The 144,179-nt window shown below is 38.7% G+C and overlaps 1 protein-coding gene across 1 annotated transcript; it reads left to right on the top strand.

The window, feature by feature from the left end:
- Window positions 1-37,736: 37,736 nt before the first annotated feature.
- LOC121905503 (glutamate receptor ionotropic, kainate 3) lies at window positions 37,737-140,882 on the top strand. The gene is made up of 16 exons (XM_042423763.1): window positions 37,737-38,535; window positions 98,883-99,056; window positions 99,294-99,551; window positions 99,720-99,901; window positions 102,664-102,717; window positions 106,085-106,255; window positions 108,427-108,570; window positions 113,041-113,148; window positions 115,423-115,536; window positions 118,899-119,102; window positions 124,936-125,159; window positions 129,513-129,631; window positions 135,942-136,159; window positions 139,150-139,375; window positions 139,612-139,862; window positions 140,596-140,882. Exons 1-16 carry the CDS (start codon window positions 38,421-38,423, stop codon window positions 140,788-140,790), a joined length of 2,757 nt encoding a protein of 918 aa, XP_042279697.1. The 5' UTR covers window positions 37,737-38,420; the 3' UTR covers window positions 140,791-140,882.
- The last annotated feature ends 3,297 nt before the right edge of the window (window positions 140,883-144,179 follow it).

Here is a 144,179-nt window from a genome sequence, read left to right as displayed (position 1 = left end):
GGAAAAAAAGCTGTTTGCATAAGTGAGTGTGGCAGTGGATCTCAGGGTGTCTGAGTATTCATTTGTTATCGTCTGTAAATCTAGTTTAATGACAGTAGTAGTAATCCAGTAGTTATGCCAGGAGCTAATGCATCCCGATTGGCCTTCTTCTCTCCAGGCAAGCCCGGAGGTGTCAGACTTCATCCACTCCCGTCCTGCCGGAGGGGATATCACCCGGCTTGATAAATGATGAATTCCTGAAGGATCGCCTCCAGTCAGTCAGCAGACAGAAAATAGCTCACGGCTCAAATGACGAATGTTACCCTACCCACACACTCCGTTTGACCCAAGGAAAGATGGACAGCCTGCCTTGTTGTTATTTTTCCTCTATCTTTTTTAAACAACATGCTCAACAGTCAGTAATGCTAACAATTACCATGTCCACCCACCAAATGAGTACATTTTCAGGGGACAGATTTAATTCCTTTAACATGCGCGTGAATTGATTGTTAGCTTCAGAATCATTAATTAAAGCACAGGACATTTCCTGGCAAGCTGCGCATTGATGGAGAGCAGATCATTAGTGGCCCTTTGGGTCCTTTTAATATACTCTTACGACAGTGGGCAATTCAGCAGTGACTTGAATAGGAGGACCCAACCTGCAAATCAACCTTGTTGACCCTTAATTTGCAGTGGGCTGGACAGCTGCACTAAAAATAAGACAGCCCCTGGTGTTTTGAAACTCTTGCTTTTATATTAACGGGTTGGATTTGTTGTGGAATTGTAGGATGGGAAGCTGTAGCAGATATGCATAAATATATAATGCACATTTATGATTATTATTATTAAGTCTGGATAAATCTTTGACCTTTGTTGATCAAGTCCTCTGTAACTGCTAATATTGATTTGATGCTTTGGTATATTTCTAATTCCACCTACCAGAATGAACTATAATGGGCACAGTGCAATCCTAATGTGATTGAATTAAAGATCCTCACTGCTATTTATTTACTTTCATCTATATCCCATTAACTGCCTGCCTGTCTTCCATAAGTTGTGTTGATCTGTTATGATTGGCGAGTCACACTGTGGGCCATGTTAGTTCAATAGCAATGATCACCAATCCTGGAATCTATTATGTCCTTATTTCCCCACTTTTAAGTATTGACAGTTTGATAGATCTCATAACTTCAGGGTATTGCATGTAATTAAAAGGAGTGAAAAAGGACTCTTATGGTGGCAGGGCTTTGCATTTCAAATGATCTCATTTTTGAGCTCACATTCTGGAGCAAACAAGGAAAGAAAAATGCGTGCGGCAGCATCGACCTCACCTTGAGCACATAAAATGACGGGCTAGTAAGATGTCACATTAAAGTAAGTGTCCCCACACATAACACATTGTAAAAGGCTAGTGACCTTTACGAGAAAGAAGTACTCACACCCCATTGACTATGGACTCAGAGTGATGGAGGAAATGGCACGCTTTCTGAGAGTGCTATCTTTGGACAAAAATAAGAAAAAGAAGCAATTGCGATGAATCAATAGCTTTCTTATTCTTAAAGGAACGTCTCTGTGGAGCAAACATTTGGTGGTGGCAGCTCCCTTGTGGCCCCCGAACCTGAGGAACAGTGAGACTTCAGGTCACAAATCAAATGAAGCTCAGATTGCATCTTCAACCAACATTGATTTCCCAGGTCTATGGATGACCACAATTCAATGTTTGGCCCCTGATTAAACATCAGTGGCATGTTCGACAAAGTAGAGGAGGTTATCTTCTGACTGCCACTGGTACCACTGGGAATCCAATACTGATTTTTAAGTGGTCAGATTCTTATTAACCAACCAACCTCTGACATAGAGGGGGACTTCCACTGATCTTTATACAATTACAATCAGAAGCAAAAATTACATTACATATTACTCATTACAAAGATAAATCACATTACTAATTACATTTATCAACTACAAACGTAATAAGTTACATTACTCGTTACTTAGCCCAGCTCCATTAAAGGTGCATTTTAAACAACTTAAAAGTGTTCACATCCATGTGTTACATCTTCTGTTTTTAACTTGTGTAGAAAAAGAAAACACTGTGGTTTAAAGGGGCCATATTATGCTTTTTTGGTTTTCTGTTATTTATATGGGCCTACTGTTATGATTTTGAGTATCTATGTTAAACATGGTCAAAGTTCCAAAAATTGAGGTTAACGTATGTAGAAATGCTCTCTGAAAGTCCTGAAAACTTTATTTGCAACGTTTTTTTCTACCTTGCCTACTGATGTCAGCTCGTCACGCATGCCATTAAGCGCCTCTCTGTTCCATAGCCTTGGTTGCTACGGCTGTTGCTAAGGTTTTTCAATGTGTTGTTTGCATTGTCCACTCTCATATTTCGGATCGGATTCCAGCTCAAACATGTATGGATGTGTTTGATAAGTTTATGTTTCAAGTAAAGAGCGAGAAAAAGTAGTGAAATACTACTATAGTTTGTTACATGGTTTGTTAACAAATCCTCCTGAGAGGCCAGAAGTTGGCTGTGACGCAGCTTCTGGAAGCTAACAGACTGGAGTCATTGGGAGTGGGGCCTTAAAGGTACAGGAGCTAAAACGGCCAGTTTCAAAGAGAGGTTGCACTTGTCTACATAAAGGGCCAGTATAAGATAAATAAGGAGTTTTTTTTACTGTAAATCATGCAAAGATATTATAGTAAAGCCCCAGATTAAAAATATAGACCTGGAAAAGTGTATGATATGCCCCCGCTTACAGTTTGGAGGTATTTACAGCTAGCTTAATGTTAGCCCCAGTGACTGAATGAAGTCCCGTCCTCTCAGTGAAGCTTTGTTGTTCTCACACCCTCCAACTCTGAACTAAACCAGGTGATTACTAAATGTAGACTTACCAGTGGGTACTTCCTATATGGAGTTGCATTCCTCCTCTTTTTGCGGCAGCTAACAACACCATGCTAGCAGATACCAGACCAGTCTGTCCACTGAACGCACAAAGACTGAACTGATATCAGCCCTCCATCAACCTACCTGTAAGATGGCAAACAAGTTGACCCCTAAACTGTCAAAGTAACAGAATGTTTCTGGGAATTTTAACTGCAATATAATTACTGAATTTAAAACTGCAATCCCTTACACTACCGAAAAAAAATTAAGGACATTACCACAAAGTCATGCTTTACTGACCAACGATGAGCAAACCATAAAAAGCCTTTGGGCCAATATTACACGATGAAAGCTATGATTTGCCCACAGTGATTTTTCTCCATCATCTCTTTTTGTCCATGCTGTAGCTTTGAAACATTCATTGGTAAAGTCAAAACAGCGTGTCACCCAAGCTTCCGGTCCAACTTGTCCCCAACAAAACAGCCATTTTAAAAAACCACTTAAAAGTACTGTGAAATATTTGAGATCAGCTTCAATGGATAACATTACTTGAATGTAGCAACATCAACTGCCCATGACAGCCAGTTTTGATCTCAGAATTTCCTTCAAAATCTAAGTGTGTGGCAAAGTTTACCACTGAATCATTGAAATGTTGAGACACAAATTTTATTCATACGATTCCAATTTTAAAGCTATTGTGTTTAGAAGAAGGATGAAACATGGCACAACCCTTTGAAGAGCAGAGGAAGCGTGTACCATTTAGCATTTTACAGCAAGGCCAGTGTCCAGTATTATCTGGTAACTTGCTGAACACCCACACAAAATGTGCAGTAAGGAGTTTTTCCCTTCAAGGAGGATGTAAATGGATGGGGTGCTCTGCTAGAGTGGATTTGGGGGAGCCAGCCGAGGCTGACTAATCAGAGGGTGCTTCGGAGAGCATTAAGACAGACGTGTGGAGGGGAAATGTGACACCTGGAAATTACACAATGTAATGGAATCAGCCAAGTGGTAAATGTAGCTTTTAAATAGGTTTTGTGTTCTCCATTAACTTGCCAGACACTGATTGGTCCTGACAGCAAGGGAAAGTGACGGTCAGCATGTTGCCCCCTCCCTCCAGTACAGCCTCTACTCACACACACCAATATACCAGCACACACACACACGCACGCACAATCCACACTGTGAGACACAAAGTTCTTTGTAGTTAGTAGGGTTTCTAGAGCCAAATGAAAGTCTGGCTGGAGCTGGGTACAGGTGATGACAGCACAGTGGCTGCAGTTATGCTCAATTGCATCCTTGTGTAGTTATAGCTGTACATGCAGGGTTATGGCCAAATCACTTCCATGTCTTCTTTTTCCAATGCTATTTGAATTTGTCTCTTTGCATTAAATAATGTCAGTTTGAACTGGTTTTGTGTGTAAAGCAGCACTGATTTGAAAAATCAGTCTACTGTAATACTACTGTAAAATATAATTATTCATTTTTGGGGGTTTTGGGGGTGTTTTGGAGTTTGTACATGTTTTGTTACCATTCTGCTCACATATTACATTCCTCAGGCAAACGAATAATGCTTTTGTGAGAGCAGTTATCTATCAGTTGCAGAGCTCTAATTTGCTACTGAGTATTCTGTTTAATTTCCTGCTGAGAGTGGATTGGATTTTTACTGTATTAGTGAGACTAATCATATTTCAAAGTTAGAACATAGAGAAATGACGACCAACATTCTGGTGTGAGGTATCAGAAGAATTACAATCTTTTTATTGACTTACTATTGTAGTAATATTTCACAGTTTGTAAAGTATTTTTGATTTCATCTTTCATCAAACAATTTTTAAAAGACAATTCTTGGGGCAGCACTCACCTCAACATTTAAAGTTAAACTTAAATTAGAAAAACATTTTTTTGACATATTTATTTATTTTAATCTAAACTTTAAGAGTCTGGGTGGGACCTATGGCAGCAGTTGACTGATTGAGTTGCTGAGAGGCACGCTGTCAACTTCTGTGGTGGGCCACTGACTGGATCATGTCATAACCCAGTGTTGCCTACAAAAGTTGATACAAGAAGTTTTATTTCCCATAAGTCCACATAGTGTTGGTTATGTACAATTAGTGATTTAAGACGTGTGTCCCTTTACAACATTTGAGAGGACCCATCATGCAGTTACATTTGTATTCCATACGGAAAGTGACCTTAATAGATGCCGACTTCACTTAGAAATTGAAAATGCTATTTTATTTTGATTCACAGGTATTAAATATTACTATGTTCTAAATAAAACTCAGTTGATCAGTCTACATAGGCAGTAAAACACTTGGCATGTAAAAGACATTGTAACACATAAACACACTCAATACCTGGGCATTTACCCGAGTTTACATGTCCATTTTATGCATACAGTAGCTGTAAAAAAATGTAAGTGGGGGCACTGAGTGCTGTTTGCCTTGCCTTTGCTCAGAGCTCTGACATGTTCACCAACATGTGGGAGTATGAACTGGCTCAAGGGGGCCTCTACAGTGCCATGAAGCTCATGAGCTTCAGCCTTCACACGAACCCTGCAGTCCTTTCAATGCAAATGAGAGAGGAAAAGAGAGGAGGGCTTAGTTGGGTATGTTCAGTATCTGCCTCCCTGCTTTTGCATTTCAAATGAATAAATGATAAAAGCCCACTTTTTAGTCAGTTGGTGACTGTCCTCTCTCACTCTCGCTCCCTTTTCATTTACTGAGCTCCCTCACTCTCCCCACCACTCACCCAATCCTTTCTCTCATTCTCAGTTTACTGTGACTTCCCCTTGACTGCATGGTTATTCTCTGTCTTGTGAATCTGAAGTTGCTTTTGCATAATAAAGCTCATATTAAACGGCTAATTTGACCAATAGTTGGAATCATTATTCTGACAATTAACTGCATTTATTTGAGGGCCCCTGGTGTGTGCAACTAGCCATCAAAGAAAAAAGAAGACATTTTAAAACATTGAAAGTAGATTCTCACTGAAGCCAACAAGGGGTCTGTTCAGCAGAGCCATTCTTGGAAATTTCGGTTTTTGCTGTGGATCCCAGGCGACAAGCAATAGCCACCCTCTCTACCATAGCCCCGTAATGCTAGAATAGTAGGAGGGTATGATTGAAACCGTGCCCTACCTCATGGGATGTGGGGGTGGAAAAGAGTATGTTGAAGTCAAACACCAATTACTGTAGGCACTGAACTCTGGATAATCCACAGTGAGAGATATATTTTTTAAAAAACAGTAAAAAATTTGTAGCTCCTAATTCATCAGTATTTTATATTAGAATATTTGTAATAGCACATAAACAGATAAACGTCTAGATTAAATGGTTCTGATCTCAGATTTAGATGATTTGTAGATGCAGCTGGAAGTCAACATCCCCACCTTGAATGTTGTGAAGACTAAACAATAAGGAGTCTAAGATATCATCAATTAACTATTTAGCAAATTCAGTTGGACAAGTTTAATTCCAGTACAAAATGTGAAATAATGTTCTAGAGCACAAAGCAAATTTTAGACAAGATTTGCATAAATAATATGTCAATGGAAAGACATTAGATAACGCACTACTTAGTAATGCATTACAGTAATGCGACTCATTTTTCCAGTTAGTAGCATAAGTAGCATAAAGAATTACAATTTGAAATTCAAAAATTACATTACAGTTACTAATCCCAGTTATGCCCTGTTACTTTGAAATTTTGAGGGTCACCTTGTTCGCTGTCTTACCAGAAGTTACAGTAGATGCAGGGTTGAAATCAGTTAAGTCTCTAGGGTTCAGCGGAGAGAGTAGTCCAGGATGTGAAAGCTTGGCGCAGGGACTGGAGGTTTGAGGATGAAGTTAGGCTCTACCAAAAGAGAAGAAATGTGACTCCCAGTTACTCTAAAGTTGTCTTATTGACATTTTGTTTGTTCTTAGCTGGCTTGCAAGTTTAGAGTTGGAGGGTGTGTGAACTGCAGCATCACTGTGAGGAAAGGACTTCTGGAGTGCTGCATGCAGTCACAGAGGCTGATGAAACTGTTAAGGGTCAGTAAATACCTCCAAGACGGCTACTTGTTAAACCATAATGTCTTTTATTTCAAAATGTGTTCAATACAGAAAATGTCACATGTGGGTGTGGAGGATTTGAGCTGTGCTGAGTAACAAAATGTAACAAGTAATGTAACTAATTACTTTTGCTTTTGAGTAGTAGTAAAGTAATGCAAGTACTTTACCAATGAGTGAAATGTAATTGATTATTTTTTTCAAGTAACATGCCCAACATTGGTGCTGCAAATCTGCCTGTAGCAACATGAACTGAGGCAAAGCATGTTTCAACTTGAGCAAGATCTGTGCTTATAGCAGTTCTTTAAAGGTATAGTATGCAGGATTTGTCAGTTGGTGTTTGTAAACACACAGCATTCAAAGTTGGCCCCTCCTCCCCCGCTAAACAAGTGGGCAGTGAGAGAGAGAGAGAGAGCAGTGGTGATTGAGCAAGAAGGCAAGCGGCACTGGCAAGAATAAAACCGTGACTCAGATAATTAAAATGTTATTTTCTGATTGTTTCACGACGGTTACATTCTAAAGCACAAATAAACACTCCCACACCTCTACGCAACCCTGCGGGAAGGTGCAGCACTGCTGGATTTTGTGTGAATGCAGAGTTTCATTCTGTCCACTGTACACAGACCTGCAGCTCTTTATACATCCATGAAAGAGAGACAGAGAGCAGAGGAAAAAGATGGAGATAGTAATGTAACCTAGTTGCTACACTACAAGTCCCGACCTCACACCCTACGTGTTATTGGCTGGGGGCTACACACCCACTGCCCAAAGGTTGACACATCCCAAACACAGCAAAATAATAAGAAAATACAGGCAGAGGGTAGAGTCTCAGCTAAATGCAGCTAAATACACCACTACACACGTAGTGGGTCATAAGTGATGATTGAGAGGGATTACTTTTGTATGAGTCTATACAGATGAGAAGGAAAAATAGACTGAAAGAACCAGAGTTCCTAGTGACTGCAACCACAAGGTTGCCATGTATGTTGCTACCTAGCTTACTGCAAACATCTGTACAGTCAGTACATTGGCTGTTAGAGTAAACAGGCAAACAGTCCATTCATCTCAATAATATGAGACAAAAACTCACCTCACGTTCTGTCTGAATACACCTTCGGGGTACTTGTGGGCAGCTTCAATAAGACCTCTGGAGTATTTCAGTGTCAATACTGAATGCAAAAATAGTAGCAGTAAGAGCGACAGGAACATGCACCACAAAATACAAGATTTCATTTGCAGCTGAAAACTTGGGCCTTGGTTTCATAAAGGTGACACTGAAAAGAAGCTGTGTCACTTTGAAGATGATACTTTATTTACAGACTATTCATCCTCAGGGACTCAATGTAGAGTTACAGAATGGTATTCATCTGTGTAAGATTCTCTGTATGCTTAGCCCAAGATGTTGCTCAGTATAAAACATTAACATTTGATGATTTCATACATTTCTAGTGAAATAGAAATGTATGATAGAGTGCAGATATACCACTGCTGAGTAGACCAGCATCAGTTGAGATAATTTGGGGGGAAAAAAGTACACCTAAAAATAAATAACACAAAATCTCAGTAATATTTTTGATATTTTTTGTAACAGAGGGCAGACAACTTGTGAACTTGGATATTGCATTTTAAATTGGATCGAATAGAACCTTTTCATTATTGATGTCAACATGAGAAGGAACACAGTAAGAATTCTAAACTACTTGAAACACACATGATGATGAAATTAAAACTTAAATTTTTTCCAACACATGATTTTTAATTTCGGCAGCAGACGGGTTTGCAAGCAGAAAAATCTGGGACAAATTCATTCATTATTAATCCAGCTTTTATTTCCACACTTTCTCATTTGATTATCTGCTTTCTGAAATGGCAGCACTCATTTGCCTTCATATATTAATAATTCAGAATTTATACTGGTGTTCAGACACAGATACTTTCTCACTCGCAGTGTTGTCTAAAAGCAATGTTTTGTTTCCTTGTTGCATTCAGTCATTCCACAAACTTTTCTGCTCTCTGAATCTACGTGTGTTGTCATTAGACAATTTTTGGCAACAACTGATTGCACTAAAATGTTGTACATTTTCTCACAGAAATGATGCTGCCTTCATGATTGAAACATATTAAGCCATTATGATCATATATGGAGGGAAAGTGTCTGACTCATTCTGTGTAGAGACTATTCTGAGGAAGGAACACAAGTACTGATGCATTTGTCGAAGGTATTTTGCTTTGCAGTAAGTATCTAAAGTTTTTAAGGTCTCAGACAGCAGCAATTTTGTACAAAAACAAAACATTCATAACCCAAACTCAGTACAGAGCACACAGTTTCAATTGCGGCTGCTCATGTTTTCTGCCTTCACAATGCTATGTGAGTAGAAATTCTATTAGGCTTAACATTTACCACATTTAATCTTTAATGAGACTGGTTCTAATTTTATCACATTTCCCTTTTCCAAGCATCAGTCAGAATCGTCCACGCCTTGTGAAAATTCTGAAGCCATGATGCGAGACGAGTCTTATCAGGGAAGACAGATGGGATTGTCGATAGTTGACAGACATGCTGATAACGGATTTTGGTTTTTATCTCCAATCACTTCATAGGGTGGAAAGCCTGACAGCCTGCATCTTCAAAGCGACAAAAGGCCAGAAACACACCGTGCTCTGACAGATGGAGAGGCTGTGTTTTTAATAACCTCAGTGCCACCGTGGCCCAGCGATGATGCCAGACACAAGGGTGCCAGCGAGGGACATCACACTGTTATGCCTTCTTGACTCTCACATCTGTAACGCGGCAAAGGTGATAACATCTTTTCTAGCGTTATGAAAATGGAAATATAGTAGGGGGGCAATTGTGTTTTGGAATTTGCTCTTTGTGTTTGCTTTGAAATGTAAATGTCTCCTTTTTGTGTGGTCAGATTTATTGTAGCTTGATGTTGATGCTTGATGTTTACATTCTTTGAGGTTAATTTGAACACACAATTAAATATATCCTTCCTGAAGGCTATGCGTTGAGGCTCACATGGCAGACTTTTTTGTTTATTATTCAACCATATGCAGCAGCCTTGACGTAAACACAGATGTCAGGTCAAAGCCATTTATCTTAAGTAGTAAAGCTCAAACCATGTGACGTCCCTGCAGCTGGACTGACATCTCACATGCTTCAGCAAAGCTGCTTTAACTGTCTCTGTGACAGTTACAGTAAGAGCCACAACTGACCGCCAAGCGTTAATGTGAACTGATCTTGTCTCTGAATAGTGCACTGAATTCTAATGTCAACAGTCATGCTCGTTTTTCATTAGCATTATGAATCACTGCCTCGGCTCATCATACAGTTGCTCTAATGACTCACTGCTGTGTAGGTTAGCCGTAGCAATACTGATCATTCCCTCAACAACTCCCAGCAGCTTCTGGTGCTGCGATGTACTCCAGCAAAATCATGATTTAAAACCACCAGAGATTATATTTAAAACAATATCTCACACAAACTGAGACACTCATGCTCCATCAAACATCATATTGCAGTTTAAGGAGGGAAATGGAGAGCACTGTAGAGAATAGAACTGACTATCGATTGGCCATTGATAAATAATGGATAACTCTACAGCGCAATTTGGTGTGAATTGCAGAATGGCTGTGCTATGAGGTTCTCAATGTTTAATGGGAACACTGTTAAAAAGTGTTGATTGAGTAGAGCTACACAAATGGTTTGGTAATTATTTTCAGCCATTGGCAGTGCCATTAATTTGAGACACAAACAGAGTGTAAGAGAGATGGTAAAAGCATATAGCTACAGTTTAGTGTTGAATTCAGCTTCAGGCATTTACAACACGTGTAGATCCTCTTTATGTTCTAACATTTTTTGTCATTCAAGAATAAATAAAGCAGCATTTTTACAGTTGTACTTTACTGCTAAATTAGTTTTTTTCACTGATTGATGCATCATAAACATACACACAGTACATTATGCAACTGCACAAATATTTGTATGTTCGGTAGTAGCTTTTATTATACAAAATATAAAATATACTATACCTGAGTTTTAATCCCATTCTAACATGTTGCCAACTTACAAGTACAGATGAATATATGACAATGTAGGTCTGATATATATATACAATATATCATACAGTATGTTGTATGCTGTATTATACATTAAAGAAATTATATTGCTCTCAAATGGTGTTCAATCAGACTGGTGCAGATAGACAGCCTGACCAGTCATCAGAGTCTTGATAAATGCAGATTGCTGGTGTTACATATATTGTACATGACCCGCATTAGCATCTCTTTCAAATGGCCCATGAGCGAGACTGAAACCCAAACTGTCCTCAAAATGATGAAAAGTGGATGAACCTGCAGTCTGACTTGCTAGAAAAATAAGTGTAGAAGTGATTTTCAGAGAAACTCCGAATAAAGTTCTTAATATTTTCTTGATTTTCTAGTAAATCTCTTTCACAGAGTTCTGTGTGCCCACTGCTGTCTGAATCCCCAGCGCAGTGGGGGAAGTGACAGATTTGTTTTGACTGAGTCACCTCTACCTAAAAACACAGTGTACAAATGTAGTACAACCTGCCCCTAAAAATATCAGCAGACTGCTGACGAGTAGCGGGGAACCTCAGGCTCAATCTATGCACATCTGTCAGACAGCTTTGAGCAAAAGCATGCTGCATTATTAATGACGTGCCGCTTAGGGAGAAGCTGGAGGCCAAGCCTAGGGATGACATCTGTCAGAGAGCGGCACATCTCTCTCTAGGCTGGGCTACTTCAGTCCAGACTGGCATGAGGGGTGGAGACGTGTGTGCGCGAGAGTTGACCTTCAATTTCCTTAACCTTCATTCACCACTCATTGTTCCTGCTAGTTTTTTGCATTACTGTCCTTTCTCTCAGTGCAGCTACGTAACTTTGTCAGACAACACACTTGGGGCTATTTTAGAACTCATTAGTTTAATTGGCAATAAACTGCAATTATTTTTACAGCTGGAAACTGCATTTCTTAGCTACTACAAACAGTAGCAAATGAAAAGAATGCCAGCGCCAGCTTCCCTGGATTTCTTCCTCTCCATCCTGCGTAGCTGTATGGAGAGATAATAATTACTGCAGAGGGGATAGGCAAGTTCATCTTAAAAGTTCTCCTGCACCAAAGGAGTAAATTTCTTTTCCCCTGCTTTAATAATAATACATTTGTGGATTTGTCTGTGGCTTTCCATGACTCAATAAAAAATAGATGAATAAATAATAAGCTCAATTGAAGGTACTTGGTCGACATTCATGCTCTAACTTCTTCTCCCTTACACAGAAACCTTCCTATTCCCTGTTCACATGCATTATTCATACATTTACAGAATGCAAGTGTGTGTGGTTGGAAACCTGACCAATGATGTGTGTGGTGAATTGTACACACAAATAGATTAGGCATACAGAAAACATGCTACTTTATTCCGGTGTTGATTGCCTTAATTTTTATCATGAGAACCATCAGGATAAAGTTTTAAATAATGCATGCAGTAAGGTGCATAATAGCATCTGTATTAGTACCTGAACTTACAATATAAATATTCAAATATTTTAAATAACTACACAAAACTGCGGCACTCTGCTAGAAAGCCAGAAAATAGAAGAATATTCTCTTAATGAAAAATGAAGGTGGAAAGAGACAACCATGTTATTGAAGAGCGAGGACTAACTAAAAGATCAAAACTCGTTTGAGGCCAGTTAATGACCACCTAATCCAACTGTATAATGTACCACAAAGGGATACAAAGTCTGGTTCAAGACTGGTGTGTCAGAGGTTGTGCAATTAACCTCGGAGAATGAGTGTTTACTACAGCAGCATGAATATAGTTGAGTGTTTGTGTGTGTGTGTGTGTGTATGTGCATTTTTCTGTGAATTTGTTTCTCATATGTGCATGTGTATGTGTATGTGTATGTGTATGTGTATGTGTGCCCCCCCCCCCCCCCCCCCCCCCAATGCATGTGTGAGTATATCTCTCCGGCAATGAGACCTTGGACAGGAGAGTAATTGATTCAGAGAATCTTCAAATCAATTCTTGGACAGCTGGGGCTGAGGAGATTAGAAGTGAAGCACAGGCGGCCGGGAGTGCGGTCAGACAGGCCCCAGAGCAAACAGTAATCTCAGGATTATAGACCTGGGGGAGATGTACCTGTTTTCTCTCATTTCGTTCCCTCTTGCTCTCCCAGCAGTGACAGTCTATCCACCACTAACCACTTTCCCCCCCAAATGCTGCACTCCCTTCTCCCATCTGTAGAGCTTCACAATAAAAAAGGTGACTAAAAGCTCTTGCTGACATCAAGGTAAGATTTCAATGAGAGAGTATGAACGTAAGGCAATTGGGGGACGATGCAGACTGACTGGTTGTCAGATGACTTCTGACCTTTTTATTCCCTGTCTTTTCTTTAAATAAACCTCCAAGTCAAACGCAAGTGGAGATTATTTGGCTGTGCAGCTCAAAGAAACCACTTAACCTAATGAATTAAATAAGGTAATGTGTTCAAAGGTCATTTGTATAATTGTTTTGGTCGGACTGAGTGCAGACAAATGATGTAGACCTTTGTCCCATAGCTGGAATATATCTCATTGCCCTTTCCAATTGATTGAATTAAATCACAAGAGTAAATCTGTCAGCTTAATGGTGGAAAAATTGGCTTTAGAAGGAGGTAAGGGGGAGTAATTTAAAAAAGAGATTGGGAACAGACAGTACCAGAGGCTATAGTTGACACAAAATAAACCCTTATAACTTGCTCTGTGTGCCATATTTGCAGTTTGACTTCTGACTGCTTTTTAACTCTGCCTCTGAGCACCCATGAAAAATACAGTATATAAACCCCTAATTAACTAAAGCTCACGAGGTCCACTGAATGCATCTTCACAAAATATGTCTTCATATAAGAGGGGGGAAGGAGGTCCAAATCCATTATGCCATCTGCAGTTTTTTCCAAAATTTTAATTGTTTCTCAGGGGATTTTAATGAACAATTCCACAGCTGAACATAGGTTAGTGAGGCATTGCACACTCACCAATCACTCACGCAAGGTACTCTTAAACTGAAATGGAACAGGGATGCTTTTCTTTCATTACCAAGTTTAATATTCAGGGAACCCGCATTGTCTGAATAAAAGTATTTAAAACTTTAGATATTAAAATGTAGCTTCATATCTGCCACAAATTAGGAGTAAATACACCTTGACAATGAGTGCATTTTGCTCATGACCATTTTAATGGGCTGTAGGACGACTGTTTACTTCCGCGACACAGCAGCAGGTCTGCAATAAAGAGATAACATGCTTGCAAAAAATAACAACAGAATGCGCAGCAGTACAATTGCGCTTACACTACCAAATGAGCAGTTACCATATTGTTGTACAGTCTTGTGAGACAAATGAGCCTGAGAGATATCAGTCTGTTCATCAAACTGCCTCATGTTACCCATTTGGCACCACAACACTGAAAACAGCTCCTATTTTGACTTGTTGACATGAAATCTTTTAAAGGTTTTTGAGAACTCTCCCTAAATTAAAACTAAACAGATGTTGGATGAATTGTAAGGGCATATACTGTATGTTAGTGCTGAAATGATGAGTTGATCAATCAAACAGTTGATCATCAAAAGTACTCAAGTGTGAGGATTTCCTGCTTTTGTCTGTTTTATAACTATATAATCATCTTCAGGTTTTTTACTGTTGGGAACGTCACCTTGGGCTCTGGGACAATTAGTTGAAATAATAATCCATCAAATAATCTATAGTGAAAAACAATCATTAGTTGCAGCCCTAATCTACACACACCCGAAACTGCCTTTGAGAAATATGATACGAGACATCAAGGTCCTGTTCTAACTGTTCACAGTGGCTTCTCTGAAAAGCTCAAATTGAGAATGTTCTGTCTGACAAGATTAGAAGAAGTACAATAGCTGGAGGATGGATATCTCAGTCAGCATATTCCTGCAGGAGGGAGTTCAAATGAGGCCCTATAACAGGATGAGACTTCTGTCAGGTGGGTGGTCACATTGATGAGAACGGTGGCTTCTGCAACGGTTTGTCAAGGGCTTGACAGCCTCTTAAGGTGATCACTGGCTGATTAGCATTACAGTAATCGTAAGATGATCCCTAATATGGAAGTGATTGTTGCTCCGCAGTTTGCGACCTCGGCAGAAGCCTCCTTCCCGGTCAGTGAATGAGATGAGGCTGGGCAGATGAGAAAAGACCATGTTCAGAGCATGCAGGAACATGATGAATTAAACTTACATTGAAGCACTGTCATAATGCATTTAACAGCCTGTCCCTCAGTCTAACATTAGAGCTGACTGAATTACTGATCCCAGTCAATTTACTGTCGCTATCTTTATGAGCGGGGAGCAAATCTATCTATCATTGATATTTCACCAAAGACTTTTAACAAAGGAATTTGTCTCAACTTTAACTTGACTTCACACTGAGCATCACAATATATAATGTAAATCTCTTTTGCATCTTGCCATTTCTACTGTAGAAATGATGAAATTCTGGTGAGCTGAAGACAGCCAGAAGTCCATAGATTGGCATTTTATATTGGTGTGGAGGCAAAGGGAGGAATAAAGGGATGGTGCTGCAATAGTAGAATCTTAGAGGTGAATTTGCTTGGATTTTTCCAGAAATCACATGTAAAAAAAGAGGAAAAGAAGACAGCCGGGGCTTGTGAGTGGGCACTGGTTGTAATGCACCACTGTATGTGTGCAGTGATCCAAATAAGGGAGGGATCGGATCAGGAAGAGAAATTAGAAGAGCTTCTCGCGAAGCTTCCCACTGGAAGCCTGAGGTTTGACAGAGCCGTGCAATTTTTATACTTGTCAGAATGTGTACCAGATGCATGACATGTAAATTGGACTGGCAACAAAACACAGCCAGTGGGCAGTGAAGGCAACTGAGGTCTGAAGTTACCCCAGAATATCTAGAAGCATTACAAGGGAATAGATTTTGAATGTGTGTGCCATTGTGGCTCTATTACTATCTCTCTAGCTCTATTACTCTTCACAAAAAAACAGTTGGGGGGGTTGAAATTCCTGCCTCACTTGTCTAACATTACCAGTGGCAGTCAGAAAAATCAATAACTCCAAAATAAGACTGCTGTTCCTCCAAATCCTCTATGATTACTCCCACGTCACCAATAACTACTGCAAACATTGTCCTTAGCCACACTGCCTTGGATAATCTGTCTGAAATGACCCACAACTGAACATGCACTTTTTGTAGAGACATTAGTCTATGTTGTTTGTGTGAGGAGAAGTGCAATCTGACAACACATTGTTATTCACAGCACATCAGATACTGTATCAGTTTCTCCTTGATGCCATGCTGTAACACAAATAAAATAAATACGTTGTAAATCTAGCCGCTGATAGCTGCAGAGTGTTCTCTGGCTGACATTTGGCTTTTTTAACTAGGGTCCTGGAGCAGAACAAGTGCTTGGCCTGAACCTGAGCTGTTTCGGTCACACCACATTGTGGAAGATTGTGGCGGGTAGGGTTTTCATCATGCATATGCTAGCTGGCAAAACCTCCAAAGTGGAATTCGGGGAGGATTTCTGTTGGCAGGGAGAGGTGGCAGCAGTTCAAACAATGTGGAAAAAAATTCTCAGCGCCTTTCACGATCAACACAACACCAGCTCCAAAACCTTAATAAAATATAGCAGAATTCTGTGGTTTTCACAGCATCATTTTGTGACAGGTCTTGAAATTTACTTTTTTGCTGTACCTGCTTTTTCTCAACCTGCCCTCTGCATCTTTTTCATATATATCATAGAATGTTTTCCTACATACCCAGTGTGTGGTTGAAGAGAGTGATAGCAAAATAGTAAAAGTAATAAAGTGAGAATTTTTCAGGTCACAAAGAGTTGGACCCATTACTCAAAAAACTGCCCTTTGTCTGTAATGGATTTCTTGTTTGCTTGTGATTGCTGGACATGAAGGCAACAAGGTATGTCTAGAAAGAGGCCTTTCCTTTCTGAATCTCAGGTTCTAACACAAAAATCCGGTGTTTAGAGTATAACTGGGTTTCTTTTTTCTATCAGACTCCAATGTAGCTTCACTGAAATTACATCACATGGTCCATATTTGACCGGTTATCCAAAACCAGACAAGAACATTTGCTCCAAAATGCAAGGAGTGCTTACAGTAAATTGATTTTTAGGTGCCCTTTTCTGTAAAAAGATCAAATATAGCAAATAGGAAAAGACAGATTTCAATAATGGAAAATGACTGCTCCCTTTGTTGGTGAAACATTCCTTGTTTTTTTTGATAAATCCTCTCAGAAATCAGCTTTTCACATGTGAAATTGAATGCTCTCTACTACATTTGATTTCAGGAGTTCCTTATGCATTCATGCAGCCCCCATTTTCCAATTTTCATTAGGGATCACATTAGCGTGATTAGCAGGTGGCCCCAAATGTTGATTAATGTGATTTGATACAGAGAGATAATTCTGCCTGATGCCTAATATTTAGCTGATCCAAAAGACAATGGACATTAATTATCATCATTACTAATGCTTCTGGCATGAAATGTTCTCATTACCTATTCCCATCTAATTTAACACCAGGAAAGGCAGAGGGAGAAGGAGAGCGAGAGAGAGAGAGAAAGAGAGGGAAATAGATAGATTTAGTGAGCAAGAGAGAAAAATAATGAGAAAAATCAGAAAGACAAACAGTAAGAAAGCACAAGATGGATAGATAGAACAGAAGATAGATAGATATTTCTATATTGTCTGAAACATTGATGGTTATCAGATATGCCCAGTTATAGCCCAAAGCAGGTAGAATTACCTCATTAGCCTTTCACTAAGCCTTGCCCCCCTTTGTTGTGGTTGCTAAGTTTCTCAAACCGCTCAATCAAAGACTAAAAAACGAAATTACTTTACATTGATAAAGAAGATAATATACCAAACCAAATTAATTCTGAACAATTTATTTCACTGGATGAAATTTCAACTGTCAGTGGCAGATTTTAGCAACTGTAGCTAGCTGGCTAACTGACTAACATTAACTCCATTGGCTGAAAACTCCATCTCCAGCTGACTTTTAATGTTTCCAGCTAACAGGCATGAAAATTAGAACACAGAAAAAAGGTCTTAAACATTCATAATGTGGTGAGAAGTATAGGGGATTAAAGGGCACTAACCAGTGTTATCAAAAGAACTACGCCACCCTGGGGGTTTTACCCAGGGACCAGTGTTACCTCAGACCAGTACCATTAACTCAAAAGGCAATCAGGTTCGTACACCAAGAAGCAAGAGACGTGGTTCCAACCATCAATTCTTTATGTTTAACAATAGCAAAATTTAGTAAAAAAACAATTATTAAATGTACCGATCACAGGTATTAAAAAGAACGGCAGGGGAATTATTCAGGGCCGAGGCTTACCAGTGGAGGGGAGGTAGGAGAGGTGTCCAGAAGAGAGTCACCCCGAATCACACGTGTACACACATCCACACACACACACACTGGTGAAGGGTTAAACCCAGGGATGCTCAGTTAAACACAGCACACAGGAAAAAGGAGGAACCATCACCAACAGTCACCAACCCCACCACCGAGGGCGCTCAGCTCCTGAAAAATAAAAAGGGATACAAAATCAATTAAGTGCTCAACCAACAAACAAAACCAGAAAAAAGAGAAAAGAATAAACTAACAAACAAAACTAAACTAAATAAACACATAAACAATACCAAACAATATTCATTACAGGGCATAAAAATGAAAGCCCTGTACTTGTACAACGAACTAGAAAAAGATAAACAAACAAAATAAATTAAAAAAACAAGATTAATAATATGAAACCATTACATAAACCATAAAGTTGGGACAAATGAATGAACCAAACTAAGCAAAACTGAGGATAAGCAAACAACAAAATAAACTATGAAAACAATATTAGTAATAGGAAATCATTTTGTAAGCTATAAAGTAAAAAAAAACAAAAACAAATGAATGAACTAAACTAAGCAAAACTGAGGATAAGCAAACAACAAAATAAACTATGAAAACAATATAAGTGATATGAAATCATTATGTAAGCTATAAAGTGGAGACAAATAAATGAACTAAATTAAGCAAAATTGAGAATAAACAACCGATGACAACGAAAAAGAAAACCCCCCGCTCACTACACACACACACACTCACACCCACACCATTAAAACGACTCTGCTAAAAAGAGTACTAGTCGCGGTACTGCTGGCCTTCAATGCAGCAGCAGCAGCAGACCCGACCAAACATATCGAAACAAAGACAATGATTATCAACGCTATTATAGGCAAAGCAGCAGCGTTCTTGCAGTGTGGGCAAGAATGGCTGCAGCAGCTCCTGGGTAAGCTGCTATGCGGCTGGCCAGGGCCCACAGTCCTGCAATATATAAAGAAAAATCAAATTAAAATGAGAATGACAGCTGCCAAAAAGATGATGAACCTGATGCCATAATAGGCTACATACCAATCAGGCAGCGTCTGTAAGTTCAGGAAGAGAGAGAGAGAGAGCGTCTATGGAGCCTATGCTGCTACCACACACGGGGACCTAGCGTTTAGCGTCAGGGGAGCGCCCAGAACACCACTACCTGCCTTTATAGGGTAACCACAGACAATGATTGGCTTGAGATTGCCAAGTAATCAAGGAGACTACAGGCCTGCTCAAACCAGAAAGGAATACCTTTCCATTCTGCTACAATAAGATGGCTACATACATGATGCTAACTCAGAGCTGTGTAATGATACAAAAAACAAGCCCCCAGGAATAGCGCTGAGCTTTGAAGCCAATTTGATATAATGGCCAAGCCATGGAATTACAACTTCTGGGTCGGGGAGGGGCCCAAAAAGCATTTTTCTCCACACACAATCATAGGAAAAGGAGCAGCTGTAAAACAATGGGTAAAATTTTTTGAGCGTCACAACCCTCATGGAATGATTTGTTTCACTATCAGAATTTGGTCCATTTGGTCAGATAATATTTCGAATGTGTAGAAGAGCCACATGATTGAATTGTTTTATCAACATTCAAGTTAGCTGGAGGGCTAAACCAGAAGTTAGTTGCCTGAGCTGGAGGAAGTCTCTAGTGAGCATGCTCTATGGGCGCATGGGGCCCATAGAGTGTGCGGGTAATTTCTTTACAGTGGGAAGTGGCTTTTTTGGCTTCATGTGCCACTGAGCAACTTTCATAGGAATGAACGGGGCCTCACTTCTGACGCTTTATCCAGTTCTCTTTATTCATCCATGCAAAAAAAACAAAAAAGGCTAAAGCTAGATGTTCCACAAGTCCTCACTAGTTCATGAAACATTGAAGAAGACATAAATAAACGTTGGAAGGTGGAAATAAAGCAACAGCATTGTTTTTAGAGATAGTTAGTCCTAGAATTATAGTATGCAGTATTATAAGAAAAAACATTTCAAGTTTTATTTCTGTCTAAAATTACACCAATATGAGGTTTACTTTAGAAATATATGGCCTAATTAGTTACTTGGACAAGCAACAAAAAGAAATGAAGAAATGTTACACTTTTACATGAGAAAAGTCATCTCAACAGGGTATTTCCTAATACCCCACATAATGATGTAGTTAGTTAACGATATACTAATGTTTGGCCTTGAAAGAAACACTAGTACCCAGGCATACTAATGTTGGCAGTTTACAACAGACAAACACACTGGCTACTCCTTTGTGCTTTTTGCTCTTATTTTTGGTTTGGAAAGGCAATGAAAAACACAAACTCTTTGGATATTGATCATTGGTCTTAGCGCGCCATGCACAATGCATGCAAGCTTATTAAGATTCAAAGCTTGACAGACCTACCATGTTTAGTTACAGTTGAGCTATTACTAGACAATTGCTACTTGGAGGATTGGTTTAAGGAATGGTCAATTAACACAACCTGGAAATTTTGTTGCTGCTGAGAAGAGAAACTGTACTACATGTTCCCATTATGATGTTTGTACAATACTGAAAATGAAAGGCTTCGGGTAACATTCCTCACTTTCTTTTCACAGGCTCATTACACAGATCTGGTGGTCATATGCACCCTCTGATTCTCAACATCACTGAGAGAAATTTCAAACACTGACACCATTTATTTTTTCTCAGTGAAGGCCTCAATTCAGTAACTGATCGAGGACATATTTTCAGCCTGTAATACAAGACCTTTTGTTCTGTTGAAGTGAGATAACTGATCCTCAGGCAGAGCTTAGAAACAGCCTCTCCTTGAGATGATAGAAGACCTGCGCAATGACTCCCTATCCAGCATTCAATGGGAAAACAATAAACAAGCCTGGGGGGGAGACGGAGAGATTGATAGGCATGCAGTTCTGATCACTCAACCAACAGAAGCTCACTTTACTGGTTCTGTGCTTTATGCACATTTGTGTTTATGAAATTACAATCGATTGTTTCAATTACATGCGCGGTTGGACCATGGTGTTGTCACAATTGATGTGCTACTCTGAGTCAACCTTTGTAAAAATCATTCAAGTTGTAAGTGATGTAAAAAAAACAAAAAAACAAAAAACTTTTTCAGACTCATATCCCACTGCAGACTGAAACATTGCAGTAGTGCAACCTCTGCATGAGACTATGGTGGTAAATACCAAGCCATACCAGACAACAAAGCTCTATAGTGACCCTTACCTTTGAACACAAGCTTGAGGTAGTGACCATAAGAAAGAGTTCATGGATAGAAGATGCTGAAATTAGGCTTCTCTGTCGGGGGGAGGATCTTTCCCCATGACAGAGTAAGGAGGTCAGTGATCGGAAAGGAATTTGGGGTCACCCTGTAGGGGGTGGTCCTTGAGCGGACTCATGACTTGCTGGGGAGATCACATTTTATTGAAGCACCTTGGCGGTAGAGGTGTTCAGTGCATGAACAAACAAATGTGTGGAAACTCCTTATAGCAATCATGGTTACAGTGATCAACCACCTATATGGATCAAAAAGCTTAGGACAGAATCATTCCTATACAAATGCTGTTCAAATAATTCACGTAGAGTAATCAAGTAGTCCGCTTACAGTGTTCATTCAGGGCTTTTTCATGAATGACAACATATGTTGTCAACATATGTTGTCATGTATGACCATGATCCAGGTATCAATGGACAAGTTTGTGAAATTATTTTTCCAGGTGGCAAAGAACTGACTTGATTGAAACAGCATTTGAAACAGCTGTAAAACAGTCAATAAAATTCAGTAAATAGCAAAGTTGTCTGTTTCATTACTTTATACTCATGTAATAAACGCACAAATATCAATTAGATGGTCATCTGCATGAGAAATTAAGAAAGAAAAAAATGGTTAAAATAATCCTCCGCTTATAATGATCAGTTTGACCTGGACAGGCATCATCACTAACGGTTTCCACTGTGTTTCACACTGAATCCTCAAGTTATCTGAGTGTGCTGAATCACATCAGCACAACTGATTCAGTTGTTATTTGAATTAAAAGCCCCACTGTTTGCTAACCCTAGACATACAGTATGTCCTTCTTTAAAACTTACCTGCTTGAAAGACAATTAAAACTACAGAACATGATTCAATGACTCTGTTGATGCGGTGTAGGTAGGCCCAGTTTTGTACTGAACTGAATAAAACGGTTAGAACCAGGAATGGACTGTACTTACTGTACAATAGAATCTGAAACTGAAGTGAAGACTGATGTGCATATAAACCAGCTCAGTATCCCAGTGAATTATGTTTATATTGGACAAATCTGCAATGTCCAACGCCAATGTTCAGTGTGGAAGAAGTTTCCCCTTTATGTAGCAAGGAAGAAAGTAAGGGTATGGGGATGGGTAAGCAACATATCCGACTTTTGTGCAGGAGACTGTGCTGAACTGTTTGGGTTTGTTTTTCTTTTCAAAACTAAAGCCACCATCTTTCCCTAACCCTACTTTTTTAGTTCCCTAACCTTAACCATAACTTAACAATAGTTTATTTGCCATAGCCACAGTGTTTCCCTAACCATGACCATTTTCCATGCACTGATATTGTAGACATAGCATTGGATGTTACATAAGGTAACATGGTGTTTTGCGTCATTACCTAGTATCAACGTTCATTTCTGGTGATAGGGATGGTGAATGGGCTGCATTTATACAGTGGCTCTCTAGTCTTTCGATCACTCAAAGCACTTTTACACTATATGTCAACATTCACCCATTCACACACACATTCATACACTGATGGCAGAGGCTGCCATGCAAGGTGCCAACTTGCTCATCAGGAGTTCTAATGCTCATTCACACTCACACGCCAACGGCACAGCCTTTGGGAGCAATTTGGGGTTCAGTATCTTGTCCAAGGACACTTCAACATGCAGACTAGAGAAGCCAGGGATCAAACCACTGATCTTCTGATTAGTGGATGACCCACTCTACCTTCTGAGCCACAGCCGGGTTGTAGTGTTGAAAAGTGATATGATTGCTTGGATTCAAGTAAAATTAAAATAAAAAAAAAGAATTAACTGCAGGGTCAGTGACTACAGATCTGTAAAGTTGAAACTACTCAAATCAGCAAAGTGACTTTTCAGGCTCTACTTGGTACCCACTACCCTATAACCCTCACCTCCAAGAAAACAGAGGACAGTTGGGGAAACGCCTTCTTGCCTGTACTGCTCTGATTACTAGAGACCTGGCTGGGATAAGCACCAAAAATAGATGGATGGCTTTATTCTGCTGTGGACGACATAGATCTAGTGTACTATGCATTATAAGTTTAAAGTCCCATGATGAGTGCTTTCCTAAATGTTGTTTATTGCCCTCCACATAGTGGTTGGTGCTCTTTGGGTAAAGCAGTGCCATCCCTCCTGAAATTAAGGGTGGATAACATAGCTTGAAGAGACAAATGTTTAGTGTTGTCTCTCCCCGCAATGCTAAACTAAGAGCAGCTGCTATTTGTGTCATTACACTCTTAAATAAAATCATTGCACCCTGCAAAATGCCCACACAACTTCATACATTACCCATGACAGGAAAGCAAAGAAAAACCTTTTTTACAGATAATAAGTGAACACATTTTATGGTGTAACTCTGTCAGGTAATCCGCTATTAATTACAACCCCTGCACCTATGTTTGATTACTGTCTACTGTAGATAATTTCTAGGTTCATAGACATGTCAGCACAGCCTGTCAAAAATGGCTCCTGATAATAGGGTGGCAATTAAATGCTCTTCTCAGGGTTTTTAACTACAATGGAATATGAATTTGTGCCTAAATTAACTGACAGAGTTCTCTGGATTTCAGTCCTGCTAGTGACAGGGCTAAGAAGGCAATGGCGGTCTGTTGGTCTGTCCGTACAGCGGCCTCCCTTACATAGTCCAGAACAAAAGATCTTTAACTTCTGGCCAAAATGTCATGAATTTTGATTGCCCCAGGCTAGGGTTACAGGGATGTGAAAGGAACTGCTCATTCCTACCTCCAAGCCATGGTCAAACCCTACATCCCGGCCCAACTATTGCACTCCTCTACCTCCGCCTCGTCACTTCGAGGACCTTTGCAGTTGCTCATCTTGGATGTGACTTCTTTTCTGCTCTGGCCCCATATTGATGGAATAAAGTCCTCACTGAAGTCAGGATAGCAGAGTCACTATCCATCTTTTGCCTCAAATGGAAAATCCATCTTGCAAACTGCACATCAACATCCCGCACTAGCACTTCCATTGTTATCTTTTTTAAAGGAACTTGCAATTTTGCAAGATTTTAGCTGTTGCTTTGGGTTTGGCATTTATTGTAAGTCACTTTGAACAAAAGCATCTGCCAAATGAATGCTATGTCATGTAATTGCTTGAAAATTATACCACATTTCTGTGGATAATCATAGACTACAGAGGATGGATGATCTCCTGATCTTTTATGCACCACCATCAAGTCAATAATTCTGCCTTTACTCAAGAAATATCAAAATCTAATGGGCAAATTTTCACAAAATTTACAGGACACTCAAAAATAATCTTGTCCTTTTTGAACACATTCAAATTAACTTCAATGAAGAGAACTGATTCAGGGTAACAATGGTTACTAGCATGCCTTTGAGAGACATTTCAGGAACTAGTGTTTTATGTCATTCTAACGTCTTTGTTCATAAATGTTTACTATAAAGAGATAAATTGGAGGAGATGCAGTGTAATATAGGGCTGTAGTCTCTGGTTGATTGATCGATTGGTTGGAAGATATGGTCTTGTCTGACCAAAGTCTCATTGGTCGGACAATCTCTTGGGTTACACTCGGACTCACTCTGGGCGCCACTTCCAGGGCCTCCAACCCCCGAAAGTTTAGCGAGAAGATAGTTCTATGTTTGTTTTTTTCAGGGGGTAAATAACACTCACTCACACTCCACCATGGTAGGTGGCGGTAATGCACCTTAACGCTGGTTGCCACCCACCATAGAATGGAAAAAAGAAGATGATAGCGCTGCACAGCAAGAGGCAGGCCAAGGAGACAGCCGCTGACCAGGGTGAATCAGCCACGGAGGCAGGAGCAGGAGAGCTGCCTGGAGGAAGAGGCCTTGCCCAGGCTTGTCAGGCTCCGAGATAACGTTATATTCTGCCTTTTGCTTAGAAGTGGTGAATTTACAGCTCACAGCACCTTAATAAGATATAGTCTCTGGCTTTTGTTTGATATATAGTGTCATCAAAAAATGTTGCTGACACTAGATATCACCCACTAGCACTCATTAGCTCGGAGGGCTTACTTAGCTTGTTTACTATATTACGTAAATGCCGCTTTTTTTCCCCCATCGACCAATCAGTTGGTTGAAGAATAGGTACAATTTCAGTCGACCAAGATTTTCTTTGGTTGACTACAGCCCTAGTGTAATAACTGGTCAATATATATATATATATATATATATATATATATATATATATATATATATATATATATATATGTGTGTGTGTGTGTGTGTGTGTGTGTGTGTGTGTGTATATATGTGTGTGTGTGTGTGTATATATATATATTCTTTGTGTAAAATAAGGTGTGTTACTAAATTGTGTATGGTCAGTAAGCCTATGGTAATTTTCTCTGATATACATATTATACAATATTATACAATTAAATAATCTGATCTGTAGTCCTACCTAAGGTTCTCTTGCAGTTTCTGCTTGCCCAAATACTATTAACTCCATTGCACCGAATTTGCTATGTCTCATTTTGGGTAAAATATAATAAAATCATAATAATCCTTTACCCAAGCATTTAAATAGCTTTCCACTTGCCCTCTGCTGCACTTTTTCATATTCAGTCAGCTTTGCACTTATGCTCTACTGCACTTCTTTTAAAATGTTATATTTTACTTTATTTTATACATTCTATGTGTTCTATGCTTTAAATTGTTTTTTTCATGTTTCATTCTTTGATTATTATTCAGTATGCATTCTATGTATTTCAGTTTTACTTTATCAAGTGGGTTTTATTTTAATTTTATTTTCCAGCTTTTGTTACATCAGTGTTTTTTTATATGCTGTTATGTTCTTTTATGTCCTTTTCATGTAAAGCACTTGGTGCATGTAATTTCTTTTGTTGTAAAGCACTTTGAGCTGCATTTCTTGTATGAAAGGCTCTATACAAATAAAGTTGTTGTAATAAAATTTGTTATTGTTGTTTTGGTCATATTGCCTTGAGGATGAGAATGGTGAAGGTAACAGGTAACAGAGTTCTTGTTTCATTATTTAGGCTCTGCAGAGACCTTTGGAACTGTACCTGTAATTAAGGACAATAAATTAAATGTGACTCGACCAGAAAGCCCTCCTGGGCCAAGTTAATGTTCGGCATACTGTGAGGTCTCCCCTGTGTCCTGTTTCTTATAGTACATAGACAGTAATTCACACCAAAGACAACTTTAACATCACATGTTTAGCCCCACACATCCCCCTGCACCCCCAGCCCTCCACACCCAAAGTCAATTTACTGAGGTAGCACTGAGGTGCTGATTGAAATTTCATTGACTGTACACAAATCCCTGGCCTCTAATCCCCATAATTCCAGCATATTGTATTGTCATTAACCACTCACTGGCTGGTAAATACAAATCCTTTCACCTTTCACTTTGCAGTCTGTGGATAATTGCTATATCCTCTCCTCAGAAGCTTTCCCATGGGGAAAACCAAGCAGCACACAGGAAACATGCAGTTGTGCTTGACAGCGTAATATGGAGCTACAGCATACAGGAGCTCACTTGATAGTGGAAGGAAAGACCTTGTACTGGTCTGCCATTGCTGACAGAGCAGACACAGTGGCTAATTAGACCTTTGCAACCTCCCAGTGGTGAAACACTTAAATGTCTGGTCTTTGAGATGAAGCTCCAATCTTTAAGGTTTCTCCCTGGTGGGGCCAGAACTTGGTGCTCTGTAGTTTATCTAATAAAATGGAGGATGCTTACTTGAAAATGAAGCTCCAACACTCTGACAATAGAGAAGGATGTAAAAATACAACAAGGCATAAAAATTGGACTTTAAAATTGAAAGAGTGACAAATATGTGTGACAGACCACTTGAGATGTGGTACAATATATAGTCACCCTGTTTGTCAATAGCAATAAACTAGTATATATGTCATTGCAAAGGATATTTCTACCAGGTGAAGAGGTACAAAAGAAATGAGCAGCATTCTGCTTCATCAGACACTGTGTCTGCAACAACTTAAATAAAATTTACATTCTTGTCTTGTGACTCCTTATTGACTATGTAAGTAAAGGAGGAGCTCTCAGTTGCATTATTTCCCCCTGGGCCTTCAAGGGATGCCACCATGAACAATATAGGTTAATTAATTCCCAAAAGACTCGTCTGTGATGACTATCTTCAAAAAGATTTATGTAACAACAGAGCAGAATCAAGAAAAAGCTCAGACATGAAGACCAGTTCTACGGCAACAAGAGTATCCGTGGAAGCAACATCTTCTTTTTAGAAGAAACAAAAATATCCTCTAATGTCATATAGATCAGTAAAAGTTTGGTTAATATTAGTGTTGTTAATTCTTAATTAGTAATGCCATCTGCTCTTATGCAAAGCATTTTAGTGATACTGTAGATTAGACTAAAGCTATAATATACTTCATTAGAAGCACAACGGGATATAAAACATAAATGAATATTCAAGGGCTTGTTAATTAATGATAGGTCAAATGTTTGCATATTATCCCATCATGACTGCACTTATCAGTTCACTCTCAAACTATTTAAAACAGTGACATTTTGAATATCCACTTCAGCAAAATTAGCATAACCCTATAATCAATTTAGAATTGCATTGCAGCTCTCCATTAAACAGAATCAATGTCAAACTATAACCACATTGATGTGTGAAAACTGATTTGAAGAAAGCGTTTGATGTTTCTAGCTACATGCAGATAACATCACATGTGGTGATCCACCGGATAGAGTCTTAGTGAGACTGACTCCTGTAACTCAATATATGCAAATGTCAGCCAGGCAAGGTTCACTTGTAGTGATTATCCATGTACAAGATCTTTGATTAAGTCAGTACGGTGCAGTGTACATTGATTGAAAGAGCATGTTTTCAAACGACCCCTGTCTCTCCTAACAGTTTTTTTTTTCTTAACCCAGTCAGTGATTACTTCAGGAAGTGTGGTGGTCATTTTCCAGTGTGCTTAATGTATGCAGTCATAACCAGTCAAGCATTAAATAGGTATTTTATGTCTAAACAAGAGCACACAACAAATTTCACACCTTGTAATCATCTTCGCTTAAATATCTAATAAATCTATGAATGGTGTCTTGATTGAGTGTAACATAAAAACAAACTCATTATCAAAACCTCAAATTCACAACACCTTCATGGTTTCATCATCATTATATCGCATCTGATCTGTCCCAAAGGTCTATTTAATCCTCCCTGGAAAATTGGACTCATATCATTTAGGATGTTAGCTGATTAAGAAATTCTGGAGGGGAGAAACTGCACAAATGGGAATGTTGTTGAAACATTGCACATTTTGAGCTAATTCTTTGCATTTTCCACCCTGATAGGTATCTGATAAACTACTGAAATAACTGAGCTCCTCTTGTAAAGTTTTTAATGGAGCAATATCTTGTGCATATACTGTCAAATACTATATTTTTGCATATGAGCTGCATAATAAATCTGATTTCTGGCCTCAAATGAAGATGAATGCAAAATATTATGTTCTCTAAGCAGAACTTGCAAATATTTCTAAAATGTTGCATTTGACTTGCTTATCTACAGTGTCTTAAAAAAAAGACTCATGTTTTAGATCTTGATGTGTTGATCAAAACTAATTGTGGAGCAATCATGCTTTGACGTGTTCCTTGACTCAAGTGTGACATGAGGGACTTGCCCAGCATGAAACTGTGAGTGACATGCTGCTGGTTGGTATATGCTTCACTTCACACTCATCTGCTTCTCCAGTGATGGACAGCACACACACACATTTATCTCCACAGGGAGAGATGTTCCAGGCATAGGCCATACAAGACATAAATGATCCACGGTGCCGGAGGAATATGCTACAGTAGGTTCATTCATTCGTGTTGTCAGCGCTCTATCTCTGCCATTCTCTATCTTCAAAAAAAAAAAAAAAAAAGAAAAGACTTCAGCTCCCCTGCTGCCTTTCAGCTCCTGTAAGTATTCCACAGCTTTGCTGCACATTATTTTTAAATTCCTTATCATACATAACACAAAGGCTAATCCCATACTCACATCAATAAATACCATGGTTTGAGTTTATCTCTTAAGATTAATAAACATGTTTTCATGATTTAGAGATGCCAGTCCTTGTACAACAGCCAACTGAATGTAATCATTCAAGACTCCAGCGGAGACATTAATGCAGGAGAGCATGTGCACTTTGTAACATAATTAAAAGTTGTCCAGGGGTAGGGAATGCTGCAGGGTGCAATTACTCATAACTGCCAATGTGATAACATGGAAGTCTGCGGATCACTGCATTGTGCGCAAATTCTAACACGTTTCAAATTAGTGAGACACTTTCTTTCACAGGTTGTCTCAATGTGTGTGCGTGTGTGTTGGAGTGGAACTTGTTCGCACACACACACATACACACACACACAAAGACACACGGGAATGTACTCCGTCTTCAAGCTGCAATCCTCTGTGACCTGTCTGAAATGAATGACCAGTATTGCGAACTTGTGTGCCGTTATGTCAAACAAGAATAATAAAGTTGACATCAAATACAACAAATCTCAAGGTTCCTCTCGCCTTATGAAAAAATACAGCCTGGAGAGACATCGTGTTCACTCTTGTCTCAAAATATTTGACAAGCTTATGTCTGTCTAACATTGAAGTTAAATCAATGAAGCACCCATGAGCAGATAATCATATACAAAAACTACTGATTCTCAGAGCTCGCATGCCCTGCAAACACCTGTGCTTTCATGATACCCATTTCATATTGCTGGAGATTTTTTAATGGGCCATTGATTTGGCAGACGCAAACGAAAACAAGGTGGAAATGCATTCGAAACCGTTTATATTGTAGTTTTGAAGCCACTAAGCTCGTCTGGGTTGGACGCTGCATATAATTAATTTCTCATTGTTTGTGTTAGGCAGGGTCATTGAGGTTAATTGAGTCTTACTTCAAAATTCTGGCTGGGAGCCTCACGTGCAGTCTTTACTGTATATTCATTTTAATTAATATAAAAGGAGTAGGCAGCCAGCCTTGCCAAGCCTAATGATGGGCAAACGCTGTGTAAACAACAACAAAGGCTGGCCCTGTTCAACTGCCTGCGCAATATTAGCCGACATAGTGTCTAATCGTACTGTGGCTGCCACCACTGCTCCCTTTCCGTCACTGATAGATAGGCTACTCGAGTGAACTGAGTGGAGAGTGAAGATAACCTCCAAAACAAAGCCTTGTGGGTATTGGCTGCTGGAGTGTTTGCAAGGCATGTCATGATACCAGCCTCTCATTCTGCCTCACTTTGAAGCACCGAATGAACTATGTGGAGATAGTAACACACACTGTAAGGATGCTTTGCTGATGGACTTTTCATGCACTAAAAATCCATAATTAGCCATATGTTTTTAGTTCAGCGGATTACCATTCCAAACTGATACTTTGCATTAAGCACAGCCATGAGTCCAACTCTCAAGAAGAAAATCAATGATTATGGTTGGGCTGGAAGGATCAGCAGCACTGTACACACAGCTTTTCAGTATAATAAAGAATATTATGAGTTCATCTGACACAAGGGTTTAATGCCATTTATATCTTGACAAGTGTTACAGTAATAATTTCCTCTAACTTAATATATTTTTACATTACTGCACTGTTGATTAATGAATTAGTTGATTGAGCATTTAATCCTTTAAATCCGTTTTTAAGCAAAAACTTAAACTGGTTTAAGCTTCTAAGATGTGAAAATTTGCTTTCATATCTGATAGTACCCTGAGTATATTTTGGTTTTGGATTGTTGGCCAGATAAAACAAGACTTTTCAAGATGTCACCATAGAGTCAGAGAAACTGTGGTGGGCATTTTTCACTATTTTCTGACAGTTCATGGTTCAAATGAATAATCAATTTATTGAGAAAATAACCAGCAGATTAATCAATAAAGAAAACAATTGTTAATTGCAGTTATTTCTGTCTATTTTGTTCTCAAGTTTGCTGCCTCCATTGTGCCAAAAAATATTGATGCGTTTCCCTTTTAAATGAATGAATTTATGAATGAATGCTGGTTACAGGTAAATTGTTGCATGTTGTACAAGTATCAGTCAAAATCATGTTTGCTTATCTTAAGAAATTTTAATAAAAGAATAAAACAAAATCACAAGGATATTTTGCTGAGGCTGTACAAAGCAGATACTCTGTGACTCCAGCAGAAAGAAAACATTTAAACACATATTCAAATATGTAATTATCATTTTAATTTTTGGGTTTATATAGATATGTTTTGAGGACTTGGACCAAAATATGGTTTTGTAATATTCCTAACCTTTTTTGTGGCATTTTGCATTTATTTTCTGGTTTGACAGTGGAGACAGACAGGAGATGTGGGGAGAGAATAAGGAGGATGACATGCAACAAAGGGCTCCAGCTGGACTCGAATCAGGCATGCTGAGATTATGCACCAGAGATGAATTGACCACAGGGATGTGCCAGTTCAGTAATATTTTTAAACTTGTCTTAAAACATAAATATACACTGGATTTTACTTGTGGTATAAATGTTTACAGCCTCTGAATATATGCATATACCATGTTTAACAACCACATACTGCTGGTTGAAGCCCTAACAAAAAAAAAACCTGTCTTCATTCTAAGAAATCGGTGTATGTTATAAACTATGCAAATAATATGATCTCAGCATAGGACAAAAAACATCCTGGTGATAGTGTGTAAGTCAGGACTGGTGATGCATATGGTGCACCCACCGTCGAGTATAATCAGAGTTTTGCGAGAAAATGAATCACTTCTTGATTGCACTCTGTAGGTTCTCCAACAGCAGTGTTCAAGTGTGTTTTTAATTCCCAAGTTTGCGTGCTTGACCTTAAAGCTATAATATGCAGGGTTTTCCTAAAAAATGTATAGACTCATACAAAAATAATCTCTCTCAGTCATCACTTATGACCTACTAGAAGTGTGTGGTGGTGCATTTATCTACAGAAACTCTGCCCTCTGTCTGTATTTTCTTATTATTTTGCTGTGTTTGGGATGTTTCTGGGTGTCAACCTTTGGGCAGTGGGTTTGTAGCCCCCAGCCAATAACAGTGCACAGGGTGTGAGTTCAGGACTCTATAGAAACGTAGCGTCCAGGTTACATCACTGTCTCTGTCTCTCTCCTCTGCTCTGCCTCCTTGTATCATGGATGTGTAAAGAGCTGCAGGTCTGTGTGCCTGTTGGATTGAGGGCGGGGCTGAGCTACACACGCGCAGAGCAGAGAGACCACAGTGGACAGGATGAAGCTCTGCATTCATACAAAATCAGGCAATGCTGCACCTTCCCGCAGGGTTGTGTGGAGGTGTGGGCATGTTTATTTGTGCTTTAGAACGTAAACGCTGTGAAACAATCAGAAAATAACATTTTATTTATCTGATTCATGGCTTTGTTTTCACCAGCACTGCTCACTTCACTGTCTAGCTCACTCAACCACGGCTGCTCTCTCTCTCGCTCTTGCTCTGGTTGAGCCAGAGAGGTGGGGCCAAATCCTGCATAGTATACCTTTAAAGGTCCCCTTGAACATCAAGAGCCTAACAACCTTGGATTTTGTTATAGCAGGAGAACTGTTCTTTATTTGTTTTTTTATCTTTGTAACCATGACATTCAGAAGCATATTTTTGCTTATACTCCAAATATAGAGGTTTTGATGTAAAGGTCATGAAATTGTGGCAGGGATTTTTTTTTATATACATAGCATATACAAACTGCTTCACAATTTTAAGCTGGCATCCAGTAGTTATTGAAGATAGATGATGGAAATGATAAGGATGATAACACTAATAATTCAATTGATAAATCAGGCTGGTCAGGAATCTATTATTACTCTGTGCCTTTCTCATCTATAACCAGTGGCTGAACCCCGCTAGCAGTCATTTCCCATCTCACGGACTGTCTGGATGACTGATCAGGGTTGTGATTGTCTCCCCTCTCCCCAACACACCACCGCCACATACGTCAGCAGCAGCACATACATCTTGAGCAGTCTCTAACTCCAAGCCAGAGCAGTCTAGAGCCCCAGTAAACGTTGCAATCAGCGCCAGAATTGGGCCAATTCCTCATAACCTTGTCTGCACATGGCACCTTGCCTTGAATCATAAGAGCGTGAGACTGTAGCAAGTGTTCAATCTGTCAGCAAAGCAGCTATATTGCCCCAGTACAGTTGAAGAGGGTAAATCAACGTTTAATTATCTGTGTCTGCCCACAAAAGCTGCATGGGCATTGTAGACCTGATGTAATGGAGTTGCCTGTCATGGCAGTATTTTGTACAAACAGCGGTTATAAGGTGTATGGCATTGTGGGCCTTGGCTGACAGCAGACAGGTATTGTGAATAAAGCTTTCAGAAATGCTTTAATTCTGTGAAGACACAGGATGTTCACAGACTGAAGAAATATGAAACAGACACCTCAAGTGTACTTTATTCCAGCCACAATGAAAACACAAGTATGGGGTATTTATTCCTAAACATCAAGCTTCTATTCTGTGAAACCTATTTTTGATTTTGTCACAATCTTTTCAAGATCAATACAACTCCCTCATAGTTTGAAAAGTTGACACTGTGGCCTTTTGACAAAACAATCATCTTTTCTTTTAACAAAGCTAAAGCTTCACCGTAAAAAAAAAGTGAATCCCATCAAAAACACCTGAAAAAAGACATCTAATTTATAACCACATTAGACTTAGAGATGAGTTCCTATTGACCCATTGTTGATGGGAGATGTTCGATCTTCAGCATTATGTTCAGTCTGGTGGCAGAGTTCTTTATATTTCTCTTGAAGAGAATAGCAAAATCAATGGTGAAAATGTTTCACGATTCAGTTTTGGGACTCAATCGAAGTGCAGCAATTTTTCCATATAATTATGAACAATCTAACATCTTGGATTGCACATCTCCAGCCAATCATAGGTGTATAAGCGAGCACTGAAAGGCGCCGTGTGGAAATTGATTGTCCTCTTTCTTCTCTCTCACAATCTTCAAAAAATAAACAAAATGTGCTGATCAATCCAGTCAACTAAGTACACCCCTTGTCAATGTCTCCAGCTTTTACAATGGAGACTTGGTGTTTCTGGAGCCATTAGTTATGACCAACTTGCCAGACAAGGCATTGATCGCTGGCCTGTTGTAAATGCAACAGCAATCATTTCACAAGGAAAAAACTTTGAGCTGACTGTGCTGTCGTGTATGAAAGTGTGACTGCTTAAGAAGTGTCAACTTAAATTACTATTTTAATTTACTAAAAGTAGAGACTGGAATGAGTTATTTCAGCAGCGGTTTGATGTTGTTATATTAGGACCCAGTGTCCTTCAGTGTCACAATAAACTTCTGTGTGTCTTTTGCTTTTCCAGTGGCTTTAGTGTAGCCTTGCAGTCAGTCATATCGGATAGACAAGAAAATTTACAACCCTTACAAAAATACCACCACTTTGATCTCAGTGGAACATCAATTCAATCATATGGCAGAAACCTGTTTACCAAAGTGCGCAGCCTGTTTTATTCAGGCTAAAGTTAGTGGGCACTTCAGTTCTTTTTCTGAACTGAATTTCGATAAATGATGTCATGCTGAAGGTAAAAGAGAGAATGATGTACGTTTGTCACCAAAAGGCTGTTTTCACATTCAGCTGCTGAAGGGGGGAAGTTTCATTGTGTTTTTTACATTTAAATCTGAGTTTCATTATGCAACTTAAACAAGTGTGATGTGGAGACTTGAAGCCTCCGGTGCACATACGTTTGTCAGTGATGAAGGAGACATCTTGTGTCCAGCAGTTAAACTGAAATGAAAAATATTTTCATAGATTCTGGATGTTTCAATGATAAAGACTGAGTAGTTGTAATTTTAAGAATTTTTTAATCATGTAATTAAGCTTTTTTTGTGGAAAAAACACATTAGAAACAAATTAGCATTCAAGTATTTTTGTATGTCTTAATTTAACATTTCTATTCTATTCATATCTTTGGTATTTTTATTGCATACATTGTTTACAACGTAACACATGGATGACATGGATGTGGAAGACAGCAACACTGCCCTGGTCTCTTCTAATAATCCTCCTGGCTGTACCCCCTTTGTGTCAGCACTGCCAAAGTGCATTTCCACAATCTTTTATAATGATACGTTGTAACATATGGCACTTCTTGCGATGACTGTGTGTGACAGGGAGACATAGGTTAACTGATGGGATGCTGTGTGATGCTGTGATGCTGTGTTAAAAAATGTATGCCAACCGCTGTAAGAAAAACAAACGAGTCAAATCCAGTTTGATCCTACAACTATTCAAAATGTAGACAATCGACGGTCACATGTTACCTTAAGTCCCCCCATTTGGAATTTGTAAGTGGTATTATAACATACTACAGATATAAGTGTTTATTTATGTACTTGTCAACAATTATAACTCCTCCTGTTGACATACATAAGTGGAGGCTGCTGTATAAAAAGATAATGAATGATAATATAATAAATCACAGTTATAATTATATAAAATATGTCTTCATGAAGCTAATTATAATTGTTGACAAATACTATACATTACATTGCATAAAAGTCCTCTTCTTATAACTACATTATAGTGTGTTATAAACCCTTTATTATATGTTTGTACTTATATTACTTACATACACTACTTACAAATGCTAAATATGGAACTTAAAGTAAAGTGTTACCAATTAGCTGAGATACTACATTTTGTACTTCACTTCACATTTCCTCTCGGTGTGTCACAGTGAGGAGCTTCCTTGCTCCAGGGCCTGACTCCCTCCAGTTATCAGCCCAGGTGATTGAGAGCAGAGACCGCCATCTCTCTATAGAGGGCACCCACAGACCCAGAATGTCTTGTTTGCTAGAGCTGTGTACATTTTGTATTTGAAAGAGCAGCAAGTCAATGAATCTCGATAATGCGAGAGCCGGGCCACATAACTCACGTTGATAGTCCTTACATTGTGCCAAGAGGCGATAAATCTGCTCTGGGAGACATGAATATGCAGTGGCAGTCAGTCTGGCTTGTTCTTGCTTGCATGCTCCCTGATGCACAGTTTATTCCTCTCCCCCATTCCAAACAGAAAAATAAAACCAATGAGCCGCTGCACTATCTCATCAACAGTGTTCTATTAAGCACAAAAAAATGTAGCAATGCATTTTTCTGAATATGCCTAATAATTGCAAATCATTATTGTAAAAAAAAAAAAAATGCAGTTTGTGCTGTTGGCTTATTATAATGTAAAATATCTATCTATCTATCTATCTATCTTTGTAGTCAATATATTAACTAAAAAGTCAGCATATTAAAAATGTCTCAAAAACTAAAACATGATTAATTAATCAATCAGAGAGGGGTTTTCTTTTTCAAAAATGGTTAAAGATTAATCCTAGAGGCTGCAGCTTTCATGTCTCCAAAGTTAATTTCAGCCTTTTGATGGTGCTACAATTTTCAAATACCAGTGTTAGGCAAAATGTATAATACACTTACTGAAATCTGCACCATAAACAGGTAATTCCATACTTTCAGCCCGGCTTTACCTCCTCCACTGCAGTGGTGAGAAAGACAGACAAGAGCAACATTCTCTGTTTGATTGTATGTGTAACCTGCAGCTTGTATTTGACGGCTCTTTGTAAGGCATGAAGACTGGACAGCCAGATAGGCAGCGAGCAGTTACGGGGATTTAATGTACTCATTGACACACACAGAATGTCTCAAATAACAAGCGATAAGAAGCCTGCTTTGTCAATGGCCCAATCCTTAGCTGGCACTATTTCACTCATGCAAATAACTCATCCCATTCACAGTACTGTGCAGCCGGGGGTTTTCCTTCTCTTTTGCTTGAGGCAAAGAATAAAATGGCAATTTCCATCTTAGTGGAGTAAATAAAAAATCTGCATCTCCAACATCCCCTGAGAACACAAAAGCATAAAATCCAAAATTTCATGATATGAAATGTGGAGAAATTCAAGTAATGCACGTCTATCAGTAATATACAACAACTGGAAAAGTAGAGAATCGGGTCATTCTTCGGATCCCTCTCACCTCCATAAAATACTTTGACAACTATGCGTAACGACGCGTGCCTCTAGTGGCTCCGTGGAAGGAGGGTCGTCAGACGCACGCAGATGCACGGCTTTCTGCACTACCTTTCCATCCAGCACAAAGTAGATGATTTATAAAATGATCTCTGTGTAACAACGAGCCTTTTTGAACATATTTGGACGTTCTGCTATAACCAGCCTCTCGCCATCGCCGTGCGCAACTGGAGGGGAGCGGCGCGGAGCGGGTTTTCCACCTTCACAAAGTACCTCTGTGTTATATGAACAGTTTTCATGACTGGAGTGTGGGACCGGAATCATCAAACTAACAATAAGCATTTTTTGAGTGTGTGAAGTGCGTTCAGAGTCCTCAGCACTCATCGTGTAACGCTTTTCTCTGTCTTACGGGCGACAGAATCGTTCGAGGCGACCCAAAGTTCCGCAGGCGCAGTTTTTCTCTTCCACAGCGGTGCGGGGGTCCTGCTCGGCTGTTGCCGTGGTACTTGCCAGTAGACAGATAGCATCGGCGGTAGGAGGGGATACAGAGACTCCTGCAGGCTAATTGTAGCAGCCTGCGATCGCAGGTGTATCTGATCCGCCTGTGAGGGACTGGGGGGCTTCATCCTGATCGAACCGCTCTCAGACTTGTGAGTAACAGAAAAAAAAAACCCTCGGAGAATGTTGCACCAAGTACAATGAGCGCACATTTGTCGCAGACACCAAAATCCATATATGCTCCGTCGAATTCAGTTTTGATGAGCAATTCTGAGTCGTCTTTGGAATTTTAAAAAGTGGATCCCGCGACTTTACAACCATGCGAAATACTTGGCTGTCTCCCCGGAGTGCGATTTGGGAATACTGGACATCGCTGATTGCATGTCTCTTTTGGATTCAGCACTCTAACGGGATGCCTCATGTCATTCGAATAGGTAAGTTATTCATATTTACATCTGCATTGTAACCTTGAAAGTTGCTCCCCGTTCAGCTCCTTTCGGTTCGGGTCCTCATCCGTGCGTTCGCAACGGCAGCGCTTAGTTTTTTTGGAATAAATGAGCAGTCCCTTTTACCGTTCGCCTCATTCAGGTCGTGTATGAATTTTCATTTTACTTAAACGGAAGGGAATTAGTAAGCAACAGGAGAGCAGTGCATTATTATGGCATTAGAGCAGTCTATAAAACTCAGAGGCCATGCAGTGAAATATTGTGGGTTAGTGTGACCTCTATGCACTCCGCTTTGTCTGTTCCATTTTCTGCAGCCAGCATGTTGAGTCACCAGCTAGATTCAGACTCATTGCCATGCCTTCTGGGAGTAAGTTTTTAAGGACAGTCTGTTAAATTAAAGACTACAGTATTAAATCAAGAAATACAGCTCCATCAGAAAGTTTCAAACCATGTCATACAATTTACCCCAGGGAAATAAGTAAGTAAGTTTTATCTTATCAAACCCAATGAAGTATGTACATACACACACACACACACACACACACACACACACACACAGTAGTGTTTCCATCACTTCAGAGGACACTACATTGACATCAATTCATTTCCTGGAGACTTATCCTAACCTTAACCATAACCACTACTTGCCTAACCCTTATTCCTTACACTAACCTTTACATAACCCTAAATTAACCTTGACTTTAAACCAAGTCTTTACCTTAAAATGAATGATTTACGTTAAGGGGACTTGCTTTTTATCACCAGAAGAGAGGTGAGTCCCCCCCAGCATGACTGTGTAAACAGATTTACGTCCTCACAACATGAGGAATACCTCGTCCAAACACACACACACACACACACATACATGCACACACATGTTACAAAAGCATTATGATCAATGTTGTCTTTTGCAGTTAAATCTCGTGTCCTTCCTCATGATCTTTCACACATGCTATGAGAAACAAAAGAAACCAGGTTTGTGCTGGCGTTGTCACATTCCAATCAGTCACAATGGAGGAACAAAGTGAGAATTGTCATTCGGAGGCTGGCGATGCGATGAAACATTTTGCGCCGCCAAGAGACAGGAACAGAATGAAGATCAATACGGTTTTTGTCGCGAGACAAATCGTTTTTGACATTTGGCAGAGTCCCATGCAGGACAATTACTCAAAATGGCACTGGCCCACATTAACATAGCACTACAACAGCTGGAGTACAGGCAGGGAGTGAGAGCATCTTAATGGCATGGAGCTTTTTGTCTTCAAGCTTTAAATGATGGGTGAAAGTGGATGAATGTTACAGAATTGCATACTCCATATTGTAACACTCTAAAAGAGGTAAATGGCCTTTCCATGCCAGTTCGTGTGACATATCAACAAATAACCAACATCGCATTCTGATTGTGTAATATATAATTTCTGTCAAGCCCAATAGGTGGTCATTGAAAAAAGTACACAAGCCCAAATTCAAGTTATTTGACTAACAGAATTAAGTACAGATACATTTTATAGCACCATTACCTTTGTTGAATGCTGTCAGACCTTTTGCATATTTAGTATAAATTATATAAAAAAAGCTTTAACAGACACACACAGAATACACTGTAAAATAATGTTTACTGCTGAGCATCATATGCAGCTGTCGCAGGCCCAGCATGTCCTGATGATTGACTGCTGCACTCTGAAGAGCCATGACTTCTCTGACATTGCTGTGTATGGACTTTGGTGATGTCTTAAGAAACAGCATAAATCCTTAAAGCTCTCTTTCTACTGATCTGAACTGAAATCATCTGGTCAAAGGGACATTTTACTTCCTTTATCCTTTTTTTTTGACTGTGGCAGCAGCTCAAATAAAGACCTGAAAAAAGACTTGACAGGCTTTGTTTTTATAAAAAATGTCAAAGTGCTGAGACAAATTTACCTTGAAATGTGCTACAGTCGCACTATTGCTTTTTATAGAATCTATCATTGCTTGCGGTGCAGGAGCAGTTTGTTTTTTTGTGTTCCTGAGATTGTATTTTGACAAGCTGAGAAGAGGGACATGCAAAAGAAGGTTGCTGAATATGCCTCGATGCCAAAAAAAAAAAAAAAAAAAAAAAAATCCAAAGGGCTTGCATCTTTATATGATCTTTTGAAGCTACAACGGTTCTGTGTGTATCCATCCAATTTTGTCCAAAAGAACAACAAGAAATAAACAATAATATTCCGTATAATTGCATTCACAACATTTTATTTTGCCTGCTCCAATAGTGGATTGGCTTGAATATGTGTAAAAATGAGCAATAAGTGTGTCTGTTATTGGAGACACACTGTAGTAGTTTGTATTCAGTCTGTTGAATCGTTTAAGGATGACTGTTTTTTTTTTTTTGAGTGGGTGTGTAGTGGACCTTTTTTCTCCCCTTTTTTGTGATTCGGTACTTGGTGTGCAAGTATGTGTGTGCTCTGTGTCACAGCCACCCTGCTAAAACCAACAGAGGGCTCTCTTATAGTCAGCGCACAGTAGCCAACGTCGCTCCTCAGTACTGGTTACCAACACAAACAAACCAGTGAAAATCATCTAGGTGGGTGGTGGTATTTGAGCACGGCGCTCTCTGTCTGTGCTGTGTCTGCTCTTGGTTAGGTGGCCTGTGCAGATCTCCAAGTACACCATCTGGGTAATGGTGGGTATCCAAGGTAGAGTTGTTGCCATTGATTTTATTGCTTTTACAGTGCTTTGCTCTAAGTTGAGGCCAGATGGTCGCTCCGTCTCATTCTGCAGCTTCTATTTGTTGGAGAGAATAAAAGACTACTCCTCCTGTATTTGTCCTCTGACATGCTGTGTTTCTCTTTAGTCTCCCTCCGCTTGCCTTTCGTATTTTTTTTTTTTTCTCCTGACTTGTCTCGCAACCTTTCATCTCATCTAGGAACCTTTTTCGGTTGATAATGAATGTTGTTACAATAAAAGACAAATGTGCTCAAGGATGTGGATGTGATTTCTCTCAGAAGATAGCATGTGTCTCGTGATGCCAGTCTGGAAATCATTTGTATGTTCGCCAACGTTGAAATAAGAAGCATATTAAAGTGATGACTGAATATGATTTTTTTCTGCTTCGTCCCGTCACCTCTGTGAGCATCTTTGCATCTGCACCGTTCAGTAATTTCTTTACATACATTGCTTTCGTCTCCTTCAGATAGGGATTTCCCAATTAGGGAATTTGATATGTATTTTTTGTAGCGTACATTTATATAATACATTTATTGTTAAATCATCCGGTAATGACAGATTATTATACATTGTGTCTTTCATCTGTGCATTGATGAAACTAATTCATCATTTGTTGTGTCTTTTCTTTCTCAGCAAGGTTATTCACTGCTTGACAGGGATTTATTGAATAATCAATTACTTTATCTACCTAATACTTAAAGCACTTAATCAGTGCCAGTTAATCAATCTCCCTCATGATTTCATGTTGATTTCATTTCCTTAGCTTCCCACTCTGGCCCTACAACACCTGGTCACATGCATTTTTCATGTATCTTCTCTAAAATGCTTTGGGCAGCCACGACTCCAGACTTAATTATTGTGTGTGAAACAGCCCTAACATTTAAACGTAAGCCGACAAATGTGCAGCACTCGAAGCTGTATGCGGTGTGACCACTCAGAAGCTTCAGTGGGATAAATAGGGTTTGTGGTCACCACTTTGGTTGAAGTCTCCAAACACAGAGCCACTTCAGAGGCTTGTCTTTATTCCCGCATCAGCAGGCGAGAGAGACTGAGAAGTTTTCATGTGATTAACTCTTCTAGCGAGCCGTAGAGAGTGCACTCTCCACTCGCATGCTCCCCGAGATCCTCCTCGCCGGGGTTTGTGCAAATGTCTCATCTGAAATGACACAGACATATTTCAAGAGACCGCGAAAAGCTGTAATGGTACTTTGCAACTCTACTTTTAACAAAGTCAAACCAAAAGGGCTGCTTGTATGAGAATTACCCGCAGGAGGATGGTATGGCTGGCTAAGAGAGGGAAGAGGATACAAAAAAAAAAAAGTGTTTGCTGTTGAAAGAGAACAATGAGGAGATGTTGCTTCAAAAGTTGTATCAAATTAAGATGGTGGCCATCAGTTGCTGAGTGGAAATGAATATTTCATTTTCATCTAAATTTAATCTCTCCCTAGACAGAGAGAGGAAGCAGGGGCTGGTGGAGGCTTGGGGCCGGGGAGTTGTCGTATTGAATATGAAGAAAGGCTGGTAGAGGTCACCGAAGAATTGGATACAGGGAGAAGCTTCTTTGATGTGTAATTCCATTATCTGTTAGTGAAAGCAGAGATTGTGAGGGAGAAGAATACAATGGTTGTTTTACCTGAACTAACACACTCCCCTTCATCCACTTGTATAAACATGGACCGTTAAACGAACTGCAAAGAAATAGCAGAGGCCTATTTTCTGGCTCTCCCACTCTCGGGCATTTGTACCTTGGCTTTCTCACACACACACACACACACACTCTATATAAACCCATACTCCATCCACAACATTTTCCAAAACATATGTCTGGTCTCACTGGGCCTCTTGTACACAATCCAAATCCATTCTCTCTGTCAGCGTACTTGCGGCTCGTCATTAGCTTCAGTCTCGCTGATGAGAAACGGCAGATGTTCGTTTTGTCGAGCAGAGGGCCCCGTCTCTGAATGTGCTGTCTTCTGTACTCGCCTGTGATCCTCTTTAGACGCATTAAAAAAGGAACATTCTACTTCAACAAACAAATATGTGCTCCAGGCTTTCCATAGTCTGTCTTTTCTGAAGTGCAGAGCTGTTTTTTTACGTGACGTCAGTAAACCAGTCAACATGCATTAAATGCACTGACTTCAAGTCAAAGTGTGTCAAATGAACAGCGTGTGTATGTTCCAGACAAGGTGTAATAAACGCCCTGAAATGTGCTTGTTATGTATATGATCACTAACACTAACAAGACTTAACTGCGTCAAGGAAGTGCAGGTACTTAGCTCCTTGTTCAGTCACACATAATAATGATCATCCAATAATCCAAGCCACTAGGGGCTAATAGAGCGGATCTACCAACCAGTAAGATAATCCTGTGACACAGCAGGGCCCTATCTAGCCCCGGCTAGCTTAGCCTAGCCACTGCTCACACACCAGATGGTGTTTTCATATCATACTACAAAGTGGGTGCTCCGCAGCGAAAGGTCTGCTGGAAGCATATGCTTCTGATTCCTATTGAAATAAATAAAGTGGTGAGTTCTTCATGTACATAAATTCAATCAATTTTCAATCAAAAAGTGAGAAAAGCACTCTGATGTTGGATGGATGTTAGATGGTATTTTGCAGACAATATTTCACTGGTTGTCATTTTTAACCATTTTGGGGGTAAAGTTGGATCTTTTAAAAGGGTCAGTTCACACAAATTATCACATTAAAAAAAAAAAAAAAAGGTTTTGAGATGTCAATCTCTGAGATTCATGCCTCACCCAATACAATGGAGATGAGTGGATTAGTGGTTCTGACCGCATTGAAAAATTACAGTTATACAGTCATACTCTGTACAATCCACATGATGCACTGTCTACTAATTTCATAGGGACTATTTATTTGGTAGAAAGGAGTCCTGATGAAAATAACCAGGACATGTTTTCTGGAAAAACAATTTTCAACGCTGTGAGCACCAAGAGCAAAATTTCAATCACCCCCATTGTATTGGGTTGGAGGCAGGAATCTCATATACAGATAATAATCGCTTTATTTGCGCAGCACTCTTAAAAACACAAAATCAACAAAGTGCTTCACAGGATCACAACAATAAGAATATGTAATGTATAAAACAGTAAAGACATAAAATCAATACAGAAATAAAAAAAAAAAACAGAAAATAGAGCCATATTAAACAAGTACATGTCAAGATTCTTTTTAAAATCAGGTGTGTATCAAGTGTATTAAGTGTATCTAGCTGACCCCTGTTCTTAGATCGAACTGTAGGGATGGCTTGTTAGTTCCTGTGCAACAATCTCAGCGAGCTGGTAAGATCTACAAGATCTGAGCTGAACATATCTTTTGATAAAATCTCAGCAGTAGAGGCAAAAGACGAATCAATCTTAAGATCAAGCCAAAAAGACACAGAAACCTTTCAGAAACTTTTCTTCAAACCCTTTTTTTTCTCATCTGGATGAGCCGACCTTTTAAACATCTTCACACAACTCAACATAGAAATGTCTATCAGAAATAACAGCCAGATTGATTGGGTTCACAATTTGCCTGCAGGCCTCTCAGGGACTCAATGTCATTATAACAGGACGTGTGCTTTTTTGGATTTGACAGTGTTTTGAAATTCATGGCATATCAATGTTGGCTATTTCCCTGTGAATATTTCTGTACCAAGGCAATGAATCAAATTTCATGCTCTAGCCATTTGTCTTTATTATGTGCCCTTGTCCTTTCCATTTGACTCTCCCATCTCAGCCTCCTCGGGGCACTGCTGGAAAAGTCAAATAACATCAAAACAGTTTTAGAAGAAAGCTTGATCACAGGGCATTTAGCTCCCAGGGTCAAGCTAGCAATATAACATAGTTAATTAGAATGATCTTGTTGGAGGTAATTTGGTGATTATTTTTTATATTTCAGCATGGGGAGCAATTTGTCTCCACTTTTCCAGACAAACTGTATATGTTGGCAAACCACACACACACACACACACACACACACACACACCATAAGCGCACAAAGTACTGCAGCAAAAGAGACAGAGGGAGGGAGAAAGAGCGAGGGTGGTTACATAGATGAAGCTTGGAGACTCTTATTTAGCTTGTTAATTAGCTTGAACCTTTTGATCCCAATTTTAAAACCCACCACGTTGCAATGCTGGCGCCTTTTGTGTGTTGCCCCAAGCCAGATAAAACTAAGCTTTATTCCTGCGCCTTTCAAACACCATGGCAGTATTAGCTCTGCTTTCCCTCCCTGTGTTAGCGTTGCTCTTATCTATTCCCAGACGCTCTGTGTAAAGTTGGTCACCTCTGACACCTCAGTTACATACAGTTACGCACATGCATTACAATAACAAGACCTTTTCTTCTCGCTGCTTTAAAGCAATCAGGATTTGACAGTGGAGGTATCAGCTGCAATGCAGGTTTAAATCCTATTTAACTTGGGCTAAGGACAATGAATGGAGGGTGACACTGTTTCATTCTGCCCTTTTAATCAAGCTCTCATTGTTATAGGTGCACCGCAAATGTCAGGTCTTAGTTGTGTGATTCCCTCAAATTGCTGTTCCATGACTGTAGGGAGATGTGAGTGTGTGTTTGTGCATGAGCGCAAGTTTAGGAGGGAGTGAGGGAAAGAGAGGAAGTGTGAGTGTGTGCATGACAAGGGGATGTATAAGGGGAGCTGGCATAGAATCCCTGGAGCGTAGGGGTAGAGCGGGAGTTACTAATCAACTGTGAGAGAGTAGGCTAGAGAAGACTCACCCTCTATTTTCCCCCCAGAGAGAAAGAGAAGGAACAGATAAGACAAACCTCTTCAGGCCAAAACCACTACAAATGAATGGCTATCACCAAAAATATTAGAGGGGGGGGAGGGTGGGGGGCAGAGATCCTTTCCTCCACATTCTGCTTCACACATCTTTTTTGTTTTTTTTTCCTCTCCCTGCTTTTCATCCTGGCAGTAACAAATGCGAAGACTACCGCAGGAAGTGCATAAGACTAGGGGGGGTTACCTCTCTAGCCCCTGCGCTCATCACTCCACTGATGGATAGCCAGGAGGTTAGAAGCCAATGTCAATTTAGTTAACACAGCCAATACCCAGAAGATTCCACTCAGCACTCATGCTGTGTGCACGCAAGACAATCTGGGATGGTCTCTCCCGTCTCAGTGAATGTTTTACTGGCTACCGATCTACTGTCCAGGTTGCCCCCGGAGAGCAGTGTGGTTAACCGCAAAATGTTTCCCCCGTGACTCATCTGAAGACAGCTTGTCTGCTCGTGACCAGCTTCAGATATATGGAACAAGACAGAGATTATCATTGACAGGGAAGAGAAGAGGAGGAGAGGTTGTGGGTGGTTTGAGGCTTGCAGTACATTTTAGTAAGGCTATTAGTGATGCTTGTATGGATTAGGGCCTTTAATGTAAAGCCAGAAAAGGTAGTAACTGTTTTAGATGTGGTTTGAGAATTAAGAAATGGCTGTCATAGTAACCCACACTGTTTGCTAACTCGAATGTGATTGGTCAAGATTAGCATGCGATTAGTCTCTGCACCGTCTTTGTCTTTTGTCCAAATCAATTCTCTATCACAGAGTTAATGAAGAATTGGGACTGTAATTGTTTTGTTCCTAAAGCATGTGTTCCAGTCTCAAGTGCTTCTGTTTCTTCACTTCCAGCCTCAAGTGTTTTTTTTCCCTTTTTTCAGTGTGTGTTGCTATTACTTTTTTGCATTGTTACTGCATTGCACACACCAATTTGTTAAATGGATTTAATCATTTTATTCTCTCATAATTCAGAGCTCAGTAATAGCTCAGAACTCATCATTTTAATGTGTTTAACCATAAAGACTGACGGATTTATTTTAGGGTTATACATCTAAACATTTAATTTTTTTGTAAGTACATAATTTCCAGACATTAAGATATAAATCTTTATATATAGCGAGGTTTTAATCAAAGACCAAACCTTAAGGTGCTGCAAATCCAGAGAAAAAAAAAAGCAACTTATGACATTACCGCCTCACTCCGGCTTTTTTTTTTTTAAAAAACCCTTAACCTAAGAGTTGTCTTTCTACTCGTCCAGATAAATAAAGGAGAATTAATTCTGTGAAAGCTGACTAATTTCTGAATAAAACCGGGCAAACTACGAGCAATACTTCCAATTGCTTTTTACCAAGAGTGAACATAATACCATGAAATTTGCCTGCGCCAAAATAGTCTGCAATCAGCAAGTATTATCTGGTTTGATGAAAAGGATCAGTTGAAGTAATGCTGCAATAATCGTATGCAAATTTAATGGGACATCTGCAGTGTATTAGGCCCATTATTTTCATTGGTAAAGCAAACAATGCATGTCCTTTTTGTCTGCTATTTTAACCAGAATTGCCAAAAATATTACCATTACATATCATTGGGGTCATAATTATATCTGTCTTTGAAAACACATTTACACATTTTTCTACAGACAGTATTTTTGATATGCAGATTATTTAACATCAGTAGTAAACTGAGGTAGGATGTGTGGGTATCAGCACAACCTGAGCCTCTTCTTTTGTAATAAATGCTAAATGTAATTTTAGGCCACCAGTGGCCACCATGCCAAGATGTAAAATGTCCTTGGTGACTCAAAACAAGGAAAAGAAAAAGAGCTCTTGCTATAATTACATGTCTGAATCTACAAATCTATTAAGAAAATTTAGCACAGTTCAGAAATGTCTTCTAAGGTCTATAAGAAATGTCACAAATTGTAGGTAAGTGAGAACAAGGTTTCTAAAAGTGACATCTATAACTATCATGAGGGTAATTTACCTGTTACATTTCTATTGTATGATGCAAATTGTAAATCCTATCCAATTTATAGTACAATACCCACATTTTCTCCTGTTTCAGTTGGGTTTAAACAATAAAAGTGCTGTTCACTCTTTCACTCCAGACTTGCCTTTTTTCATTTACACCAAGAAGCTTTTGTTAGTTTGATTGGTGAAATTTATAAGCATCAGAACATTGACCACATTTAAAATAATTGGCATCACGCCGACATCACAGAATTAATGCTCAGTTAATGTCCTGCTCAGCCTCCCTCTGCACTGTTCACATATGGATCGCCTGTCTGCCAGAGGGGTAATTACTTCAAATGTGGTTAGGCCCATTCCTGCTACGTAGAGAACACAGGCTACAACACACTGTATAAAGAAAGAGCAATTTCTTAATGAAGCAATTAAAATAGGGCTGAAATGATTTGTTAATTAATTAATTTGTTTTTTTTTACACATTTATTTAGCAAAAGTTAAAAAACATGTATATCAGCCCCACTTTCAGCTTTGTGATGAATCGGATACTCTCGTCTGGTTTTTAAATGGTTTATTTAGGTCAAGAAGTAGAATAATTTTGTCAGTCTATAAAAGAAACGCTTGTAATGATGCAGTCTATCTGAAAAATTCAAAATCTCCTAAATTGAGTTTCTGGTTACAGCTTGCTTGTGGTCATCCAAATCATTATGAATGTACTACTTTTTTAGCCATTGGTAACTTTGGGTTCTGGCATCTTACAATTTTAATTTATCATTGTTTTAATATTTTTTAAATAAAATAACCAATTGAACAAAGATAGCAGTATGTTAGTGAAATATAAAGTTAAATATCAACTGTCAGCCCAAATTTAAAATAAAGAACAATAAAAATCGGAGCAGCAGAAAGATGGAAATGTCTGAATAGAGAATATATAATTGTAAGAATTCAACATTCCCCTTTGTTAGATGTCCATAGGTCCCTTGTACTCAGCATGGTGGAAGAGGTGAGATTTAACCACAGAAGAATGAGAAATGAGTTTAAAAGGGGAGGAATTCATTTTTATCCTTTATCACGGCCCTTAGGAGGCCAGGGGACAATCAGTGGGGTTTGTGAGCTGAGGGGGCCGGTCTGTAATGATGGCTGGCTCAAGCCCAGATAGATCAGAGACCTCACGTTCTTTGTCAATATTCTGCTTAAGCATTGGAGGATACTATGTGATGACAGGATGATCCTGGTGTGTGCATTTATGTGCTTTTCTGAGTGGAGCCTATTAGTGAGGGGAGCCTCTCCAGCCACTGTCAAACTTAAAACGGAGGACAGGAGAAGGTATTACCTCCAATTATGTGCAGTGGTACATCTGTGAAGTCAGAGTACTATCAAGCTGCTTGGCTGTCAGACTTTTGTTCGTTTATTAATTCATTTTTGTTTCACATTATATGCATCATGGTGATGGAAAAGGAACCCCCTTTACCCCTTTTAAGTCTTTGTCTTCGATTCCCCATCTTCCTTTCCTTGAGAGAAGAAATAACCATTTATTTGAGGCCATGTTCTTTTAAGAGGGTAAAAGATAAGCTTTAGTTTGAGTTTCATTCACGTGCTATTCATCTTTTCTTACCAGACAGAAGATGTGACCCTGCTAACATATGCTCATTGTGTTAATCCCTTGCCAGGGTAAAATGAGAACTCCCCGCGCTCACCTTTCTTGACCCATACCCCTTCTGTCTTCTCAACGCACTGTATTACAAGACTTACATTTCAATTTGCAAGGCCAATCACAGGGATCTTATGAGCTGCTGGTTGGAAAGCAATTGAGCCTCATGTAATCTGTTCCCCTCATGTTTCCAATCCATTTATGATTATTTAAAGAAATTAAAGGGCTTGAATAAACCGCTTGCAGAACCAAAAAGTTTTTTCTTTCTCTTTCTTTCTTCTCTTTTTCCACAGTTCATTTGATTGCACCCATCAGCAACCTTTTGCTTCCATCCAGTGCTTCCCTGGTCATCTGTGCACCTTGATTTGAGAGTTGAAGGTGGGGGATGGGGGCGGGATAAACAGCGCATGGAAATGGGCTAGTGATTGCCTCCCTCTCTGCGTGGTGATGGAGGGCTTGAGTGATCGTGCCCCTCAAGCCCCTCCTTGGTGGTTGATTAGCTGTGGAGTCCTGGAGCTCCGGAGTGACACACTGGCTCATCAGACCCTGTTCAGCCTGTCAGGAACCCCCTTGATTGCACAGTGCTTCATAATTGTACCCCATCCTGCTTTAGTGTCCAGTGTGCTGCTGTCTCATCTTCGTGTCAGAGAATGCGCCCCACAGTGCTTGACTTTTCATGTTGCTTTTCCGAACGTACATGTTGGAAATGTCTTCATACGAAGGAATGTGTGTCATAAAAAAATGTGACCTTCCAGGAGATTCCATTTAATAGCTGGTGACAACACAAACACTCACAGTAGCTTTTGTTCAAATGTATATCTCATTTAAAGCAAAGGTGTCGTCTCTCTTAGGGCTGAAAATGAGCTCTCACAGTTGATGGACAATGAATGGCCAGTTAGAAGGTCCATTATAGATGAGCATCAAAGGAATGCAGTGTCATAATAATGCATATTGAGTTGTGTGGATGTACGGTTGGCTGAATTGGCAGGTGTAAAAATGTGGGACAACATTTATGTTGAGAAGGTGCTGCTTCTTTCTCCCTGCCTTTGTCTGCCAGCACCAGCAGCTGCAAACGGGCCCGGTGTAATGTCTTTTTTAGTAAGGCAATTGGAAAAGAATTGCCATCGTGACATTTATAATCATTGAGTTGGTGGACATGATTGAAAGTTAAAGCAGTCAGAATGGAAAACTCATAGGACTCTGGCCCGGGTTATTGATTCATATAGCTTTTGTGGGTGAACTGCCTGAGGTGTGGAACTCATCAAATCATAGACTGTATTAATTATTTTTATGTCCTGGCATCAGCCTCCACTGACACTTAAATTTTTTGAAGTTGAGACTTGTGCCCATGCTGTTGTGATCAAGTTGTAGTATACTGACTAAAGATTAGTGTGAAGCCAGTCTTTTGACCCTGCACTGGACAACTATATGTTAGGACCCTAAATGTGAGTAATGGATGCAAGGATCAAAAGGTTATCACAAACACAAACTTAAGGCTATGCTAAAAGATGAAAAAAGAAGTGTGAAAAATATTAATCAGAAAAGCTAAAAAAGTTAAAGATAACAAATCATAAATATATTTAAAAAATATAAAATTTCATGTGTGTCCTATGTGTTAAACTAAAGTAACATTCTGTACAAGCTCAAGTGCAATTATTCAAATGTGTAGCGCAGTGCAAAGGATTTAGAGAGGACAATGTGCTAGACAATGCTGCAGATATAAAGAGGGCAGAGTTCACCACTCTGATGGCCTGAGGAAAGAAGCTTTTTCTTTGTCTCTCTTAGTTGGACTTTTGGCTTTAAAGGCATTTTTTCCAGTGTGGAATAGCCTGTTATTAGTTTAGTATGGATCCTTCAGATTCCCACATGCTCTGGTTCTGCATCTTCTGGCCTATAAGTCCTGCAGAGTTGTGTAGATTTGATGGCATGTTTGGCTGAGCAAACTACTCTATGTAGGGCTCTATGGTCCTAAGTGTAACAGTCTGAGGTAGTCAAGGCATTAACTTGCCTTTCTCGCCAAGATGTCTGTGTGATTTGTACTCCCAGGTACCTGAAAGTGCTCAACCTCTCCTTAAGTGTTCTGTTGATTCTAAAAGTTCCTCTGTTGCTTTGTCCCAAAATCCAAAACCAGCTTCTTGGATTTGGTAACATTTAGTAAGACTCTTTTGACCTTGCAATATAGTGACAGGTTCCACACCTCTTCCAGGTAGGCTACCTAAACATTGCGCCACCAGCAAACTTTGCCAATGGAGTTGAAGGTGTTTCTGACCACACAGCCATGTTACAGGGAGTACAGCAGGGTGCTAAGCATACAACCTTGGAGGGCACCTGTGTTAAAGAGGTGGAGGTTACAGGTGTGACTGACCAGCCGAGTTTTGGCAAGTCGGGGACCCAGGCACACAGTCATGCTATGCTAAACAATAACAGATTAATGGCCTGTTACATACAGGATGACTATTAGAATGTTTTTAGCGTTAATGCAAAAGACCGGAGTTTTGTTCTATGCCTTGGTTTAGAGTATCACAGCGACTCTGTGTCACATGCATCAGACAGAAGCCCTCTCTCAGGCATTTTGGTTATGCTTTTGATTGGTTCCTCTTTTTGCCTCTGGTAAAGGCCCCAGCAGGTCTGCCATGTCCACACATATCTGTTGGGCTTTTCCACTCACCAGATAGCTCAGATGACCTCCAGTCACTCAGCCCAACAGCTGCTTTTCACTCAACCAAGAGACATCTCTCTGCTGTTTTGGCTCCTAGAAGCTATTTCCTATTTTCACGGCACACACAACCACCTACGGATTAAGACTTAAAACATAAAAGATGACCTCCGTGTTTTGTAGAATAACTTTCCCACTATTTGTGATGTGTGCAATTGCATTTAACTGCATGCCGGCTTTTATCTTATTTTCTACCAAAGACGTGGTGGCTGTGGCCACAGGCTTATTCATGTCCAGACTTTTTACACACCAAATAGGCTTTTGCCTGTTGTCAAGGTTGGGATAAAATCCCTCACCAGTGTTTGTCGCTTTGTTTTTCTTCTTTTATTTCTTATTATTTCCCCTATTCCAAAAGTAAAAGCATGGTCTATAATGTCTCACTTCTGTTAAGTTTTTTTTCTCGCTCCTCTGGCTTTGTGTAATCTTCTATCTGCATTGGTACATTTGCTTCATTCAGCCATTACAGTTTCAGTGATTTCACCTGCTACATGTTTACTTAACTTGGAGTATAAAACATTACTTTTTCCTTGGTGTTGCTGTGATAGAGATTATAGTGTCACAGCTCTTGAATGAAATAGGATTCAGTGTCAGCCTTGTACACGATGATAGACTTTACGGTGCTGGAGGAGACTTGTATTGGATAGTAAATCCACCATCATATTCAGCACAAGCATTTACATAAGTCAAGCGCTGTGGCAGATGAGTGGCTTGTCGTAGCATTACGCATTTGTTCAGTCAAGAAATGAGGCAAGGTGTTTGCTATGTGTCAAAGGAGAAGCCTCAGAGGAAACACTGGCTTTGTCATGGGTCCCTGAAGAGTGCTGTAACCAGGGTAAAAATTACATGTTGGTTTATACCATCTGTCCTTGGGGGTCTGTGTTTGTATCTATCTGAGCAACAGTAAGATAATGAAGATACTGTAAGTGATAGTATTGTATTTTTGCTCAAACTGGCTAATGGACACGAATATTTTCTATTTTCCTTGTATTAGTAACATGATTTGGTCTATGGCAATGATGCATTGGGATCAATTTAACAGCTTTTTGTTTGGTCGCCCTTTTCATACCAACCTCTTTGCGTGGCACATCTAATCTTGTGTGTGCTATTTAATTGGCGCAGGAAGCATCACAGAATACCTTTGTGAGCTCAGGGCTCCTGATGATTCTGATGAAAATCTTCTGACAACTCAAACATTTTTAATCATGCTGAACAAACTTGGTTAGCTTATACTGCCTCTTACTTGTGTTATATTCAGGGCATGATCAGAATTATTCTGCTCTTATAGAAACAGAAAAATTACACATTTTAAGGCACAATGAGGTGAAAGGGTGAATGTTGAGCTTAAGAGTGTTTACAAATGCAGATCAATCTAGGCCTCTGCACACTTTGTTCAAACAGTCAGGCAAACTGAGGGTAAACTTTTGCTAAAAGTGCCCTACCTTGTGAAGTGTTGACCAAAGGGGATAAAGAAAAGAAATGGGAAATTTCCTGTAATTACAAATAACAGAAGTGATGCTTTTTACTCTTTATCACGTACCAGGACAGGAGAGGAGTGATCATAGAGCTGTATTGCATCAATAATCAGCATCAGCATCCCTTCTGCTCTGCCGTGGTGTAAATAGGGTTGACTACAGAGAACCGGTTTCCAATTTTTAAACACCGGGGATTAATGAACAAACATGCTTTTTGGATTCCACTTATTGATTTCGTAAAGTAGGGAGTTTGGACCTACTGTGCTTTCTTCTGCATTTACTGATACACCTAGTCAACACATGTGTATGATATAGTTCACAAAATGGCAGTTCATCCTCACAGCAGAGGTGGTGCTGGAACTTGCTTCTCATCCAGCAGAGCAGAGTTATATGATACTGAATGGTGCATCATAGCTGACATGATGGCTTCCTCCATTTTGCAATCTGGTTTTTTCTCCAGTCCCTCAAAGCTTAGCATGACGGTTTACAGTTGGCCAACGGTGCATATTCACACGTCATAGTTCACCAAACTTGATCGCTAAGCTAAAGCACTGCTCAGATTTACTTTGCAACTGTGGATGAATCCACTGATGGTGCCGATTCCACTGAAATTATGATTATATACACTACATATTTTTTGTATCCTGGTTATACTGTAAATGCTGGTGTACATGAGCCCTAAAAGGGGTTGTTTACCACCGTAATGTCGTGGAAGTTTAATGTTTTCACTCAAACTACAGATAACGCCTGTCGCATGCACCTCAGTTGATTATCGTCAGGTCTGTGAGGCTGTGGGTGCTGCTGGTTTTACAATTCCTCCAAATACATGTAAATGTATTTTATACTGTTACTGTGCAGTAACATATTTTTAACTGCATCAGACTTCATTACAGCTCTTAACAGCAGATGACAAAACAGAGTCTACCTCCTCTATAAATGTTGCCTGATTGTTGATGGTTATTAGTGGACATTTGGTTCAAGATAAAATAAGGAAATTACAACACATCTCCTTATTTATGCCAAATGATCTACTCAAAATGAATGTGGGTTTTGCTTTCAACATATTTTGGTTTCTTGCATGCCTCAAATACAATTCCGAAAGAAGCAGGAATCAATACGAACTGGAACAGATAAGCATGGTAAGAGGGTATTGCTTAACATGTTGGATGTTTTCAAACTGCAGTAATCAGATTCAGAACTGCTAATTCTGTAAACAATATTGTATGTGCCATCATATGTATTTTAAGTGGGGCAAAAAATATGTGAGATTTTTCACCTACCGATGGAAAAGGATGAAACATGACTCCGTAGTCCCCTGTCCGCCCTCAGTATATTCCTCTTTCATGGGCTGAATAATATGTAATACCTTACAAAGCTGCACGCCTTCCTGGTAATGTGTCACTGCTGGAGACAGATACACTCACCTCAGTTCAAAGTAAGGCATGTCATTTTGTTGACAAACTGTAGCTAGCTGCCTGTGAGCATGCTTGTGCCTGCGAAGATATGCAATTTCGTATTCTCTCTGACAAAAATCAGCATTGTGACAGAGAGTCTCTCAGTGTTGTTTGCTCAGATCACTAAACTGGAGCATCTGGATGCTGCTGAAAATCAAAGGCCAAATAATGATAGAGCTGATGCAACATTTAAAACAGAAACAGTTGCTTATGCATACTGATATTACAGCAGCAGGTTAGGGGCACTATAGAGGTCGAAAAGACTGAGTAGATGCTTAACAATACAATACCATCAAAGGTTTACTCTCTGAGATATATCCTATAGTCCAACTTAAATATAGCCTGTGGACTTTTCTTGTTAAAAAAAAGAGTTATGCTTATATTCAGTGTTTTTCACCAAAATGCCTTGAGTGTATCATTGAGGCCTACCTAAGATGTCGATGCATTTCCTTCCTCATAAAACATTTGCAAAGCAGATGTTTTGGATTTTTTTCAAACCTGCATCATTTACCTCCATGCTTAAATTGGCTAGCAGTCTTGTTCTTCTTCCCCAGCTTTCTCCCTTAGAGGAATGTTATGTTGCCCACCTTTCATTTGATAGACAAGGCCAAACTTTGAGGTACATCAATTATATTGGACTATTTGACGCACAGGCCTAACTAGCAGCCAATAAGATATTTTCAGCTGAGGTAAGAGTTTATAAAAACTTTGGCAAACTTTGATATACCAACTTTACACTACTTTAAATGTATTCTTATTTTTTCCTCTTCCTCTTCTTCATGTTTTATGGCTTGCGTGCACTACATATTTGGGGTAACCGCATGTTTGTACACATACTTATGTGTAGAACTTAAGAAACAACCAAAATGAGGACCAACTCATTAATAGTGCTCCATAGTGCCACTGGCGTTCAAAAACTCCACAGGGTACCTTTAATATGCTTTTCCAAAGACTTTTTGTACTTGTAGTTTCTGAGCACATACAGTATGTGTTTTTAACAATATTTACCATTAAAACAAAAAAGTTTTTTTCCCCTCTTAATAGCTCTGTGAAGCAGGTCTTGGTCAATTGCCTTGCTCAAGGACACCTTAATGGTAGTTCTTGTAAGTGAGATAAGAACTCCCTCAGGCAACATCGGTGACCTCCTTGTTGCAAACACTTGGTTTAACTCATCTCCAGGCATTAAACCACATGAATGTTGAACAGGAAAGAAGTGCCCGGTGGTGATTGTGTACATTGTGGCCTTGCCCCTTCCAATGCGGAAGGTCAATGTTGATGCATGTACCGTATCGCCCTACCTTGTTTTGCACATTTCAAAATTGTGTAGGAACAAGGAATGTGGTAATCAGTAGGGGTTGCTGTTGGCATGTAAGCATTTTGATCACTTGCCCAGAGGCTTGAGATTCCACATACTGAAGCTGTGTGCTCACCTCAGGTCAGGAAAATACGGAAGCTGTTTGTTTTCTGCACTGACTGGGGCTCAGGAACAGGAAGTTGGCGCTGCGGCTGCTGGTGATTAACTCTTGTTGTGATTCAACATCTTTTTGAGTCCTATTTTCCGCCCCTTGTTGCCTCTTTCACTTTAAGCTGTCCTGGTACTTTGTCATTCTCTTCATGCTCAGCAGAGTGTAAACATTGTCACTTGAACATATTTATTATTCAAAAATAATTACACGCGCTGTTTCAGCCTGTATGTCTCCACCTTACACAGTTTTGAAAAATGACCTTCAATTACATTTCTGCCAGAGTGATGTCAATGTATCTCCAAAAGTAATCAATGCAAAGTTTGTTCAAATGTAAGAGGAAAGTGATACTGCTCTTCACTCTACTTTCTCCTTAATTAACGAAGGGGTATGCATTACACTCTCTCTCATATCACCTCATGGTTGTCATGGTCTTTGACAGTGTTTAATTGAAAAAGGGTGTCTGAAAATTTCTTACCAAGTTCATGATCAGCACTGATCAGAGTGTGTTGGTGTGAAGTGAAACATGTCCAAAAATTACACTTTAAACACAGTATTACCATTACTATTTTCCATCTTTTTTGCTCCACTCTCTCCTTCTGTCACACAAACAGATAAGGCATTTGTGTTTTCTAGGCTATATTCTACCGCATCAGGCAAGAACGAATATGAGACAACTCATCCATTATAAGAAATTGATTGGTTCTGTAGTGGCAAACATTGCAGCCGCATTTAATACCATAACCACACACACACACACACACACACACACACACACTGTCTCACACAAACACCTACACCTCAGCGTTGCCCAGCCCTGCTCTTTCATAATTTTCTTGTCAAGTATAGCAGACAGCCTAATGTGAGAGGGCAAGCACAGAGTAAACAGTGGACAGATTTTAGATGTATCACTGTAATGGAGTAATTACCCGTCAGTAGGGGACTGCACAGGGCTGCTTACCAACACTGTGGTTCGACAGAATCAAAAGGAATCACAAAATAAGGTATTAAATTTTAATTACTAGCATCCTTTGGCTGCATATTTTGTTGAAGGATAAGTCAGTCCATTTTTAACCTTGATGCTATTTTCCCATCTAGATCCAAAGTCTGACATATAGCTTTTAATATACTGATTGATGGTACAAAAATATTTTTAATGCATCAGCTGACAGTACAAAGATAAGAAATAAATTATTACAGTTCAGGGCTTCTGCCAGTGAATCGTTTAGCTGAGGTGGTAAGCCACCAATATCTGACATATCTCGCCTTGTGATTGATCCAGTTATGGTCTAAACAATACTCACAAATATAAAAGAGCAATTTAACTCCCCATATTAGCTTGAACACGCCCCTCACCCAGGTTTTCACAGATTTTGGGGGGGATCTAGAGGGCAGATTGACTGGATTTCCTTTGGAAAAAAGAACATTTCTGTTGGAATGGAACCGTGATCAATGTGTGGATTATAATTTACTAACTCAAAAAAGTGGATTCGGTGTTACGTTTAGATATAGGCTTACTGTGTGAAATAGCTTCTCCTCTCTTTTGCCCTGCAGATTTATGTTTCACTTCTTCATAAAAGTATTAACTCCTATAATATTAGCAGAGGTGGACTTTGTTTCAGCGGAAACCCTGCGGTTGTGCCTTTGTTGTATAACTTTAATGCTAATTGGCCCTTGTTTTAGGACTTAAACATCTTTTCAATGCTGGCCAGCCGTGGCTATCTGCATGTCTACTTGAATTATCATGCAATGTAGTGCAAACATGTTATGGATGCTTTAAAAATTGTCCTTCCTTTTCAAAAAGATTTTTCAAATGTCATTTTTTTCTGTTTGTACTGTAATAGTTATTCTTTTAATATTTCTGGATGTCTTTGGCTTTATGGCAGTATTTGATCTTTGTATGATTTGTGCATCAATGTGATTTAAAGTATTTAAATTGCTGTGTCAGACAGAAATACACATGTCTGTCTAGTTATTTTAGCTATAGATAATTTCTTTCTCAACTGATTTTTCGGACATTTTATCACTATTGTTAATGTGATATATAATTTAAATATACTTTGATAGAGGAACAGAGGGTATCACACACCCCTAGAATTGGTACAGAGCCACAGGCCCACACAGGGCCAACAAGCAAGTAACTCTATAGTAAAGCAGTTGTCTGGATTTTGGTCAAAATTGATCAATATGATGGAAAATTATGGCAAAATAGGGTCCGAGATGAAAACGATGGAGTTAATATCCAAGTGGCAGATTTTCATCTCACTTTTTCTTTTCATTGGGAAGCATGCACTGGGAAGCATAGAATCACTCTGGTGTTCACAGTTTGTGTCGGCTGCTGTACTGAAAAAAAGAATTATTAGATTTAATAGTATGTAGGGGAGAGAAAAGCAATGAATAAATAAGAGGTTATACAGTGGTGCAATTCAAATCAGCCTTGGATTCAATTTGTCGATGGAATGGTAATAGGAAGGCCAGAGAGAGGAGGCAGAAAATGGTATGTGATTTCCCCCACTCTCTTGCATCACACCATGCTAATTTGTGTTTCATGCTCTGCAAATGCAAGCCAAACCACAATTTTTCCTCCCCTCAACCCTGGCATACAATTAGATTTTTTTTTAAAGTACTTCATTTATTTATTAATTTATTTGGTTACTTTGAAAGCATTAACTTCAAATGCTGGTTTTGGTAATAAAAGCGAGAGCTGAACATCTGTTGTTTAGTAGTCTTTCACAAGAACTACTTTCAGCCCATGTGGCATCTCACTTTTCATTTTCATGATGTCTGTGTAGCCTTGTGGCTCTCTTCAAAGACCACAAAAAAGTGTGTGAATAAGAAAAGCACAGTATAAATGGCCCTCCTAATGACTCTCAGCAGGACTACTCCTTGTATCTTTTATCAGCCAGGAAGAAATGCGCGCATCATTACGCCTTGATTCCACCGGGCATGGCTGCGTCGCGTTCCAGCTGCGACTCGGTTTTGTTCCCTCTTCTGCACGGCATCACACCCCACAAGGAGCGTTCCAGAAGCAGAGTGTTTTGCTCCAGCAGTACCAGAGAGAAGAGAGCCACCCCTCTACCTGGAGAGGAAGCCAAGGACTGGGGCAGTCATGGAAGCAGTGGTGTCATATAAAATCTTGTGATTTTCCACTTCAAAGATAAACCGCTTGTTGTCCATGGTGTCAAATATCTTGTGAGACCCTCTGACTGGTTGACTTCTGGCCTGGTGCCACCGGTTATAACATAATATTGATGTAGTGATGTATTATACAATCAGGAGTCTGTACAGGGTGTTTTATTTTGAAAATTGACTGGATGCTGCCATTTCTGTGTCTGACTTCCTGCCTGGCTTGATCTGCTCTGTGCAGCTTGACCCGGCTTCCGTCAAGGCTAGGCGCGTATTTTTAGTGGAGCAGAGTGGAGAGCTGCTTCTGGGATGTTTCTGAAACGTGCTGCGGTGCATCTGATGGGACCGCAAGCATTGACTATAGTGGCTACGATCAACTCCGGCGGCCACGTTGCAGCTGGAACGCAATGTAGCCATGCCCGATGGTATCAAGCCGTTATACAGTGCCCATCTGAAATCCACCAGCAGCATGATGCTCAACAAAAAGATTCCCCTCCTGGCAAATCGGATGTAATAGGACACATTAGCATATCGTTAGCCTGTTAGCGTGCCTGGAGGTCAGACACTGTCTGCCAAATTCCTGCTGCTGTAGAAAAAGAAGAGCTGGCTCTTGATGTCTGTTCGCTCATTTGTGAATAGATAAAACACTAGCACAGACACTTCTATACAAGATTTTAAAGATTTCTTCAGGATATAGTAGTGATTAAAATATACATTCCATTTATTATGTCAGGAACAGACAATCATCCAACTCAGCAAACACTGATATTTGAAAATGTCTCTCAAAGTTAAGTGCTGATTCCTCAGAGTAGCAGCTTAGTTCCTCGTGCTTGAATGCAGGCAATTGCAAATATTAATAAAGTTTCCTGTATGCATCAGGAGCAAATTTATTACTTGGTCTCTCACTTAAAATAGAGAGCACTGTGTTAGTATTCAATATATGGACAATCTGATTAAGTCTTTGGCAATAATCTTAGATCATGAAAAATGAGAATGATTGCGGCCGTATCTATTCTCGGTCTCTCTTGTGAGAATATAGTACAGGTGTGCCTTGTTTAAAATGTCACCACTTAGACTCACATTTGCTGAGCTATATAAGAGAACACGTGAGGCTATTGAAATGCCCATCAAAGCAAATCATTTATATTGAGAGTTGCCTATGGGGAATTCAGTATACGGTACATTGTGGAAGACTATTCCCCCTTATGTGTTTTCCTTATAGTATAGGAATTGTGTCGTAAGACTGACAATTTGTGAAGGAGCACAAAGGACTTACGTCACTGATGTAGATTACAGGACAGCTTGGCAGAGATTTATAGGAAAATGGATGGAAACCACAGCAACAGAGGATGTAGATGATGGCAGAGAAAGAGAAAGATAGATGGTTGTGGTCAGGGAGAGGTTAATAAGGAGAATGAAGGAAAAAGCGATGAGGGCTGTGACTGTAGCCGTCACCTAGTGTCATCTGTCACTCACTCTACGGTGCTCTGTTGATGGGACCGAGCCCCAAAATATCATCTAATTTGACTCACCTTCAAAATGATACTCACCATCAGAGGCATCATATGCTGTATTATAGGAAAATGATTTTTGAATAGTAACACAAATGACGTGATAGCCGCAGCACTATCATATGGTATAGAGTGGGAGATGCTTCGATTTCCAAGAAATGATAAGGGACGTTTCAATACATCACTGTGCAATCTAGTCAGGGGTAAAAGGTGCGAGAGTGGGGAATTGTAAGGCTAACAAGTGCAGGGGCTAGTCAGCAAATAATGGGAAAGTCATCTGTGAGAGATGACTATCAATTAAAGGCACTTAAGGCGCTAATGATCAGCAAAGGGTTCCTAATGAGGATATGTGAAGGTGGGATCACATCTCTGGAAGTCAAGTGCAGTGTTAAGATTCCAGCAGTATGCTAAAAGCCATGCATGCACACAGGCCCACTCATCACACTATCAAGGTCATTAGACGCTGTAATCAACTTTGCAAGCACTGTTTCAGGGTGAAACAAAGTTGCTTCGCTTAAAAGCAGCGATGGGAAACCATGTGCCGTGGTACAGCAGGTGATTACGCTAATTAATTCCCTCTGTCAGCTAGAAGGCATGCTAATCAGTGAAATCGCCCTGTGTAGTGTTTGGTTGGAATGAAAACCTGCACACTCTCGGCCATTCCCTGTCACACGGTTGCTTTCCCTCCTTATAATGGAGAATTGGACACAGTGAGCTGGTCTGGGCCAATTTCCCTTTTGGCTGTTCCAGTATCTACTGATTAAAAATAAAGGTTCAGATAACTGGGTCTTTCATGGCCGTCTACAAAATATACATGGAATACTACCACATAATTCTCTATAAAAGTTATGAAAGACAAAAAAGCACTGTTCAATGGCACCAATTAGCGATACATTTTACATAATGATTCTTTTAGATATTTTTCCATGTAGGATGTTGATGCCACTGTGCACCATATATTTGAAGCTTAAAAACAATATATTCCATGAGTCTTATCCACAGAATCATTGTTGAAAGCCTCATGGGAACTGTAGCTGTTGAATACTAACAAAGCAGTCAGTCTTTGAGCTTTGTAAGTGTTCACATGAAAGAGGTCAATGGCGGAGACAAACTCAGGATTATATCCACAATATATGGCTCTAGTGTTTTAGCCTCTTTTAGCTAATTGTGTTGGTTTTACAGCCGGCACATTTACGTGCACTCTCAGCAAAAAAAAGCTCAGATAAACTAACTGCACACCAGGGATCAGAACCATTAGGATTTTATCAATACCGATATCGCTACCGATACTTATTGATACTCTTATACTGATACTCTTGATATTCTAATTGATACTACTTTCCATAATTTGGAAAGCAGCAGATCCTGCTGCCAGCAGATTTGACCTGTTACTCCATGACTGAACAAAACGATTTTAAAGAATTCAAAGCTGTAATTATAATAATAATAAAATACATTCGGAACAAATTAATTAACAGGATCTTAAGCTGGTGGTGTGGGGCTGGCCATGGGAGGGTTCAGGAGCAGCAGGGGCCAGTGTGCTCGTTATGGATTGTGTGCTTTCACTTTGCGCACGAGCAGATCCGTTTCCTCTGCAGAGAAGCACTCCTTCTTACTACTTGGCAAATGCGCCATCTAATAGCAATCTGCCAAGGTGCAGGTGCACCTGGCTTTTAAAAGGAATGAGAGATGACACTCTGATTGGTTATTGCATGTTACGCCAAAAACACACCCATGATTACTTAGGAGACTAAGGACAACCCCTTTCAACCATGTTCTCCTGTTTTAGGTAACATAAGACCATAATATAGTGAGATTGTGAATGTTTTTTCTCCATAAACAAAAAGTGTAAAACCTTAAGAAAACTTAATTATGGATTAGTCACCCATTCATTAATACTGATAATAGACTGATAATGAATGAAAAATACATTTGTGGCTCAGAAATTTGGTTTAGAGATTAATTATGAGGGGATACTGTGAACAATATATGGGTTATTGGTTATGTTAGTACCCAGAAACTCAAATCCAAACTAGAAAATGCATTTCCTGCAAAAAATATGAATGCAGACAGCTTAAATAAATAACAAAGCACTGCAGAAAATGCAGAAATCTGATATGAATTTTACTTCAAAAAGCTGAAAGCTCAAATGCATTGCACTGCACTGCTGAAAAATCTGGAAGCTGAAAAATTGGAGGCTGAACTGCATTACCTAAAGAAGCCAAGAGTTGAAATACATTGCTAAAAAAGCTGGAAGCTAAACTTTAATACTGGAAGCTGGAAGTTGAAATAAATTGCCTGAAAAGGCTGAAAGAAGAAATGCTTTGTATTAATATCACACAGATGAACTGAATTGCTAAACACTTTGGAACAGAAAAGGCATTGGCCTAAAGAGCCGAGAGTTGCAAAGCATTGCTGAAAATGCAGAAATGTGAAATGAATTGCTAGAAACTGAACTGCATTATCTAAGGAACCCACGAGCTGAAGTGCATTGCTAAAAAAGCTAGAGGCTAAACTGTAATATTGTCAAAGTTTTTCACTTCTATTGTAATAAATTGTTGAAAACAGCTTAATATTTTAAAAAGTATAAAAGGTAGAACAAAATTGAATAGAAGCATAAATGTCCTTAAAGAACAAGTTTAACACTTGAATGGTTTCCATAGCTTAAAGTATGAAGAAGTAATAGTAAACCGAAAAGCATACAGAAGAAGAATAAATTGCAAAGCATTGCTGAAAATGAACAAATCTGAAATTAATTACTTATTTTGAAATTCCAGCCTTGTCTGTAGCCCCCCCCGGTAAGCTCCTATTACCATCTGGGGCAAAAGCTTAATATTTTAGAAAAGTATAAAAGGTAGAAAGAAGAAAAGAGCATAAATGCCATTAAAGAGCTGAATATTTTCATATTTGAATGGTTTCTGTAGCTGAAAGTATGCAAGTAGTAGTCAAGCAAAAAACCATATGGAAGAATAATAAATAAAGCTTAGAAGAACATTAGTGTTTGTCAGCATTCACACTAGTATTAAAAAAATGTAGTAGATGGAAACGCACACCCGACAATTGTGGCTACCTACCTTACTGATTTAATGTGATTTTTAAAACATTAAAATGCGGACACTTTTGACACAACTTTGCACAAAGGGGTTAACTGTTAAAGGTGTATCCCATTTTGGATTGTCTTTCAAAAATATCTGCTTGTAACTGCATGTCAGTTTTATTTTCCTTTTTCTGTTAATATTAGTGATATATACATATTTCAGTAAGAAACATTATTTTGTTGAAATGGTCAAGTTTTCAGCACATCAGTAAATGAACAAAGTGCTCAGCATGGATTGAGCCCACTCTTTCTAGGCTTTAGGAAAAGAACATTGTCTAGGCAGGAAAGAGCATGATACCACTGACACTGCATACTCTCTGAGCACCTCCGGGTATTTGATTATCTCCGTAGCAACCTGTTCACTGATGACCCCCATTACCCACCTGGCACACAGGTCAGGCACGTATTGCGTCAAATAAAATGTACTTCCTGACAATCTCACACACAAGTCCACAGAAAATGTTGCGAGGCTAGAAGAGGGTCCTCGACAACAATGGAACCATCTGTGCATCTATGGCTTGATTCAATCATGAGCTGCACTGCTACATACTGTATTATCCCTCCCAGATGTCTGTGTGGAGCTAAATGATATTTTTGAAATATTTATTTGTACTTAAGGGCATTGGAAGCGGTTGACGTCCTGGATTGTAAATGTAATTTCCCCACCACATCACTCCGCACTCCACTCTCGCAGTTAGTCAACCACTAAATTCAGTGCTGAAAGGTTATAAAACCATACGATTTACACCATAATAAAAATCTTTATTTTGACAGTCATGCAAAGGGATATCGCCACATGATTTCTGTCATTAATGTTTGTGAAAAGTGGACATGATGGCCAAGCTGACTCCCAAAATGAATGGTTAAGCCTGACAGAGAACCAGAACTGAATAATGCATTCAGGCTTTCCTTGTAAACCCCTAACATAATGCATTTTCAAATTTATGATCAGGATGTTGCAACTAAATGTACATGGCATTAACTTAAACACAAAATAGATGCTTCTGGCATAAAATGCACCAGGTTAATATTTTTATATATATATATATATATATATATATATATATATACTGATAAAGAATAATATTTTTCTATTATTTTTCTAATATCATATTATTGCAGTGATGTTGACCACTCAAAAACATTGTTAATACATAATGCTTGAGTAATATTTCCCAACTGGAGCACAGTGGATCATGAGACCCTGAGAACTGCAAAGTATTCTGGTGGTGACCTCTAAATTCAGGCAAAACAAGGCTGCATTTGCATTTTAGAGGATTCAGTTCCTAATTTGGAACATAACTGTACTGAGTATAGTCTCTGCTGATACTGATATTTGAGACTCCATAAAAAACCAATAAGGATTTACCACCTTATGTTTTTTGTATAAAAACATTAACATTTTTGATGAGAATCTCTTAAATTGCTTTTTAAAAAAACATATCACCACAATCTGTTTTTTTTTTGGACTGGAATTTCTTTTTCTTTTTGGCTGATGTAGTATAGGCCGATAAGATCTGTGATAAGCTAATTTTAACTAATATGTCAGGTTCAAGTACAGACTGGTCTTCTAAGGAATTTCTAGGTTTTTTCTTAGCTTGTTTGTTTCCAATAGTTACCAACGGTCACTTGTGTTGCCAATTTGACCAGGACAGAAATCTTCAGGATTAACACTTTGATCTTAATATAGAGAATCACAACTCCACATAAAAACGAAACATAACTCACTCACTTTTCTGACCTGCAGCATCACCCAGTGTGAAATTTGGGGCATATTGGATACTAGGGCATCTTGAGCAATAGCCTGCGTGTATTTGGCCAGGCCTGTGTTGTCTGTGATCAAGAGCTGATTGTGTCCATGTGGGAAAACGCTCTCCTCCATTACTTTTTCATCTGATATGTCCACAGGTGTGAGCCCACAACAGTGGATCAAAGGCCAACAGAAGTCTCTTGGTCTTAGTGGTATATATTGTGAAATCATAAGAAACCTTGTCTAGATACTGGCATCATTTCAGGTGGTTCATTTTCAAGACCTGTACTTGCATTAATGAGACCAAACCCCCCTGAGACAAATAGAAAGTGTGATTTTGTGGATGCCAATAACTGTAATTTCTCAACTATAAATATCACATTAATAGTGGTATTTTTCCACCCTGTTTCCCTTGGCAAAGTAGAAGCGTGACGGAGTATGTCTGTGTCATTTGGCCATGTGGGTGTTTTGGAATAGACATATCTTGCAGGTTAATTTTTCATTCACTCAACTGTGTTAAGGAAATGGTGAAAACATGTGCTGTACATCAGTCGTTATGTCTCTCTCGTTATTAAAAATATTTGGAAAATGGCCCTTCACGCTTCACAATAAATGACATTTCTACTAAATTGTAAAATAAAGCAATTCTCACCTACCTTTCGTTCTCATGGTAAATAAATAAAACTCTCCTGTTCATCTCAGCTCATTTGCATGTTAGTTAGTTAGTGCATGTCAGTGTTAGTTTCCCCTTCATCATGTTCTTACAAAGGATTAAGCAATACAGTACATCATACTATTCCAAGCTTCATGATACAACTACACCAAATTAAACTGCTGAAAGTATTAAATGCATGATTAATGATGCAATCAATATTACACTACCTAAAATACTAAAAATCACATCCTCTGAACTCTGACATTGATAGATGAAAATAATCTTAAAGTCAAACTGCAATTTGACTTCACATTTCTTTTGTGTCAGGAAATATAAACTGTAATTATATTGCAGCTATTATGCAAATTTTTCAAAAGAGGATAAAAATGTCTTTTGACATATTTGTCAAAAATATGTCAATATCATGGAAGTTGCTGTCAACTTCCATGATAGTGTGCTACTGACTTGAACACATCATAGAGCTGTACACATGTGAAAACAAGACATTTTTTCAACATTTTCCTACATAGCATTTGTTATGTACCATCAGGGAATTAAGTTTGTGCATTCCACTCAGAAAGTGGAAACAAACAAGCTAGGCTAAATAGTTAGCTCTCGGATAAGTGGAGGCTAGTTAGCCGAACAGCCACATTCTGCACACTCATGCTGCGTTTCGTTCCAGTCGGAGGTAGAAATTGTGTCACAATCATCAGCACACAGGTGTATTGTAGAAGTGCTTACGTTCTTTTGCGCCATCGTGCCATCTATCATTAGTTGGTTAACCAATTGTTAGAAGTAAGCTACTTATGCTGCCTTCAGCACAATGTGTAGCATAGAAGGAATTATTGATGCCATCGATGGATGCCACTTCAAGATACAGAGACCACACATCAGAGGAGGGGACCACTTAAACAGAATGAATCATTACTCCATTGTCCTTCAGGGGATTGTAGATTAGAGAGGGGGATTCTGCTACATCTCGGTTGGAGCAGCGGTTAAGGGTCATGATGCAAGAATTTTAAGGAAATCAAAGTTCTTTAAAAACTGGAATGAAAAAATGGGAAGGTTCATGCTGCGCGGTGAAAGTGCCTACATTGGTCAGGCCTACCCTTTTATCACTACTCCAAAGTGTGACAATGGTGCTCTCACCATGCAGGACCAACTGTATAATTTAAGAATAAAATGTGGGTGGGTGGTGGTAGAGCAGGCATTTGGGAGACTAAAATGTAAATGGGGGAGGGTGAGAGATCTACTGAAACTAGACTTGATGCGGCTATCATGCTCATTGCGTCTGTATGTATGCTGCATAATATGTGCACAGGATCTACAGACATCTGTGAAGAGCATCCAAGTGGTTGTCCACGCCAGGAAGATGAGAACTGCTAATATTATTTAGCTGGAAATGGAAGATACATAGAATGTGATTGAAACTCTGTAGTGGTTCATACTCTTCCTCCTCTAGCTTGTGCCATTGGTAATGCACATAGCTGACTGTCTTTGTATTGTTTAAAACACAAATTTAATTTGTTATTGTTTTGCAATTGTTGTGATTATTGATTCAGATTTTTTTCAGGAGAAATGTAATTTATTTCACATTTGTGATATTAGCTGGTGATTTCAAATTATTGAAATAAAACTGCAACAGAGTTTGTGAAAATGAAAACCTTTGATTCTATTAAAGAATTTCAAGTCACATCATATAATGTCTGAAGTGGGACACGTTCATTTGCCTAGATGAAAGCTGGCGCAGCGCCAGGATTTCAATTTTGGAAGGGCCAAAGTAATTTTGGTTGGGCCTTTTAATTACAGAAGTACTGTTTGCCTTCCTTTGACGGTTTCAAACTGGTAGTGTTGCTAAAACAGAAATGACTGATATGCTGTGGAAGGCAACTAGCACATCTGGTTGATTATGACACTTTTTAGATCTTTTTCTAAAACATTTTAATGCCGAGATTAGTTTATTTTTTACCCACAATAGTTTGTATTTATTACAAGTGGCATACATGGGTATATTGCTCAAATTTTTGCAAAAATTAAACATAGTATCCTATCTATCATGTTCATTTTTTGCTGTGGATTGTGTAGACCAATACATCCATTCATTTAGAACACTGACATTTTAATTATTATTATTATTTAATTGTTATTATTATTGACATTATTTGAGGAAATACTATCTTGCTTGGATGATCTGGCTGGATTATCATTTGTTGAAGTTAATTGCAGGGAGAGACAGAGACTGACTGCTGGGTGAGCTAGATTGACTTAACAACAGAGAGAGAGAGTGGCGCACTGCGCTGTCAATTCATAAGCTTGTCTCAACAGAAAGACTCTATGCTTTCAAGGCAATATATCAAGGCAGGAATCTTCAGCTCTTCCTCCAGTCTTGTCTACATTGTTTTGTAGGTTCTTCTAGTCTCAATAGGAAATGCACTTAGACGGTGACTTCATCTGCACTGTAAACCATTGATACACACATTCTACACTGGTGGAAACTGATGTGTCACTATTATAGTAACCTAATAAACGTTGTCTTTGACTTTTTTAGAAAGGGAAACATTTGTTAGTCTTTATTGTGTATTTTAATGTTAATTTTAATAATTAAAAATATAACTTAAGAAATTATGTTCTCCCAGTCATTTAGGATGGGCCAGTTGTAACAGTGGGTGGGCCCAGGCCTGTTAGGCCCACCCACAATGCTGCACCTGGATGAAAGTCAGAAAAATAAATCAATAAAGAACTACCATTAGCAGAAAGTCAGTTACAAACAAGTGCACTTTGTAAATTTCTAGAAAATGGCAATGAATTTAAACATTTCTGTTTGGATGTGATAATTTAATTTGATAATTTAACACTTAAAGATCCACTTATTGTAATGTGCTTACCAAAATTGCAGGGTCATAGCAACCTCAAAATATTGTGAGTTTCTCATAGTTTTTAAAACAGAACGGCACTTAGCACTAAAGTATAAAGACATCACAAATGTAGAAACCCATCCCCCTCAAACATGACTTCACCTTAAGACTTGCTGAGATATTCTTTCATTAGAGTCTCAAAGGAGACCTGCAAAGCTCTCATTTCACTTAATAATTCTTCGTATCTCCTTTGGCTTGCGGCCTCTGACTCACGGAGGAATTCCACAAGTGAGTTTGCCTGTGCTTTCAACCTCTGTCTTCGTGTGCCCCCTGTGCTACACTGTGGAGATGGGCTGGATTGGCTGGGTTTGAATAACTGTCTCCCTTCAGCACCAAGGCCATGTCATTTGGGAAATCTACATCATGATTTAGATCTCCCAAAAGAGCCTTAATTTCACTAAAGAACCTAAAGGGCATACTTCCCCTCCCTGTACTATGACTTATCTTTGACTTTTACAAACTATCTAGGTCAAACACCTGGCCAAATGGTCAGTCAGCTTACTGGCCATATCCCTCCACATCTGTATCTTGGATCCTTTGTTTATTTTAATCCTAGCATTGAGCTCAGCTAGGCTTTATGGGAGTTCAATACTGTCTAACTCTGGGTGTTGCCTCATTAAGTCTATTAGAAAGAGGGGTTGCTCCCTTGTGAAGCCATCATTTGCTTGCAATGACACACTGCTTGTGTTGCTGGCACAAGAAGAATCTCCCTCCATACTCTTGCTTTCTTGTCTCTTTTCCTTGCTGCTGTTCTTAATCAAGAATAGAGCATATGATGAGCTGTTTATCAGTTATCAGTTATCTTAAATAATAAAGTGAATAGTTAAAGGCCTGGTGAGAAGATGGTTAATGTTTGTAAACCGGGATAATATTGATGATGATATACAATGTATAATGAATGAATGAAGAATTGCACATTCTTCACTGACTCAATGGTATAAAATGATTTTACTTACTAACTATGTTCCTGTCTAGCTACATCAGTAGCAAAAGTCAGTAAATGTTTTATCATTCTTAATATTTTCACATTTTTTGTGGCATTTTTAATATTTTCCTCAATAACTTTTGTGCAGAGAACATAACTTTCAGAGATTGTTCACTGTAAACACCTACCTAAAAACAGTGGGGACATCAATTTACACGCAGAGGTTTTTACTATATGAATGTATTTTAATTAAATACAGGCAAATATACTTTACGTTGCCTTTTAGTTGAAGGTTTACCATTTACAGTGTGCACCTCCATGCACTGCATTTTTTTCTTAAAAATCAGTAGTCTTTTTATTTCATTTTATTTTTTATTTCAAGTATTGTACTGTACTACATTTCAGGTTACATCTGTTGCAGAGACAAGACAAATGGGAAAGTCATAAACAATGCGAAAATGGAACAAAAGTGCTAAGTGCCCGTCTATAGAAAAGACGTTTATGGTTAGTTGGGGCATGAGGGCTTGGTGATGTTATGTTGCTCTGCTGGTGTTTACCTTGAGACGTTGCACTTATTGCACTTTATGTTGTAGCCTAAAGGTGTTCTTTGTCATATAACATCATAATCACCATATATTATATAGTATATATCAGAGTACATTTTAACTTACTTTCATCTAGTACAGTTTTACAAGTAATTGTATGTTTGAGTGAAATATTAGTTATTATTAGTAAGACCCCTTCCACTCCCGTAACCTCAGAACACCATACGTTTTTTGAATAATTTGAATTATGAGACGGAGTGACGATCATACAGAGTAATGTAAGAAAATGTCAATCGCAGATGGGTTAACACCAATTATTAAATGTCAGCTCAATCTTAACAACAATCGCAAGAAAGATGGCTGTTTTCTGATGCTATACATTTGAATAAGTGAAGTAAATAATAGTTTACACCTTTTCTATGTAGCTTGGTGAAGTCAACATCATGGTGGTCTACAGAGACTTCAAATCACAGGGCTCCAGTGCCACCATACAGTCTTCAACAAACTGAACTGCAGTCATGGCCCCTACATCAGGCTCTCAAGAGAAGTCCCTAGCACCCTCCCACACCTGCCAGGAACAGGCCTTCCTGCGGTTGCCTCTCCTCTTCCTCCTCCCACTGGCAGCAGGGCAGGCGGTAATTAATTTCCACATTTTAACTGGGAGGCAAAACGCTAGTGTCCTGGGACTGAGGCGCGTGCCACCAGCCTACATTCTGGATTCAAGGGATTAGGATAATTAGCCCCCGGAAGAGTGGGCAGACAGATGGAGAGAGGAGATGGTGGCACTTCGTGGTCGGGGAGGCTGATCCCTCCTGTTCTTTCGTCTAGCTTGTGGAAGAAAAGAAGCTGTAAACAATAGTTTCCTAACCGAGAAAGAGTAAAAAAAAGACAAAATTCTAAACACAAACAGATTGCCAAATACTTTTGCCTCAGGATAATCCATCTGATATGTCTTTTTTTCATAGTTTTGGCTACAATTCAAACTCTTCTGCGGAAAACTTAATGTGCTAACTTGTTGGGGAGAATGTATGTATGATGTTTATGATTCTGTGTGTCTGTTTATCAATCAATCAATCAATTTTTATTTATATAGCACCAAATCACAACAAAAGTCAACTCAGGGCACTTTTCACATAGAGCAGGTCAAGACCATACTCCTTAATTTACAGAGATCCAACAATTCCTCCCATGAGCAAGCAACCAAGTTTATATGCACAAATGTAAGGAAGTTGTGTTATTTCTCAAAATGGGTGCCAGCTAATGTGTGTGATGGTTGGGCAGGGTGTTTTGACAGCAACTCTGCTCTCTGCTCTTCTCAGCCTCCAGGATCCCTCAGTCACTTAATGAAAAAGAGAGTGGACTTGTTGCAATTCACTGATGCAGAAAACAGATTAACTCAGCTGGGCTGCACTTGCCCAATATCATGTACAACAAAAGCATCACTTCAAGTGGCGGGTATGAGGGGAGAAAGTACAAGAGGGACTGAGAAAAGGGGAGGGAAGCTGATGCTGGGGATGTATGGCAGAGCATATACTGCATATACACTGTATCACAATATTCACATTTCTTTTTTATATTACTATAAATCACCATGTGTCAAATGTAAACAAAATCACTGCCATTAACTGTGTTCCACACAGTTAAAGTTACACATTACATTAGAACTCTTCACATATGTAAAACTAGAGCTTAATTGCATTTTCTTAGGTTATAATTAATTATTAATTGTTCAGAATAATTTATTTGAAAAACAAAATGTTGTAAAACAGCATATGTTGATATGATCCCAATACAATTTCCCGAAATTTGGTAAAAAGATTTTTTTTAAGTACACAGTTGCAATCATTCAGTAGTCACACATTAGCTGGTTTCAGCCCTTTTAATGTCAGGATTTGCTGCTTTTCCGTCAGTTAAAGGGAAAGCCAAATTTGTATCATTACAATGTGGGTAGTATATGCAGATGAACAATTTTTAACTTCCCTCCATGTTGCCTGCATCCAGAGCTCCCCGCTCATTTGCCAGCAAAAGTCCACTGGGTGATGCAAAACACGTACTTTGCGTACTTTGGAGATCTGCATTAGACTACAAACTATGTTTACACATTTTCAGTAGTGGTGCCTTCAAGGACGGTAAAATGTGGGTCTCCCAAAATACTCCCACCATGTGACGCCAGCGATAGGGAAAAGCAGACACTAAAATATCATACTACTAAATACTAAATAATAAATAATATACTAAATATCCATATATTTTGAAGAAAACTAGTTTCATCTTATGAGGATGAATATCGCACTGTTGAATCAGACACAAGACGAAGAGGAAGCGACCACCAGACTAGAGCGACGTTACAGCCGCAGCTAAACTAAGCTAAGCTGCTAAGTTTCTCCATGATTCATCCAGAAGAGCTGAATCCAACACAAAAAAACAACTAGCTTTACAGTATAATGTTGGAGCAGAGATGTGGTGCTGCTATTACAATTTATGAGGCTGACTACAGTGCTGTGTAATCAGACAAAACAGTATGAAGGAGGAAGTGACCACCAGACCGGAGCGATGTTGTAGCTGATCCTAACACTAACACAAATAAATTAGCTTTACAGTATAATGTCGGAGCAGATATGTTGCGATGCTATTACAACTTAAAGTATGAGGCTGAATATAGTGCTATGTAATCAGACAAAACAGTATGGAGGAGGAAGCCACCATGGGAGCTGTACCAGCGTCAGCTGAGAGAGAGGCTGCTGCAGCATGACGGTGCTTACCTGGTAAGGATCGTCAGGGACAACGGAGACAGACTGAAAAGTCAGCGCTGCAACAAACTTTGTGTTGCTTTGGTAAACCTGACTTTGTTTTCTGACAGAATATTATATCAGACTTTGCTAACTCTGAATACAAATCAGCACATCAGCGACTGCGTTACCTGAACCTGCGGCTGTATCCAGCTTTGAGCACAATCCAGTCCGGCTCATCGTCATCCAAAATAGGTAAAAGAAACAGCGGTTTGGGTTAGAAACACTGGTATGAAATATCCAGACTCGTGGAAAAACCTTTTGTAAATAAGCCTCAGTAAAGATATATATTGCTGCTCACTTTGTCTTTGCTCACCGGCTGGTCGTAAACACACCGCGAGTAGCTCACTGAAAGCTCATTGGACATTCTGGATGGTGCAGGTTTCCCCCTTAACTGTGGTATGGGGAATCTACAGCCTTTTTCTCAGTTTTATCCAGTCATAGGGCACCAATTTCAAAAATAATTGCACATTTCTACTACATAGGTGACCTAGTTTTAAGAAATCATCATATTTACAGTGGTGAATATTTCCTTTTATATTTTGTAAACTGAATTATCTTTGGGTTTTGGACTGTTGAATGGACAAAACAAATCATTTTAAACATCAGTGTGGGATTCACATGGCATGTTTTCATGGGCATTTTTCACAATTTTCTGCCACTTTATAGAATAAATTAATCAATTAAAAAATCAACAATTTAGTCAATGAAAAGATAATTGTTGGTTGCAACCCTAGTCCAGTATTGACCAGTGTCAAATCAAGGTCATTTAAACACAAGCAGCAATATCATAAAATACCATGAAAACCTAATAAAAGCGGCACCCGATAATCCATGACCACGTCTGATCCCCTCTTTCAAAATTGTTTCAACTTGAGTTTAAATTGATCCTATGAACCTTTCTGTGCTCTGTGGAGCGTAAGGAGTACCACATATTGACGCCCTGAACAGAAAGGATGAGGTTTTACTGAAAGGTGTTGTGCCCTTAAACACAGGAAATAGCAAGGGGAGAGAGATGAAGAAACCAGCACACAGCTCTCACCTTCACTCGTCTAAACATGTTTACATTCACAGAGCAAGATTAGCATTAGTGTTAGACTAAAATACCATTCAGTTGTAGTGATATTTTTGTTATCTGAATAGTTTTAGTTTTAGTCTAGTTTCAGTTGACTAAAATCTAACAGGCTTATTTAAAGTGTAATATATTATTTAAACATTTCTCTACAATTTCCAATTCATTTTCTGTATATACACAGATTGCTCTACAAACTTATTATAGACTCCTAGAGGAAACATCTATTTACCTGTTATTATAGAATGATATTAAGGTTTGAACATGCAATACAGACAACTTTATCTGTTGTGATATGAAACATTTATCTTAATCTTTATCTTAAAATCAAATACAAATAAAACCAAGTCTCATATAAAAGAAACAAGAACATGGCTTTGCTTTTTCACAGAAGACCATCTCAGACAATTACAAAATAATACCAATGAGCATTAGGTCTACTCTCCCTGAATAATTAGATATACTCTACTGTCTCCATCATTAAAACAAAGTCCTCTTCAGTCGTTGTGACCAGTAATCCTGTGCGCTCAATCCATTTTGCTATGCCCTCTTCCTTGGTACATAGTTCTTTAGATTCACTTAGAAGCACTTAGAAGAGCTGTTGAAATATTTTGCTGGGATGCACTAGCATTATTTGCACTCAGTGGCCCATCCTTGTCATCGGAGGTCTTCTGTATCTGTGAAGTGGAATATAGAGGTAAAAAAAAAACGAAGTTCTGATTTTTCTCTCTCTCACCTCCTTACTTCCCCTCCCCTCTCTCACTCATACAAATGCACACACACAGCTCCAAGTTGTCTCTATACTACATTTCTGCTGCTTTCTCCCATCATATGTCTAACATTAAGCATACTACATTTCTGCTGCTTTCTCCCGTTATATGTCTAACATTAAGTATACTACATTTATGCTGCTTTCTCCTGTCATATGTCTAACATTATGTTACAGTAATATTAAGTTAACATGAACTTTAAATTTAACATTACATTTTTGGAAAGGTCAGTGTGGTACTGAAAGCTCAATGCAAACATTTCCTCCAGCCCTGCCAACACTCTCGTTTTTCCTGGGTTTCTCCCGTATTTCACCCCCTCTCCCACTGTGCTCCCTTTTTCTTGTTTCTCCCAGGAAACTCCAATAATTTGCATGGCCCTCAACCTTTATTATGAATAATCGTCATACACATGGATCCATAAGTTTTGTATGTTTGTCTGACGTTACCCAAGTTGCCAGATTGTCTATGAAACACAATCTACACATGACATACAATTTCAACCCATCTGTCACCAAGACCTGATCCAAGAGGCATGTGCACAGCTGCACTCTGCGCAGGTAGTCTTTCCTCCTGTCCTCTGTCCTCCTCCCTCTGCTGCTGATATGATTCACTGCCTGCAGGTACCGTTGGTAGAGACGAGGTTTGTCTCAGCCAGCAGCTTTTTTTTTACAAGAATTCGCCAAATTTTAAGATACGTGGCAAACTCAGATAAAAAGTTAGGCTACATACAGACAGCTTTCGTGTTATTAGCTTAACCAGTGCGCTGTGGTTGTGTAACACATACCGGCGGTGGATGGGACACTGCAGGCAAAGCAATTGAAAATATCACTTCTCTACATGTTCATGCTTTTTGAAAAGGTGGTTTGATAAAGTACTTATTGGCTTTTTACTTGCAACGGTTTGGTTGCATTTACAGTAACAAGTGTAACTGTCATCAGCTCAAGTAAAACGTTCACTTCACTTCATCCACTCCCCCCCCCCACCCCCCTTTAGCATGTCAATCAATCTTTTAATTTACGATCTAAAATTAGCAACTCTGGGTCATTCACTTCTCTAATCAGTACAGGACAGTGGTAGTTTCTTTTAACTTGTATTGTATTACAAGTTTAGTGAAAACACACCAGCTCGGGGTAGCCGATAAAATATCATTAGCTTGAAGAAAATCATTAGAGTGCTCTTCCTTTGCATGAATTTCGGGATAATTCGTCTGCAAATGTCACTTGAAGTTCATTGTGTTTTTACTGGTGATTGTCACTCCACACGGTTTACAAAGGGTCTTGTTTTCTTTGACTTAAAATGTGAAATTTATCCTTGTCAGATCTCTTCCCATCTCGTCTTTCCCTAACATTTTCGTCTCGCATTTATTCGTTGACGAATGTGTCAATAAATTTTGTCATCATAAATTAGCTTTTGTTTACTTATCATTTTGTTTTCGTCAATGAAAAAAATGTCGTTGACAAAAATTATTCGTCAACAAAATTAACACTGATTAGCATTCATTTGGAGCTGTCTTTCTGGCTATCTGACGTGTGTTAGTCCAGTCTCTGACAACAGTATGAGTGAACCCAAACAGTAATATCGTGGGCTGTGAAACCTAAACTGCTGAGAGATGCAACAATGCTCAGTAGAGCAGAAGGTAAAAGCAGAGTCAGGTGATTATTCTCTGTGGGTTTAGCATTACAAGAAACACATTTTACATTACACCTAAGCATTTGATCTAGTGTTAATATAAAAAGATGATTGGTGCGGCTTTAATATTCACACATTTGAGGAGATGATCACACTTAGAAAATATTTTGTTTCTCGAGAAAATGGCAGCTTCTTATCCATTCTTTTTTTTTTTTTTAAGCATATAGGGAATAAAGGATAACACACACCCACAGAGCCTTTGCCCTTGGCTTCAAATTCTCTCTTACCATACTGTAGCAGCATCACTGACAATACTAATGTTACATGCCTCCCAACATATGTATGCCTTAATGATTTCTAGCACTGGCTGACAGCTTCGGCCATATCTTTCCGCCCTGAGTGTGTTACTTTGTTTTTCGCTCCCTCTCCTCATGAGAAGCACTGGGAAAAATAAGTGACAGTTAGCTCCGGAGACTCCAGCGCAGTGGTGCACTATGTCTGAAGCTGGCATCTGACAGGCCACAACAGGGGCGCTGCAACTGTGAATAGTCTTGACTACAGTAGTGAGGGGGGGCTGGCAGTGAAGGAAAGGAGCCAGCATTACAGTGGAGGCTTTTGACAGGTAGACAGCAGGTGTGAGTAAAAAAGGATATACTTGTGCCTGTACAGAGTGGGCTGAATCACTCCAAGTGTTTCTGATATATAATGTTTTTTTCATGTTTGTAAAACTGTGTTCGCATTCAGATGTGGACTGCGGTTCCTCCCCTCTCCAGTTTGTTTCATTAAAGCTAATACATCTATCTGTCCTTTCAGGGGAGTGCTTTGTAGATTTCACTTCTAGCACTTCTAAAATGTCAAATTATGAGTTTGTTGTTAAACAGTAATTGTAGCACCCCAGTGCAATAAACTCTCAGTCTTTCAACTGTATTAGAAAAAGCAGCAAATGAAAAACTGCCTTTGAGGTCACATCATTGAAGTACTACGGTTTCCATTCTGTAGACTCGTATAATTAGAGTTCACAGTGGAGTTAACAGCCTCACATGAATTAATTCCTGTCCAACTTTACTCGTAATCAAGTTGACCTTCAGTTTGAATTGATTTTGCAAGTATGGCAGCTACTTCAGTGTAAAATAGCACTTTGTTAGTCTTGATAATGTGATATTGTTTGTTTTGAGAGACTTAGCTGCACTGACTATGTGTTACCTCATTGCCAGTAAGGTTATTTCTAATAAATGAGTTAAACAGTGGTGATCATATCCGCACTCTTTAAGTGTGAGGTAAATGCTGACCCAAACATTTTCCTATCTTAATTTTGTTTGGCGCAAATGCTCTCAAAGGCAAATAAAATCTGCTGTTTGTGTCAAATTTCATACAGTAAGTTCACAACTGATATTAAGGCTAAATGCGGGTCACCAGAAGGAGAGAGAGGTGAGTGCTGAGCAAGCTTAATTGGCTTGCATCTCTTAAAGTTTGAAGGGGAAGAATTTAAAACAGGGAAAGACTGTGACATCAGGTGTTATCAGGATGTATGGCAAAAACATGATATTCTCTGTGACATACGGATCATAAATATCTTGCAAGTAGATGAACAACATGTAGAGCACATGCATCATTTCCACATGCTCCAGTCTAAACTTAGCTATTTTCATCTTTTGGGAAATGCATACAGACTGGTTCTTCGTCTAAACAACAGCACCTGGCAGAAACAAAATAAACCCTGTAGATTTTGCACAGTAGACCATAGCTTGAAAGAAAAATAATTATGTCCAAATTACCTGGTAAGCAATCATTTAATTATCCTTGTCACATTGAATAAGGATTAATTTGCAGGCAAATATTACACAATGAATTATTGAATAACTCATCTCCCAAGCCAAATTAATCTTGAGGATTGATGGTGTGGATGTAACCTGTGATCGGAGTAACATATTTCATGAGTCATTGGTGGCGCTCTACGCATTCACAAGGGCATACCAAGTGATGACTTGATTTCGGCTGACTGTGCCCATTTGAATCCCGGTTATATAAACAAACAGGGAACACCGGTTCAGCAGTAGACCGAATTATGATTGCATAGTCACTCAGCTTTTTAATTAAGTCTGTTCACGGATTATGACAGTAACTGAAACATTACGCATCGCATGGAGTGACTCATGAACCATTCCACCCTGATTCCTCCAGACACCCAAAATGATCGGATGCAGTGTCCTTTAAAAGTTGACAGCGAAGCTCCCTTGACGTTTAGGATCTGGACTCAGTGACGCACAACAGTTATGCAGCTGTACAAATTGATTTTCTGCGGGCTGCCATGCCCCCTCAGAAAACTGTAACAGGATATTATGGACAAGGTAGAGCAGTTCGTATTTAAGTTTTCTTCAGACATCTTAGGCTTCAGGCCGTCTCTGCTTTGAATAACAAAATAGGTCCTTGACTCCATCCACTCACTGGCTTTACAGTATCTCTGCTTTCAGGTTTCAAGTACCGCCACTGGAGTGACTGTTACTAAACTAGTGCCGTGTGAAAGTCCTTAAGGAAGCGAGTGTATCACGGTTGTTTCTCTGTGTGGTAGTCTCTTCCCTCGCCACGCTGTTAGCTCTCTTTAGGCCGCGCGTTATGCTTGCTTTGGTCTCTTGATCCCACAAGCACCCTTGAGATTGGCCAGGCGGATTTAGTAGATGCCTCCTGGCATATGGCTTTTATTACTGTGTTAGATTGGCAGAAGGAAATAACTGCACTTTTGTCATCTTGTGTAGGTTAAGTTAAATAATGCTTTAGTTTCTAAGAGTGGATTTTGTAGGAAAACAAATGAAATACATTATCAAAACATTCATTATCAATATTTTCTGACTCAGCAGGTATGTTAATTAACAAAGTTTCCTCATTATGTTGATAAAAAAGATTCAGGTGGCATTATGTTTCTTACAAAATGCATTTGCTGTTGTACATTAGTATCGGTAATTTCCAGGAGACAGTGTCGCTCTGTTTGATTTGTGCAAGGGGTTTACTGCGAAGGTTCCCATGACACCTGCTCTGTGTTTGTGTTTGCCCGTTTGTATATTTGCATGTGTGTTTCTGTAACCTCATCCTATCACTTAAGAGCAGTGATATTTCTTATTCTATCTAATCTGTCTAATCATTAAAAATATCTCAGTTTAGCTCTCATTTGTATTCATCAAAACGCATTTTTTATGAAGTGGACATGCTGCAGCCTCCGCAGTTAAATAATGGAACAAACACATACTTGGTTCGATATGTAGCAGCATCTATAGAAAAGCTTGAGTGTGAGAAGAGGAAATATAGGATTAAAAACATGACCTCGATTTAACACCAAGCCACCATCATTGTAGTGGCCAGACAGAAATTTGCAGCGTGTGCAGTTATTTTTGAAAGCTTTTATTAGTTAAAGCCTCATAAGAAAAGCTGTTAGCCAGGTGGTTTCAGCGGGTAATGAACTTGTCAGCTCTGAGGTCTTAGAGTTTGTTGGCTTTGTTGCTTTTTGCTATTATTCAATTCAGCACCTTGGTCGCTCTTCTCCCCCAACTGATTTCTCAAGACGGCGCTCGGCCGCTTGTTTTGCACCAGGAACACATTTTAGCTTCTCCCATTGGACCCAAGGTATCGAATTGCCTCTCATTCAAAATAAATAATCTGCTCCCATAATGCTTCTACTGTGTATTCCCACAAATGCTAAGCAGCTAAAATGCCGTTGTAGCAAGGGGATTTTCTGTTCTTTTTCAACAGCCCATCAATAGTATTAGGCCTGCCAGATAAAAGCACTGAGACTTGACTGCACAAGAAGGTGAGGTTAGTATTAGGTATGGATTTGCCTCAGTCCTTTTCCCTTCATTTGAGATTTCTTGCTTTTTTCATTTGGCAGAGGAAAATGCCATCAGCTCATGTAGCATACATTATTCTGCAGTGGTCGGGATGAAGTTTTTCATGATAACTGCATGGCCTTGCAAAGCAAATTCATGGGCAAAAAGGAGTAGAGCCACTGATTTTATAATAACTGCCGTAAAATTTCACCTGAACACTCAGTGACATCAATGGGTTCAAAATGGAAAATTCAAAATGGAATACAATTACAATAGCCAATATTACTTAATTGTTAATAATATTGACTAATGAGGTAATTATGTATACGCAACTAACATTTTTAAATATCATAACACATGCCATGAACATGCTTATACAATTTTCAAAATAGCATTTACTTGTAATATATTTCAAGTATCATCAACAATGATTAACATTAACATCTAGAGCTGAAACGATTAGTCAATTAATTAGCTGATAAAATTTCGATTGAGCAACTATTTTGAGAATCTATTGATCTTTTAAGTGACTTTTTAAGGAAAATGACAAACACGCCCTAGTGCAAGCTTCTTCAATGTGAGGATTTGCTGTTTTTATTAGTTATGTATAATTGTAAAATATAATCAATGAATCTAGAAAATAATCAACAGAATAAGTGATAGTGACTAAAAGCTGTATCTCGGATACAGTTTAAAACACAGGAGCGACGTCATTATCAGAAATTATGGACAGCACTCAACTAGAAGTTATTGCACTTTCCAATAATTATGAGAGAATATTTTCAGCTGATGCAATTGTTTGTCATAATTGATTCCTTTACTTGACCATGCTCAATTGGAATGACAGTATTTTAAATGATTAAACAAAAAAAAAACGTCCTAGAAACAACAACACTCTCAATTCACTATGATGCCGCCTTCTTCTCACAGTAAATATATTCCACATGCACTACTATTTCTGAAGCTGAGGTCTGAACGTAAATCATTATTCCGTGTCATACAAGTCAGTATTTCTGCCACGTTTCTCGTGTGAATGATCAGATATGATGCACAGCCTGTTGTATAGGCGATTCACAAGGTGCACACATGTTAAGTGTTCTTTCAACAACAAAGTGTCGGCTGATTGTCAGTACTCCACACGGAGCTGCTTTAGCGGGATGCCATGTCCATGTCAGGGATCAAAGAGAACAGTGAAGACAATTTATGCTGTGCAGTGTGTGTGACCATCACTCAGAGGGTGAGGGTGGAAGAAGTGATGTGAGAAAACAAGTTGTTGCGGTGGTCTGAGGATGATGCCAAGAAGACAGTGCTGTTGTTAGGATGCCTCCGACATCTCCCTCGAGTCACATTCTAATAATAATAATAATAATCAAGTATTATCTTTGTGATTTGCAAAGATTAGTTCACTGAGAAACATCAATAGGCAAACAGAGGTACACTTTATGTTTTCAGTATATGAGTCTGAAAAAGAAAATCCAACAAAAAGAGAGCTATGTTAATCTACTATGACCTTGAACTTTGCTCATTTGGAGATTCTCTGCATACGTCACACACAAAGTTGTTTTAAAATGAGATGCTTGGAAACAAGGTTCTTGACTTATTGAGTTGTCGTCATTTCTGTATAAACTTCAGTGACATTCAGGCTAGAATTTGATAAGCGTTATAATAAAATATAAAAAAAATTGGATTATGTCCTGCAAGGGGGTTTCCATGTCTATGACACAGAGATAAATCAATGGGAAGCTACAAGACTAAACATATAGTGAAGCATCACGGTCTCAAGGACACACACAGCTGACAATCTGATATGTTTGGTGCATTTAATAGAGAAAAACAAATAAAATATCTTAGGCATTTTTCCACAGCGTAGTCATAGAACTTTATCAGTGTCTGTGTAATGAAACACATACTTAATGGGTTTGTTTAAAATGGCCTAATGGTGTTCTTGGTCTGTGTCCAAAGATACTCAGAAAGGCAATAGGAATAACTTAGACATTTAACTTTGGGCCATAGATTTTTGTCAAGGGCACTGATCTCATTAGAATTATTCCCTTATGCCACTGACTGACACTTCTTTTGTGCTTTGGCTTTTTGACTCACACGTGTTTCTTTGATTTCGATTTCACCGCAATCGGTGGTGCGAGGCAACTTGGCACTATGAACAAAGATCAGTGATGAGACTCGTTGCACCTGTCAGAGTTGACCAGATCAGGTAATGAGGAAAGTCCCCTAGGATGTTAACGAAGCCATTAAGCACTCATGTGTAAAACTGCTAGGAAGCCGGCACGTTAAATTGTAGCAGCCAAATTAAAATTCCCTGCACATGGCAATGAAATGTAAATATCCTGCCTTTGCAAGGATGAGCTGGCCTCCTTCTCTGTGCTCTAATCGGCTTTGAAAAGACGGTGCAAAGTGCTTAGGAATAATGCTTGTGCTCTGTGATAAAACAGGCAGCTTTTATTATAAACCTACAATAGTCAAACCATGTTTGAAAAAGAACTAAAATATAAGCTCTGCGTATTTTGTTCTCCACAATGAGAATAAATGGCTCTTATTCAGGACACGACATGTAAGCAACAGTTTTCTCACACCGTGTCTCTTGTTTAATCATTTTGTTCTGTCTTATCATCGCTAGGACAACTCTGATGTGTCAGCTGTCTAAGCTCTACACAGATTGATAACGGTATTTAACATCTTGGTTTTGAAATGGAGATCATAAAAATGAAAATAAAACCTCGTATGCCTATCTGATTCAAATATAGACCTACCTGTAAATTTCCATGAGAGATATCTGTTCATGAAACAACACATCTGGCCAAGGAGAGTGTGTTTACAAGAGAGGCTTCATGTAGACTGTCAATCAAACCAGTGCAGTCAAACATGATGATTTACATACAGTCATGAGGGAGTGTGCTTCAGTCAAAGCTTAAAGCTGTTCATTAATGCTACTTTTTTTTGCTACAGTGACAGACTTTGGATTTTAATGTGATAGATTTTACAGCAGTCTGTTAAAATGAAAAAAAGTCCACCTGTAGTAACTTAAATTTAGGTTCTATAAATGTCCAATTTCGTTCAGGGGGTATCAGTTAATATCCCTCGGTTGACTGGTCCTTCACATTCACTGCCCCGTGCTCTCTGCTAATCCTCATGAGTACATGGCCCTCTACGTACCCTGAGGGAATAATCTCCCTCCTCATACCACCAGAAAGTTGGAGAACGTGGATAAAAATGAGCGCCTTGGGCTTCAATTCGGATGTGTTAAGATTGGTCTTGTTCCAGGAGGATGTGAACGCTCTCACAGACACAGCGAAGTTAATTTCCATTTGAGTGCCTTCTGTCCCAGAAACTAGCCAGAGGTATCCCAAATGATCTGACCTGCACCTCCTCCTCATTTGTCTACATTAACTTTGCATGTGTGGTCCGTCCAATAGTAAGTGGGGCAGATTTATATTTAGCCGTGCCTGCAATGACTTTGAAAAACAGGGTGACTCTTGTCTTCAGACCCTTGTCAACCTTTCTGCTCAAGGCTTTTATTCGTTTCCATAACATATGTTATTAGAGTTGTATTTTCAATTTTGATATTGATCTAGAATACAAATATTGAACTGTCTGCCATCTTTGTCATTGGGTTACAACCAAATTCTATATAGTTTTTCTGTCTTGGAGTTGCAGTAAAGCCCAAGATGTTTACTGCCTAGTAAGTAAGACAAAAGCTCATAAAGAGATACTTATGTCCTGTTTTCATTATGCCCCTGGCAAAAGACACTCAATTTCTGTGGGTGGGGTATGATAATAGCACTGTCAAAGAGTTTTATATGTAGCTGAGCTCAAACTCTTGTTCTAATTATGTTAAGCATTAAAGCAACTAAGTGGTTGTCAAAACTGCACGGTAATAAGGTGGCCTAAATTAAACAATGCCTTTTCATTTTCATATGGACTTTGAAGCAGCTTCCAGGGATAAACATAGACCTCGATATTAATTGCACCAAGTTGTAAAATCAATGTCAATTACACTACACATTTTAGTGACCCGGAGTAGTTATCTCACCGTGTGATTTCCACTTTAGAGACTATACATTCAACTGTGGTGCTTTAAACCTCAGGATGAGTCAATTGGTCTGCAACAGGTTTGTGACAGTAAAATTAAAAGGTCCTACAAAGAGCTTCTAATGAAAATGAAGCCCTGGAGCCCCCAAGTGACCCGTCACAAAGAATATGAACATAAAACTCAATGGTGGAAGCCTTGAGGTGGAGAGCTATTACACTCAGCTTTCAGTGCTGCTGTTTCACTGACACTCGTCACATTATATTGATTGTAACATAAAATGTAACACGCAGTAATGAAAGAATGACAATGATTTAAAAGTAGTTGTGTTTTGTTTTGTTTTTTTCAGTGACATCAGACTTTCAGTATCGGCTATTCTGGTTTCAATTGATTGGAACAACATACAAGTTCAGTGTAGAGCTGCAACAATTAGTCAATTAATCAGTCGATCGTCAGAAAATTAATCCCCAACTCAATTGCAAAATTTTGATAATCAATTAATTGTTTGGAGTGATTTTTTAAAAGAAAAAATTCACCAATTTTTCACCAGCTTTTCAAATGTGGATATTTTCTGGTTTCTTTAGTCCTCTATGACAGTAAACTAAATATCTTTGTGTTGTGAACTGTTGGTCGGGACAAAAGAAGACATTTTAGTTTTCATCTTCAGCTTTGAGAAACAGTGATTGACATTTTTCACAATTTTCTGACATTTTACGGACGAAACAACTTATCAAGAAAATAATTGACAGATTAATCAATAGTTGAAGCCCTAGTTCAGTGTAGAACAGAGTGTGATGTGTTACTGGGCATTCATATTGAACAAAGCTCTGTTATAGAAGAAAACAGAAGGGGCTTCGATGGTCTGGGCATCTTGTCTCAGGTACTGGTGAGCCAATTAAATACTATTCAAGAGGGCCAGTTTGAGTAATGGATAAGAATTTCAAGGCCAAAATACTGCACAGAGGTTTATAACACCAAAGGATTTTAAAAACCTGGAAAATCATCATGACCTTCACATTACAAAGGACTCTACAAGGAATGTGCGATTGCGTGTATGTGTTTGATCAGGTGATTTAGTGCCTTTGTGGGATGACGTTGCATTGTGGTGTGCCAAAAGTTGAGCCAGGTTTAACCTTTTTGTCGGATAAACTCTGCTTTTTTATCCTGAAGCTCTCTGGAATGAATGAAGGAGTTGCGATTTTTCATGCAAGTCTGTATGAACACGGACTTACACTGCTGCAGTAGCAGCTGAGATGCTCAGAGAAATCACCCTACATTGCTTGCCTTGCAGATAGAGCACACTTGCTTGCACACTTATATAGGTCCCTTCTTTAAAATTAGTCTGACTGGGAAAAGGAACACAGCTATGTGTTTACTAGTGACACCTGTATTTTCAGCCCAGACTTAAACAAGCAATATACAGCTATCATACAAAGACTATATTTAGTATAGTCTGCTTGACGCTTTGTAACATTGTTTTTTCACACTTTTTGAAGATTTGGGTGTATAGGGTTAGGTGTTAGAAGTACTATATAAAAATCAAATATAACTAAGGACTATCACTTTTAGCACTTGTTTGCCTATGTTTCTTATTATTGTTGGACACACTGTATAGTGTTATGTCATCCATTAACTTCGATAGCTGATAGTAAACACCTGATGTGACATCACTGATTGGGGCGTGGCCAGAAATGTAGAGTACTTTCATTTTTCAGCCCATAGAGAGAAATGCAGCAGCAGGTTTTTTTTCCTCAACATGATTTAGTGTTGAATTGACATTTAAAATGTTAAGTATAATCAGGTAAGTTTCAGGTTTTTTATGTGTTTGAGTTTGGGAACACTTGCCATGAATGCTACTGATATTATAGGCGTACGTTAAAATAGTGAGAGAGGGTATTCAAGGCCAACAGCACAATAAGTATGAGGCTTCACAGCTGGTATGATTGAATCAGATACAATATCATGCTGCAGTGAAGTTAAAAAGGTTATTTTAAGTTTGTTAGCTGAAGAAGAATTTTAGTTACATGTCATATCCAAGATGGAAATATGGTATAGAAAATTAAAGTTTTGTATTACAAGAGTTTAGCTGCATTTTATTGATTTTTAACAAGATAAAGCAGACATGACAGAGTATTTGTACTGTATTTGAAAACCATAGAAAAAGCAGGCAGCCACAGCTAGCTGGTGAGTAAGCTACAGTAACATAATGGTTACTGTGATTTTCTGCAGCAACATAATAGTTACTGTGATTTTCTACAGTAGTGTGTTCACTACTGTGATTTCTACAGTATCATTATGATTACTGTGTTTTTAGGCCCAATACACAGTACTATAAAGTAAAAATATTCACAGTAATTAACTGTGCAGAAACACAGTAAATTACTATGGATTTCACAGCCATTTTTTACAATGTAGTTTGGGCTCATGATCAAATTACTGACTGACAAATGTTACCAAGGATACAATATTTTATTCTTGTAGCTATTTATCTTTATGTACATCCACGTCCTAAACACATGCGCATTATTGAAGGCGTACCTTCCAAGGCTGTTGTTTATGCACAGTGTGGAGCTTTTTCCCGCTGCTGGCCACCTTTGTGTCCCACTGTGACAAAGTGCCAAGGCTGCAGGTCTGCATATTTTCTGCCACCATATGTGGACAAAGAAAGGTGGCAGCGGGTGAGAAGATAGATGGGGTAGGCATGATGATGGACACAGGTAGCTTGGCACTGCTCAGAGCCCCCATCCACCTGGCATTAGTTACCATTGTCTCACTCCCCATTTTCCTGGCACAGCCTGTGATTGAACTGGCGGTGAGGTGAGGATTTGGCATAGGGATGGTTTTACCTCCGTTATAACAATAGGATACAGACGGGGGAGGTGGCTGTTTGTAGCCTGCATTGTGGAACAGGATTGTCTAATGGAGGTTCACTGTGCATTGTGCAATGTTTCTGGAAACGGATTCGTGGTTTGTAAAAGGGCATCTGAGTCCCGCTGCTCGGTTTGGCTAATCAATTCTGTGTCCGTGCTGGGTTGTCCCACAATTGTCCTTATAGAGTATCTAATTGACACAGCCAAGTTTTTATAGCATGCAGTGAGAAATATATACCCATTACTTCTAGCTTGGTTTAAAGGGGGGAAAAAAAAGGCATTTTCATTACAAGCACGCCCCGACACCCCTAATCATGACCGGGGTGCCCTGTATGGTGCAGAGCACCGGCTTCCGCCCTGACAGATTATCCGGTGTGAATGTTTGGGAATGATAATGAGATCAAAACACCTCACTAAACCGGGAAGAGAGGGTGGAGACTGGAGAGGGAGAGGGAGTAAGGGGAAAGCGAGCAAGAGCGAGCAGGAAAGGGTGAGCGATAGCTGCGATAAATTGCAGAAGCAGAACCACTTGAGCATAAAATTAGATTTTACAAATGTGTTGTTACCTGACAGTCCTCTGACAGAGGAGATATCACAACATTATAGGGCTGCATGAGTACTAGGAATCATACCAAATAAATAAGAATGCCTCTCAGCTGTGATAGAGCTTGATGGAGATTCAATGTGGACAGTGAGTTAGAGGGAAAAATAACATAATTAAAACAGCCTTTCTCATTATGGACTCAAACATTAGAAGCCTAAATTCAATTTATATGATAATACATTATCTTCTGTGAAAGCTGCACACATTACGACACATTTGTCTAAATGCTGTGACACGTAAAACATTGTCACTGACTAAAGGGTATTTTGGAATTTAAGAGTTTAACTGTTTTCTTATGTAGGTTATATGGATTTCCTTGATATGACTTTGTTAATCGTTTTATTATATTTCTAATATTGCTTCAATACATTTAGTAGCTCAAGGATTCTTGATATTAGGGGGGCTTAAACTTGCATCATCTGTTCCTCTCGCTACTAAATGTTCCTGCTGTTATCAATTGCTGATATGTACTTCTTTAATGATAAGAATATCTTTGCCTGTGGATCCTGTAACACAGTGAAATTTAGTTGAGGATACACCAATTCCCGCTGTGGTTGTAGTCAGTATTACTGTTCAGTTAGAGACACATAACAAAACACATTTGTTTAAATGCAGCCTGTCAAAGTGATAAATATAAGCATAGTCTTTCTAGGTAATACATTGCTATGAGGCAGAGTATTTGAGGAAACAATTATTTTCCATATTATTGGTAGTTACAATAGTTAGTTAAATACATCATTAAGACAACAATGAAGTCTGAATAACAAATGGAATAGCTAATTCAAGTCAGCTTAGCAGAGAGCGTGTGTGAGAGACAAGTCACTGAGGCAAGCTTTATCTGCAGTATGTGGCAAGAATAAATAGTGTGCATGTGTATGTGATTGAACCTGCTGGAAATATGTCTCACTGTGAATATATAAAGGGTTTTTTAGTACACCAGGTGGCAAATATTTTACCTGATGTTTATTACTTGATGTTTCAAACAGCAGAAGACGGTTATACCCATCACAGTGCAGTTGTTCTAACACTAATAACTTCAAAAATAATCCTTTATAAGAAACGTTTATATCTGCAGTTCAGTAGCTGTTGGTTTCATGGTTTTTGAAGTGGTGAATTTTGGAATTAAGTTTTTCACACATTGAGAGTACAATCAAATTTAGACCAGATGCCACGTTTGCACACAGGAACTGAAACTGCCTTGATGATTCAGAATGTTTTTGGCATTTACTTTTTAAAATCAGCTTTACAGCTGAACTGAATGTTCATTCCTTCATATTTGAAGGTTGTGAGATAAAATGGTATTAATGTTCATATCTTTGTTCCACTATCATGTTTTGCTATCAAATTGTAGTGAATACAAAAATAGGTTAAACAATAAAATGTGTGAATACTCAAATATTTCCATGTTAAACTTGACACAAGTGCATTAAATTAGGTATTAAGGTTATCATCCAACATAAGTCATAAAATGTCTTATTTTTATTATTTAAGTAAGATAAATAATCAAATTAGTTATTGTAGTGCTGAAAAAGGAAACCTCTCCTGGTGAAGTTGCCAGTATCTGGTACAGAATGATTCAACAATCAATGAATTCAAAGTCCTGGTTATGAATAAGCAACATCTCCTTACTGCCATCATGGTTCATGTTGAAATTATGGCGGATCATTTGTCAGGGCTAATTTGAAAGGCTAATATTCCTATTCTGCTTTGATTAGACCATCAGCCCAGTGATATCATTTGAAATAACCAGTCATAATAATATATTATTTACTATGTTTACCAGGTGTTGGTAGGTTATAAGAGACAGAGTTACACATTCACTAAATATCATGTGCAATAAAGTCAATGAATGATAGTTATCAAGTTAATTATTGATTATAATAATGAAACTGATGTTAATATTTAAATAGTATGATAAACATGCAGTTCATTTTACATGATTAGAGATTACATACTGTTAATTATGTTATGTTAATGACAGATTCATATCAGTATTTGATATATTACACAATCCTAAGATGTATTGTTTCAGTATGTTCCCACTACATGGTGATGTTTGAATGCATCAAACATTTGAACATGATTACAATGCCAGGGAACACAAATTCCTTTGTAACCACAAGCCTGCCAAGTTGCACCGCCATTTTTCTACAGTAGCCCAAAATGGACAAACCAAATACTGGCTCTAGAGAGGGCCTTTCGCATTTTTTACAAGTTTCACGGCCTTCACTTGGAGGGGTGAGAGGTGGTATTCAGTTGGTTGCAATCTGCAAAGTCACTGCGAGATGCAACTAAATCCCACACACATGCATTATCAGTGATCACAAACACTTATGCAACAGCAAATGCCAACAATGACATGGCCCGTGTCATCCTTTAACTATAGTTATGACATTCTTTCGTTTATTTATGTAATGTAATCATTCACATTACCAACAGTAAAGTCAGTAGGGTTTGTAAACTAAATGCGTTGAGCTCTCAAGGAAAACACAGTCTACTAAAATATAAGTACACTTTGTTTGGTCCCATCCCAACATCTTTTTTATCTTATGTCTGCAAACATAACCATGACATTGGTATGACTAAAGATAAAAACATAATAAAGTTATATATTTTACATCTTTTTAAAATCTCAGCAAAAAGTTTTAAATGCTAATTTTGTCAATGTGCTGTTTTTGTCACAATTTGTCTTAAGCAAGGTGATCTCTCACACACACAAGCACAGTCACGCACACAGATTAAAAAAAGTTAATATTTTTTCAAACTTCCATAATTACAATTCATTCATCAGACTTGCATGTCCTTTACACCATTAATTTGTACACAACATCATTTGTGGCATTTTGCAATTAACATATGTGAAAACATTAGCATGTCAGCAGATACCTGTCAGTCGCTATTACACTAACAGTATCACACGTTTGGATTAAACACCATCAACAGTAGTAACCCTTAATAATCCCAAAGGTAACACTTTGATCAAGCCAATAAACACAACCTGTTAAAATGAATATGTAGCCAAATGATGCACATAGACAAATCCTTCAGATTAGAAAGTGGTCCGTTGCTATTCTACACCACACCAACATACTGTGTATCACAAAACAGGCCAGAGCAACATAATTATTTTATCAGTAATGTTTATTTCATAGGTTTCTTACATGTTTCTACATGCGTACATCATATGTATTTACTATCATTTTGTTTCTTTAATTGTTGATGTTTTGCAAGATTTTAAAACATAAGTGAGTGAACTATTCACTAGATTCATCTCTTCAATTGTGCTCCTCAACTGCTTATTTTTGATAAGGCTTACAGAGGGATTGGACCATTGGGAGGAAAGGCATGGCATGTCTAAAACATAGACATCTACACTAATGCCTGCAGTGTAGGCAATTTAGCGTCTTAGATTTACCCGACCTGCATGTGTTTGGACTGCGGGAGGAAACCAGAGCAGTGGGGGGGGGGGACTCAAGCGTGCATGTTGAGAGAAACCAAGGCCAAGATCAAACCCAGAACTTTCTTGCGGTGAGGTTACTTTGCTAACTAATGAGCCAACATGCTGCCCGCCACCATTAATTAACCAGCACCGTTAATTTCCTCTCACGATACTAATCATTGATTAAATGTAACAGATTTACAGGCCTGCATGTTTGCTACGTGTGACACAGTACTGGCTAACTTAAATACTGGTATCATCATTGTATAACAGTTAGTCCCTAGTGTTGTGTTGTTACCCATAATTATGAAGGAACATATTCTTCCCGAAATTGGCTGCATTTCCGAATGTTCATGGTGGTTTGTCTGTGCTTTGTGCCGGTCATTGTTTGCTGCCATCATTGTGAAACTGAGTGCTGTTACATATCCAGGGAGACAGGAAGCTATTCACAGGGAGATTGGGAATCCCACCAGTGAAAAGAAAGTACAAAAGAGCAACACTCAGAAATGCAGTGGGCGAGCACAAATGTATCCAAGAGCATAATGAGCTAGTTTCATTGTTTGGGCTTCTGCATTGGTTCGTCTGGCAGCAAGGAGTTTGTTTTAACAAGCTCAATGTATCATACAATGGAGGGCAATGAAAATAAAATATGTATGAATATACCGCATCTAGCTATCTACTCAATCTATACAATGGATTATGGATTTCTATTGTAAATATATACTGTCGAATTGTTTATCCTCTCATATTTTAACTTGCAGCTATGCAAAGGTATTGTAATCATTTACATGTTCCATTTGTTGTTAATTTCTTCTAAAGCAGGGCCCAATGAAATCAATGGAAATCTTCCAAAATATGGTGTTACCCAGGCTTAAAAGGACAAGTGAGGCAATGGAATAAAATTCAATGTTGTTGTAAGGAAGGAAGGTCAGACACTTGCTTAGCAGAAAAGAAAAGATCTTTGATCATTGCACAAGGGCAACAGTATCACAGTATTTACCTTAGTAGTAAAAAGTGCAGATACCAAAAATGACCTTCCCTTGCTTTTAAATTATTGGGTATTGCATTTATTTAAGTACACATTTTGTTGGAAAGAAACAATGGGGAAAAAAAACAAAACATCCAGTTAGCTGTTTAAACTAGAAATGATTTTCAGAGATTTTCAAGCTGAAAATCAAAACTTTCTGATTCCTTGAGACTATGGATCTTAATCTGTTATGATTGTGTTGTTGTGTGACTGGTTGTTCTAAGGACAGGGACAAACACATTCTCATAAACCCCACTGTTTACATTACATCACAAACAAGTATGACTTCTCTAGTCTTGGATGTAAGCCAAAACAATTGGATGACAATCTCAGGTATTAAATTCAAAATTCAAAACAACATACACTATATACTGCAGGTCCTTGGATGACTCCATCCTAACTCACAGCAGCTTTCAAGTTCAATAACTCACTGCATGCATCCAGCATTCAAGATAATGAAATAAAAAATGCAAATTTTTTGCAAAATGCAATGTGTTTCTCTAACCACAGAGATTAGTCCACACACGTCTGACAGCAGTTAAAAAATTATAATATCTGATAGGAGTCTACCTTCCCAGTTGGACAATGTATAACTTTATCATATTGTGGGAAAAGTAAGAAACCAAAAAGCAAAAATAGCAAAAACAACCCCCAGCATCCTTCTATTTTAATGTTGCTTTGTTTTGGCAGACTGTCATTCTGTCACTCAGATCATACTCTTTGAAGTCTGTAAATGCACTAAATGTTAAAAATAAGTATTTTCAGTGGAGCCCAGATGATTCCAACCTTACCAGCTAAGCTGGCTTGCAGGCAGTCTGCCACCACATAACAGCAGAGGGTGGGTTTATGCTTGTGCACTTGCCCACGTTGTTTGCGGGTACATAACATGTGGGGCTTTCATGCTACAACATGGATTTTTTCAAGGGCATGTACAGCTGAAATGTGAAACCTCTGATTTTGACTTGGCACCGCATGTCTGTTAGTTCCTTTAGGCCTTGACTTCCCTGCACCCACAGTTTTCTATGTGAGAATAAAATTCAACTTGATTTTCATTTACTCCACAGATTTATAAATACTTCCATTTGTATGCAGGCCAATTAGTTCTTTAATGTTTAATTTATTAATTTAAATAATAACATTTTATCAACTTGTAATCCACTCTTTAGTCATATTTGTCAGGTGAATTGTTTTTAAATGTTTCTGAATTTGTGCTCTTGCTCTAATATTAATATTTAAAACTATAATACAGCCTGTATTCATCTAACATTTTCCTGCTCTCTTTCCTACTATATATCCTGTTTTTGTACTTTCTTGATACCTTTGCTTTGTGTAACTAGATGTACAAATCTGGGAAGCTTAACAGATATGTTATAATAGATATGGAGACCCATTATACCACCGCTGGGATACACTTTATCAGCAACAGACGCCTGTCTCAGGCTGTGCTTTATTTATTTTAGTTAATATTGCTGGAGCCTTGAGGTAAAACCAGCAATGCGTATTTGTAATTTAAGCAAGAAATAAGGAGATTATCTTGATACACTGACACTGATTGATAACTGGAATAATCAAGGGTAGCTTGGTTGACTAGCTTTACTTGCAGTTAATTAGTTAATTCTACACTATAATACTATACTGAAGTATAACATTTCAACATTTATAGTATATAGTACCAGTGCTAAAGCAGTTGCTCCTACTACAGTAATACAACATGCTCTATCCTTAGACGCTCAATGTCTGTACATTTTGATGGTTTTACTTTCTGCAGTTAGGAGATTAATGTGAATTCTCCTTCCTCCACACACATCCGTATGTGGCTTTGGAATGGAGCTGATCCACAAAGTCCTCAAAGGACAAATTATGGAAACAGCCGCAATTAGTGGCTGATTTATATATTGTGGTAGGACCTTAGAGACTAATTAAAGGCCTTTGTGTTCTTGTCTATTGGAGACATGCTAATTTGAAGCCTTTTGACTGAGATTCACATGAACAAGTCTGAAATTCATGCATCTCAATTTGTGCCTGCCCACTGCAATAACAGACATTCAGTTTGGTTGCTTAAATGAAAACTTGTAAACATGTTCCATAATATTACAATCTCTACATCAATGAGTAAATTTTGTGCGATGCTAAAAAAGTAGTAGTTATCCCTTATTTGATGGAGTTCAGGGAGCACTTGTACATTAAGCCTTGCTATTGTGCTTATGGCAGATTTCTGAAAAGGGCAAAGCAAATTATCTCCAGGATTTTTCCTCCCAAGGAGCAGGTTTCCCTCTGTTTATTAAATTTGTTAAAGTGCTTCTGCACAATGCACATTTTATCCTCTTAACAGTCAAATTACTATATACTCCAGCAATTACTTAATGTACTCTAATGAGATTTCCCCATGAAATGGAGGGATTCATTTATTTTAATGTGACACATTCCACTGGGAGGTTTATGCATCACATCCCCTCGCAACCCAGGGAGGCTTTGAGTCATAAATAGTAAGATGAATTGAATTGAAGTGAATTGAATAAACTTTATTTCGAACATTAAAAAAAAAAAAAGAAGATGAGCTCAGCTTCCAGAATTGCCCACAGTAACAGAGGTGTGTGATTCTTTGATCCAAGCACTGGGTGTCTATTCAGGGGGCATCAGCAGGTCACAGGTGCCATTTCCAAGCATAGCTCTCTGCAACCAGGTATTCTCTAGGATTACTGAAATAATGCTGGGCTGGCAGGCTGTATTTGCCAACTAGACTATGTGTGTGAAAAATCAAAAACACAAATTAAATATAATGAAATAGGCTATTTTGTCCTCTTTAAATCCCACTGGGTCGAAAAGCTTTTGGATTTTTTTTTTTTTTTTTTTTTGGCCAATTAGAATAGTCAAGTCAGTAAAGTTTAAATAAACAAAAACAAAAGCCTTTTGACTGATTTGTCTGTGCCCTCTACTATGTAATAATGTCATGATATGCATATGGATCCAATTACAGTTTGGATCATGCATTCAGTGGTAAAGTACACCTAATTTACCATATTTAAAACATTTAAAACATTTTTTTCAAGAAAAAGAAGCTCTATACTCCCTTCCATTCATTGTTTGCAAACCGTATATATTAATATTATATATTCTATACCAGGGAAAATACCAGGGGGAATGGCTGAAGCGTGATCAATAACTGCACTTAATCAAACCAACAAGGGACACTACAGAATATTTGAAAATACATTAGTGTATAATGATGATGTGGGGTGGGAATTATTAGCAGCCAAATACTGTGTAACACCAACAAAAATGGTCATATAATCATTTAATGTTCCTGGCAGAAGTTATGTGTAGAGATATTAGACATCTACTGCGGCGATCTGAGTGTTTAAAACTGTGTCCTCTCAATGCAAAAAAAGCAGGTCTTAAAAGGTCTCTATAGCACACATGAAGTTCAACTTAAGTGCACACATTAGGAACAAATTTTGATGTCAGTGAAGGTTTTTTTTTTCCAGAATTGATGAAAGATGGCAGCGACATTTTGCTTTGTTATTTAAATTGGTAATATGATGAGAGTGGAGGTGGAGGAGCCAGTCTCTCCATAAGCTGATGTTCCTACAGGCATCTTTTGAGAAGCTGTCTAAACTGTCTTCTTAAAGGCTTCAGCTGAGCCACAGAGGGACTTTGTTGTCTTATATTTGACAATTCACATAATTTTTGTTACTCTGCCAATTACATATAAATATGGGAACTTAGAATCATTTAATGTTTGATGTAGAGGACGTGACAGTCAAATATCGCCAAAGAAATTAGTCATGACATTGAATATTCTGTGTTCTGTGTTTTTGTACATTAAGGAGACTGCGTGGATACGTTATAGTGTAACATAATTAATACCAATTGTTTTTTCTTGTTTTTTTTTTTTTTTTAAGTATGACATACAGCAAAGGTCCCTGGCTGGAGTCGAATCAGACCAAGCAGTAATGTGGCATGTGCAGTAACCATTCACTCCACCAACCCCATGTTATATAAAGTCCTATGAAGATTTTAATATGCATGAAAATCTGTGCAGAGTAAGCACTGGCTTGGTCAGATGTCAAACTTGACTTCATGTATACTTCAATAAATGGGTCAGTGTTCATATGTATAGAGCTGCAACAATTAGTTGATTAATCAATCCACAGAAAATGAACCGGCAACTATTTTGATAATCGAATAATCGTTTTTGTCATTTTTCAAGCAAAATGCCCAAAATTTGCTGGTTCCAAGGATTTTATGTTTTACTCTGTCTTCTGTGATGGTGAACTGAGTAGTTTTAGGACTTTTGGTCAGACAACACAAGACATTTGAAGACGTCACCTTGGGCTGTGGAGATTAATAATGGGCATTTTTTTTACTATTTTCTGACATCTTATGGACCAAATAACTAATTGATTGATCAAAAAAAAATAATCTGCAAATTAATCAATAATGAAAATAATCTTTAGTTGCAGCCATACATACGGACATGACTCTTTTGGCTGCATTTCCTAAAATAAGGACAATTCAGAGTATGATGTTTTTGTTTGTCACATTTAAAGGGGTACTCCAGAGATTTACAATTGCATTCCCATGAAGTTGTAAAACCTTTATTCTCTAGTATAGTTAAGCCCCAAAAACACTGAACACACTGAACACACTGAATACTACATTTCCCATAGTCCAACTAATAATTTTGTTTGACTCTCCTGCTCATTAAATGCTCATCTCTCTAAAGTCTCCAAACCCAAAGTGAGATAACATCATAAAAGGTTATTTTCTCAAAGCTATAGAAGTTGGATGGTACTGTTCAGTGCCTATTTAAATGACCTAAATTGAATTTAACTTTTTGATTATTTTAGCTTAATTAACTATATTTGTCCTATAGGTCCAACATATCATGAAAAACCGCATTCATCTGGAAAACTATTGAAGAAGTTTTTGTAGTACATGATGATGGTCTGATACACATCACCACACCACTCAAGTGATGCTCTACTTTGATGTACATACAGACATGTTTTGAGCAGTGGGCCAGCTCATCTAAAAAATGGAAAAATACTTTCCTTTGAATTTTATGTAAAAGAAGAGTGCTGAAGTCCAGTTATCTGCTCCACCAACGTGGTGTTCTGGGGAAATAAAAGGACATCTTAAGAGCTTGAGATATGCTGCTGTCCTGATGGAGCGGACAGACAGTCAGACAGACAGACAGACACACACACACACACACACACAAACACACAAACACACAAACAGAGTCCTTAAATCCATTATGGCTTTAGACTTCAAAGCTGATATTGGTTTCTTGAGCATTCCCTGAAAATGGAGAGGGTTGCTCCATGTTTGCTGAGCAAATTTAATACCTCGTGTAATGAGCACTGCTCCCCTCACTGCTAGTCTTAAGTGCAAATACCTCTCAATATTTTTCTCCATTTAGTCCTACCTGGAATAGTGTCTGTGTGTTTCTCCTTGTGCTTGTGACTATGTTTGAGACCGATTGTCATGGGCCACGTGTCTCTGTCTCTCTTTTGCTTTTCAGGTGGGATTTTTGAACAAACAGATGGACCTGTTTCACTCGTCAGTGCTGAGGAGCTTGCCTTTAAATTCGCTGTCAATAACATTAACAGAAACAGGACTTTATTGCCAAACACAACATTAACATATGACATACAGAGGATTAATATCTACGACAGCTTTGAGGCATCGAGAAAAGGTGAGTCCCTTGTCTCTGTGTTTATTCAGCGAGTAGAGTGGATGACTGCACGAATATGGTCAGGCAAAAAACAACAAAACATCAAAGATTAGTTTGATAACCATAATTGACTTTTGGATCTCAAGATAAATTCTTGCATTTAGTGTAACACACCTTAAATTCTTTGAAATCCTCACTGAACTGACTGAAAAGATGACACACTTTCTTCTCAAGCTTTCTTTTCTTGCTCTTCTCTAGCTTGCGACCAGCTGTCTTTAGGTGTGGTTGCAATATTTGGGCCCTCACATAGTTCCTCGTCTAATGCTGTGCAGTCCATCTGCAACGCATTGGAAGTGCCGCACATCCAGGTGCGGTGGAAACATCATCCTATGGACAACAGGGACACCTTTTATGCCAATTTATACCCGGATTACTCATCACTGAGCTATGCTATCTTGGACCTTGTGCAGTTTCTCAAATGGAAAACAGCTACTGTTGTATACGATGACAGCACAGGTGAACAAACTATTATATTGTTATATAATGTTACTGTATTCCTACAAACACCATGAACATGTGCAAAGAATAATTTAAGAAATCTAAGTCCTAATTGTGTTTAACATCAAAGCTACTTTCTTTGTGATATTGTTAGTCATTAACATTTGTGCTGTTTCTGTTGTTCAGGTCTGATAAGACTACAGGAGCTGATAATGGCCCCATCCAGGTACAACATCAGGCTAAAGATCCGTCAGCTTCCTATCGACACGCAGGACACCAGACCCCTTCTCAAAGAAATGAAGAGAAGTAGGGAGTTCCGCATCATCTTTGACTGCAGCCACCACATGGCTGCACAGATTCTCAAACAGGTGAGTGTGAAGCCCACAGAGTGTGGCATGCAGATCCTCCTGTTGTCAGATCTTAGCTTAGTATGGCCAAACATATGAGAGCATGTGGTCCAGTTCCACACAGCTGTCTCCGACACCAGTTGATTCTTATCAGATTTGTTGTGAATAAAAATATGGAGGCTTTGGCTTGCCAAGAACTTGGTAGCATCTAGGTGGGAGCAGAGCAGCAGCAGAAGGTGTGTCAGTAACAATTAAGCGGCAGTTAAATTTTGGTGTCAGGGAGTAGGCGGATTTCCACTTTATGATGTGTAGATCTTACAATGAATCGTGGGCGTTCACCAATTGATGCATCTGTGCCATTGTGGATTTTTGTTTCCCTCTATCTTTGCAATGGATTGTAGAGCAGCTCATTAACAAAACTGTATATACATATGTTATATGTGGATCTATATTAGTTGAAGAAAATGCATCAAAAGCAATTATTTTTATGTCTGCTTGTGACACAGCACCTCACTACTTAATTTTCCGTCAGTTTTTCATTGACATGAATAATTGTCAGTCAACAAAGAACTGTCAGTATGATGCACAAGAGTACAGATTGTGTAGGTGGCCTGATGCTGTATAGATGTCGGGAACAGGCTGGTGGATCCCCCCCCCCCTCCGTTCAGTTTGCTGTCAGTTTCTGTTAACATGTTTACCAAATGCATCATCTCCTCCCAAGTTATTTAAATAACTCAATCCTCCCAAGTTATTGAGATCTAAAGTGACACATATCTGCTCATGGCCAGTCTGCACATCTCGCGCAAAGAAATCAGTGTCCTCTTGAGAGAAGAAGCGAGAGAGAGTTTTGAAGCGCAAAAATGCTCAAAACATTTCTCTTCCATGAGTAAACTGTAGTGGTGCACAAGGGTAATTGGTTTTGAGTGATGCCAAGAATAACACACCTACTGTGTTTGGTTACAAAATGACCAAAGGTTTAGTGCATCAGCATTGTGCAGCTTTGATTCCCTTTTGTGCACCATTGATCAGTTAAAACAGAGCCCTAAATGTGCATCACAGAAAGATTATGTTACTCTAATACTCTAATATTGTACTGTATATGAGCTTGTAATTGAAAGGTTTGCTTTGTTATAAAATGCATTATACTCTGTGCAGATTTAATTCATAAAAATGCAGGATAAGATACAACCCCATCACAATCATTTGATATGGATTAGGGCTGCAACTAATGGTAGTAATCATTATCAATCAATCAGCCAATTACTTTTTCAGTTAAGTGATTAATCATTCAATCTGTAAAATGTCAGGGAATACAGAAAAATGCCCATTGCGTTCCAAGAGTCACACCTGACATATTCTTATTCGACCAACAGTCCAAGACACAAAGATATTCAGTTAATTATCATCAAAATGTAAGAAAACCACTAATAGAAGCAAAAAGTTGCAGCAAAAATGAATAATGAAAGTTTAAGTTCTTTTCTTCTTAAAAAATGACTTAAACCACTTTGTCACTACAGGCAGCAGTGACAAAATTTGTCAGCTACTGAACTAGAGTATCTAAGATGTGCAGACTAATTTACAGCTTTATGAAAAGGTTGCCCCAGTCTAAGACAATGAATGGAAATTGGACACATTTAATTTAAGTGTAATGTGACTTTGATTGGTACTGCAGGTGCATGTGTGAGAAAGTGGATCAGAAGCTACTGTGTTTTTAAAAGACTTTAAATATCACATCTGAAGCATTGTATTATGCCCTTGAAATATTTCTTTTGTCATGCCCTGATTCTGAAAAAAATACATTGAGTCCTATCTTCACTCTGACAAGCTCACCTGCTCTCAACGTACCTCTGTCAGGTTATATTCCCTCTTAGATTGGATGGGAGAAAATTGGAAGCATGTCTGTGGTGTTTTTTAAAAAAAGAAAAAAAAAACTCCCTTTGCCCTTTGTTGTCATGTGTTTTTTTAATTTGTGATGTGACCCTGCAGTTGGTGGAAACAGGGATTTCAGGGGGTTTACTAAAATAAGGGGTTGATGAAGAACAGAAATAAAACATAGTTCTGTGCTGACAGAATTATGTTGTATCATACTGTAAATTCATCCAGCAGCAGTGGAGAGATTACTTTAATTAATGAAAAACCCCTACTTACAATACAAAACATGACACAAAGTTTCAATGTCATGCATTTGGCTTGATGTCTATAGACGGAGAAGTGAATTTGCCTCCACATAAGCACAACATCTTATTTACATAACCTTGGCTTTTCTTTTTTTTTCCACAACAGATGGTACAATTAAATGGGAAGCACAGCCGCCAGGGGAATGCGGGGCCTTTGAATGTAGATTGAGTGAAACAAGTGGCAGTGATGGAGTGTTCGGATATGAGGCAAATATTACAGAGCTCTTTTGATTGAAGGCTCTTTTCTCTGCTAGGATAATGTCCCATGCTCTGAGCCATTGCAAACCATTTAAATGCATAGAAAAAGCATCAAGTACTGTTGCTATTCTATAATTCTTTGGACCGCATATGGTGCAGAAATCCCAACAAGAGATACAGGAGGAACTTGCCCACAAAATGAACAGCATGTTAGTCAGTATGCTCATTAAAGCCTGGCTATTTTTTCTTTACTGATGAAAGTCTTTTCCTGAATCTCTTTAGCATTGTTTGTTCTGACTGTGCTATTGATTATAAAATGCTCTGACATTACAAAATGACTGCTTTCTCTACCCTGTCTCCATCCTTTCACACCTTTCTTTCCCATCCTCTGTCTCTGTATGCTTCCAGGCCCAGACCATGGGGATGATGACAGAGTATTACCACTATATCTTCACCACTCTGGTAATGTACCATGCTTGTTAATGCAAATAGAGTCTCGTTTGTTCTCATCTCCCCACTGCTTTAGTTTTTGATGAATAGTGGCTAATTGCCAATGGGGTTTGGATCCAGTCCATAATATCAATTTTGTTTGACAAGCCGGAAGCATAATGGAGTCTTCAGTGTGCTGTGGTAAACACTCTTCTTTATAGTAAAGTCAACAGGAGGCTTTGAGGTGGCAGTATAAAAAAGACAGCATAAGATTCAAAACTAAATGTGACTTCCAATTTTTAAAATGACTAAAATTGGTCTTCTGTGAGCTTTTAGAGGAAAAATAATTAAATTAAATGCCATATATTTTTAAAGCAGAAGTCATCAAAATGTGAACAAAATGGTAGCACTCCACCAGGAAAATTGAACACATGAAAATTCAAAACCTACTCCCAATTACTCCCAAATTTATTGACAGGGCTTTTAACAGAGTACACAGACTAGAGAACAGCCAAGTCTAAGTTGCTGAGTTCAGACAAAGGTTTGTTTACACAAATAAAAACAGGAATAAAACAGGGCTATATTTTAAATTATGATTTCAGTAATGATGTGAGAAACAATGTTTACTTTTCATCTACATGTCAGTCTCCTAAATTACAAAATATATGTGTATATGCCTGTAATTTATAAGCTCAAAAAATACGTCATCATTCTCCATTGGCCCATTTAAAGCATATGTGTGATATTATTCTACATTTTTCTTACAGTCACCAATTCACATGAAAAGACTGATCTGCTTATCTGCTAACAGTATGCTGCATTGTACATATACATGTGTGTAGCCAAAGCCTGATATAGCTTATTCCTCTGTGCCATAGACTTCCAAAGTGAGCCACATCGTTGCACTGGTTGTTCCATTATAATGATACACATGGGTTTATCATAACGTGGTTTATTTTAAGTGGATCCCACATACATCATCCTGCTACTGTAAATACTTTCTAGCACACCAAATTGGTGGCTGAAAATATTCTGCAACAAATGTACTATTTTCATTTTGCATAATTTTTTAGACCTTTTTAAAACATAAATATATGGATGGACTCGGGGCTGAGTGCCAAAGACAAGCTGGGGAAGTCGTATTGTGAGACAAACTAACACATTTAACATCTTTTGGTGTTTCCATGAGGTTTGTTGACAATAAAAGATGTAGAATATGAGAAACATTATCTTTTAAAATCATAAATGATTCAGATTTGAACATGATTTTTTAAGCATCAGATGAGTTTAATGTAACTTGGGTATGTTACCGTTTCATTCCCATCTTGAGCATTTTAAGTTCTCGTTCTTATAAAATGATCTCGTCTGACTAATACAAGCAGACCCAGCAGGGAGCCGCTGCTGCTCTTCAACTGAGATGCTCGCTATCTGGTGACAAACAGACTGAATGGAAATGAATACCAGCATGTTCTATGCTGTTCCTTTCACTCTCTGTTATTGTCTCTGTTTCTGCCTCTCTCATGCACACACACTCTCTGTCTCTACGGACTTGGCCAGTCTGGGGTGATAATGCGATATGACATAGAGGCCCAGGCACGATGTGTGTCATCTTTCACGCTCGACAGCGTGGCAATGACATTGTTCTGCCATGCATCATGTTTCTGTAGCATGTCTATCGCTTTAATAGGGAAATCCAAACCTCCTTTTTATTGCCAGTGTATTGGTTTATGTTTTTCAGTTTACCAGTTTCCAAGCAGACGGAACTGGAAAATATTTACTTAAGGATAAACTTTTATTTGATGTAATTCTTCTGCAACAACAGTATTTCTCACAAAGGCGGGCTATCCCTATGGAATCAGTGTGTTATTTATTGTGTGGTATCTATTTAAAGCTGAAATACACTTTCATATTGATAGACACACCATTAAGAAGATTGTACCTGGCCTCTTGATTTGATACAAATATGATGAATACTTGCATAGTATACATGGCAATAGAATTTCCTCTCGATAGTTTTCACTGATGTCTGTGTTTCATCTTCTGAGGTGAGGGGAATGCCGACTTATTAGAGCGTGAAAAGGCAACAGCAGAGTGGTATGGGGTAATAACTTCCTTGTCCTTTGAAATGAGTCTGTCATAGCTCCTGCCTTGCCATCCTACATTGCTATCTCTAAAAACCTAAAGCTGAAAACTTTATGTTTGCCACCTCCATCACACTTCTGTACACACTCAGAGAGAGAGAGAGAGAGAGAGAGAGAGATGCAGCATGCTCTTCGGGTAAAGATTTCAGTGTAATGCTGTTGTAGGATTATGTTGATTTTGTGTTATATGTGTACTTACAAGGCAGCACTGCAAAAAGTGAACTTATAATTGGAACAAGTTACTTTTCTGACATCCCAAAATGCTCCAACAGAAATGAGGAAGTCACAGAAGATGAATTGTATTTCTACAAACAATTATGTCCCAGTTAGTTTGTATTCTTAGCTTCAAAGCCAAGAAACTTGTAACCTGATCTACTTTACAGAGCATTTCTGAATGTCATATAGAACAATGGTGATTTACTTTGATCTCTGCTCATAAAAGAGAGTACTGTACTGCAGTGAGAAAGAAAAGAAAAAAAAAAAGGAGAAATATTTCAGTGACTGGCGGCGACCGTTTTTAGTAAGTGTCTTACATGCTCTCATTCCCCCAGCGCTAAACCCACAGGGTGCTAATGAAATATCTATGTTCATCCAAATGTCTTTTCCAAGCCCCCTGGCCCATTCCGACACGACATGTGTCAACATGTGACTTCACACTTCAGCTACAATGGCTGCCCCAGAAATTACAGCGGCTTAAATTGAATTGCTTTTTGCTTAGATGTTGCCAAGGGAATGCAAGTGATGAATTATTAATATGATCCAACAGAACTGGTGTTTTTTTTCTTGTTTTTTTTTAATTTTTTTTGAGCTATAAACAAAAATTTGAATCTTCCCAAAATAAGACAATTGCACCTATAAAGATTCTTTTACATTAAGATAATTAAGAAGGACAAAATATATCTTAAGCTTTTGTTTGTGCATTATAATTTACAATTCCTCATTATGTAACTACAAGAAAATAACAATTTGTCATTTCTAAAAGGATTTGCGACTCAGCCACCAGAGCCTTTTTAGATTCCATTTATTACAGACACTGCTTCAGACACCATACTTAAATCTCCTGAGTTGACATTGAAAACTACAATATTTCTCCCTCCTTCCACTTTATTTGTTCTTAATATAGTATCTCTTTAATCAGATACTGCGTCATTCTCTTTTCATGTGAGGAGAAAGCATCCAGGATAAAACTTAACACAAAGATGCTTGGTGCCGGCAGACTAAATGAGAATCTATCCTTCATTACTGATGTCTCTCAAAAGGACCTGATGGCCATCGACTTGGAGCCGTATCGTTTCTGTGGTGTCAACATGACCGGCTTCCGCATCCTCAACGTGGATAATCCCCAGGTTGCGTCCATTGTGGAGAAATGGTCGATGGAAAGGCAGATTCCACCTAAACCTGATTCAGGCCTACTGGAGGGCATCATGACGGTATGTTTTATTACTTCTGTGTTATTCCATTTAAAGTCAGTCCTCAGAATGTCAATATAAAGCAACCACATCTATTTTATCTATTTATCATGTCTTTTGCCCAAGGTAAAAAAAAAAAAGGTTTTAACCTTAAAAGTAGCCCATAAACTATTTTACCTAATAAATTAACATTATGACCATGCGCAATAACCACTTAGGTACACCATCTGATTTATTAGGAACAGCTCGCTCCTCTAGGCTGTGGCTCATATAAATAAAAACCATATGAAGGATGTTGTCAGATCTGAATGGTTCAGCTAGTAAATGATAAATGGGAATGATGCATATTTTAGATTATTTTAAAAGTAGTATGACCGTTGGTGCCATACTGAGTGGTTCCAGCGTCTTATTAACAGTTTATATCCTGGGAGTTTGTGTAGCTCAGTGTCTCCTATTTATTCACTGCATCTTGTGGGCAAAATGTCCTGTGAGGTTAGAAGACGAAAAAAATCAGTCAAGCTTATACATAAAAGGTATGTAAATAACACTTTCATAAAACATTTAGGCATAGAAGGGGTCACAGAAAAGACAACCTGTCAAACTTTGAACCCACTTTTCACTCACATTACTCAAGCAAAAAGCTGAAGCTACACCGAGCCGAGATCCCCTAACCCCAGTGAATGAAGAGGAGAAAAATGACGCCTGAAATATTTCTTTTTCTGTACTGGTGTGCTGATGGCAGGGTCAGATATCAGCAAGAACGGCACAAATTCATAGTTTTGTTTTTTTTTTCCTCCCTTTTATGCTTTCAACTGTACAGACAGGGTGATATAATGGCATTGAGAACATTTATTAAGCCCTCTCATACCAATTATCCTTTGAATGCAGCAGTTTCCCTAAACATTGTTTCTGACCAGGTGCATCCCTCCATGGCCATTCTTGTTCAAATGGGTAGTTTATAATGGATAATGTGCTATTGTCTCAGTATGTTTCCAGGAAAATTATAGCAGCTTACTCCGATGGTCCACTCAGTCCATATATGAATGTGCTACCAAAACATCTGCTAACATTTTATTATGCCATCAGAACAGAAAAATCCTTACAGATGGCTTCCATTGTTGATGAATCCATACCTTCAAGCTGTTCTGGAGGACAATCCAGACTGTCACAGATTGTGTAGCTAGTTTTGTCAGTAACTCAGAATAAATACTGATTATAGTACAGGTATTGATGATAAACCAGAGTGCCAGAAATTGGTCCAATTTGCGTCATAGCATCGGAAATGAACAGCTGACTGATTTAGGCCTGACAAATTTTATTAATTATTGGAATTAAATTAAAAAAAAATTAAAAGGGAGCTCATTTACTTGAATCCTTTAATATATCATATAGCCAATAATGTGTAAATCCCATCCTTCATTACAAATAAAGAATCCCCCTCATAATCTCATGTAAATTAATGTAGCAAAGAAGAATTTTATTTCCATTTTTGCATGTTTATGTATTTTCATTTTGCTGTTTTATTATTTAGGAATAAACTTGCTGAAGGCACAATCTGTTGTCCAAATGCATAAATATCACAAAATCACCCCAACAAAAAAGACTAGAACCCACTTTCACTCTCAAAATTGTAAGGTGTTTTAGTATACTGACTAACAAAATACAGAAACTAAATCCAAAATAAGACCACTGTCTAACGTTCCTAACAATTACATCAGTAATGTAAACAAGACAAAATCAGGACTGTATACTGAAGTATTAGACGAGAAACACATATGATGCTGATATGCCATTTATAATTTAAAATCTTCAATAATGTATGTGAATTTATCTTAAATTCATATACTGTAGTGGGAGTTTGAAACCTTCATGCAATACAATGGAGGATTAATTATTATTATACAGTATAGACAGTATTTGATATCCAGAATTTGATCTGTAAATTTAATTAATGTACTGAAACGGCCTTAAAAAATCAAAAACTCAATCACTTTAAATACTAAAATTAAGTTTCAAAAAGATGACATGAGAACAAATGAGTGAGAAGTTAATTATTTTTCTTTCATTTTGGACCCTTTATCATAATTCCTTTGGATTCTCCTATATGAGTGTGAAGATGAGATTGAATGTGACCCAAGTATTTATATCTTTCCACAGACATCAGCTGAAATAATGTTCACCCCTTATTCCAGACAGATGCGGCTCTGACCTATGATGCGGTCCACATTGTATCCGTCTCATATCAGCACGCACCACAGATGACTGTAAACTCGCTGCAGTGCCACCGCCACAAACCCTGGAGATTTGGAGGGCGCTTCATGAGTTTCATCAAAGAGGTGATGGGACACCTTTGGCCTGTTGCTATTTGATTTAAGTGTTATTTATATTAAAGCATACTGATTGAGTGGTGAACATGACGACAGGAGTGGAGTGAGGACCATGCAGTCATTTGGGACTTAGATATTTACCCAGCAAATCAATGATATCCACATACAAAGCAAACCAAGCCTTGACAGACACATCAAAGCACCGTTGTTGTCAGCTTTAAAAATTCCCTGTATTCATAACCTATTTTCCAGAAAGCACATACTGTAACCTTTTGAAAGCACAACTTGTGTAATCTGCTTTTATTTCATCTAACACAAGAGTCTGACAGTGCCTCAGAATACACAAACAAGCCTGTGCAAAATGGCAGATTAAGGGTTTGCAGAGATGCTACTATTTGTATCTTGATTTGTTCAACCAACAAAATCATTTGTATTTGTATTTGTCCAAGGTGTTGTGTAGAAATGATAAAAATGCTAGGAATTCCAGTAGTTTTCCCTCTTATTATTGCAATCATTACCATTATTGCAAAATGAAAGCTTTAGCTTCCTGGATGTATTTTACACAGGCATCCCACTTTAACCAGAACTGTCTTAGGTAACTGCCTAATAAATTTGCATATACCCACAGAGGTAAAAGAATGATGGCCACGGGGGGCTGTCCATATAAAATGGCAGAATTAAAACCCTCTCCTCCTCCAATTTTCTTAAGCAAAATGGATGACAACTTCTCCTCCCAATCCATGGTTAAGATAGTCTTTCCACACAGACTAGGCCTCCATGGTTGAACAAGTGTTTTATGTATCTAAGTGCATAAAACTGTGCGACCAGTTTTAGCAAGCTTGTTGGCCAGCACGGGCCTTCATTGTGGTGGCAGTGAGATAGAGTGGCTGTACATCTCCTGAACACTACTCACCCATCCAGAGCAAGACAGTATACTTGTCTATCAAGGTGCCACCATTTGCCTCTGCAGTCTCGTTCCCTTGTTGTCACACTAAAGAGGAAAATTGCAACCTCAATTGGGCTACACAGCCAGAGTAAGTCGTCATTGTGGCTGGGATGGCCACCTTCAAATGTCACATAAGTACAGCAGTCATACTGTACTATTGCCTTCCCTGCACTTTACCTCCAATGAGAGAGGCAAAGGATCAAAGGATAAGAAGTACTACAGGTACAATGGAAGGTCCAGTCAGACTGGGGAGAGTGGGCTGGTGTGTGGCTCCTAATGTGGTGAAGAGAATGCAGGTAGACCCCAAACTCATGGTATGATAGCAAGACCCACTCTCCACACAGCCTTGGGTACAAGGATTTGAGGAGCAAGCCATGGGGTAACTTCAGTAGTAGGCAGGGGCAGAGTCAAGGCCCAAACTAGAAAAAGTGTAACCTTTTGCCTCCCTAAAGTGCCACATTGAAAGAAAGTATGGGCAAGTTGGGAGTTTGAAGAATGTAGCCACAGCTTATCCTCCAAGGGTCTCCTTAACCAGCAGTCAGTGTCTCAGAGTCAAGCCTGATCTTCCGTACAGGCCCTCCATCTCCATTAATATTAAAAGACAGTGTTGGAATTGGACCCAAATGCTCAGCTCACTCTGGTGATCAGGGACCCTACAAAGAAAGTTGGCATGGGGCAGAATTTTTCCTACTCAACTGGTTTCCCTTCGCCCTCTGTTTAAGAGTAAGGACAGCAATCCATGTATGTGTATTCAGGACTTGCTTCACGTATGCGCACTGCACTAAAAAAGGGACTTATAAAACACTTGTGTCTTCAGTGCAATACACTGAGAACAGTGAGGTGTTGGCAAGTTTTCCAACTACTCTCTATTGTTTTATTAGGTGTGTGTCGTGTCTCTTCTCACCTTCTGCTAAAGCAGTCTCACTTGGCCAATCCGATAAGACAAGCTGCACACTGTGGCTTGCTTTTTGTGATCATGGCAGAATTGGGTACAGTTATCGTGCTTTGCTTCTTAAAACTATAGAGACTTGCTAGATAGAGAAGCCTCTGTTTAATAGCATGATTGTTACTGTAGCAATCATTTGTTCGGTGAGCACAGGTGGGGCCCTATAACAAATTGTCCCTGCTACTCCTTTAGTTTCTGAGGACTTGTAAATGAGGAAGGGCGTCAGTGGTGAACTTCTAGGAAGCCGGTGCCTTGAGGGTTGAATCGGCTCACCCTGTTTAAGTGCATACAAGCAGATTTACAGTTTTTGGTTAAGCAAAAGCGAAGTGGTCAATCTTATAGAGCCCTGTTACAGAATTCTGCCATTGTCTATAAAACTAGCAACTAATTATTGTGAATGCTATGTAAATATTGGTTGCTATCTGTACAAATATACAGCACCTTGGCTGAGAAAAGGCCATTGTTCTCCTTATAAAAACAATGTGATTGTTTTCAATCATTTCTACAATACCTAGAATTTATTGAGTAAAGTGAGTCCCATATTATACTCTTACTCATCTACACATCCCCAACTGGCACAAGATCCATGAATACTATGGTTTCTTTCTGAATTGTAGCAACAGTTTCTTCTTGTCTGCCAAACACACCATTGTATTGTGTGTGGTGTATAGGGTCATCCGAAACAATGAGCATTGTCAGCTGTCCTAACAAGCTGTACCATTAGCAGCTATGTTAGCGACTTGTAGTGATCATGACTAAAGCCAAGAAAATATGACATTGTTTTCCTCATACAAACATACTGTACAAACAACATAGTGTTTGGTTATAAAAACACTTACTTAGGTCTGATTTACGTTCGCCTCAAGACAGGCGCCTGACATGTTCTGAAGGTCGAATTGGCCCTTTGGACGTGATGTGGCTCAGGCATTTATGTCACTCTCTGAATGAGAGCTGTTTGATGCCACCCACCTTGGTGGCGATAGGCCAGATGGAATGAAGTATGAGGGGGTTTGAAAAAAAGGATTGTGCCACAAATTTCTTCTTGAAGCTTCAATCTTCTCTCAACAAGTTCTGGCAAGCGACAGGGAGGAGATGAGAGAGTTATAGCCTGTAGGGTTCACACAGTTTGGATTTTAAATATCAGAAAAGTGCTGCTCTTTGACACAAAATGACAGACTACTATATTGTACCAAGACCTATTACTGACACTGATAGTTATTTAAATATCTGCTTTTGCAGTAAGAAAGACAAAAAGGTAAATAAAATAAAATACATCTTGGCACAGGGAATCCGCCGACAATGGCTTCGCATACAATACAAATGCCGAGACTAAACCAGACAAAATCAAGGACAATGACAATCAGAAAAGAATAGTTGGCTCCACCAGTGCTGAAATATGATACTTCTCTTTGCATAAGTGTGAGAAGAACAGGTGTGTAGCAGCAACTAGTGTGTGCGTTTGCTTGTGCACACGTGTGTTGAGGTGGCAGTTATCAGGGAATCGTAATAGGGGGCAGTTATGTGTTTTTCCCCCCTCATGGGGAATCAAGCAAAAGGAGATGGTTGTTAATTAACTCCGTAGTCTGAGAGGAGGGGGGGGTGCATTGGAGGCGTTGAAATGTAAAATGTAATTAAAAAAAGGAAATGCAGCCTGCCCAGTTTGTGTTTGTACTTTTGGTCTGTGGGTGTGTGTGTGGGTGTGAATTTACTCTCAGTGAAAGATAAAGGCTGTTGTGTGTGGCAGGTGCATGTGTGTGTGTTTTGTTGACTGCATTTCTCTGTGCTTCTTTGTTAAATATTGTTGACATGTTGTAATGTTTCCCAAATATTTTGCATGCATACATTCACAACAATGTGTGTGAGAAAATATTGGGCTCACAATATAAACCAATGCGATGTAACAAAACCATAAACTAGGGCCAGAACCTTAAGAGAATTAAATAAACATGCCTGACACAATCTAATGACACAATTGGGTATTGTAAGATTAAAAAATATACAATTTATTGCAGGATTATTGCATTGATTGTGTTATTATTGATTAGTATTGATTAGATTAGATTGTTCAGAGTGTTATGTGCAGTATTCTACATTACATTAATGATGTTCATATTTAAAGGTGCAGTGTGTAGAATTTAGTGGCATCTAGCAGAACGGACTTCGCATAAACGGAATATAATATTTCTAAGTGAATTTTAATTAGTGTATAATCATCTGAAAATAAGAACCGTTGTGTTTTCGTTACCTTAGAATGAGCCCTTTATATCTACATAGGGAGCAGGTCCTCTTCCATGGAGCCCACCATGTTGCACCGCCATGTTTCTAAAGTAGCTCAGAATGGACAAACATTTTTCGTGAGTTTTGCAGCCACCGTAGGTTCTCCTACATGCTTGGAAGGGGAGGGCGAGGGTTGGTGTATTCAGTTGCTTGCAATCTGCAACCTCATCGCTAGATACCACTAAATCCTACACACTGGTTCTTTAATCATTTAGCAGATACTTTTGTCTAAAGCAACGTACAAATAACATTGGTAGAGTTGGTGTGAATTTGAATATGGGTATAAATATGTAGATATATTATTTTTCAGTCCCACTGGGATGGTTTGACGGGAAGACTGTCATTCAACAAGACAAGTGGGCTGCGTACAGATTTCGACCTGGACATCATCAGTCTGAAGGAGGATGGACTTGAAAAGGTAAGTTTTGCATAAAGCCATACTGTGTTCTCAAGGCATTCTTTGCTGTGATGCACTAAAAGCACAACAGGAACAAACACTAAATGTTATTGCATACAGCGTGCAATAAAGCAAAACTTCTATGATTCCATTAAAAGGATTTAATGGATTATTGATCTCAGAGATACATTTCAGATTTTCCTCTTGGCGTGGAACAGATAATGCAAAATTTGACAGTATCATTTACCTCCTAACAAGGAAGCAAATTGGCTGTTTCAACATAAGCATAAGTTAGTGGATCATAAAGCAAATTGGATTAGGGTACACATTAGGGTGTTAATTGCAGCCTCTCTTAATGATAATTTGAGGTGATGCCCAAAATGCTGTTTGGTGGTAATGAGCTGTATAAACATGTTTTACAAAAAAAGGAGGAAAAAAACTAACTAAAAGGTTGGTAATGTAGAACTTATTTTATTATACTAGAAGGCAAAGTACCCTCTGGACTATAACAGCCTTTCTCTACTAGAGAGCTTTCATACATTATGAATATATCAAATAGGGATAAGTCCCATTATGACTTCCTCAAGTACTCCCTAAAGGCTCAAGACTATATAATAGCTGGGGCTTTTCAGCTTGTAACCCTTCTGTTCAAGAACAGAGCTTGTAACACTGCTGCTTTGAAATGATTCTTCTCCCTTTCACTGGCATCTTGTCCTGTGTGTGCGGTCAATTAAGTTGAAGCACAGTCATCTTGCAAAAGTATTTGATGCCATATTAGCATCTTCTCATTGTGTCTCTGACAAATACGCTCCAGCGTGTTAATGTTGATCCAGAAGTCTGCTGCGGATTGCTGATTCTTTTTTTTTTTTTTCTTTCTTGTATATCCGTGGAATCGGCTTTAACAGTTTGAGCCTGTTAAGATGTGGATTTTTCTCAACTAATCCATTGTAATTGAATATTAGCCCAACTTTGAGCTCACACTGGAATTATGAGCAGGTTCGCAGAGTGCCACTTTCACTCAATGCATGTCCATGACACGAAAAAACTAAAAATAAATGTAATGCTCTGCATGTGGTTGCATGAGTAAATAACTTTTGAATCAAGTCTTTTGCTAATCATGTTTAATGAATTGAGCTAATTGTAATTGGGACAATTAGAAAGAATTTTGCAAAGCGGAAAGCATTCACAGATATTTTTAAATCTCTCTCCTGGAGTCCTCTTTGGTTGTGTGACAAGCTGTAACTAATGTTCTTTTCAAATTAGAGCATATGCCTCTCTCTGGATTAGGCAGGGAGGACATTAACAGACGTTTTTCATGCTTTTTTGTAGGGGGCTGTATGTCTTTAAATGGATCCACCTCAAGCACAAACCCCAGTGAATATTAAAAGCTGTGTCTGTGGTAATAGAGAAAGCGGGAAGGATGGGAGGAGGGTTTGGTGGAGGGCAAAAAGAGATTGTTACCGACAGCCACAGGACCATTTGTGCTAATGATATGTTCCAGAGTGTGTCTCTACAATATGCAGAGCTTTTTGCCTGAGGGCGTCTCGCATGTATAACTCCTTTTATTTGTTCAAATCTCTTGGCTTATCTTACTGAGACTGCAGTACAATGTAATCCATCTGGCAACCTCATGCTGTACCTTCATTCAAACCAACTGTAACTCTTTGAAATATTTTTTATTAATGTTTCTATTTGTTTTACCCTTATATTTCTTTTTCATGTTTACTCACAGCTCCAATATATCACTACATCATACAGCACCAATATATCACTACATCATACAGAATGTGATTTGTAATTGGTCTAATGTAAAATGTGCAAATTTAAATTTGTTTTTCTTGTCATTTGTTGAATTGAAGAGATAAACAGAAGCTGTAACCTTGATTTAAACATTTTATTGAGTCTACTGTATTTTCATTATTTTTGAGGGTACAGAAAATGTATCCCTATTTTTGGGTACCAAACTAAATTGATCACAATTTACAATATTTCTTGCAAAATTACCTGTTAGGTGCGTTATGTGAACTATTCATCAAATTCCAAATGCCAGTTTATTTTATTTTTCTGTCATGCTTGATTTTTCTAAAGGCATACACTACCTACTACTACTACCCGCTGCTTTCCAAAACACTCTGTCCTGCTGATATAAAGGTGACTCAGCCAATCATCTAATGCTGCTGGTGATGTGTTCAACGTGGCACTAATGTGGGAGACTGGTTGGCGGGGGATTCTGCTAGGGTCAAGGCCCACCAACAGACACAGAACACTTAGCTATACGCTTTTCATCTTCTGCAGGTGGGGAAGTGGAGTGTGTCGGGAGGTCTCAACATCACAGAAGCGCCGAAGCGAAAAGGGATGAACATCACCGATTCCCTGGCTAACCGCTCCCTCGTCATCACCACCATCCTGGTAGGTCACCTGTGTAGCTTGGCGTTAAAAAAAAAAAAAAAAAAAAAAGTCCTATCCTTCATGTCTCTTCAGTTTTATTCCAGATAACATCCGAAATTTAAGCTTTACAATGATGTCTTATTAAGTTCCTTCCAGCACAGGTATACAATCTAGAAATCATCGTTCATCAATCAGGAAGGAAGAGGTGTGCTGAGTTTACATTTCTCTGCGACTGTCATATGGCACAGTGTTTCCCCTATGTATATAATCCCCTATACAGTGTTTTCCCTTCAGCAGAGGTATACCGCAGCTGCAAAATTATGAGTGCTGCTGCTAAAATCTCACACTATCATTAATGTCAATGGGCTGTTAATGTTTTTCACTCGCGCACTGTGCAATACACCCTACATTATTGTGGAATTGTTTGGAGTCACCCTCCCTCTCTTCATTCTTCAAAGGACATCTACGTAAAAGGTACTCTTATAAGAGTGGCGTAGCTCCGTTAAGGAATAGGGCAGTGTGTAATGTGTGTGCGTGTGTGTGAGAGTAGTGAGTGTGTAGTTGAGGGAGTGCAGAGAGCAAGTTGCAGAAAAGTGACGGTGAATGCGAGCAAAGCAGAGGAAAAGATTAGCAATAACTTGTCAATCTGGCAGTAAATGTACAGTACAGGTTACAGTGTGTCAGTTAATAAATGCTGCTGCTTCTCATCGAAGGGGGTTAGCTCCGAAGTTAGTAACAATGCTTGACCAGCCTAACCTGACCAGGCTTAATTAAGGTGGACTGACCTTTAAGGTGGACCAGCAATTCTTATTTTAATGTCAGGCTAGAAATGAGAAGCCTGTTTTTGTCTGCCTCTGTCTAAAATCAAGTACCCATGGTTTCAAAAAGTTATGAAGAATTTCGAGTGGTAAATCTGCCACATTTAGTAACTGCAAATGTGGCGTGTGAGAATGGAAAGCTTGACAGTCTTAGCAAGAGCAGTTAAGGGGGACGGGGCTTAGCAAACGATCAATTATCAGTAATTCAGATGAGATTTTAATGTCATGTCATGATTATGTTAAGTGGGAAGGCCTTTAGCAAAAAAAGAAAAGGAGGAGGTATATAATGAACTATTCCCTGAGAATGCATTTAATTACATGTTCAGATAGAAAGAACTAGGTGATCCCTCCCCCCAGCTTCACATGGCATTCATTTGTAGATCCTCTGTTGTATGTACTTAACACTGTCACTGGATGTTGGGGCCTTTGTGGAGCTATCAGGGAGGTGCCGACACAGATGTCCCCAGTGCACCTTTTTAGGACAGATATAGGCCTACAAGTTACAACGATAAACACTATCATTATGCCTACATTGGACCACGACGCTGTAATTATGACAAGTGAGGTCAAGGCGGGACATAATTAATGCCTATCAAGTGCCATCTATGTTAATTCTGTCTCAAAGAAGAGAAATGGAACAAGGATTTAAGTGGTGTAATGTTGAACTACTGTACTAGGCAGTGCCAGTGTTTGCTGATTTTATGTTATAACAGAGTGGCATTAATGTATGTGTGTTTATCACCAAGTAGTTCAAGTGTTTCAATTGCATATTAAGTTTCCTAAAAATTTCCAATAATTTTTCCCTTCAAGTGCATTTGAATATTTCTGACATGTTCCTTGATTTGCTATTTCATCGGGAATCATTAGTTTAAGATCATAAAACTGCCTACTTTCAAACTGCTGAAGAGAGTTTCAACTTTAATATCAATCTCCCCTCTTAGCGTAATGACATTGCATCAAACTGATTTCAGTGATGCATGAACAAGACGTCTGACAGCTTTATAGTGATAACTTTGCCGAAGAGATTAAGGCACTTAATGTGTTTTCCCCCTTACATTAATTGTTTGCACTCCATTGCCTGTAATGTCTCTGCGCAGGCCCACCTCCCTCCTCTTCCTGTTATGCACGCCCATGCTGCGACTGTGAGGGTAGAATTGGTATAAACACTTTGATTTGAGTCCAAACCTTAGGGAATAGCAAGAATTGGACGGCTAGAAACAGATGGTAATGACTTTTTTCCCTTAACATGCAAACTTTTTGATCAAGTTAATTGGACAACTTGAGCAAAGTTTGTGGCTAAGCACTTGCTCTCCAAATGCATTGTCATCAAGTATTCATAACTTACTGTTTATTTAAGAGGCCATCCTAATTGTAGTGTCCAAGTGGCTTCCTATTTTGATTGCAAACAAAGATGTTTATCATTTACTGTATGTTTTTCCATGCATTTTCTTTGTTGTAATTTCTGGAATAAATTATGCCCTGCTGGATGTTAGCTTGGTTAAGTCATTTTAGAGGCAGCACACACCAACAAACAGTGTAACTGGTGTCAACATGGCACCAGCACATGATGTTGTATTTTTTTTGCCCCCAACCTCCACCCTCACCACCTCTGCCTTCCCCCATGAAAAACAATTTCCTGAAAGAATAAAGAGTGCTGTGACTGCCTATTTTCTCCTCTTTGACTGTATCTTTTTACCTTATGCCACACAAGCCACAGCTGAAAAAAAAAAAACAAACACAAAGCAAGGGGTCACCTTCACTAGAGAATCAATTACTCTGCTTCTGAGCTCAGTTTGTAAATTATACATCTGGCTATTGGAGGCAATAAATTGTATTACAGCCCTTGCATAAATGGACCAACATGTTTTGAAATGCACAGCGGGATATGCAAGTCTATCTAGCAGGGAAATGGTAACAGGCACTAAATAAAGGAAATCATTTACGAGGAATTCTGGGTTAGTCATTGTCACTGCAGGCATCAGCTCAGTTGCTCTCCCTTGGAGGTTGGTGACAATTGATGAAGGCAACGACGTGGGCATGTTCCATTTCACTGCTGCATTCTGTTCCTAATCAAGCTTTTATACAGCCCAAATTATGAGCAGCCAGGCAGGATATTACTGGCCAGTAAAGAGTGTCAGCTACCTGACCATAAAATGAACCGACCTGTGCACCAGCTATATAGGTCAGCACACAGCAGTGCGGGGGAGACAGTAGGTTGAATTAGCTCAACACTGCAGGCACATTGATAGTGCAAATATTCCTTTGTGCATAACCATCACTATGAAAACACTGAAATTTAAAAAAACATTTACTGACATTACAGTCTTAAATTAGCTCAGATCTCCTTTTGCTAATACATCACTGCAGAAAAAACCTCAACCCTCTTCCATATTTAAACACTCTCTATACCCGCACGCTGAACTTGAATCTGCTGTCACTGTCTGTTAAATGCAACAGCGTTTCATCAACGCAGATCACTTTGCTTCAATTAGGTGCATGTGCTGAAACAAATTGAAAAAGCTGACCTCACCATTGCTTTTCATTTGATCTTTTGTGTGTGTGCAGGAGGAGCCATATGTCATGCTTAAGAAGTCTGACAAGGCGCTGGTTGGGAACGACCGTTTCGAAGGCTTCTGCATCGACTTGCTCAAAGAGCTGGCCAACATCCTGGGATTCACGTATGAGATCCGTCTTGTGCCCGATGGGAGATATGGCTCTCAGGATGACAAGGGCCAGTGGAACGGTATGATCAGGGAGCTTATAGAGCATGTAAGTAGTCTGCTTCACATTTTTCCTTGAAGTAATAGTTTGACATATTGGGAAATAAGTGTACCCGCTTTGCCATGCTCATGTCTGTATGGTAAATATGTTTCCGGAGCCAGCAGTTAGTTAGCTTTGCTACAATCACAATTATAACATATTAATTAAGGACCTTTGGACCGACCCAGGCTACCTGTGTCCCCCTGTTTCCAGTCTTTATATTAAGCTAACAAGCTGCTGGCTCCAGCTATACATTTATTTACCTTGCAGATGTGAGAATGGTATCCTTTTCCTTTTAACCTGCTGCTTCTCTACAATTATGTTTTCCATCATTACGCAAACTTACACAAGCATGCCACTGAACTGACTTGCAGGTTACATCCTCCACTTGGACAGTGATATAGATTTGATTGAGTACAAGTCAGAAAGAGCCCGCAAAGCTGTCACTTACATTTATGGCGCACTTATGTCAAGGTTGCCTAAAAGTTACAAGTGTGTTGATGTGATTCAGTGAGACAAAGCGTTTCCTTCAGCTGGAGAAACCAGAGATCTAAGATTAGCATGTAATACTGCATATATTCTAAAGATGCAAGAGAAAACATCAGCAATCATCTTGCTGTTACATGGTGGGCAATCGCTACTGTCTATGTCAAACTCGGAGCCTTAGTGGCCATCAAACAGCCTCACATCAAAGTGATGGTGGCAATTCTTTGCTGGCATTTCATAAGTGTCCCTGTCAGTGCTCTCTCTTTGTCCTCAGCCCCATCAGGTCAGCGCTGTACTCAGCTGAAAACTTGTAATAGCTTAAATGGCATTTAGTGCAGGGAATCGTATGGCAGGAGTCAATGGCTTGGTGCTGAAAGGGTTGGGAAAGGTGGGCTACCACTGCAGCACTTTATCCCTCCATCCAAGCTTTTTGCTAGATCCATGTTGATAACAATAACCTTGAGGGGAACAAATGGATTACTAAAGGCAGAAAATGCTGGCACGAAATGAAGATGCATGACTCCATCATTAAACAGCACGCGCGCTATTTGTTTTAGTCCGTTCTTTGGTTTAAAGGGAGAAGGTGTAGGTGGCCACAGAGAGAGTCTGTTCATTATGTTACGGCTAAATAGAAAAATGAGTGTTGTTGTCTGTGACATAAGGTTTACATGTGTTTTGTGAAGATGTAGCATCTGGTGATTGAGACCTCTGGACTGAGCCTAAATATGAACATAAGCTGTTGAATACACAGACAAGCCAATGAGCAGCTCTGGTTGCCTTTGATTTTTTGCTTTAGAAAAAATATTATAAATTGATGGATAAATACAGTTAAAAAAAATACATATTTTTTTTAGAATATGCACATAATTTAGCCCTTTTTAGGTCTATTGCTTTCGTATAGCAGCAGAAGAGAAGATTAGAATCTATACTGCTAGTTATTGCTTTTACTGCTTCTTATCGCATGACCAAGGATGCATGATGTCTTCTTTGTGGATTTTTAGTTGGTTCTATTTTGTGGTCTAGTGCTTTCCTTCTGTATGGATAAGCCGATCGTTATTCATCAGACCTGAAACATAAACTTTAAGGCAAGCTCAAGAGATCTGACCCTGGATTGCTATGAGAGGCTAGTATGGCTACAGATTTCATGAGAGAAAACCACAAACTACATCATCCCCCCACTGAGGTAATAAGTTTGGACTGTATTTCTTCCTAACTCGGACAAAAACTGTTACTGCAAGTTGCTATTTTCCTATATATCTATTCTTCACAAAATTCAATTCATGGAGCATATTGTATACATGACTTGCATTTACTGTGTACACCATATATAAAGAGATAGAGAAGGGAAAAGTAAATGGCCACTGTCATACTTGTTATCTGTTCAATTTGTATTCATATGTTCTTTTCTATTAACCTTTTAAAAACACATTGCCCCTCGTTGTAATGCAGATAGATAAGATGCATAACAGTTTACCGGGGATCAGTGCCTTTACTTAAAAAAGAATCACAATTAGATAAGGTCTGAGGTAGAAAACGGGAAACAGTTGGTTTTAGCTGATAAAATGGTGCTGAAACACAGGGCTCACGCATTCTTCATATCATATCTTCATATCATACTGTAACCCCATAAATCATAGTTGCATTTCAGAATTATAGTTGTAAAATCAGTTGTAACCCGTCATTGATCTCTGTATCATCAAGATTTGTCAGAAAAGGAGATGTGACAGAAATGGAGTAAAGCTCCGTACCAGTGTATATATGTCTTTTTATATGTTTTGATATTGATATGATACATTTATGAGATTTACTCTCCATGTGACTGATGCTTTTGAATGAGGAACTGCAATGTTGCTAAGTGCAACAATTTAGCATTGTGTAACATACAGCCCTTTATTTTGCTCCGTGTAGTCACAAAGCTCACTGCAGTGCCAAAGGGCATTGTTTGGAAGGTGCTAAATGATGCAACAGGCCTTGTTAAACTTGATTTAGTCACAATAGATGATCACTTTAATCATGCTGTGATGCAAATGTTAATAGCGTGCTTAGCGCATCATTTGTTTCTGTCATGCCAATTAATCTTGCTTCGACAGATACACTGGAAGGTTAAAGCCAGCCTACATCCTTTTTGTCTACACAGATAGATAGTCTGAATGAAAAGCTACAGCACTTTATTTCTAGTCAGGTACAACACACATAGTTTGCGTGTTCATGCCTTAGCTAAGGTTTTTTTTTTTTTTTTTTTTTGGTAATTGAGGGCAGCATGTGCCTGCAAGTGGATGGACAAGTGTGAATTTGATTTTTATCTGAGGCAGCAGGATGAACTGGTGGTAAGAGGGCTGACCCATAGCTGGAAGGGCACGAGTTCAACTGCCACAACGGCAAACATGTCTGTCCTGCCTGCCAAAGCACCCTTGAGTAAATCACTGTTCCAGGCCACCACACTTCTAACCTACTGTTTATGCAAAGCAACAGTTTCTTGATCATATTGTGTATGCTTCATCTTTAGCCCTTTGTATATTCTGATATGAGACTAAATAACATGAGAAGGTTTGGGCATAGCATATTGTTGTGTTGTATGCACATAAATGTCACATTGTGCATTCATTCACCATAGGTTTTGTAAATGCATGTACAACTAGCCAATCGGATGATTTTGCATTCCCTCAGCACCTCTATTGCAAAAATTGCTGTTATCTGCAGTAACCATTGCATCGCTCAGCAAACTGTGTTTCTGCAATTACAACATACACTAAATCAAAATATGCACTTGTGTCTGCTCTAAATGTTAATAACAACAACAAAAAGAGTAACAAGAAGGTACTATAAGTGCTGTCCAATCCTCATCAGAATTGTGATGCTGCCTATATAGACTGTACAGTTTAAATGCTTGGTGAGGGATAGAAAGCTTTGGTTGTGAGAGGTATGTAATGTGTCTGCTTCGAACTGGAGCAAATGCACTCATGTCCAAAAAGAATAACTCATCTCTTTCTAAGTATGTTAAGTGTACAGTCAGCAGATTCTAAATGCATGTATCATGTTAGTTGTAACTTCATGAATCCTCCAGACTGACATCAGGTGAGGAGGACCGCAGGGAGAACACCACTAAGCCCACCATCTGCAAACCCAGATAACACCAAGCCATGTGGCACACAGCAGGGCACTATCAGGTTATTTTGCTTGTGCCCAGTTTGTGTGTCTAAGCAGTAAGCAGAACAAGGACATGCAGCATGTATATTAGCCCTCCGTTGGGATGTCTGGAATTGCATGCTGGTTGATCTTCCGGCTGAGTGGCAGGTTGGTTCAAAGCTGCAGTTGGCAGCAGAGAACAGAGGGAGCAGTATGTGATGTACAAATTTGAATAGTTTAAGAGAGACAGCAGATGCACTGCAGGACGCACTGGTTCTCCCATCTTTCTATCTCTTCAGAGGCCACCGTGTATTTAGTCACCATGGTGCTGGCCACAGGAGCAAGTTATCTGTAGTGTCACACACAAAGTGCAAATGTTTTCTTTTTTGACCTCTGTTTACTGTTATTTAGCAGTTATCACATGAATCTGAGGTCTAAGCCACAAGGAAAGTTAAATTCATGCTAAGAATTTACCTTGCGAGGCAGCTGGATTCGCAAGATCACGACATCACAAGATCACATGAGAATCCATCATGTCATTCTTCAAGTTATGTGCTTGTGACCAATCAGCATGATGAATCCAGCTGCCTCACAAGGAAAGGTGGTGATAGACAGTGAAAGATAGATGGTTCACCCAATCACCTGCCAAGTATTTTTTGAAAGTGCCTGCCCTTTTCCAAACAGTTTCCGTGGACGACTTCTCAGATGGTTCTGGGTAACAAATCATCTGGTGCATCAGGTTAGCTAAGAATAGCCTTAGGGTCTAGAAATGGAATATTCATAATTAAAAAAAAACAAAAAACATAGTTTTTAAGGTGTTAAAACACTATGTCATGCAGTACATCAATTTCCAGTTACAGTTAGTGTGGTCATTAAAATGATGCCGTGAATGCATCATTCAACCTCAACTTTTCATCTTATTCTTATTGAACCATCATCTCAAATTCCTGTTGGGTTAGGCCCTATGGCTTTGTGTTTCGGATCTTATTTTACCTGAAAGTGCCCTTTTCCTCTCCCACTGCTCAGTAGGTAGGAAGTAAAGAAAGAGGTATCCAAGCGTGAACCAAGCAGCTGGTTTCATTAACCTCCTGCCCAGCCTTGGTGCAGGGGAGTTTTGGGGGCAGCCAATATAAATGTTATCCTTCTGAATATGCAGTCCTATGCCATGTCCATTGCACAATGCTATATGGTGTCATATGGCATTCTAGTGGCACCAGATAATGGCTTTGTAGATGGGACTGCTTCTGATTTTGTCTGATACACTAGAATGATGATGTCTTTACTTTTTCCAAAAGGCATCATCAAAAAGAAAAAAACATGTTTATCATGATCAATTTTTACAGCAAATGTCAAAGCCATATAATATTGTAGGTTTCCACACTTTAAATAAAAGGCAACTTTTAAATAGCTGTTGTAACATCTTGATACATAATTCAAAATATCAATGATATAACACAACTAAGATTCCACTTACACGAGCAGCTCTGTGAAGCTGTACTGTTTTGAAATAAATACTAATGTCACCATGCTAACATTCTCACCATGACAATGTTGACAAGCTGATGTTTAGCAGGTATAATGTTAACCATGTTCACCATCTTATTTTAGTGTGTTCTCACTTGGCGTGCTAATATTTGCTAATTAGCACTAAACACAAATTACAGCTGTGGCTGATTTTGCAGGTATTTGCTCATAAACCAAAGTATTGGATTGATTCAAATTTTTATCAGATGATGGTGCTACATGAAAAGTTAACTGGACATTGATGCTATTGCTGTTCATCATAAGGGGGTCACTAATGTCTGTCTACCAATGTTTTTGGTAATCCCTCCAATAGTTGTTGAGACATTTTACTCAAAACCACAAATGTGAACCTCATGGTGCCGCTCGATGAAAATATATCACCAAAGTCATTAGGACACATCATCTGGGAACAATGATAGTCTGTACAAAATTTTGTACTTATCCATCTTATAGATGTTGATAGATATATTTTTCCAGATAAGTGAAAACTTTGACCTGCTGATGGTGCTAAAGGAAAAGTCAAGGGATCACTAAAGTCGGATTAGGATTCATCCCCTGGGCACCATGAATGTCTGTACCCAATCAAATTTCATGGCAATCCATCTAAAGATTCTTGAGATATTTCAGTCTGGAGTCTAGGTTGGCTAAAAAAAATACATTGCTAATATGAAAATACAAATTGGATCATCTTCTTTTTCCTCTACAGAGGGCAGACTTGGCAGTGGCTCCTCTCACCATTACCTATATGCGTGAAAAGGTTGTCGACTTCTCCAAGCCTTTCATGAGCATGGGCATCAGCATCCTGTATCGCAAACCCAATGCAACCAACAATGGCTTCTTCTCCTTCCTGAACCCCATGACTCCCGACATTTGGGTCTACATACTCTTGGCCTACCTGGGCGTAAGCTGTGTCCTTTTTGTCATTGCCAGGTAAGTGAGGACAATGCATGCCATTTGCTGCTATGTATTTGTTCATACATGTCTCCATGAGGTCTTTCAATAGACATAGTAATTTACGCTGTTATCATTGCAGGCTGTGAATTGAGTACGCTAGCCGGTTTCGCATACTGTGTTAGCTGCTGGGTAGTGATCAAGACAGTTATGTCTGCATGGGCTCTCTACAGCTCAGCAGTGGGAGGAGGAATAGAAAAAGCCCCCAGTGGAGATGCAAAGTCCCATTCAGTGTGCAATTCCTTTGGAATTGGCAATGCAGTTTTAAATGATGCACCCTTAAATGATCATATATATATATATATATATATATATATATATATATATATATATATATATATATATATATATATATATATATATATATATATATATATATATATATATATATATATATATATATATATATATATATATATATATACTGAGAAATAAGAAATAAGATGCTCAATGAGGCAATAAAGATAACTTAGATAATTATCATATTCAGTACAAAAAGAAAAAATATACACACCTGATGTGAAATGTCATTAGAGCAGGCTATTTATAGTTGATCATCAGTACTTACATAAAAAAATGAAATTCCTGGCAGTAATAAGTCATACATTTAATATGGATGAAAAGTATCTCACTTATAATTTTTTTTTTTGGTCATAAATATGATGAATATCCTGTTAGTATCATTGTCAGTATTTCCTGCTGCTTCTCATGCAAAGTGGTGCTTCAGGAAGTTCTAGAAAAGTGGCCGTTGAAAGGAGTTCTGGGGCTTGAGAGCAAACAGCTGCACTCCTCTATGCTCATTCGTTGGTGTGAGACCAAACAAAATCTGGAGTGGCTTCACACAAGTACAAAATCATCTTAAATTGTTGCACTGGTTTTTTAGAGGGCAGCCTAGATAGTTGAAAAGCTGCTCTAAAAGTGCATCATGTGAGGATGAAATAGACTGCAATGAACAATCAGAGGGCAACTTCAGCACAAGTAGGTTATATTAAATGCTGGACAGAGATGTCAAGGTATTACCAACAACATCAGACAGAAAAACACTTTGGCTTTCAAAAGCACTGCGGCACCATAATAGTTATGTTGCCAAGTATTGTATATTTATTTGACCAAAGGCACATCTTATTCCATAGCTGTAGATAAATAACATGACACACAAGATACACAGTAATGCTTATATGCAAGGGAAAACCACTGCTGCCATTTATTTGCTTATACCAGCCTATATATTAAAACTAAGGAGGATTTAGAGCATGTAAGGAGAGAATATATTTTGCCTCATTGATTCAATACATAACCCACACAGAACCTAGAAATACTGGGGGGAAAAATGAATCCACAGATAATACTAAGCTGCTGAGTACAGATTATTAGATGATCGGTAACATGTTGACGTGGATAAGCATTTATGCTCCACTAACTGTGTAATGATGAAGGTTTCTCATTGTGTATGATTTTCTTTTTTGTCACAAAGTAACACAGAGAGATCCGTATAGGTCCATATAGGCACAACTAAGTATATATTCTGGATACAGGATGGCCTGTAGCAATATTTATTTTCCCAGTGATCTGAATTATAGCTTCACTAACCTTGTAACCTTGCTCACAAGCGTGTTCAAAACTGTTTCACGGTAATAATTTAAAAGCAGCCATACTTTGTATTGTTGGAATAAATAATCTTGAATTCTAAAAGCAGTGTGGGTAGTTGATTAAAAGATGCAGCATCTTTCAATATCTAGTTATAGCTTTTTCGAAACTGTTAATAAGGAAAATAGGGCAAATAGCAACTGATTATGTTTCTGCATTCTATCTGTGATCAGATGTATTTATACCCAAGAGTGTGACATGTAAGTTTTCTTTGGGTTTGCTTTGCTTGCCATGTGTGTAGTGTATTGTGTCTGAACAAAAACCACTAATAATGAATGGCAGTGTTATTATAAAGTGAAAATAAATATAGTTTTCTAATGATTAGAGGCACTGAAATGTCAAACGACATGCATGTTGAACCATAAGGCTGTGCAAATTCAATTCAATACAAGGTTTGCAAGAGCCAACATAGCGCTTTTGCTGTGTTGCGTTTGGATGCCAAGCTGTTTCCAAATCATCTCCTCTATGTGTAGGCTGCACTCTTGGCCGACACTTAATAGTGTTGTTCAGCAGACAGGTTTGTATAGGATGGTTCAGCATACAGTCTGAAAGAAAGCTCTTGGCTCTGCTTGCCAGCACAACCTTTTTTAGAAATTAGCAGAGAACCAGGGGTAGCCTTTTGAATCAGCGTTGATACATTGTTTGTGTAGAAACTGCACTCAAAAGTATTGAAAATAGACATTCCTCTTTTTTTTTATTTATTTGTGCTATGTGTAAGTCCAGTTCATGTATACTTTGGATGTGCATAATGCCTCTCTTGTTTTCCTTGCCTCTTCACTATCACATATTATTTGACCATGACTTTCAATTTCACATTAAAGTAAAACAAAATGAGGTTGAAGGAATGAATTGAAATGGTGGAGAGTACCATATTTGTACAGCAGTTGCCCAAGGCCTCTCTGATGTCTGCAAATGTTATTAAGGGCACATGAGTCGGGAATATTAAGGGAAACACTTCAAGATGGAAACGCTAGTGAGCATATTTGACAGTAGTCATTTTAATGCACAACAAACAACACTTAGGCAACCCAACTTTGGGCAAAAACACTCCCATATTGTTCATCAGTTCAGCTGACTGATTGCTTAACTAAGATCAGAAACTTGAAGGATGGCTGGTTAAGACACATCATTATGGAGCTGCTTCATGATTAACCATCAGTCATGTTCAGTGTCTGATTAAAACAGACTGCTGACATGTTAGAAAATATTTCTGCAGCATGTAATTAGATTGAAGTGTATCTAACTCATCAACAATATAAATTTCAGTCAATTAAATCTTTCCAGATTATTCTCATTGTGGTCCCTCAGAAATGACAATATGCACTCGAGGATTCACCATAGTGGCTTCCAGTGTTGTGGACCATTCTAGTTGCTTATCTGGTTTCAGAAAGAAAAAAGGGGTTCTCCAGCCATTAGCACTTTGTACTATATCTCATCAAAGAAACAGATATGCCACATTTTGACGATACACTATTAGTAGTCTAAGGGATCTGGTTTAACCCAGAATAAAGAGCCAGAAAATGGTTTTTCATATTATATAAATAAAAGTGGAAAGTAGTGACATTTAGCATGTTTTATCTCAGCATCTGCCTCTGAAAATGACTTGTACAATAAAAGGTGTGCAGCATTTTCAGCAACTGTCACACTAAATGGCAGAGAAATGGAAAGATGCTTTATGGTTTTATGTGACTTTAAGAGGCATCTTAATGCCTCACATTCTCAAATATGACATTTTATACCTTCTGAAGAATGATATTTTTGTGCTTCATTGGTCACCTTTAACTACAAAGCATATAAGAAATAGTTGAGGGGATTTTTAAAAGGCAAAGCTTACCCGGGACCAGTTGATTTTAAAATGTTTTGATGTGACATTTGATAACAGATTGACAAAAAGTAAGTTTTCACATTTATAAGACCAGTAAAACTACTATGTGTGATGACATTGTTCTCTACATGTTCTCGTGTTATGACCACACTCAAAGTAGCTGCACTAGCCAATGTTTTTATGTGAATAATGGATCAAAGGACTATGTATAATGTGAAAGCTGTTGCTCAGTGATGAACCCACAGAAGTGTATCATTCAACTCTGCAGTCCCTTTCAGTTCCATGGCAGCTTTCTAATGTCAGCTCATTGTTTTGGTTTTACGGGCCGCAACTTGTTTCCAGCAGCAGTGGGCAGCTGTTTTCAGTGGAAACGTTCTGACTGTCCAACACCAAACGGCAGATAGACAAAGTTAGTGACTACCTGGAGCACAAAGTGGACCATTTATCAGCTCAAGAGACAGATATTTTTGTCAGGAGTCGGTGGAGACCAAAACAGAGCTTAAAGGAGAGTAAATATTGTGTCTGCTGGATGTGTAAATAGACGGCAGCTAATGTGCTTGTCACAACAAGGTTGTGTATCCAGCTTGTTCTGCTGCCCTCAAGTGGCCAGAAAAAATCAATTAATGCTGCTTTAACTGCTCCTTTGTATAGCTGCTATTCTAATGCAGACATCAGTAGTTTTGTTACTGTTCTGTCCAAACCTGACATGACTCCAAACTAAAAGCCAAACTCGAAAATAGCTGTAACTTTTAGAAAAGCTCTGTGAATGGTGTTAAGAAAGAATAAAGAAGACATTTTCTCAGATCTTGTAACTGGTAAAGATTTAAAAACAGCTTTCTAACTTCTTGTCTTGTTCTCAGGTTCAGCCCATATGAATGGTACGACGCCCATCCTTGTAACCCTGGATCAGATGTCGTGGAGAACAACTTCACCCTCCTCAACAGCTTCTGGTTTGGAGTCGGTTCCTTAATGCAACAAGGTATGGCGGCAGACACATCCACTTCCCTGTCAAAAACAATACTACCACACCACCACCCCCCTTTTTCCGCTGCACTGCTAGCTCCCACTTTCTGCCTCTTTAACTGACAAGCTCCATGATTTCCATTTCGTGACTGTTTCATAAGACATTTATCTGTCAAGAACAACTGCAGAGCTCAGTCTTACATGACAAAGGCAGGCTGTTGTCACCTACCTGCTGTTTAAAAAAGGAAGAGTGGGTGCCAGGCATTTGTCAGAGATTGGCAGGTGTGGATGGAAAACACTGCTGCATTTATTTCCTCATAACGCAGTTGCTGGCCCTGCTCAAGAGCTTTCTGAGTGTTGGGACAAAAAGGGTAAGTTGAGGGACATGTCTGACAAATGCTAGCTGTCAGCCTTGCTAGAACTGGCTGCTGTGATGTTTCCAGTGCTGCGTAACTTGCACTGAGAATGACCCATTGCAGAGTATCCATACATCTCATCCAATGAGATGACTCATTGGATAACTATCCAAGTTCCCTAACTATTAGATGTCACTGCAATCTGCTTTGATGCTAATGTATAAATCTGAAACTAGGTGTCATATATTTATAGAGATAGAACAAAAGAAGTTTTCTCCTTCCAGTACAAGAACCTAACATGTATTACTAAACCTCCCACTGCAGATTTAATTTTACCTTTTCACTGAAAACCAAAGGGATACAAATAGGTTTTCACTTGCTAGGTGTCCCTTAAAGGAACAGGTAAGCAGATGAGGGCCCAGAAATGACATAATGAAGTCAACTGTGGAGGAAAAAGACCCAAGTAATAAAATGTTTAACCTCAGTGTAACAAGACAAATCAAGGAGGCTTAGTGAGACTCAGCAGTGGATCTTTGCCCGTAAGGATAGCAAACACATTCAGCAATTCATTAAGCACAGAAGCTCGGCAGCACTCTTGTGAAACTGCATAGCAGCTCTGCCAATTTGCCGGTGCAGGCAGAGGGCTATGAGCGTAGCACCAGTGTGCCGGGAGGGAGAGCAGAGAGAGAATCAAAACAAAATGAGCTAGTTAGTAGCCTATATTACTAAACAGGGGAGAATTCTCCATTATAATTTGTACTGTGGCTCACAGTGTTGTCGGTCAATTTCTAAACTCTAGTGTTTCTCATATTTACTGTACAGTAGATGAATGAAGCAGCTGCCAATCAGTTCTTATTGACAGTTCCCTGAATAGAATTTTTCTCATTGGGATATCGAAGTTAATATGAGGTTCATGGAATTATTTCACAATGTATGTTTTCCCGGCAGGTTTTGCCATATGATGACTATGAACATATAATACATACTTTTATTTATACTGCAAATCCTTATATTACCATTTCTGTATGTGTTTAAGTAGAAGAATTTTAAAAAAAATATCTTAACAGTGATTTTGAACATTTAATTTATTCCACTTTAGGATGACACCGACTAATTCTGACTTTCTGTGACACCCATTTTGTGCTACAGTACCTTGTAACACATGCTGCAAGGTGGTATTTGCAGCGAGGTATATTTTGTCTGTGTCACATAAACAGGCAGCCCGTGCTTGTCTGCCAAACACGGTGACAGCAGCTGAGACGGAAGCCATTTCCTTGACATGTTTAAAATGCAAATGGATGTGTTTGAGGGGATGGGAAAAAAAAAAATCTACCAGCTTGTCTGTGGGAGGGAGGTGTCATAGACAACACAAAGAACACAAAATATGAGGAGGTGCAAAAGCAAACACTTTATGTACTTCAAATGCATTCCTGGGGGTCTCAGTAGGCTTTTGCTCACAACAAACATATGTCTGATCATTTCCTGTAAATTGGTTTCCCTGTATAAAATAATTTTTGAAAGTATGTTTGATTTATGAGTTGTCTTATTCCCAATTCTTTCATTCTCTGACATTATTCCTTCATTTTCTAAAATATATTTCTTCTCTAAATATTACCAAGATCTAAATCTTAAATCTAGAATATTGTTTTCTTTATTTACTACTTTATACAAGAACTAATCTATGGTGGCATTTGTTTTGTGGTTTAAAAACAGAAGTTGTAACTTTGCCCCTTCTTTAGATTCAGAGCAAGATTTACTTGCAATGGAATAAACATTTCCATTCACAAGTGCCATTATTTAAGAGCAATTAACAACTAGTAAAAGCCTCAAGCTCTGAAAGGGAGTTTTTGTGTGATGACTCCACAGAGAGAATGCTAAGTGCAGGTAATCATTCTCATGGGAAGACCTGGTTTTCTCGTGTTAAGGTGAGGCATTGCTAGTGGGGAGAAACACTCCAGAAAACCTGAGCATCATGTTTAGCACGATGCACCACTAAATCCACAGAGTACATCCTTTTCCCAGACTGACAATTCAAAACATTAGATGCAAAACATTCTGCTTATTTATTCAAAAGAGAACAGCAGTGTCAGAGTGATTTCTTTATGATTTCCTCGTATGATACAGAGGTTGGTTTTAGACTAAAGACATACAGTATCTACTGTTCTAAACACTAAAAAAATTAATTGACTTCTGGAATAGTTTCAAACTCACAGACAACTTGGAGCCTAAAACACTGACAGTTTCCATCAGTGTTGATTAACTAAGAATATTTATGCATACTGAGAAACTGTTGAAACAGAACAGAAGTCCTCAAAACATATCGTAAGTCTGCTTGAGAAAATACATGTAACAGGAGACAAAGTAATAATCTTGAAGATTTTCATTTAAATAAATGTCTGTTAAGTCACTATTGCCAAATGAGGAAAGCAAAGATGATTGAGCCTATGGCCCACATTCCAGGGAAAAATCACAAGTGATGCACAGTTAGTGACATGTTTTCTATCACCAGGCAGTGGTTGGTCCGCCAAAGAGGGTAGGCGGAGCTATCGCAACAGACTTGCTCTTCAACTCACCTGTGTGTGAAGCGGCATACTGTTTTTTCCAGTCTGGGCTAGCATTGACGTCACACAGGCAACACTGTTTGGATCTCTGGGAAGTGAGGTTCCAAAAACACACCTGCAGTTACCACTTATCGCCATAGGTGGCGACAGAGAATGAAACGGATATCTTCGAGATTGTTACTTTAAAAATGCAACAGCACAGTTTTTCTCAGACTAAAAGAATCTTCAAAATTCAAGGATCATTGTAAATGTTTTTAAGAGTTGAGCTCTCTTTTGAAGCTAGTGAGTGGACTGGCTCAGGTGAGTTTTTGAAATATTGTTACTACAGTGAGCTTGCATCGTATTAAAAAAATAAACAGTTGGAAACAGTTGATGAATGGATAGTAGAACCAGGCATAATGGATGTGTGTTACTGCTGGATATTTATAAAATGATTGCGAACGAGATGCTGTAGTGAGCTAACATTTGCGATGCTGCATTAGATTAGGTAGCTAACATTAGCTACTTCATAGCTTGTTTTCCTGCCCAACAATAAAACATTATATGGTGTACCTCCCTACAATTTAAGGGAATACCTTGACATTACAGGTAATACGCTAATTTGCTTATTTGCACTTTCCAAGTGCTAGATGAGAAGATCAACCACTCTCAGATCTGTCAACATTAAGTACAGCGCTAGAGTCATGTGATTACCTTAGCTTAGCATAAAGACTGGAAACAGGGGGGATAGTTTTTCTGGCTCTCTCTATGAGACTGTAAAATATTACTGATGATATCTTTAGAGGTAAAGTCAGCGATTCTAACCCAATACACTATTTTGTCAAATTCAGCAAATATCTCCTCATGGTTTGCTAGCTTTCTGTTCTGTGTGTGCGCTGAAAAAAATCTGGTGTTCACACACATCACTGGCTCTTTAAATGGGCATGTAACACAGTGTCTTGGAGTGAGCCACACAACACCATTCCAGCCAATCAGCAGGGGACGTTCGTGCTCGTGCACAGGACAAGGGGAAGTCATCAGAGCAGCTGTCTGTGTGAGGACATGACAGTCTCCCGTCTCCAGCACTCGTGGCCAATTCATATAGAAAGTATTTTCTCACGGAACAGATACACTTCCATTTTATTAAATGTGTCAATCCACACTGAATCCAAGACAGTCTCACCAAACTTATTAACCGTATCAATGAATCAATAAATACAAATACTGTCGATTTCTTCCCGTGGAGCCAACATGCAGACTATTTTGGTTCAGTAAATTTCTGCTGTCAGTCAGCCTGGTGAAGGCAGTTTGTCCGGCTGCTGTCCTCTCAGTTCTCCAGGAACTGCAGCTGTCAGGCGGCTGCTTATGTGGACAGAGATACTGAGCACAGGTCGAGTGAGAAGTGGGGAGGGGGCAGTGAGGTGGTGAGTGTGGATGGACTGTTCACATGAAACAAAACTTTTTTTCCGCTTTTGATTAAGTGTGAGAGGAACAGAAGTGACTCTACAGCTGGCATCGCTCTGAATTCTGCCATCTTTCTCTTTAGGTTGTTGCCTTGGCAATGTGTGTCCATGAATTTGAGGGGTGGAGCTTCTGAAAGAGCATAAAGGGAGGGGTGTGTTTTTTTGGGTGTTTAGTTCAAATATCAACAATCTTTCTCCAGAATGACTGACTCTACCTTTAAAGCACCTTCTGCAGGTCTTTTATTCATTTAAAAGTATATTCTTAAATTACTTTGTAAAGCACTTTTTGATTGCAAGTGAATTCCTGAACCTACCACTCCACACATCTCACAATAATCTTTGCACTTCAGTGTTTTGTACCTGTAAATATAGTCTAGTGTGAATGAGCCGTGCAGCAGTCTTTGAGATAGATGAGATGTTTTGGTTACTGAAATAGTGTCAGTATCATCTCCCCTGTAAGAACATTTATATTTCCATGGTTTACAAGATAGGAGTCCTTCTTCAAGGAAATGTATGGCATATTGACACTGCTTTATTTTCCGGGCACCATATGACTGATCTGCTTTTTGTATTTATATTTATTAGTGTTGTGATGCAGTGCTATATACTGTTCCCTGCTGACAACAGCGCTTTATAGTGGGGAATTCAATTGAGTTGCTTGACTTCATTTTTAGTGCAACCAGAGAATGCATCTGGGTGTTCCCTATCTGAAGTCATAGTGAATTAAGGGATGGTGCCTTCTTGCCTCGTTTGTAACCATGTAGTCTTTGTCAAACCACAAAGGACAAATCCAATCAAATTTGGTAGAAGAGGTTAAAGAGCTGACCACTCTGCCCCCCTTCTGTGGGCTTGTTACTCTTCAGAATTGCCCTCATAAATCTTCTCAGTAAAGTAACAGAGTGCACAAAGCACAAGGGTATTTTAAAGGTTGTCAGAGATGAGATATAAAGTAACTTTAACACCAGTCAGTGAGCCATTGTAAACATAGTATTACTCAGCAGAGGACTACTCAAAGTCAAGGCTGATGCAGAGGTGCACTGTCAGTCTGTCTAGGTAATATATATTGTATTTTCATTTCACATTTTTATACAGGCTGTGATAATTTGTTTGTAAAACACATTCCTGTGTACATCCAGTAATCCTGATAAGCTATAAAATGACATCATAGGATTAATGTTAGAAATGTTGATTTGTGAATTACATGTGACATTTCAGAAAAAGACATTCAGTGACTTTGCATTACTGGATAAATAGAGTCTCTCAAACTTATTGATTTTACTTAGTAACATATGATCTGACATCTCATATCCTACATTGATGTTGTTATCACAGATCAACTTACATGCCATCTGTTTTACCAAAACTCATTTCACACAAAAGACCCAGTAATAGACTAGGATCAACTGCAAATGCCGTTAATCCTCACTAGATACATCTAAATTGGTAATCTAATACCAGCAGTGCTTTAGCAGTAGACAGCTGTTGAGTGTGATTACAGTCTTGTGCAAATATAAAAGCAGCAAATACCACACTAATACTAAAACAATCTAGAAACATTAGATGTAGAGATAGTTTTTATATTCCCTGGGTTTTTGATATATGTTACATCTTCACTTTAAACCTATTTTGTTTTATTGTTGTCAAATTCTAAAGGCTTACATGAATTAAGAAAGGCTTTTATGCCTAATATAGAAGCCTGGGCAATATACAGTTACACCAGGCTCTCAGCTTGTTGTGTGCGTTCTTAGTTTGAGCTAAACTGCCAAACTGGCTTCATTTTCTGTTTCCTCACTGACAGTGTACCTTGATCAACACCAGCAGCAATGCCAATAACATTTGCAGGCTAATTAACAAAAACTGAAGCGATAGTAATGTTTCTGCATTAGTTGAGTTCGGTTACAGTTTTGGCAGGTGCACTTTTAGATAATTAATGGCTCAATCCTCTCTTCACTTTGTGTTGCATACAGGCTCAGAACTGATGCCCAAAGCCCTGTCAACCAGAATCATTGGTGGGATCTGGTGGTTCTTCACACTCATCATCATATCATCCTATACAGCTAATTTAGCAGCTTTTCTTACTGTGGAGAGAATGGACTCGCCTGTGGACTCAGCTGATGACATCGCCAAGCAGACCAAGATTGAGTATGGTGTGGTCAAAGATGGAGCAACTATGTCTTTCTTCAAGGTACAGTACAAACAATAAAGAGTGGCTATTATTGAATCAGGCTATTTTGTCATTATGAATGTTCATATTTAAAAAATAATACAAGCTAAGTCAATTACAGAAGGAATGATGTAGCTGTAACATATGTCAACCACAATGTTGTCATAAAAATGTGTTCCTCGCTTATTTCACAGTGTGAAAACAGTTGTACTGTAGCTGAAGCATGCTAAGCACAAACATGTACAGTGGTAATAATGTAAAATTTATGTGTTAAGAAATGAGGCAAGATGTTGATCTTGAGTTTTTATTTGACTTTTCAAAAACTTTTTTTTTCCTATATAGTAGGCCTATATTTCCAAAGAAAAAAAATCAATTCCATTCCACAAAAGAGACTACATATTATATATCTATCTATCTATATATATATATATAAGTATATATATATATATATATATATATTTCCAGTTAGATCTTAATTCCCACAGCAAAGGCAAATTCTTCAGCTTCTCCTCTTCTCTACACTGTTTGATGTGTTCCTCCATAATGATTTTTTTATTCCGAAGTTTCAGCGTTTGCCTGCGGGGTCTTTGACTTTATTTTATTATTTTGAGCTTTGCTTTAGATGCTGCTGCTGCTGTGGTGCTGAATAACACATGTAACAGAGTTACAATTTCTCCGAGTAAGAAAATGAAAACACTGCACATTTCTATTGAAGACAGTCCATAAGTTTATGATATTTAATAGCAAAATAGAAAGAAAAAAAAAAAAGATTCTTCCAGGGCATCTGTCTGCCCTAGTTTTTATGCCTCCAAAAATTGGTAGTTGAGTATCTCATAAATACTGAATGCTTCATTGTTGAGTTTGCTGAATGGTGTGTATATTGGATACTCCAGCTTTGATTATATAATTGGGTTAAGGGTTTTAGCTGATACCATGTACGTTTAAAAAAAAAAATAGAGGTGTCTTGAAATTGCAATCCATTGTGAGCTGCTAATCACAACAATATATTGTAAAATTGCTTTCTCATTGTATTGGTATCTCATGAATATTAAATATCTTGTAATGAATCATTTTGCATCTAGATCCAATTCAACACATTGACCGTTTGAAATAAATCAACCTTCAGTTCTTCTGAATAGCTGTCTAAAATAAAGTTGTTTTAGAAAATTTTATGTACTTTGATCAGTTGCAGTTGTGTTTGTCGCATCAAATAGAGGGAGACACAGGTGTCTAATTACCTCATCAGAGCTGCAAGGCTCAAGTGCCCTCTGCTCCCTCTTGCTTTTACAGAAAGGCCTAATGATGTTGACTCAGTGAGGCAGAGAGGCATGATAAATACTGAGGAGACTGGGGGAGGCTTTGCAGATGTATGTAACAGGATGGATTTGGTCCTAAACTTATTTTACGGTGACACTGTTCTTTTTTTTTTCCCGTTGAATCTAATCAAATGTGATATGAATTGTCGCTTGAGAAGAACCCACTTTAATGACAAGTCAGCAGAGAGCAATTGATATTATTAATGTGAAACCACTAGTCAAACACTGCACCAGATGCAATTCTGTAACTTTTCTGCAAGAATACATGTCAAGGGAGAATTAGTTGATATTGTGGTTGTGGACTGGCAAAATCCACTGCCTGTAGGCTTTTATTCTGATTCTGACTTGATTCACTACATCCAAGGGCTGCAGAAGGTGTGTTGGATTTGTGTATCTGAGAGATCTGTTCTTTTTTTGTCATTTCATCGTTCCCACTCACATTTAATCTGAAATCCATCATGATAGTCTTCAAACATATAATATATATTCACTTCTACTAATTTATTTCACCAGCAAGCAAATGTTTTAGTGATGACTGACCAGGGACAGATTATCTAAATACCAGTTGATCCGATACGTCTGTAGCGTAATGATTATGTTGAATTGCATTAGAGGCATAATCAAAGGTTTGCAGCCACTGCTTGCCGGGAGCTGCCACAGAGGTTGTCACGTCACCTGAAAGCCCTCTTATGAGGAGCTGTTGTTTCGTTAAATTGCACTTTGTATTAAGAGCGGTGAAGGGCACAGCTAAGCAAGCCAGCTGTGTTCTAGGAAAGTAGTTTTCATCTATTGCTGAAAGGGTGAAAGACATTTCCGGATGTGGTTATAGTTGTCATTTTGAACTCTTAGCAGAAATAAGGGGTCTACTGGTAAGCAGTCTTTATCATGAGGCCTCTTTTAAATTACACATTGCTATAATGCAAACTAGCATCAATTGTACTAAGTTTCCATTTTTCTGTCTGACCTCACCTAAAAGAAGAATCATTAAATCTAGCATCTAAAATGCCAACTTGTCAACACCTGCCATATCTCCTACTTGGTACTTTTATGTTGTAATATCATATCTCAGTTTTAAACAACCAGGACTATCCTTCTATTGGAGTTATACATAATGGACGGCTTCTTATAATAGCATCTTTCACAATTTGAAATGGCTTATAGTCTTTAGACAGTAATTATCTAGGATTAGACATGGCATAAATGTGACCTCATATAAAACTGCATGAAATACCACACAGCCTGATGCAAGACTAATGGAGAGGCTGCTTATTGCTGCTTCACTAGCACTTATGAGAATAGATGTGCGCAAAGCTTCAATTTACTGTCCTTTTAATCCTGTGACAATGGAGATCTGTAATCATATAAATATATTTGGTCATTTACTAAAAAAAATGTATTCTTAAATGCTATAAATGTGCAAATACAATTCTGATCAGGCATTTTAAAAATACCCATGAAGATATTCTGCCAGTCACCAGGACTACAGAGGCACTAGCAGGATCTCTTGGTTAGCAGTATCTTCAGCTTTAACACCTTGGGCTATAATGTTTGAAAGTTCTTTTGTTCAAGCTCAACCCCCTTTTTAAGTGCTAAAAGCATTGTATATTTTTCAACTACTTCTTCCTCACCTGCAGCCCGGGAGATTGTTCAAATGAGGTTCAAAGGCACTTTTTTTTTTTCTTCCATCCCTTACAGAAATCTAAGGTTTCTACTTTTGAGAAGATGTGGGCCTTTATGAGCAGCAAGCCAAGCACATCACTGGTGAAGTCTATTGAGGATGGGATTCAGAGGGTGCTGAAGTCAGACTATGCTCTCATTATGGAGTCCACCACCATCGATTACATCACTAGGCGGAACTGTAACCTGACACAGGTGGGAGGGATTATCGACAGCAAAGGCTATGGAATCGGCACTCCCCTTGGTAAGACCTGTGAATGTCCATAGAATACATTTGAGGCTACCAGGTCATAGAAAGTTATGCGTTGCCTTTTGAAAGATGAGTGTGAGGGCTGGCTTGTCAGTTAATGCATCAGCACAAGATGTTTTTTTTTTTAGCTACCAGTCAGACAGTATGCCACAACGTGTTTATGAACCTTATTATCACAGAATCCAGCTGGTGTTTCTTCCAAAGTAAAACAAACCTTATGTTGCTTCCAGGCTCCCCGTACAGGGACAAAATCACCATAGCAATCTTAAGCATCTTGGAGGATGGGCGCCTACACATGCTGAAGGAGAAGTGGTGGAGTGGGAGCAGCTGCTTGGATGAAGAGCGTCGCGAGACAGGCCCCATGGGTATCCAGAACCTGGGTGGTATATTCATTGTGCTGGCATCTGGCCTAGTGCTGTCTGTTTTTGTGGCGATTGCTGAATTCATCTACAAACTAAGGAAGACTGCAGAACGTGAGCAGGTATATGTCCCCATAAATCGCATGCAGAACGCTATATAATTTGATGTTTACTCTGTGATTATGATGTATGAAGAAAATGAATTACATACAATACATTAATTACACTCCACCAGGATTTTAGTTTATTTCACCTCGATTTTAGCAGTGAAGTTACTAACCATGCCTGTTTTGCTATGATACATAGCCTCTAAACCAAAGCTGTGCTCTATTCATGGCTTTTAGTTCAAACATGTTATAAAAGGATTTGCATGCCTTTGGCTAATCCCTAGGAGTACTTGGCCATAACACCACAACATTTACTTATTTTAACAGGCATAATTGCAAATTGGAGCATAGAGAATTAATCCATTATTAGTCATTGGAGATGTCAGAATAGCATGAACCCTTTACTGTTGTAAATCACTAATTTGAGTCATACTAAGTGAGTAGCTGCATGCATGCTCATGCAGCGTACTTGTTCATTCTTTCTGACACAGCAGCAATAATGAATCGTGTGCAGGTTGCATGTGGCGGTGGTGCAATTTGACATTGCTGTTAGCCAGGGACGCACACACATACTGCACACACACCAGTGTTAACACAACATGAATGTTATGCTGTAATGCATTTTGTGCTCTTTAGACTGTCGACACTCTCTGCTGTCAGAACAATTTAAAGCTAAGGCATTTACCCCCCGTCCCTTTCCCCTCTTCTCCTTCTTGCTCTCCTCCCCGCATCCTCCCTTTTTGCCCAGAGGTCTTTGTGCAGTGCCATGGTGGACGAGATCAGACTGTCGTTCACCTGCGAGAGGCGGGTGAAACACAAGCCTCAGCCTCCAGTCATGGTGAAGACGGATGCAGTGATCAACATGCACGCCTACAACGACCGACGACTCCCAGGAAAGGACAACATGAGCTGCAGCACTGGGATGACTCCCGTGTTCCCATGACAATGCGTTCTCCCCAGGGCAAGAACCTCCTGAGCAATGTGTCAGGGGCGGTGCCAGAGACTAGAGACAATGGCATAGACGGGATCATCAGATTCACCATTAACCACAGTGACATGGGGACACTAACAAAACATGGGCAACTCAAAATGGCAGCATCAGCCACGCAGGTATGACAACATTCAAAGCTGTATTCAAAACCACAAGAGGTAAAAGAAATATTTGGGGGAGGTTCTAGGATTTTTTTCCGTTCCTGAGAAGGGAAACCCAAATAATCAGTTTCAAGTCTGATGTTTACGTGCGCAAAACAAAAACACAAGAAAATATACATTAAAGGAATCCTCAATCAGTGGAAAGACTGAGAATTTATTGGGAAATACGGACTGAAGCAAGAAGAAAGGCTTTGTTGAGAATGGCAATAAATGACAGATATACAAGGAGGAAAAAGGAAGAGCAGTTTTCATTGGAGATCAGTGTTGCCACATATTAAGTTATGACATCAAGTTCTTACTTTACTCCTGTTGATTTACACAAACTCCTGAATGGCCTTTGACAACAGAAAGTAATGTTACCTCAAACATGTTGTCTAGGCTCCAACGGTTATCTTTGAGTCATAAGCTGCAGGATATGAGACTTGAAAGCATGGTTCACAGTGACACATGTGATAACTTGGACTACACATAATTAGGAACACACATTCAGTATCTGCAGTATTGTTCTTGATGGAAACCCATAGAAAGATATAAACAGTCCAACAATAAATATACATTTGATGAAGTTGTGACGTGTAATTAACTATATTGTTACACACAAGCAATTAATCACTGATGCAAGGCAAAGCTGGAATGGGGAGATGTTGAAAACAAGAGATTCCACCATAGACCATTGTCTACATGTTGTCATGGGATTCGATTTATTTGAGCAAAAGAACATTTTATGTCAAAATTATTTTGTACATGATTGAATTTTAAATCAGTTAAAATATGTATTGCCAAAGATGTGACCATTCAACAGAACTATATACAGAAAAGTACAGGGCCAGACTGCTTACTAAGCTTTTCGGAGAGCACTCATCTTGTGCTCAATGCAAAGCAAATTGGAGAAGTCTAAATAGGACTATTAAGGGATCTTCCTTTAACAGTTTTTCCAACCATGCAGGGTAATATGTATCCAAAGTAAATTGTATTTGGCACAGTCATGACATTGTATTTTCTGGCTTTGCAAATCACCTCATCTCAAAGTATTACAACACTAATGTAAAACAATCATTGCTAAAAACATAAGAAAAAGAAAATCAATGGATGGACTTCCTGAAGCAATGCCTTTGTTAAAACATTTGCAGTTCTGGGTAATAACAAAAAAGGAGCTGATTTCAAAAGTTTAGGTTCACTTTTAAAAATTGTGAGGATGAAGTGGTAGCATGTCTGTAACCTGTATGTACAAAATAGGATGGAAGGAATTCGATCAGGTATTTGTTTGTTTAATTAAGAATTGTAAGTCACAGAGACAAAAGGTAAGAGACTGTGACCTTAACCTAACTAAAGTGCATTTTTTAGTGCATTTCATTGTGACGTATCCATCAAACTAAATCCATGTACTGATATACATTTCAACAGTTAATTTCTAAGTGTGATCTTGGCAGGTTTTTGGCAGCAAACTGATTGTTTTGCATTATGTGCATCATGAAAACTGGGCAAGAGTTTGACTTTGAAAGGAAAGATTTTGAAGACTGTCTATCTCAGACTAGAAAGCCACAGGCCTTTTCTGTTTAATAACCTAATGTGGACAGAGTAAATTCATACTTGTTGTGTGAACATACTGAAAGATAATGTGTGGTGAATAGATAGAAGAAAGATGATGATTTTGTGTGTTCATGTTGACCTGAATGCCTGTTGAATAAGTGTATATCTTCAGCAAGTGTCATGCCGTAGGAAGATTCGAGGAGTCTGTAAGCTGCTGTCACCTGGGAGCTGAACCAACAGCAAACCTCTGTGAGGTTTACGTTGTCGATACATCGAGACAAAAAATCGTAACTGTCTATGATTCAAGGAAACTCCAATCTGTAAAACTTAGCATTGGTTTGGTAGAGATTCATTGTATAATTGTTTATTGATTCCCTTCTGCAAAGTAGAGTATGTAGATAAGATCAGCAGGAGAAAATGTATTTTGCTAAATTTATACTGTTATAAATGAATTCTGTTCACAGTCAAATATGTTATAGATGCTATTTATTTCATTAGAGAGGTCACTTTAACCTACTTCCTCACTTTACCCCAGATCCACAGCCCTAAACCTTGTTTATTTATTGAATGGAAATGCATTATATTATGGTATATTGGATTACTATCATCCAGATGGGAAAATGTATGTAAATCTTCTTTTATGATGGCTAATATATTTCTACAAGGTGAAGATGAAATGGAAATATTGAGCCTCCCCAAGAAATTAGGGGACACTCCCTTAGAGTAGGGTTTATCTTATGTAACTGGATCTTTACTCCTCTTGAAAACCCAATTAGGCCCTGGTCTAAAGTATGGCTGCGGCTGAAACGTGGTTATACTGTATTACTGTTACCCCTCATGTGTACTGTAGCTTTTCATGAAGGTGATTCAAAGACTCAAGTTTGCTTGTATTTCACTTCTGTAATATGTGAAAATAATTGAAAATTTCATCATAGTCAAAATTATTTGAAATCACAACAGAGTTTCTGATTTGGCTGATTCAGTCAATTTGGTTACTGAATATACACATCTTTTTTTTTTTATAAATTAATGTGAATAATAATGTCATTTTACACAAAATTGTATGAAATGTGAGAGAAAAGTAATGCAAAATGTAAGCTACATAACCTGTGTTCCATTAGCAGTGTGTGATATGAGTTTTAATTTTCCAGCAGTCACGACAGTATGCCTTTTTTATGTATACCTTTCTTTTGAGTTGCACAGCTTCTATCATTTGGCAGAAAACCTCTCAAACAATACGATAAATATGTTGGTGCCAACCAGGGTTTTCTTTGTGGACATGCAGAATTTCTATGAATATAGTTTTTGTAAGGTTTTGTAAAAAAAAAATGGAAAAAAAGATTTTGTTTTCCTAGTAACTGTATGTGTTAAGAGAACATTAGAATAACCAACATCTGAGTAAAAAAACATGGGGAAATTCAACAAAATATTATAGAAAAGCTATTGAATTATTTTCTTTTTAACACACTGTGAATAATTCAATTGTACAGTTTGCTGTATGGGTTATATGAAGTTTTAAATAAAAAATACAAACTATTTATATCTCTTGTTGAGCTACTGCTTTATTGGTGTTGTGTTACAGTGCTAAATAATTGTGAAACATAGATTTAGCTGGTAAATTGAAATGTGTGTCCCCTTTTTTGAACAGAA

This window comes from Thunnus maccoyii, chromosome 10 (genome assembly GCF_910596095.1).
Source record: "Thunnus maccoyii chromosome 10, fThuMac1.1, whole genome shotgun sequence".
NCBI classification, from domain to species: Eukaryota; Metazoa; Chordata; class Actinopteri; order Scombriformes; family Scombridae; genus Thunnus; species Thunnus maccoyii.
This window is presented reverse-complemented; position numbering and strand designations above follow the sequence as displayed.

Excerpts from the sequence above, each read along its gene's own strand:
- LOC121905503 (XM_042423763.1), top strand. The coding sequence starts at position 38,421 with ATGCGAAATACTTGGCTGTCTCCCCGGAGTGCGATTTGGGAATACTGG. Across the intron at positions 136,160-139,149 it reads CAACTATGTCTTTCTTCAAG|AAATCTAAGGTTTCTACTTT; the intron begins GTACAGTACAAA and ends CATCCCTTACAG. Across the intron at positions 139,863-140,595 it reads AGACTGCAGAACGTGAGCAG|AGGTCTTTGTGCAGTGCCAT; the intron begins GTATATGTCCCC and ends CTTTTTGCCCAG.